The sequence below is a fragment of the Numenius arquata genome, chromosome 12 (assembly GCF_964106895.1).
Source record: "Numenius arquata chromosome 12, bNumArq3.hap1.1, whole genome shotgun sequence".
Taxonomy (NCBI): Eukaryota; Metazoa; Chordata; class Aves; order Charadriiformes; family Scolopacidae; genus Numenius; species Numenius arquata.
Window position 1 is genome coordinate 16,151,213 of NC_133587.1, and position 139,752 is coordinate 16,290,964.

General features: G+C 54.2%; 4 protein-coding genes across 5 annotated transcripts; 1 reads left to right on the plus strand and 3 right to left on the minus strand.

Moving 5' to 3' along the window:
- Nucleotides 1-16,561: 16,561 nt before the first annotated feature.
- On the minus strand, nucleotides 16,562-30,722 carry LOC141471050 (sacsin-like). The gene is made up of 7 exons (XM_074157442.1): nucleotides 30,700-30,722; nucleotides 30,222-30,309; nucleotides 29,929-30,031; nucleotides 29,467-29,613; nucleotides 27,764-29,096; nucleotides 27,435-27,523; nucleotides 16,562-26,794 (listed from the first exon to the last, which is right to left on the minus strand). Exons 1-7 carry the CDS (start codon nucleotides 30,720-30,722, stop codon nucleotides 16,713-16,715), a joined length of 11,865 nt encoding a protein of 3,954 aa, XP_074013543.1. The 3' UTR covers nucleotides 16,562-16,712.
- Nucleotides 30,723-38,111: 7,389 nt separating this feature from the next.
- On the plus strand, nucleotides 38,112-40,028 carry LOC141471183 (natural cytotoxicity triggering receptor 1-like). Its single transcript, XM_074157603.1, has 5 exons — nucleotides 38,112-38,145; nucleotides 38,237-38,272; nucleotides 38,470-38,742; nucleotides 38,990-39,271; nucleotides 39,913-40,028. The coding sequence occupies exons 1-5, from the start codon at nucleotides 38,112-38,114 to the stop codon at nucleotides 40,026-40,028; spliced, it is 741 nt and encodes a 246-aa protein (XP_074013704.1).
- Nucleotides 40,029-44,130: 4,102 nt separating this feature from the next.
- Nucleotides 44,131-64,320, minus strand: L3MBTL1 (L3MBTL histone methyl-lysine binding protein 1). The gene is made up of 21 exons (XM_074157008.1): nucleotides 64,185-64,320; nucleotides 61,946-62,169; nucleotides 61,036-61,180; nucleotides 60,760-60,898; nucleotides 59,984-60,107; nucleotides 59,252-59,354; nucleotides 56,929-57,020; nucleotides 56,188-56,292; nucleotides 55,199-55,334; nucleotides 54,565-54,665; nucleotides 52,617-52,768; nucleotides 51,599-51,675; nucleotides 51,069-51,154; nucleotides 50,412-50,522; nucleotides 50,027-50,141; nucleotides 49,697-49,796; nucleotides 48,003-48,200; nucleotides 47,652-47,698; nucleotides 46,576-46,733; nucleotides 45,666-45,728; nucleotides 44,131-44,710 (listed from the first exon to the last, which is right to left on the minus strand). The coding sequence occupies exons 1-21, from the start codon at nucleotides 64,318-64,320 to the stop codon at nucleotides 44,576-44,578; spliced, it is 2,547 nt and encodes an 848-aa protein (XP_074013109.1). The 3' UTR covers nucleotides 44,131-44,575.
- A 16,287-nt stretch (nucleotides 64,321-80,607) lies between these two features.
- SRSF6 (serine and arginine rich splicing factor 6) lies at nucleotides 80,608-86,045 on the minus strand. 2 transcript variants are annotated; one of them, XM_074156857.1, is made up of 6 exons: nucleotides 85,789-86,045; nucleotides 85,373-85,521; nucleotides 83,851-83,978; nucleotides 83,419-83,627; nucleotides 82,989-83,078; nucleotides 80,608-82,869 (listed from the first exon to the last, which is right to left on the minus strand). In XM_074156857.1, exons 1-6 carry the CDS (start codon nucleotides 85,893-85,895, stop codon nucleotides 82,506-82,508), a joined length of 1,047 nt encoding a protein of 348 aa, XP_074012958.1. In that variant the 5' UTR covers nucleotides 85,896-86,045; the 3' UTR covers nucleotides 80,608-82,505. The 2 variants fall into 2 exon arrangements, with proteins under 2 accessions (XP_074012958.1, XP_074012959.1); XM_074156858.1 differs by having other exon boundaries at nucleotides 82,995-83,078; nucleotides 85,376-85,521; nucleotides 85,789-85,895.
- Nucleotides 86,046-139,752: the final 53,707 nt, after the last annotated feature.

Consider the following 139,752-nt stretch of genomic DNA (forward strand, 5'->3'; position numbering starts at 1 on the left):
GAGTTGTATATTGGTCCTTTTGCTTATCTACTATTCGACCAAAGTAGTTTGTTGCATTTACAATGTGGAGAGGTAGTATTGTCACACATGCGGGCATTTGTGTAACTTTACCTGGTATATTCTGGGGCATATCTATTTGTAAATTAATTTGATGATGATCTGGACACGATCCAGATTGGTTGGTGTTGGTGGGTGAGAAGCTCAACAGGAGCCGGCAATGTGTGCCCCCAGCCCAGAAATCCCCCTCATCCTGGGCTGCATCCCCAGCAGCGTGGCCAGCAGGGAGAGGGGGGGATTCTGCCCCTCTGCTCCGCTCTGGGGAGACCCCCCTGCAGTGCTGCCTTCAGCTCTGGGGCCACCAACAGCAGAAGGAGGTGGACCTGTTGGAGCGGGGCCAGAGGAGGTCACGGAGATGCTGGGAGGGCTGGAGCCCCTCTGCTGTGAGGACAGGCTGAGAGAGTTGGGGGGGTTCAGCCTGGAGAAGAGAAGGCTCCGGGGAGACCTTAGAGCCCCTTCCAGTCCCTAAAGGGGCTCCAGGAAAGCTGGGGAGGGACTCTGCATCAGGGAGGGGAGCCATAGGCCAAGGGGGAACGGTTTTAAACTGAGGGAGGGGAGATTTAGATGAGATTTCACTCAAGACCAAAATGATGCCTCATGGTGACAGGTTGGAGGAAGAGGAGGTTGTAGATGGCAGCCCCCCTGGCCCAGCCTCACTGAGGCAGGGGGTCTGGAAGAGCAGTCAGCAGCCTGCGCTTTCATGAGTGCTTAGTAAATTTATCAGGAAAATTGGGTGAGGAGAGACAGTGCCACCAGGTGAATCTCTTGCTTATTTGCTTGACCAGACACCAGAAGTACCTCCAGCCTTAATGAATATTTAACAAAAACCTCAACAAAACCTGAAACTGTCTCCCTATGAAATACTATTTGAAAGACTGATACAAGTCCCCAGAGCTGATGTACCCACTCATATAATTTTATTAGCAGGAAATAAAAATGTGACCCAGTATATTTTACAGGTTCAGAAATGATCGAAACACAATCGGGTCCAGGCACAGCTAATACAGCCAGTACCTCTGGAAGAGGCTCTGCACCCCTTCAATCGTGTAGACGTGTAGATGTGGCTCTTCAGGGCATGCTCTAGTGCCTGGGATTGTTGGTTTGTGGTGGGGTGTTGTGTGTGAGGTTGTGGGTGTGGGGTTTAGTTGGTGGGTGCTTTTTTTTTTTTTTTTTTTTTCTTTTTTGGGGGGGGTTTGTTGTTTGTTTGGTTTTGTGTGTTGTGGTTTTTTGTTTGTTTGTGTGTTTTTTTGTTTTTTTTTTTTAATGTGGTTGGACTCGATGATCTCAAAGGTCCCTTCCAACCACTAAGATTCTGTGATTCTGTGATTCTGTAATCCAGGGAATTACCGTTCGGGTAAAAGTACACGAAAGAAAGGATAACTATCTCCTTGGTGGGAGGGACCATTTTTGTTATTGCTGAAGTTTCTCAGCAGAAAAGGTGGAGGAAAAATAGCCTTGAATCCATCGCTCCCACCTAAAAGGGTCAGCCAGTCTGGAAGCGGAACCAGGACACCCTCCTGCCGCTAAGGGACCATCCACCACCGCACGGGCTGATTCACCCGCCACTGGGGCTTGCGCAGCGTCAGCAGTTTGGCTGTGAAACCACTGATCCTGTTCCAGTCAACATCGGGGAAGTGGAAAATAATCTGATGCTTAGGAATTGCACATGGCCTGAACCATACCCTTCCTTAGAGTGCAACCAAAGCATAATTATTTTTCCTACTTGTGTCTGTTTTTCCTGTTAATGGTGATTTGAAAGCCCAGATTTTGATGTGATGGCCTTTCTTATAAGTCAATGGGCCAACAGTTCGCCCCGTTGCAGCAGTGGCAAAGCAGCCCGACAGTTGGAAATGCACTAAAACCCTGTCCTCTACTGGCAATCGAGTCTCCGGGTTTTCTGTGCCGTTGAATTCTCCACGGTACAAGGATGGGCGTACATGTTCTGGATGTTCACTAAAGAAAGGAAGGAGGAACCCGAGAAGGGTTTGTCACCGGTTTGAAAGTAGACCCCTGGGTATGCTTGGGGAGCAAGCCCATGGAGGAGCACGCTCGCTTCATAAGGGCTGGGAATTGAAAATGCCAACATATCTTTAAAATTAATAGAATTAATCGAAATTGAGAATTCAGACCTTGGGTGCTGAGCTGCCCGGGGGAGTCAGTGGTGATGCTGACTCTGAGACATCCTTAGCACTTTGGCTACAAGGACCACGGCACGTTGGATCCACGTCTCTGTAACAGAGCGGATCCATCAGCCTGGGCCTGCGCTGCCCCCCAGACCGAATTTTGGAAAGCGTCTCACGGAGGCACCCACGCAATGAGGTGGGAAGGAGAGCTGTCCCACTGAGGACACCCTCCCCTCTGTGGTGTCACGGGTGATGTGATTCACTCCACTCTTGAGAGAGAAGCGGTGAAATACTGATGGAAACCGGTGATTTAACAAAGTTTGATAGTAACTGTGACAGTGTTTTAACAGGACTCGATGGCGAGGTGTCTGGGTTATTCACTGCACAGAGGCCAGGGTCAAGACAGAGCCGTCGGGGGGACACTCTCCCCTCGAGTCAAGGTTTCAGAAAGGACCCCCTGGCTTTCTGACCTCCTCTTCCTCAGAGAGGGGTCTGGGTGCGGCTGGATCCAGTCCTAGTCCCAGCCTTGGCCAGCGGTTTATGGCCAAAGGATTCTATGCCCACAATCATTTAGCGAAGATTGCAAAGTTTAGGGCGCGTTTACTCAGGGCCCAAAGATGTGTTGCCGGGAGGAATGTCTTAACCTTGAGGAGTGACCTTGGGAGGTCTCCCTGGCGTGCAGGGGGCGGGAGAGCTCCAGGGGCCCTGCCCCCGCCCCCCCCCGTTGCTGGGGTAAGATGATTGGCCCCCACCCCTATTTCCATAGCAGCCAGACACCCGGCTCCCTCTTGCAGGCAGACTTTGGTTACCATGTTGCCATCCCTGTTCCAAAGTCCGGGCGCAGCCCGTCTCCACCCACAGGGACAGCCAGGGATGGATCAGGATAGGGCAGGAGCCCGGGGGCGGGGTTGGGGAGGGGGCGGAGCGAAGGGGGTCTGAGCCCCCAGGGCCGCCCCCAGGGGCCCAGAGCTGTCGCGACAGCCCTTCCCGCCGGCGGGTGCCCAGCCTCTGGCGCAGATCAGTGCCCAGAGTCCTTGTGCCTTCCTGCGTTCAAGCCATTCTGGGTGTTCTCCCTGCAGAAATCTGACAGAATCACGGCCTGGCAGGGGTTGGAGGGGACCTTTGGAGATGATGCAGTCCAAGCCCCTGCCAGAGCAGGGTCACCCAGAGCAGGTTGCACAGGAACGTGTCCAGATGGGGTTTGAATGTCTCCAGAGACGGAGACTCCACCACCTCTGTGGGCAGCCTGTTCCAGGGCTCTGGCACCCTCACAGGAAAGAAGTTCCTCCTCATGTTTAGGTGGAACTTCTAACCAAGTTTATGCCTGTTGCCTCTTGTCCTGTCACTGGGCACCACTGAGAAAAGATCCATTCTTCTGACAGGCACCCTTTGAGTATTTATAGGCGTTGATCAGTCTTCACAGTGAAAAGGCCCAAGTCTCTCAGCCTTTCGTCATCAGATGTCGTAGTCCCCTCACCATCTTCGTAGCATTTTGCTGTACCCTGTGGTCATCTCCCCTCCTGCAGCCTGTCTCTTGCTAAGACCCCATTTTGCAGGGATTGTTAACTAGGGAGGTGAGAAGTCGCCAGCGTTGTGAGGGGTGTGGGAACATGATTTTTTGCTGCACTAGATGCCCGTACGGTGCAAGTTCCGTGTCTGGTTGAAAAGCTCTGGTTTTCATCCAAAGACTTCTGCATCCAAAGATCCCTGAACCTGACAGTGCTGGTGCTTGGCCGTTGGCGGGTTGGTTTCCTCTGCAAGGAGGTTTTTGATTAGCTTAGCAGAGAGCCTGCTGTTGCCCAGTCCTCATTAGCAGGGGGCCTGTTAATGTTGCCCGCCTCCATCCCCTGCAACCGCCTCTTGGGAAGCGTTTCCAAATAGTGTGGGGTGGTATCTATGCCCGGGTGAAGGGACAGGCTCCCTCTGCCATGGCAGTCAGGCTGTCAAGCTGCAAAAGACAGGAGAGGACAATTCTAGGCTGCTGCCTGGCTCTGTTTTTCACTTGTGACTTCTTTTCCACTTGGCACGAGGCTGGACTTTCAGACTGTCTCCTGTCCCAAAGGCATTTTCTGGGTCTGTCAGAAAACAGCCAGGTGCCAAAAGAAAAAGGATTGTTTCCTTTTCTGCTCTCAAAACAACCACTGTTGGCATTTGGCCTCGAAAAGGGGCAAACAGGCCACCGTGGTACAGGGCAGCAGTGCCCTGCGAGCGGCTGGGACCTGTGGCAGAAGAGACTGGAGCAAAGAGTCTGGTCCAATACCTTCCAGGACTTCTCCTCTGCTCTTCGGCTCTGCCCAGCGCTTCCCACGTCTGGAGCCAATGAGCCCATTGGAAGGACCAGCCCCTGTGGGGGCCTGCTGTGCCCTGGGCCCTGTCCTGTGGCCACCATCAGTGATGTCCAGGCAGCCACTTGCTTCCAGGTCCCAGGGCACAAGACTCGCCATGCTGAGGTCCTGGGGGGGTACAGCGTCCTTTGTCCTAGAGCAAAATGGCACCTGCTTGGTTTTGAGAAGTGCCTGCACCACTTGGCTGCAAGCAAGAGAGCAAATTTGACTACGTTGCAAGCATTACAAAATGCTGCCGATCCGTCTCCATTGCCTCCTCCATGTCCACCTCCGTCTCTTCCTCCTCTTCCACCTCAATCTCCATGGCCCCATTGATCTTGAGCACCACGTCCAGTCTGCTGGAAGCAACCTCCATGGTTTCCAGCAGAGTTTAGCACATGCTAAGGCCAAGGGCAAGCAGAGGAGTGCATTGGTCCTGCCCTGGCCAGCCGAGAGGATCCAGGGGACGTGGCTCTTGGCACCCCTGACCCTACCGCTGCCAAGGGAGAAGTTCAGAAGGGCTGTGTGGGGTGCAAGGTGCTTGGGCGGAACCAGGCAGGAAGGTGCTGTGCAGCCAGGCAGAGACCCAAGGGAAGCCTTTCTCTTCTGCCCCCGTCACAGGGCTGAAGTGGGTCCCTGGCCTGGGCCCGCGTGAAGCCTCGTTCACGCAGGGCTGTGGGCGCTTGTCCAGGCAACAGTGAGCCACAACCCGGTGTCTCCTTTTCAGGAGAGGCTTCGGCAACACCTGGCCAGACTGAAGGATGCCCACAAACCACAGGGAGCCCTCAGCACTTCTTGCCGGGCCGAGCGGCTGCTGCAGCCTCAAAGACCCACTTGCCCACCTCCACCCAATAGCGGAATCGGGGCGATGCAGGAGGGTGACAGCAGATTTGGAGAAAGGCCAAACCTGCTCCCCATCTCAGCCGGGACAGGAGGGTGCCGAGCTGCCCAGGGAGGGTCAGTCCTGATGCTGACTCTAAGACATCCGTAGCTAGCACTTTGAGGACAACAGCACATTCCGTAGTGGAATCTGTTCCCCAGCAGGGCACGAGCAGCCCAGGAGGGCTTCTGCCAGCCCTTGGCCTTGCAGGGCTGGGGGGAGAGGGCGAGCCAAGCTCCCGGCCCCCCCAGCTGCCCAGAGTGGGGTCCCCACGCCATCCCCGCGGTGCCTGCTCCAGCCTGTCCAGGCAGTGGGGGGTGCCCCCCTCCATGGAGCACAGCCATGCCTCTGCCAGCGCAAGGGTTCTCCAGGCTTTCATGATGGTGCCCGGATGGCACAAGAGAGAAAAGATGGGGGTGAAGGCAAATAAGCCTGACAGTTGGAAATGCACTAAAACCCTGTCCTCTACTGGCAATCGAGTCTCTGGGTTTTCTGTGCCGTTGAATTCTCCATGGTACGAGGATGGGCGTACACGTTCTGGATGTTCACTGTAGAAAGGGGGAACCCGAGAAGGGTTTGTCACCAGTTTGAAAGTAGACCCTTGGGTACGCGTCCTGAGCGGGAGTGCTCTGCTTCCCTTCTTGTGTTGTGGGTGCCTTTGTGAGACTCTTTCCATGTTTTGCTTTGGGGGTCAGCGCAGGCCCAGGCTGAAGGTCCGCTCTGATACGGACTCCACTACGGAAGGTGCCGTGGTCCTTAGGGTCAAAGTGCTGGCTAAGGATGTCTTAGATCCAGCACCGGGACTGACCCTCCTGTGCAGCTCGGCACCTTCCCGGACCGGCTGTGATGGGGCCTTCCTCCAAATCTGCTGTCACCCTCCTGCATCGCTCTTACTCTGTGCAGCCGCCCTTTGGGCTCGGTGCTGCTCTTTTGGTAGGGCTCAGCTGTCATGGCTCCAGCCTGGAAAGGGGCAGAGGAGGCACCAGCTCAGACTCGGTGCTGGTGAGGCCTCACCTCGAGTACTGTGTTCAGTTCTGAGCCCCTCACTACAGGAGGGACATTGAGGTGCTGGAGCGTGTCCAGGGGAGAGCCACCAAGCCGGTGAGGGGTCTAGAGAACAAGTCATATGAGGAGAGGCTGAGGGAACTGGGCATGTTTAGTTTGGAGAAGAGGAGGCTGAGGGGGGACCTCATTGCCCTCTACAACTACCTGAAAGGGGGTTGTAGAGAGGTGAGTGTTGGCCTCTTCTCCCAAGGGAATAATGACAGGACCAGAGGAAATGGTGTGAAGTTGGGGCAGGGGAGGTTTAGATTAGATACTAGGAAGAATTAGTTTACTGAGAGGGTGGTCAGGCACTGGAACAGCCTGCCCAGGGGGGTGGTAGAGTCACCATCGCTGGAGGTATTTAAGAAACGTGTAGACATGGCACTTCAGGGCATGCTCTAGTGCCCGAGATTGTTGCTTTGTGTCTGTTTGTGGGTGGCTGTGGCGTGTGGTTGTGGGTGTTTGTTTTGGTTTTGTTTTGTTTTTGCTGTTTGGTGTGTTTTCTTTTTTTTTTTTTTGTGGTTGGACTCGATGATCTCAAAGGTCCCTTCCAACCAAGAAGATTCTGTGTGATTCTGACTCCGGGCAGCACCCGGCTGCTCCCAGCAAGCATCCCTGCGGCACCAGCCCGGGGTGCCCTGTGGGCAGTGGATGGGGAGCATGTGTCTGTGCTGTTGCTGGTGGGTCTGTGTCCACCTCCATCTCCTCCACTTCCGCATTCTCATCCATCTCCATGGGGATCGCTTGATCCTTCTCCACACCCAGCCTGCTGGCAGCCGCCTCTGATGCCTCCAAGGCAAGTTGGCACCACAGCATGGCCCGGCCTAAGGAAGGCAGGCACAAGCAAGGAGTCGGGACTCAACTCTTCATTGCAGCACAAGAGTGGAGGGTCTATGTTTGCTGCCCACGGGTTCTACTCCTCTCTTGCAGCCCACCTCCTCAGGACATCGTGCACAAGCTTTTCCACGTGCTCTCTCGTGTCCAATGTGGGCTGCTCAGCCTTGCCTTTGAATAGGCTTTAGGCGCACTGCTCTGCACCGGGCTCCTGTCTGGGCCGGGGGCTTGGGACCCGCCAGAGGGACGGGCTGGAGGGAGGACTTTGGGCCCGTGGAGGGGAAGGTGTTTTCCGCGGGAGAGCTCTCCTCCCCTTCCTGTGTTGATGGCTCTGAGAGACACTTTCCACAATTCGGTCTGGGACCTGATCCCCCGAGGGGATGTGTATAAGAGTATCAAGAAGGGCTTCTGCAGGTATGTCAACCAGGAAAGGAAGGTTAAAGAAACGCGACGATCGAGACTGGCAAACTGGTAGCAACAGACCAGGAGAAGGCTGCGGTTCTCAACAACTTTTTTGCCTTCCCCTCTCCTCACATCTCCTGAGTTGAAGGACCGCAAGACGGGGATCTGGGGGACAAAGTAAATGAAGACAAGGGTCGTGACCACCTGGGGGACCTGATGAGACGCATCCCAGAGTCCTGAGGGAATTGGCTGCTGTAGTTGCCAAGCCACTCTCCATGATGTTTGAAAAGTCAGGGCAGTGAGGTGAAGTCCCCGGTGACTGGAAGAAGGGGGACATCACACCCATTTTTAAAAAGGGTAGAAGGGAGGACCCTGGGAACTACCGACCTGTCAGCCTCCCCTCTGTGCCTGGGAAGATCATGGAGCAGATCCTCCTGGAAGCTGTGCTAAGGCACATGGAGGGCAGGGAGGTGATTCAGGACAGCCAGCAGGGCTTTACTAAGCCATAATCTGGCCGTGCTCGTTCATTGAACGTGACCAGACCCAAAGTGCATCGCGCTGTTGGGCGTTGGTGACAGCTCCATACATTGAAGGCGACCAGAGCTCTGGTGCCCAATTGGGCGTCACTCAGAATCGAAGCCCGGCCGCCCCCGGCCCCTCTGATCTCTGAGGAGAAGCTGGAACACGAGGGTCTTTATTTCCTGCCCAATGCCTTGACCCTTTCCCGCCCCAGGGGGCAGCCGCCCAAGGGCCGGGGGATCTGCTCCTCTTCTGGCTGCGCCCCGAGGCCCGTTTGCTGCCGGCTGCAGGGAGCTGTAAATCCTCCAGCGGGGCTCACGGCGGGGTCCTGCCTGCCTCCTGGGCTGGCGCAGGACAATTAGTGTGGAGGCATAAGGGGAACAGCAGCTGGGAGAGAAGGGAGACTTCTAAGCCCCAGTAGTTCTCCCAGCTCCCCTTTACAACCTGCTGGAGAAGATCAACGTGGAAGAAAGTCCTGGGCCCAGCACAGGGCTTGGAGCAACCCCTCTGTGTAGGGCTGGGCACGTTTTCTGCATTCCTTGTCCAGTGAAACCGGTCCCCTTCTTGCTCTCTCATCTCAGGGGACGCTCGACCCAGGAATGAGCAGCTCTCTGCCCTTTGGCAGGACTTGGAGCAAGCCCACCTTCTTCAGCCTTAAACCCCCCATGCCAGCCCCTGGGTCCGAGCAGCCCGTGCAGAGCAGGGTCAGGAGAACTGCAACTTGTGAAGCAAAGCTCCTGCTGCGCTGGGGGGATGAGCCTGGTACCCCTGGCTCTGCGCTGGAGTCGGGGCTCTGGCTGTCTCTCAGCCCTTTGCCGGCCAGGGCTGCTGTGGTGGGGTTATGGTTGGAGAAAACCCATGACAGTTTATTGTCATTGAGACAATTATTCTACCATTCGATGACCCCTCCCAACCCACGAAGGGGAATCAAGGAAAACAAGGAAAAACATGGGTTGAAATTTAAATGGAGCTAATAGAGTAAGACTAAATAATTAATAACACTAAAGAATAACTATTGATCCTGATACCAATATACCCAAGGACTATCCCCAGCCCATTCCCCAGCAGGAAGCCGTGCACTCCCAGCAGGGACAGCAAATGTGGGACCCCACGAGCGCTGCAGCTTTGTACGAAGGGAAGGGCTGAGGGCTCCAGCACCGGGGCAAGGAGTTCTCTGGACCCACCACCATCGAGGGAGAGAGAGAACTACGCAGCAAGCTTTCTAATTTATACTGAATGTGGCGTTCATGGTGTGAAACAATCCTGTTGGCAGCCTGGGTCAAGTGCCCGGGTCTCACTCCTCCTCATCCCTGCTCCTGGGATAAGTCACCACATTTTGGCCAAACTGCCAGAGATGCTGCTGCAGGAGGCAACACGTTGCAGGTGATCCTGGCTGCGTGGTGGCCCTTTGGGTCACTTGTCCTGCCAACCTGGTGCTCTGGCTTTGCCCTAGTGCTGCTGCTCCCAGCACTGCTCGGGCCTCAGCAGGAGCTGGGGCAGCCCAAATCCAAGCAGAGGTGGAGTGACCAGTCACAACCACACACTGGGGAGATTTGGCAATGAGGATCTCTGCCCTCCTGGGCTGGTGCTGCCTCAGGTTTCCCACCGGTTCCAGCCCGGTGGCTTCTGCCAGTGGGCAACAACCCCAGTGCTGACACCAACCTGGTGGGGGATGCTGCATCTGTGTGGCCTGATCCTGGCTTGTGCCCCATGAGTCCCTTTCCTTTCCCTCCAGAAGGAAGGGGAGCAGAAGGTCTCCTGCCTGCTTTGATGGCATCACGGCAGGGGTCGATCACCTCAGAGCTCAGGCTTTGCTGGGGACCTCTTTGCTGTTGGGGACACCACTCGCCAGCAGCCCATGAACCCCACTGGGGCCCAGTGCCCTCCCCTGCGTCAGCGGGACCCCTCTGTGCACAGGGACCCCCTGCCCCCGGGGCAGCCGTGCCAGCACCCCCAGCCCCCTCCAGCCCCGGGAACCCCCAGCAAGAGGAAACCACAGCTCTGCAAACGCCACGGGTGCCCAAGGCAACACAGAGAGAGCTTGGGTCTGAAAAACATACATACAACTCTTTATTAACAACACGACAACTTTCAACAACTATTTACAAAACAACAACTCTGGAAAACTATTTGCAAAAAAACAACTATACAGAACTATTTACCAAGTCTCCTCCTGTTGCCTCCTCTCCCTTGCCGTTGGTGCCCACAGCTCTGCTGGCCCTGGAAGCAAAGCAAGCGGCAGGGCCCTTTGGCTAATGAGCAGTGCCCGGCGAGCAGAGCTGGGGTTCCTGAGCCGGCTCAACAGCAGCAGCTGCTTCGGCTGGGGCTTGGCCCTGACAGGCATTCCACGGCCACAGCCCTGGGACTTGCTGGGGAGAGCAGGACTCTGCCGCCAGTGCTGAGCTCCGGCTTCCGCTTGTGTGTCCCGGCCCCAAGAAACCGCTCCCGTCCCAAAGCTGAGAGGGGCTGAGGGCAGTGCAGTGGGGGTGGTTGTGCCCACTGGCTCTACACCTCTTTTGCCGTCCACCTCCTCAGGACATCGTGCACAAGCTTTTCCACGTGCTCTCTCGTGTCCAATGTGGGCTGCTCAGCCTTGCCTTTGAATAGGCTTTAGGCGCACTGCTCTGGGCTTTGGACCCGCTGGAGGGACGGGCTGGAGGAATGACTTTGGGCCCATGGAGGGGAAGGCGTTTTCCGCGGGAGAGCTCTCCTCCCCTTCCTGTGTTGGTGGCTCTGAGAGACACTTTCCACAATTTGGTCTGGGGGGCAGTGCAGGGCCAGGCTGAGGGATGCGCTCTGATACAGAGGCCGATGTCGAAGTTGCCTTGGTCCTTACATTCACGGTGCTGGCTAAGGACGGCTTAGAACCAGCATCAGGACTGGCCCTCCTGGGCGGCTCGGCACCTTCTTGTCCCGGCTGAGATGGGGAGCAGGTTTGGCCTTCATCCAAAACTGCCGTCACCCTCCTGCATTGCCCCGATTTTGAGGAGATCTTTCTGCTCTTGGCTGGAGGTGGGCTAGTTGGTCTTCGAGGCTGCCGCAGCCGCTCGCCCAGGCAAGAAGGGTAGATGGCTCCTGGCGGATTCTGGGCATCCTTCAATTTGGCCAGGTGTTTCTGAAGTCTCTCCTGAAAAGGAGACACGGGGTTGTGCCTCGCTGTTACCTGAACACGTGCTCATGGCCCCACGTGCCGAGGTTCTGCCACCCTCACAGGAACGAAGTTGCTCCTCATGTTTAGATGGAACTTCCTATGTTCAAGTTTGTGCCCATTCCCTGCTGTTCTGTCACTGGGCATCACTGAAAAAAGACTGGTCCCATCCTCCTGACACCCACCCTTTAAGTACTGATAGGTATTGATGAGATCCCCCCTCAGTCTTCTCCAGACTAAAAAGACCCAAGTCCCTCAGCCTTTCCTCACGGACGTCTTCTAATCTTCTAATCATTTTTGTAGCCCTTTGCTGTTTCCTCTCCAGCAGCTCCCTCTCCTTCTTGAACTGGGGAGCCCAGAACTGGACACAGTGCTCCCAGACACAGCCTCACCAGGGCAGAGCTGGCGCAGCTCTGAGCCAGGTAGTCCTTTCCCTGCCACACCGCCCGGACCCCCCAGCACAGCCCTCGCCTCTCCTGCACCCACCGCCTCCCCGAGGCACAGCCAGGAAAGCCTCAGCCTTTGGCATCCCACCGCTGGCCGGTGGCCACTAACGCTCTGCTGTGCCTACCTCTTCTTGCCTGAACACGTGCTCGGCTTGGAGCTGCGCGGCATGGGGATCTTGATGCTGAGTGCGAGGTGCAGCAGCAGCTCAGGGTCTATCAACCCAGGAGCTCCTTCTTCCAGATGCTGTCTTATGCGCTCCAGCTAGGAAGATAGAGACACTCAGCTCCCAGGAGGGACCTCTGGTCTGGCCAGCTAGGAGAGAAGTACTCCCAGGAGAGAGGGGCTGGTGGTGGAGGTACTGGGTGAGTGCTGGTGGGCCTGGAGGGCTGGAAATGTTCTGGGACCCAGCTGGGATGGACAGAGAGACGGAGAGACCTCAGGCCTTAGTGTGAACCACTGCCTACAGCCTGCGATACAGAGCAGTTCATGTTTCAATTAGCAATAATCACGCCTGGGATTAACCTCATCAGCTCCGATGCTGCCTCTGCACACGGACTGGAGGCCGGGCCCCGAGAGTGGTGGTGAAAGGAGTTAAACCCAGTTGGTGGCCGGTCACAAGTGGTGTTCCCCAGGGCTCGGTACCGGGGCCAGTTCTCATGATATGGTTTTATACATACTGTACATATTTCATTATTTTCTTATTAATATTTAGTTAAAGCAGTTTCATCTTTTCCCAAACTCATAAATCTCTTTCTCTCTTTCGCTCCTCTCCTGCGATAGAGAAGTGGGGAGAGCATCTGTCGTTTCAGTGGCCAGTCCGGCCCAAACCATGACAGGGAACAAACTTCATTCTCTGCCCAGGAGAGCTGCCCGGGGACCCTGTGGCCCTGGAGCCACACACCTCCTCAGGACACCCTCCACAGGGCTCTCACCGCCCTCTTTAATGACTCGGGCTGTGGACAAGGGCTGCTCCCCTGCCCCAGCGCTGCCCAGCCTCCAAGGGTCCCACCGAGGGTCTTCAGAGCCAGCGCAGGGGGAATAGCCTGTCCCAGCAGAGCTTGAGCAGCCCTTGCCCATGGCTGAGGCACCAGGAATTCCCAGGGCCCGGGCAGGTCCCTTCCAGGGCACCCCAAAGGCCTTTGGGCTGGCATCTCTAGGGAGACCCCGGCTCTTGCTTCCAGGGTTGGGTCGTTTTCCGTCTCATACAGCCTGCAGGGTTTTGCAGTCCTTACAGCCCTGTGCCAACAAGTGCAATTATTCTCCCCCTCTTTTGAGAGCAGAAAACACACACCAGAAGGACAGACCAGTGGACAAACATCCCACTGGGCAGCAGTTTTGTCAGTGGAGATACAGCGTGGATCAAGTACCAGGAGGTGTTCAGCACTTCCTGGTGTTTTTCTGCTTCCCACCACTGAAAGCCCAAGCAGACAAGTTGGTTCAGGTGTCAGTGTCTCTCCAAGTTGTTGGAAATGCCCTGGGTCTTACTGAGCTGAGGGATGACCTTCTGAATTCTGTCCCACAGACAATATTTTAACCAGGCACAGACCCTGGTTTTCTCCAACGTAGAAGCTGAAGCCTGCTGGCATTGACACTCCTATCTCTTGGCTCCCCATTGCAACCTTTCTGAGCTGTACTCCAGCTGACACTGACAAACAACCGCAAGGAGACTAGAAGTCCTCTAAAAGGTCCTGAGGAGATCTTCATCTTGTCAAACCCCAGCAACCCATCCAGCAGCTCTGGATGACTTGCCACATCAGTTGCTTTTTCCAGGAGCTCCTCCGTTTGCCCCATCCCTCTTAAAACAGAGAAGTATGTTAAAGCCACAGCAGCTCCTCAGTTCCTTGGTCCACTGTGCTCAAGTGTCACATCTGCTTTTGTAGGGGCATCAGGCCCTGGACACATGGAAGAACATTGGCTTTGGAGGAGCAGTCAAGGCATGGGAAGGACAGGGGGTGCAAGGAGAGGCTCAAGGGGTGAAAGGGAAGGAGTGGGGAGATTGCAGCAGACATGTCTCTGCATGTAGTGGGTGCTCTGTGTGCATGTTTGTGCTTCTCTGGGCATGAGGGAAGAGGTTCCTGGGGGAACGTTAGTGGGGAGAAGAGGAGATTTGTTACCCTGTGTGACCCCATGTCTGCATGGGAAGATGTCCCTGTGCCAGGCGGAGCACCTGATTATGTGTCTGTTACTGTGCAGGGTGGATGAGGTGCGCAGGTGGCCAAGAAGGCAAACAGCATCCTGGCCTGTGTCAGGAGCAGCGTGACCAGCAGGACTGGGGCAGTTACTGCCCCCTGTACTGGGCACTGGGGAGGTCCCATGTAGAGTGCTGTGTCCAGTTTTGGGCCCCTCACGACAGGAAAGACATTGAGGGGCTGGAGCGTGTCCAGAGAAGGGCAACGGAGCTGGTGAGGGGTCTGGAGCACAAGTCTTGTGAGGAGCAACTGAGGGAGCTGGGGGTGTTCAGCCTGGAGAAAAGGAGGCTGAGGGGAGACCTTCTCGCTCTCTACAACTCCCTGAAAGGAGGGTGTAGCCAGGGGGTTTGGTCTCTTCTCCCAAGGAACAGGTGATGGGACAAGATGGAATAGCCTCAGGTTGTGCCAGGGGAGGTTTAGATGGATATTGGGAAAAAATTCTTCACCAAAAGGGTTGTCAAGCATTGGAAGAGGCTGGAAGTGGTGGAGTCACCATCCCTGGAGGTATTTAAAAACCAGGCAGATCTGGTGCTGAGGGACATGGGTTAGTGGGTTTTTTGGCAGTGTCAGGTTAATGGTTGGACTTGATGATCTGGAAGGTCTCCTCCTACCTGGACAATTCTATGATTCTAAGGAGAGATGGGCTCCCCAGAGAGCAGTCGAGAAGAGCAGCAACTGGATTTTCAGGTGGAGTTCCCTGAACATCCTCTCTGCTATGGCAGGGGGTGCCCAGCACTTCTCATCTATAACTGTACACTTCTCAGCATCTTCTCAGAAGGCCTTTTGGCCACTACTTTTACGATGCTACTCAGATTATGCATTTCTCAGGGGGAGGTGTGGCTTCGTGATCAGGTAGAAGAGGACCCAGAGAGACAAAGCCCTGGGAAGAACGCAGAAGACCAAGGCTTTAGGACATGCCCCTGCTCTAGCTCCTGGACTTTACTTCTGCAAATGACTAACACAGGTGTCCAGGTTTGCCAGAGCCTTGCCCCTCTCTTTCCACTAGACAGTTAGTCCACAAACTGCAGAAGCAACCGAATATCCAGGCCACAAGGAACCTTCTCCCTGCAAGTTCCAGGAGGACCGAGGTGCTCAGGATTCCTTCAACCCCCCACTTTCCTCTTATCCATGGGAGGACAAAGGTATGCAAGGTCAATGCACCCCCTTCCTGCTCTAACCTCAAGGTTCCCACACAGCTGGCAGGAGAACCCTGAGTCCAGGACACAGCTACCCACAGAGGAATGCTGTGATGGACCCTGTGGAGGACCCCGGCTTCCATACTCCCACACCAACCTCCAAGGGAAGACACAGCCTTGATGCCTGTCCTGCTTAAAGAGCCCTGGTGTCACCGAGGCAGAGGGCTGCTACTTTACCCGCCCCTTGAGACCCCCGTGCTGCCCTTGACATCACCTCATCGCCCTTGTACTTGACTTATGAGGCAGTGTTTTGGTAGCAGCAGGACTGCAGGAGTGGCTTCCGTGAGAAGACACCAGAAGCTGTCCCCATGTTGGCTGGAGACAGTTGCAGCCGGCTTCAAGATGGACCTGCCACTGGCCAAATCTGAGCCAAGCGCCTCTGGGATAACATGTGAGAAGGGGTAAAAACTGCTGTGCAACAGGAGCTGGGAGGGAGGAGTGAGAATATGTGAGAGGAACAACTCTGCAGACACCATGGTCAGTGAAGAAGGAAGGGGAGGAGGTGTTCCAGATGGTGCAGCACAGATTCCCCTGCAGTGTGAGGTGAATACCCTGGTGACACAGGTTGCTGTCCTGTAGCCCATGTAGGACCCCACACCACAGCAGCTGGTGAAGCCCTGAAGGGAGCTGTAGCCTGTGAAAAGCCCACATGGAAGCAGGCTCCTGGCAGGGGCTGCAGCCTGTGGAGAGGAGTCCATGCAGAAGCAGGTTTTCTGGCAGGACCTATGGCCCTGTGGAGGACCCACGCTGGAGCAGTCTCTTCCTGAAGGACAGCACCCCATGTGAAGGACCCATGCTGGAGCAGATCTTGAACAACTGGAGCCCATGGGAAGGAGCCGTATTGGAGAAGTTAGGGCAGGAGGGTCTCCCATGGGAGGGACCCCACTCTGGAGCAGGGGAACAGCACGAGGAGGAAGGAGTGGCAGAGACAAAGTGTTACGAACTGACCTCAACCCACATTCTCCATCCCCCTACGCTGCTCGGGGGGAGGAGGTAGAAGAGTTGGGTGTAAAGTTGATCCTGGGAAGAAGGGAGGTGGGGGGGGAAGGTGGTTTTAGGTGTGTTCTTATTTCTCATTATGCTACTCTTGTTTAATTGGCAATAAATTAATTTCCCCAATTTGAGTTTGTTGTGGCAGTAATTGGTGAGTGATCTCCCTGTCCTTATCATGACCCATGAAACTTTCATCATATTTGTCCCCCTGTCCTGTCAAAGAGAGGGAGTGATAGAGCGGCTTGTTGGGCACCTGGTGGCTAGCCAAGGTCAACCCACCACAGTTCTCTAAATCCCTTCATCGTCACCTTCACCTTCCACACACCCCTAGTCACCCATGGCCTCTCCACATCCCCTGACCACACTGTTAGTGAAAAGTCTACCAGCACTGCAACATTTAGTATTATACTTTATTTCCTCCTGCTGCAGGGTTGGACAGTTTGAAATTGCCTGCGGCAGGCCTATGGCAAGTCCATGGTGAGTCCATGACAGGTCTATGGTGGGTCCATGGTGGTCCCGTGGCTCAGCTGCCAGTGCCTCCTCTGTGGGGACATCCTCACATTCTGCCCAGGTGGTCCTGTAGCCTCCCCAGAACTCCCTGCACCCGCTTCAGTACCTCCTCCTCATCCACACTGCTAAAGGCCTCGCTGGGGGTGGTGGGGAAGGGGTGGTAACTCGGGTACTGTGTGGCCTTGCCATCAACACCACAGCCACACAACGCCTCCACCTCCTCTGCCAGGCCTCTCAGCTTTGGCTCCACTGCCTCCAGCCATTGGGCCAGCCCCACCAGCTCCACTGGAGCCTCAAAGGCCTCAGCATGGCAAAGCGCAGCAGCCACCAGTGCCTTCTCCAGGGCTTGGTGCAACTTGAAGAGGACCCAGTTGGGATAGCAGCACCTGATGTCATTGTGGGCTGCCTGCAGGTCACTCTCAGCCTGCCGCAGCCACCGCTGTGCCTCTGGGATGGATGGAGTCGGGGTCGTGGCTTCCTCGTTGCACAACCAGGAGCCATGGCCATGGCTTGCAGTGTTGTGCTGGAGGTAGAGGCCCTGTTTTGGCCCTTTGACAGCACACAGCTGCCCCAAGGTGGCCAGGGTGTTGCCATTCACCTCTGGCATCAGGCAGTGCTGGTCCTTCCATGGCTTGCCCTTTGCCACAGCCTCCTCCTGCAGCTTCTTCTCCAGCTCTGGCTCCAGCACAGCACCCACCAGTGGCACATCATTCTCCTCCAGAACAAAGGCCATGTCCCGTGGCTCCTGGCAGACCAGCATTTCACGCAGCACTGACAAGGCAGGTGCATCCAGCTGTCCACCCAGGATGACATTGATCTCCTGTGCCAGTGTCTCCAGGACCCTCAGCTGGTGTCGGTCCAGCACCGTATCTGCATGCCGGATGTAGAGGAGCCGCTGGGCACCACCAGCCAGGCACACGTGGACGACCCGTGGCTGGGAGCTGCCCTCCACCTTTGCACCATGGTGGACCAGCACAGTGCGGATGTCCTCGCAGCACTGCACTTCCAGCTGCTCCCCTGTAAAGCCACCATCCCCCTCCATTCTCACTATAGACCTGTGGCTCTGCCACCGGAGCAGGGCCTCCAGCCCCATCCTAAACCATGGTGACACCAGGAGGGTCTGCAGACGCCTCTGCCCAGGGCAGTGAGAACCGTAGCGACAGGGTCGCAGGCTGCCTTCCTCCAGCTGCTGCTCTGTCACCTCTGAGAGTGCCTGCGGCCGCAGGTGCTGTGGCAGCCTTTGCAGCAGCCACCAGGTATTACACCTGGACTCTGGCAGCTCAGCCATAAACACAAAGGTCTTCTGCAAGGCCTTAGAGGTACTTGAGGACACGCAGTCATTGAAGTACAGCTTGTGGGATGGCTCTAGGCGGTCAGCAGTGCTCAGCAAGTACAGATCAGCCACAGTGGAGGAATCAAGGGGCTCCCGTGCATCCCGCAGCAGCTGGAAGAAGCACCGTGTGGCCAGCAGGGCTGTCTTCTTCTGGATAGTATCGAGGGTCCCACTGACACAGCTCTCCTGGTGGATTTGGGCCAGGACATAGCTGTAGTGAGTGAGTGTGGGGAGCAGGACCACCCCAAGGTGTTGCAGGAGGTCTGCATAGGCAGTTATGCAGGGGTCAGGCTTGAGGAGATAGGGGTAGAAGTCAGCCTCGTCTAGCAGCGATAGCACCACTTGCCGTGGCATGGTCATTTTCCCGGACTTGACCAGCACCACAGGCAGCTCAGCCAGGTGCCTTGCATCCACCTCCTCCAGATGGGTCTGCAAGAAGTTGTACACCTTCTGGAGCACGCTGGCCCGTGTGTTCACCTTCTGTCGCGTCTGGCAGGCTGCCCTGCACACCTGCTCCAGGTTGGCCACCACCAGGGCAGTGGGTATCTCTACAAGGACTCCTACGGCCTCCAGGAGATTCTTCTCGAGTGTCAAGGACTTCGGCAGGATGGTGGCTGTTGTCCACAGGAGCTCAGCCACATCTTCTCGGCAGTGGTAAACGCTGCCCTTCAGGGCCACGGCCTTAGTGCAGGCTGCAAAAGGGGGGTGGAGTTTTATCAAGTCTGGGGGGATGTCCAGTGGAGGTAGAAAGCGGATTGAGGTGATTTTCCGCAGGAAATCCTTTGACAAGGGAAGTGTGCCACCCAACAGTGTGCTCAGCATTTCCTCCTGCCGCTCCAGCAGATCTGCAGTGTGGCACCTAGCCTGAGTGGCTTCACGCTCTATCTGCAGGGCCAGTGCCACAAAATCCTCCTCAGAGAGGCTGGTGCAGACACCTACCTTAAGGAGGAACTCCAGAGCAGCTCTCTGCTTGTAACGTAGCTCCGCAAAGAAAGACTCGGGCACAAAGCGGTGTTGGAGCTGCAGAATGCAGAAGGAGGGCGTTTTGTTGTAGAAGTAGGAGGCCAGGCGGGGCACACCACCAGCATCGGGTATAAAGGCCACAGTCTTAAAAGCCGCCACAACGTCTTCTGTGAACTCATCATCATGGATGGTTTGCAGGGCAAAGAACAAGCGCAGAGCTTCCATACACTCTCGCACTGTGAGCTGGGACAGCCGGGGCAGCACCACGGTCTTGAAGAGCTTCTGGCCATCTGTGAGCTCCCACTTCAAATCCTTGGCCATGTCCTGGTGGATCTCGTCTGCTGTGAGCAGCAACATGCCCTTCTCCAGGCTGTACAGGGCTTCTGCACCCTGGGGCAGTTCTGGGCACTGTCTGCTGAGCACCAGCACCTTGCAGTAGGGTGCCACAGCTACGTAGTCCCCACCATACTTCTGGAAGAGAGGCAGCAGCCGGAGCTGATCCCGTGCCACCGAATCCAGTTTTCCCCGCACAAAGCGCAGCAGGCAATTCACATCCTGCTTTTCTAAGTCTTTCCAGTGGAGATGATCTCTGGTGTCCGCCAGCTGGGCCAGCACAGCCCTGGGCTCTTTGGCCTGCAGTGTCCTTGTGTTCAGGCAGTAGGAGGCAAGGTGAAAAGGCAGCAGGGACTTCTGGAGCACAGGGATGCCCAGTTTGTGCAGCACCTTGGCCACGTCCGTCTCACACTGATGAAGAACTTTGGGGAGGAAGGATAGTGGCAGTAGCTGCTTTGAGCTTGTCTTACCATCCTGAACAGGCAGCACCACCATATCCTGGAAATGATCCATGAATGACTTCATGTTCGCCTCCAAATCCTCTTTGTTCTTCACATTCATGTAGACCACAGCGTTGAAGAACTCCCACAGTTCCTTGAGCCACTCTGCCCTTCCTGCGATCCAGTTCAGCTGACCCAGTGCCTCCTGGATGAATGGTTTGGCCTCCAGGAGGCTGAGCTTCTTCACAAAATCAGGCAGGATCAAATAAGAAATGAACTTGTGGGCAAAGTGGTGGCGGTGGCGGGGGAAGAGGTGGGCAAAGTCATTGTGAAAGACTGGATGCTGGATGCTGAGGGCATTCAGGCAGCCATCTTCTGTGGCCAGCAACGGCAGACCTTCCAATTCTTCCTTGGCCACATTTCCAGGCTCCAGGCACTTTTTCAACAGGACAGAGCAGCTCCTTGGAGTCCCCAGGGGTGTGTCAGCCAGCACAGATGGCACGGGGAGTGCCAGGGCCTTGAGGAACCGCCGGAGGGAGGCTGGCTGAAAGACTACAGCCTCCACCTGGGCTGCAACAAACTCCTCATAGATCTCCTGCAGGTCGGTGAACGGTGGCACCAAGTTCATGTTCAGGCGCTGCAGCACCTCCTGGAGATCTGACTCAGGCTTCTCCATGAGGAAGTATGGGTCTGTTAGCACATTCCCTTCACCTGGAGATGCCCAGGTTATTGTCACCATGCTGTCAGAGGGCTTCACGTGGTACAGAGGCATCAGGGGCAGGCGTGCGTGACTGATGTGCCTATAGACATCCCTCACCATGTCCTGAAAGGTGGGTGTCACAGCACCCTTTCCCACAGCGGGGAAGAACCGTAGGTAGCGAGAGGCCAGGTGCTGCTGGCAGTCCTTCAGGCGTCTGAACTGGAGCCCTTCAGGCCCCAGGGCTTTCCACTGCCTGGTGAGAAAGGCACAGTACAGCGGAGCCACTAAGTGCCGGAGCAAGAAGGAATTCCAGGCTGCCTCTGTGCTGCCTTTGTCCTGGCGGAGATTGCGTCTGGCGGCATCCACAGAGAAGTTGGCATTGATGTGTACAGGCAGCCCTGTGGTCAGCGGCAGTGGGAGGGTGCAGAAAGCTTTGCCCATGACTCTGGCTAAGCCCAATGGCTTCAGGCAGCCAGCCACAGCCCCATAGGGCAGCCGCCCACGCACCGGAGACTCCTCAGACCCCTCCTGAACCCCAATTTGGGAGATCACCCTCCACACGGTGCTGGCCCTGGCCTTGCTGTTTTTGACTGCCATGATATAGGAGACAGAGGTGGGGCTGTTCCCATCCGTGGTTTGGCTCAGTCTTGCTTGAAAATCCTGTCTCAGCTCTGCATCACCATCTGTCATCTCTGTGGCCACACGCAGCTTCTCCAACACCTGCTTCCCATCTGGGGGGATCTCAGAGAAGACCACAGTGCGGAGGTGCCGGAGGAAGAGCACCAATTCCTCACCTTTCTCAGCCAGTACTGTCTCCATGTCCCTGATGTCTTGGTCCCGCACGGCCATGGAGGACACCCTGGAGTTGGCAGCCCCAGCTGCAGTGCGGAGGGGCAGCCGGAAAAGGACACCCTGGTTCAGGTTGAAGAGGGAGGGTAGGAAGGTGCCATAAATGTCTGGAAAGTTCCTCTTGAATTCAGGGTTGACAGCGAACATCCCACCAGGACTCTCAGTTGTGGCTATGGGCACGTACCATTGATGAGGATCGAAGACACACAGGGCACTGTCTCCAGTAAGGAAGGCTGGGCAGTCAGTAAAGTGGAAGACAGTGCTGAAGCCAAGGCCATATCTGCCTGTGACATCCTGCCGGCCTTGCTTGCCACCCACCCCCAGACACTGAATGCCTTCAATGTCCTGCTGCTGGAAGGGGCTGTCACTGTAGATGCAGAGGGCAGGGCCCTGCAGGTCGTTCCACTTCTCACTGAAGGTGGTGCAGGCTGGGTGCTGCCGGCGGTCCCACACAAAGTGCACAAGCCGCGCACCAGCATCGTCTGCATTCTGGAGCAACTCTGTCACCATATCACGGCCGCATGCTGGGTACTCAGCCAAGATGTTCTTCAGACGTGTAGTCAAGTCTTCGTGGGCACCAAATGGCACCCAGAGGCTAAGATCGGCAGTGGGCAGTCGGCTCCTCTCCAGGGCCCAGTGACGTGTGGTAGGCACCCCACAGCGCAGGGCTGTGACTCGGGACAGCTTTTCATGGCACAGCAGGACATCTTTGTCCAATGGCAGCCATGGCGTATCATTGAAGTGGAGCTTGTCCCGTGGATGCAAAATGCCATCCTGGTCAGGTAGAAAGAGTTGCTGGATCTGGTAGGCATTTGGCTCTTTTTCGTCTGCCATCAAGCCACAAGACACCAGCCGCAAGGCCAGCTCCAGCTCCGGGGTGGGCAGCCGCTCTCCAGCATGCATCTTTGCCAGGCTGCAAAGCACTTGGGCATAATCATCCCAGGCGAACGTGTGGCGCAGCCCCACACACTCCCAGAGTTGGCTGTAGGGCAGGTACTGCTCTGGGAGCTGGTGAAGATATGGGCTGGCCTCAAACAACAGCTTCTGAGCTACAGCCGTGACCGGCATAAAGCAGGATCCCACCAAGATGAAGGGCTCCCCTTGGGACACCGCAGAAGCCACCTCATCCCAGATGGAGTGATCTCTCTGGAGCAGCGTGTTCAAGTACGTGTAGCAGCAGTGGGTGCTGGCCTGCAGGTTCTCCAAAGGGAGAGCGTTGGAGCTACCGCTCAGTGCCTGCAGCTGCTGGAGGACTGTAGCTGCTGGTGGCTGCCGGTCCAGCCCCAAGAAGGATGCAACGTCCTTGGGGAGGCTGAAGCTTTTCCCCAGCACTTTAGGATCCAAGATAGGGTGGATGAGTCCCACTAGTGGGGCATCGAGGTGATGGTAGAGCTGGGCAGCCGGCAACAGCACGTGTTTGCCAGTGGGCAGTGTTCCAGGGAGGAAGGGGACAGTCTGGAAAGCTGCCTGCACAGTGTTGTTCACCCTCTCCTCCACTGCATCCCGAAGCAGCTCAAGGATGCAGGCAGCCCTGCGGCAGCCCTGGGCACGGTCCTCGGTCCAGAGAAGCTGCACTGTCTTTGCCCTCTCCAGCAGCTCTGGCAGGGTTACTGTGTCCTTAACCATGCCCAGCCTCTCCAGTTGGCTTAGTCTCTCTGCAGAAAGGAAGGCATCCCCAGTGGGGAAGCGCCCATCCTTAGGGTCATAGAGAGAGGCAGTGCGGCCTCTGGGATGCACCAGGCAACTGATGAGCTGCAGGTGGCCATGAGGGGTGGCAGGAATGCAGGGCACTGTCTGCAGCACTTTGTTCACGTCATCATGGGACATATCCAACGCATGGAGAAGCAGTGCATCCCGGTCAACAACAGAGAGGTCTTTCAAGTTGGGAAGCACAAGCTCGCAGTAAAAGCGGGGCCAGTCATAGGTGCCGGCATCCACTGCCTTCCCGAGGCCCCTCCGCACTTGCTCTGGCAAGGCCACAGGTAACAAGGGACGGGGTAAGGTGGTGGCAAAGACACACTTCGCCAGGGCACCCAGCGTGGGGTGTCTGATCACAGTCTGGTGCAGGAAGCGGGCGTCCCGCAGCGAGCACCATGAGCAGCCATCAGAAAAGAGCCTGGGGCCATTCCTGGCTGCCACAGCCTGGTAGAAACCAGTCACAGCCTCTGTAAAGGGGTAACGGGCAGTGTTGGTGTCCGGCCAGAAGACATGATATTCGTAGCTCTCCAACTCCCCTGCCTCATGCATGGTGCGGAGGTGGTCCAGTGCCCGGAGCCAGGCAGCTGGCACAGCATTGCGGAGCAGCACCCGGTTCCACTCACCCCGCTCCGCCGTGTCCCACAGCCCCTTGCGGTTTGAGAGGATGCTGAAGGCCCCATGCACGTGGATTGGCAGCCCTGAGGCAACTGGCATGGGAAGGTGGCAGAAGACTTGCCCCTCCTCAGCATCCAGATGAGGCACCCACTTGCCACCTGCAGTACGGGCAAGGGGAAGGGCCACGCCAGCCACGGGAGGCAGAGGATGGAGCCCTGCCTTTGTGTTCTGGTGAAACAGTTCCAGCAACTCCCCATCATCTTGACACACCAAAACTAGGTAGTGCCACGTGGTCTTGGATGTCTCCTCACAGGCTGTGAGCTGCTCGATGACCGCCCAGCTTGGGGGGTCCTCAGGGGCCCCCAAGTCTCGGATCTCTTTTCGCCGCAGCGTGGCCAGAGGCATGGTATCTTCCGCAGAGGTAGCCGTGTCTGGCAGCATCTCCAGGGACATCTCCCTCACCCCCCGCAGGAAGAGCAGCAGGAGCTGGTTATAGCCAAGGAAGCTGGTGCCAAGGGACTTGATGCGCTCTGTACCAAAGGCCTCTGAGCAAACCTGGGATGTCACGGCTTCCTCTTCAGTGCGGAAAGGCAGGCGGAAAAGGCTCCCTGGAAAGGATCCTGGCTCAGGCAGGCGGCACCCAAAGATACCATGGTAAGGCCAGAACTGCTCAGCAAAGGCACGGAGGATGCGTGGTCGGCTGGAAAAGTCCAGGCGGATGCCAGGGCTGCCAGCCCTGGCCACGTGCTTGCTCAGATGGGTGCCATTGGGATCAAAGATGAGCAGCGTCTCCCCACTCAGCACTGCTGGCACGTCTGTGACACGGTAGACAGAGTTGAAGCCCAGCCCAAACCGCCCAATCTGGCCTGCCTTGCCCTCCTTCGTAGCAGCCCCAACCCGTGTGATGTTTCGGAAGTCATCCTCCGTGAACAAGGCATTGTTGTAGGCCCAGAGGGCTGGGCCATGGCAGGCAGCCATGCCAGGGTCTAGCAGCCCAGAGGTGGCCTTTCTGTGGCATCGGAGGTCCAGGAGGAAGCGGCACACAGTAGCTCCAGCATCCTCTGCATTCTGGACCATCTCTGTGAAGATGTCGCCCTCCTCGCCGTACTCCCGGAGAATGTTGCGAAGCCGTAAGGTGATGGGCTCCGAGGGGCCACAGGCTGTGAATGGCTCCAGCCCCAGCACCCGCGTACTGAGCAGCTCCGTGCCAAGGAATATGGCTGTGCTGGATGGCACTGCCTCATGCACCACCTCCTGCACATCCTCCTCTGCCTCCAGCTCCATGTCCAGGTACACAGTAGAGGCAGCCGGGCGCAGGGCAAATCCCGAGCCCTCCGGGACCCTCACAGGAACGGGCACTGTGCCCTCGCCCTGGTGCCCCCGGTTCTTAAGCCACTCCAGGACAGCTACAGCCACCTGTAGCTCTGCTGCAGTGCCAGCTCTGGAGCTGCGTGCATCGATGTCCTGCCCCAGGCAGCGCAGGGCTGCAACCGCCCTCTCCTCGCTCACCCTCGCCTCCACTCCCCAGGCCCTGAAGAGGCAGCTGTAGGGCAGAAAGTCAGGGGGCACCCGGGGCACCAGCGCCTCCAGCTCCAGCTCCTCAGGATAGCCCAGCACAGCATCACACGGCAGGACAAACCCAGTCCCGGTCCACACCACAGCATCATCCGGGGCAGCCCCAAAGGTCTTCAAGTTTTCCTGCATGTGCCAGTAGACAGGCCGGAGTGCGGGACCCACCTCGCCCGTGTCCCTGCACCCTGCCAGCTCTCTCAGCTGCTCCCACACTCTCTCTGGTGGCGGCGTCTGGTTCAGTCCCAGTTTCTTCTCTGCCTCTGGCACAAAGGCGTCAGTCAGGTGCATGGCAAGCCCCACCAGCGGCTGATAGTGGGTGGACCGCAGCTCCTTGGGGGGCAGGAAGGGCTGCCCTGGCTTTCCAGTGCACTTGGAACGAGGCACCCATGGAAGGGCCTGGAGCTGCCTAAGCTCTGCAGCACTGAAGCCAGCCAGTGCCTTGGGGCAGTTGCAGATCTTGATCAGTGCCTGTGCCCTGTCCAGAGCCGCTGCATCACCCTGTGTCGCACTTGCTGCAGCCTCTAGGATGTCTGAAGGCAACAGGCACCCCTCGCCGTGCCGCAAGCCCAGGGCTCTCAAGGCACGGAGGACAGGTGGGGTGCGGAAGGTGGCAGGAGGAAAGCGCTCAGGGCCCAGTAGTGCCTGCAAGGTGCTCTCGCAGGGGTCGTAGAGGTCCTGTGGGCACCTGGGGCCCTTGGGGGTCTCCAGGAAGGCCAGTGTGCTGCAAGCCTGCTGGAGCGGGGGGCTCTGGGCAAAGAGGACGTCTCCGTGCTGCAGCACCCAGAGCAGCAGAGCCTGTGTCTCCGCTGGCCGCCCTGCATAGGCACCGCAGGCCATGGCTCTGGTGGCCTCCAGTGCCATGTGGGCTGCACTGATGAGAGACCTCTGGAGCCTCTCCAGGAGCCGCCGGTCAGCTTCATCCCGGCACTGCAACATGGCCTTCGGCAGCACCACATCTCCAGGCAGCTCTACCTGTGGCTCCAGCGCTGGGGTGTCACTGGCCGGTACCAGCTCCGTGGGCTGCGGGGCGGCCAAGCAGGGCAGTGGGCTGAAGAGGGGCAGAGCAGCCAGTGTGGCCCTGTCCTGCTCCATGAGGGATGGGATGTCTGCCAGGTAGAGCCGGAGCGTGTCCACATCTGCAGCAGGCAGTGTGGCCAGGCGGGAGGCCACAGCTGCAGCTTCCTGCCTGCCCAGGGCCCGCAAGGCATTCAAGGGGGATGGAGGCAAGACATAGCGGGACAGGCAGCGGTGCCATGTGCCTGGTGGCACCACGGGGCAACCTAGGACCTCCAGGACAGAGGCCACAGCAGGTGGCAGGCACTGGTCCTCCCATGCCTGGAAGATAAGTCCAGACTGGGGTATCAGTGAAGCCAGACGGATGCTGGGGGCACCCAGTGGGGACAGAGGGACGAGAGGGAGCCCCTCCAGAGGGCCCAGGTCTTCCATGTGGTGAACCAGGAATTGCCACAGGGCTGGCAACCAGGAGGCTGGGGGTTGAGGGGGGCCTTCGGCTGGGCACCAGGTCACTGGGGTTGAAGACGGGGATGTCCAGGTGGAGGGCAGAGCCAAGCGCAGGGTCTGGGCAGTCACGGTTGGGTCCAGCAGAACCAGGTTGGGGAAGAGACCTGTGTGCAGGAGGCAGAGGCTGAGCAAGGAGTACGTGGGACCTGGGACCTGGCAGGGAACCTGGGATGTAGGGGAAAGAACCTGAGAGCTGCAGGGGATGGGAAGCCACCCCATACTAGGGATGGGAGGACCTGGGCTCTGGAGGGACAGTGGATACCCTGAACAGGAGGAACCCCTGACTGGTGGGGATAGAGGAGATCTGAGAGGGACAGAGGTGTTATGGAGAGTGGTATTGGGGGACACAGAGGTCCTCAGATGGGAACACAGGGAGACCCATGATCCAAGGGAGCACAGAAGGGATGGGGGAATGTGGGAAGAACAAAAAGGACAGGGGTGTCCCCAGAGACACAGAGAGATGCAGGATAGGAGAGGTGGCCCTGGGCTCATACAACGCACCCCAAACCGGAGAGACACGGTGAGACTTGGGATCTACAGTGCTGCTGAATGGATGGGGGAGGCCCAGAGAGGGACATCAGACAGGGACTGGGGACCCCAGGTGTGTACAGGGAGTATCAGCATGGTACCAGAGCTCATTGGGGCTGCAGAGGAGCCCAAGGGTGTACCAGGGTGCTGGGGGGTGTTGGGGTTTAGAGGGCAATCAGGGGACCCAAAGGTGGCCCAGGTGCCCCCATCTCTTACCTGCCTTGGCAATGCCTCGCAGGAGGCTGTCCAAGCCTGGCTCCAGGTCCGAGGGCAGGAAGGACCCGGCCAGGCCGGGCAGGAGCTCCCTGTGGGGACAAAAGGAGGTGCTGGGGGTCTAGAGGGATAATAGGGGGCAGGCAGCTTCCTGGGTACCTGACTCAGGTCTCTCTCAGTGAGACTGGGTGAGAGGAGTGCGGTGAGGTGCCCAAATGTCCAGGCTTGATTCTGGCACCCCTTTGAGCTCAAGAGCAGGTGCTGTGCCCTGGGCAACTGGCTTACCTGCCCACCCCCACAGGGAATGGGGCTGCCTGGGGCTGTGGACTCACCTGGCGCAGTCGGACGTGTCCACGTAGACAATGTCTGATGCGGTCCCAAAGGCCACGAAGGTCCCATCGGCACGAGGCAGAAGTGGGAGACTCCGCAGCTCAGCATGGCACCCATCCCCAGCCACGTAGCGCAGCAGGGAGAGCCGGTCGGCAGCCAGGAGACCAGCAGCCCCATGGCGCCGCAGCACCTCCCGCACGTGGCCGGCCGTGGCCTCCCGCATGCCCTCCGCCATCCCCAAAGCCAGTGCCCTCCGGACATGGGCTGGGACCTCAACCACTGGCTCCCCAGCTGCCACCAGCAAGGCCTGGACCACCTGCCGTGTGGCCATGTCCCCTGCAGCCTCTGGCAGCAGCACAGCCTCAGGGGCCCGCAGCCGCCCTGTGGCCCCCTGTGTGGCTGGCACCAGCGTGCAGGCAGTGGCCAGCTCCTGGCAGACATTGGTCACCAAACTGCGGATGCGGCCAGAGCTTGGTGTGCACTCAGGGTCTGGCCAGATGCTGTAGGCATCTGCCCCGGGCAGAGCTGTGGCCAAGGCAGCCATGTGGCTGTAGACCCGCGGCAGGAGACCAAGGAGCAGCAGGACGTTCCAGCGGGCATCCTTCTCGCCCTCCTCGCTCTCCTCAGGCCAGCGGAGGTGGCGGCGGTCGTCGGAGAGGGCAAAGGGGGCACTGGCGTGGACGGGCAGCCCTGTGGCCATCTCATCTGTGGCTGGCAGGGGAAGGAAGCAGCAGAGCCGGCCTCGGCAGGTCCCACGGAGGGGGTGCGCCAGGCTCAGCTCGGGGCAGCACCCCATCCCTGCACCCAGTGCCACCACTGGCCCCTCTGTGGCCGTGCCCGTGGCCACCAGCCACTCACTCCTGTCCCCCACCCCATACCCGTGCAGGGCCATCAGGCACCATGTCAGACTCAGCCCCTCATCCCCTGGTGGCCCTGGGACAGGGAGAGGCTGAGGGGATGCCACAAGTGTCCCCATGAGGGTCTGGACCCCATCACGGGTCACGCGGTGCAGGGCCACACGGCGGACATGGCGGAGGAAGAGGAGGGCAAGAGGGGCCTCGGTGAGGAAGGTCTGGAGGAGGCTACAGAGGCGCTCAGGATCGGAGACCCCTGCAGCAATTCCCGAGGGCTGCCGGCGCAGGGGGAAGCGGAAGAGGGTACCCTGGGCAGAGCCACGGTGCTGTCCCACAGCTTCCAGCCCAGCCAAGAAGGGCTCAAAAAGGCCAGGAAAGTCCTGGGCTGCAGAGATGTTCCAGCGGGCACCGGCATTTGGCAGCACCTGGCATTCGGGGTCCAGCACGCCCAAGGATGGGGGGCTCAGCACACCAGGCAGGTCTGGGGACATGGAAACCATGAGGCCACAGGGATGGCATGGCCACCACTGCCTCCCCAGATTATCCGAACCCATCAGTGGCCCAAATGCCCACCCAGTATCCTCAAGTTCAGCCCCACAGCACCTCCTGTGATCCCAAGCCTAATCCTTATTCATCAGTCCTCCCTCAGTTTACCCCTGCAGCCCTGCTCTCCGTTGCCACCCAGCCTCTTCCCAGCCTCCTGGTGCTCCAGTTTTCCTCCCTTCAGTCACAGCCCTCCATTTTTCACCCCCTCGGTGCCCCCCAGCACCCCTCAGCACCTATAGTTCAGTGCCTCCAGTACAACCCCTGTCCCCACTTCAATTCCAGTTGAGGTCCCCGGTGCCGCTTACCAGTCAGGTGGTAGACAGAGGTGAAGCCCAGGCCGAAGTGTCCCACAGTGCTAGGGTCCTCCCGCTTGTGTGACACCCCTGGGCTCATGAGCCCTGTCCAGTCCCGGGGGGACATCGGCGCATCATTGTAGGCCAGGAGGGCTGGGCCTGGGGGGTCCGGACCATGGGTTAGGGGAGACTTGGAATATGTAGGGGGGATTGTCACCCACATTCAGTGTCCCTACAGTCTCAGTCCCCCCTCCAGACCCAGAAACCCCCCCTCAGTGCCTCCAGTACCACTGAGTCATCCCAGTATCCTCACTGCCCCCAACACATCCCAGAACACCTCATTGGTTCCAGTTTCCCCAGTCCACTCTGATCCCTCTTCAATTCTTCACCAGTGTCCCCCAATCCCTCCCAGTATCTGCCAGTGCCACCCCTGCGCTTCGCCCAGTCTCTCCCAGTGCCCGTAGCGCCTCTCACCCTGGGTGCCCTCCAGTCCCCCTCTGGTGACGTCGAACTCCCGCTCGTCGGACACAAACACAACCTCATTAGCGCCAGCATCGTCCGCGTTCTGCACCAGCTCCTGCAGTGGGGGATCAGTGCCCGGTCACCTGGGTCCCCCCAGCACCCAGAGAGAACCACCAACCCGCTCTCCCAGCTGGCCAGCAAGGGGCTGGTGCTGGGCAAGGACCACCACCCAGCTCAGCTGCCTGTGGTCTGTCTGCCCAGCTGGGCAGGAGAGCCCGGGCAGCTGGGTGCCCTGGGGATCTCACCTTGAGGATCTGCCCCCCGTCGGGGTACTTCTGCAGGATGTTGTGCAGGTAGTCAAGGAAGGTGGGTGCCCGCTGGCAGAAAGCCTCCCTGCAAAGCAGAGAGAAGGGTCGGGGGGGCTGGTCTCCATGGGTAACCAGGACCTTCACGTCCTCCTCAGATCCCCCAGGATGTCCCCGTCCTGGGGTCAAAAGCTCTATTTCCTCCAGGGACCCATTGAAACAACCACCTCCAAGGACCTCTCCTCCCATCCCCCCCACCTCCTCAAGGCCCCCACCCCTTCCTGACATCCTCCAGCAACCCTGAAACTGCCCCATACATCCCCTGGCAAGCCCTGAGCCCCCTGTAATCCCCACCTCCCTCAGTAACCTGGGCCCCTACACCCACCAACAGCCCCTAGTGACCCGCGGAACCCTCCAGCCACCCACCGTGTCCCCCCATGAAACACCAGTGCCCTCCGCCTCCTCAAGCCCCACTCACACATTTGACTTCTCGAGGGCCATGACGGACACTGCAGGGGGGGACGCTGAGGGGCTGCCCCGCGTGGCTCCCGAACACCGGGGTCCCCACCGAGGGGCTGCCCCGAGTCGCTCCCGGACACCGGGGTCCCCGACGAGTCGCTGCCGGACGCCGGGGTCCCCTCTAACAGTCCGGGAGCCCTGGCCCCGCCCCCGGAGCCGGCAGTTTCGTTTCCCCGCCGCACACGCCTTTCAGCTCTTTTTTAACCCAAAAATAGCACCGGGGCGGGTCCATAAGAGCAAGGCAGTGAAATGGGGTCCCTTGGGGTACGGCAGTGGGGCAAGGGCTATGGGGATATGGCTACGGTGCAGGTGGCCATGGGGCCGTGGCCATGGGTACACAGCTATGGGGTGATGGAGTTACATGGGACATAGCTGTGGGGTAGGATGGCTATGACACCATGGCATGTGGGGACATGGAGACATAGCTGTGGGGTGGGATTGCTATGGGTCAGGGAGACACTGGGATGTGCTAGATGTTGGGGGCATGGAGGACATGGCAGTGGAGTGGGGAGAACGTGGAGACACGGAAATGGGGCAGGGAGGATGTGGAGCATGTGTAGGGGGTGATGGGTACATGTGGGACATAGTTGTGGGGTAGGAGGGACTTTGGGACAAGTCTGTGGGATGGGATTGCTGTGGGGTAGGGGGGCCATGGGAACACGGCCAGGGGTTGAAGGGATGTGGTGGCATTGATGAGAGGGAGGGCTTAGCAAGTCTCTTCCAACTCCCCATGCCCCTGGTCAAAAGGAGACTCTGGATGACCATGAGCCCACCTGACTCCTTCAAAAAGGTCACGTCTCAGAGGCATGTCCCTGCCTGGTGGACCTGGTAGATCCTATGTGGCATGTCCCCATGGACAGACAGCATAGGATATCTCCTGTTACAAGAACTGTGTGGGAACAGAGGGAATGTTACAAAGGTGTAGTAGATTCGAAGATTACAAAGGTGTAGTAAAGTTATGCAGGGAAAAGATTAGAAAGGCCAAAGCTCAGCTAGAACTGAACCTGGCCCTGGATGTTAAAAACAATAAAAAGAATTTCTATAAATATATTAATAGCAAGAGGAGGACTCGGGAGAACCTCCACTCTCTCCTGGATATGGAAGGTAACATAGTGACAAAGGATGAGGAGAAGGCTGAGGTACTGAATGCCTTCTTTGCCTCGGTCTTTAGCAGTGGAGTAGGGTGTCCCCCGAGTACCCAGACCCCTGAGCTAGCAGTTAGGGGCGGGGAGCAGGACGAAGCCCCCGTAATTCTAAGGGAGATGGTGAGGGACTTGCTCCATAACCTCGACATAAACAAGTCTATGGGCCCAGATGGGATTCACCCGAGGGTTCTGAGGGAGCTGGCAGAAGTGCTTGCAGAGCCACTTTCCATCATCTACCAACAGTCGTGGCAAACTGGGGAGGTCCCAGCCGACTGGCGCCTAGCAAATGTGACGCCCATCCACAAGAAGGGTCGGAAGGATGATCCAGGGAACTACAGGCCTGTCAGTCTGACCTCGGTGCCTGGGAAGATGATGGAACAGATCATCCTGAGTGCCATTATGCAACACATGAAGGATGCCCAGGTGATCAGGCCCAGCCAGCATGGGTTCACAAGGGGCAGGTCCTGCTTGACAAACCTGATCTCCTTCTATGACAAAGTGACTCGCTTGGTGGATGAAGGAAAGGCTGTGGATGTTATCTACCTAGACTTTAGCAAGGCCTTTGATACAGTGTCCCACAGTATCCTGCTGGAGAAACTGGATGCTCATGGCTTAGATGGGTATACTCTCCGCTGGGTTAAAAACTGGCTGGAGGGCCGGGCCCAGAGAGTGGTGGTGAATGGAATGAAGTCCAGTTGGCGACCGGTCACGAGTGGTGTCCCACAGGGCTCGGTACTGGGGCCGGTTCTCTTCAACATCTTTATCAATGATCTGGACGAGGGGATCGAAAGCACCCTCAGCAAATTTGCAGACGACACCAAGCTGGGTGGGAGTGTTGATCTGCTGGAGGGTAGAGAGGCTTTGCAGAGGGATCTAGACAGGCTGGATCGATGGGCTGAGACCAACGGGATGAGGTTCAATAAGGCCAAGTGCCGGGTCCTGCACTTGGGTCACAGCAACCCCAGGCAGCGCTACAGGCTTGGGGAAGAATGGCTGGAGAGCTGCCTGGCAGAAAAGGACCTGGGGGTGTTGGTCGACAGCAGGCTGAACATGAGCCAGCAGTGTGCCCAGGTGGCCAAAAAGGCCAACAGCATCCTGGCCTGTATCAAGAACAGTGTGGTGAGTAGGACCCGAGAGGTGATCGTCCCCCTGTACTCGGCACTGGTGAGACCCCACCTCGAGTACTGCGTCCAGCTTTGGGCCCCCTACCACAGGAAAGACATTGAGGTGCTGGAGCAGGTCCAGAGAAGGGCAACGAAGCTGGTGAGGGGTCTGGAGCACAAGTCTTACGAAGAGAGGCTGAGGGAGCTGGGGTTGTTCAGTCTGGGGAAGAGAAGACTGAGGGGAGACCTTATCGCTCTCTACAACTACCTGAAAGGAGGCTGTAGAGAGGCGGGGGTCGGTCTCTTCTCCCAAGTTACAGATGATAGGACAAGAGGCAATGGCCTCAAGTTGCGCCAGGGGAAGTTCAGGTTAGATATTAGGAAATATTTCTTTACTGAAAGGGTTGTCAGGCATTGGAATGGGCTGCCCAGGGAGGTGGTTGAGGCACCATCCCTGGAGGTATTCAAGAGAGGAGTTGACATAGTGCTTGGGAATATGGATTAGTGTTGGGTGGTGTGGTGGTGTGTGTGTGGGTTGCGTGTGTGGTGGTTTTTTTTTTTTGTTTGTTTGTTTTTTTTTTTTTTTTTTCATTGGTTGGACTAGATGATCTTAAAAGGTCCCTTCCAACCTCTGTGATTCTGTGATTCTGTGATTCTGTGAATGGGAGGATACGAGGACCTGGAGGACACTAAGAAAGGCATCTCCAGGGACATAGGCACTGGGGAACAAAGGACATGGGCTGTCCCTGTCCTGCAGAGACCCTGAGCCAAGGGGTGGTCAGGGACAGAGGGCCTGGTGAAGTATGGGGCCAGCAAGGATCCATGTTGTGGACTCAGCTGGGCACAGAGCTGGACCTATGGCCATCCATAGGGCTTTCTGGGGTGAGATAGGACCAGGCATCTGTCCAGGTGGGGAATGTGGGATAACACATATGTCAAGGGTGGGGAGGGACCAAGACGTATCTGGGGCAACACATGGGAACCAGACATGCATCCAGGATGATGTAGGACCAGGTTGTATGTTTGTGGAGGTCAACTACCTCAGACCAGTGCCTCACAGACCCTCTTTATCCATCCATCCATCCATCCATCCATCCATCCATCCATCCCTCCCTCCCTCCCTCCCTCCCTCCCTCCCTCTCTCCCTCCCTCCGTCTCTTTACCATCTCACTAGAGGGTGCTGGCTGCTCGGGCAGGGCATCACACCAGTGAGTCCCTGTGGATTCCTTGGGGAGACGTTACAGTGGGACATCAGTGCTAAGGACAAGGCTGAGAGGGACAAGGACCCCGGGGGGAGTAGTTTCTGGACTCCTGCCTCTGACTGGCCTTCAGAATCATCTGAACTATGCTGGATGAAGGGGCTGTATCAAATGGATCAGGGGGCCATATGGAGATCACTTGCACTGTGTGGATCACAAGACCAATTTAGGCCACGTGGACTGTTACAGATGTCCATGTGGACAGTGGGCCACGTGGCTGCTGCTGCACCAGAAGGATGAAGGGATGGAGCCAGCTGTCCCACTGGGAGTCCAATGGCCCCCAGAGCTGGTGGTTGTTAAATTATGTGATAAAAAGCTCATCTGCAGGCACTTGGAGCAGAGACAAACCAAATTCTTTGCTGTGAGGGTGGTGAGAGTCTGGCCCGGGTTGCCCAGAGAAGCTGTGGCTGCCCCATCCCTGGAGGGGTTCAAGGCCAGGCTGGAGGGGTCTTGGAGCAACCTGGTCTGGTGGGAGGCATCCCTGCCCAGGGCAGGGGGTTGGAATGAGATGGTATTTAAGGTCCTGTCCAACTCTAACCGTTCTGGTAGGTGAAGGTGTAACTGCTTAGCAACAGTAGTTAGTGACCAAGGAGTGCTCTGGCACGGAAGGTGAGGATGCCCAACTGCAGAGAGGGTTAAACTGGCTGGGAGCAGGAGCCCGAGGGACATTGACTCCTTTCAGGAAGTGAAACTTCTCTTGATGATGAGGTAGGAAGCTCAGCAGCCTTGGCTTGTAGCCAACATGCAAAGAATTCGCTGAGGGACCACCTTTGGCCAGCGGGGCTGGTGCCAGGGGACAAACCTGCGCTCACAGGATTGGTGCCTCGGGGCTGGTGTGCGCGGGGTCTTGCAACTCAAGGCTCCCCGTAGAACCGCTTCTGGTGGTAGGACCCTGCCCAAGGCGTTGTTCATTACAGCTTTTGGTATTTAAGCTGTTACAGCAGGAGCTGCCCCCCAAGCGCTCACACCCCATTCATGGTGTCTCTCACACACACAATCACTCACCCACAGGCGCTTCCTCCTCTTTCAGGCTCCACCCTCAGTTTCCTGCAGCAGAGTCTCAGGCACCAGATTTTATAAAATAATTAATTTAATTGGAAGGTACAGCAGCAAGAACAGCCCAGGCTGGGTGCCTCCAACGAGAGGGACCCCAGACAAAGGAGTCCCTGGGCAATGGTGCCCTTGTGATCCACACACCACCTGTCACACACCGTCCATGTGTCTTCTAGCCCAATGGTGATTTTTGGTCTGGGGTCTTCTAACATCTTACTGAATTCTCTTCCTGTGTCCAGGGAGGCTGACTCTGATCTTGTTGATTTGCAGTTTCAGCAGGGTGTTGGAGCCTCCGTATCTTCTGGTCTCCTCTCCTTGTGCACCTCCATTTGCAGTCAGAACACGGGGAACCGAAAAGTCCTGGCCTTGGGAAAAACACTACCAAAACATCAGTGAGATATCAAAACACTTTCCCACACTAAAAGACTAAACCCAGCACTGTACCAGCTGCTGGGAAAATCACGAAGGAAAATAACTATTGCAACCTAAAAGCTTCAGCAAATCCAGCTGCTCCTGCTCAGTAAAGCTGAGCAAACAGCCCAAATCACACCGTATTATAATCCTAAGTAATCTATTCAATTAAAACTTGCTTATTTAGGCTAAACAACTAAGATAACTCAATGTAAGCTCAAATTCACCTCGGGGGTACAATAAGGGGTACGTGGTGACCAGGCAGAGGGGGGAGCAGGCTGAGGCTGCTGGTGGTCTTTGTGGGAGTGCTGGGGCCCGATCCGCGTGGCTGCCCATATATACGTGCGTCTGTTCTATAGGTGCGCCGGCGCCTCTGCCTGCTGGAAACACGCCGTGGGCTCCACAGCTGGCTGGACCTGTGGACCTGGAGCTGTGGTGGCCTCATCTCTCTTCTCTCAGGCTGCTGGATGCAGCAACCCCTAACAGAGGTGATGAGGACGAAGCTCTTTCCGTGGTCCCGTGCCCTGGACTTGCCCCCGGAGGCTGGTCTCCAGCCAGGGGATGTGAGAAAAGACTCTGCAGAGGAGGGCCCAGGAGTCCAACGTGCCCACGGACGGGTCTGGTGGCAGTGTCGCCAACTCTGTCCTGGGCTGCGCCAGCCGGGGCACAGCCAGCAGGGTCAGCCAGGGGGGTCACTGGGCACTGGTGAGGCCAGAGCAGCTTGGTGTCCCTCAGTCCAGTGTGGACAGCGGGGGCTGTTGAGATGAATGGGCCTGAAGGGACCAAGGAGGTGCCAAGAACTGGTCGAGCCTGGAGGAGACAAAGGGGGGTTAAGGCAGGAGACAGGGCCAGAAGAGGTGTCCCACAAAAGGAGAAGGCCATAGGGCACCCTGCAGCAAAACTTCTCCTACCCCGCTATATCCCCAGGGGAGACCAAAAGGGCTGAAAAGGGAAGAAATGAAAGGGTAGAGAGGGTCTAGGGGTGACCACAGGGGACAGCTGAGAGCCCTGGAGGAGTCCAGCAGCCACTTCTCCTTTTTTCCCCAGATACAGCCATATAAACACCATCTGCCTCCCCCTGAGTGCTGCAGTTTGTTCCTGCTGGGGCCAGCGGTGGCAGAGACCGTGCACAGTCAGAAGAGGGCAGGACGCGCTCGCCTGCAGCTCGCAGGAAGGCAGGGAGCTGCAGATGCCTCAGCTGTCAGCCCTGTGGGATCCCTGGCCAAGCTGCCACCTCCCCTACACAGCTCCAGTCCCACAACCCACCTTTTCCCTGCTCTCCCCGCTCCCACATCACCCAAAGGTGACAGCAACTTCCCCTGTTTAATTAACCCTTCGTTATTGCCAAAGGGAGCTCTGTCTACACCACTGGCCAACCCACACTAGATGGTAGCCAAGGAGGCTGGAGGCCAGGCCCCAGGTGTGGTGGAGCAGGCAGTTATTTGGAGTAAGGACCTCACTGTTGCTCCAGCGTTGGACCGGGGAGGCCCGGATGGGTGAGGAACGGGGCCAACCCTGTGGGGTGGATCCAGACCTACAGGCAGGAGATATTCCTGTCCCTCCTCCAAGGAAAGACACTATTGGCCAGGTGGGATGGAACAACCCCTGAGGAGGCCAAAGGGGACACCAAGTTACTTCCCTCCTGTTCCCCTCCATGGAGCTGCCAAACCTTCCGTGGGGAAGAGCACAGCCCGGACATAGCCTTGGTGAGAAAGGCCTGACAACAAACGGAGTAATAAAATACCTGTTTCCATGGCATAGAATAAAAAAGAGGAATATAGAGCACAAGTAAATCTTACGCCCCTTCAGGTGCTGGGCACATCTCCACAGGTGGGATTTGCACAGCAGGGATTTCCCCCCCTGTGCCGTGGGAAAATCTGTCTGGGGTCCATCAGTGCCGCAGGGAAGGGGGGTGCCCTGCCTCTGAAGGGATGTAAGATTCACTTGCTATCTATAGTCCCCTCTTTATTCTGTCTTACTAAAACAGCTTGTTGTTGCAGCTTTCTCACGGAGACTCAGGAAGAGTCTGGTGCTGCCCCTTCTCCCCGCCCCGGTTACAGAACTTCACCCTATTTCGCAAGGACTAAGAAGCCATTTCCCCATCAAGTGACCATCAAGAAAGAGAAACCAAAAGCCTCGACAGCTTTTGCCTCAAGGTCCATGGGATCCTAAGGCCAAGTCACCATGGGCAGGTGACTGGTACATTCTGGTTCCAGTTCAACCGTCCCAGCCCTGCGATTGTGTCTGCAGAATCGCAGGCCGTGGGACAGAAGGCAGCTTGTGGCAACGAGGACGTTATCAGAACCCACAGGAAGCTGGCCAGCCGCTCAGTGCCTCCAGCCAACGCCTTCTTCTGAAGAAGCCCCACTTGAGCGGAGGTCAGAGGGAGCTGAGAGGGAGATGATGCTGCCCGTGACCCAGGTGCTGGCTTTCGGTGAGTGCCAGAGGCTGTGTGGGCTCCCAGAGCAGGGACGTGGGGTGTCCCGAGACTCCATAGAGATGTTACGTGGCTGTTTCTCTTGCAGGCGCTTGGCTGGTGGCACAGAGCACGGCTACAGCAAGTGAGTATCATGAAGAGGTAGACGGGGAGTTTGGACACATCTCTGGGCCCCCATCCACCTCCCAGGGCTCTTCCCCAGCCCCACAGAACAAAACTTGCCCTTGTGTGGAGGTGGGGGCTGGAGCCCACTCCAGGCTCTCCGCGGGGGAGCCGGGCGCTGGGGCCTCCCTGACCTGCAGCATCTCTCTCCCTGTGCAGGGGGCCCCACCATCTCCATCTTCCTGAAGCCACCTGGGACGATCCCACCGGGAGGCTCCACCACCATCTGCTGCAGTTGCGAGTGTGACAATGGGCAGTTTGTGCTCTACAGGAGTGGCGGCAGGGTCAATACCCTGCCCAGGCTGCACGGCAGCAGGGCCGAGTTCTCCATCTCTAATGTCACCCAAGGGGACGCAGGGGGCTACCACTGCCATTACATGGATGGAGACACCGTGCTGGCTCGCAGTGAAACCGTGGAAGTCCTGGTGCATGGTGAGTGATGTGCTGTTACCCCTTCGCGTGGGGGCAGATGCCACATGGGCACATGGGGATGCACGGAGCCACTTGGCTTCCCCGTCCACATGATGGGCAGGGGTTTTCCCCTCTCCCCTGGCTTGGAGAGGTGGGGACCATCTTCACCTCTGCCTGAGCCAGGTGGTGGGGTCATGGAGATCCCAGTGGCTGCTGGCACCATGTCAGAGTCCTGTGTGCCTCCTCATGCCCTCTCCTCTCCCCACAGAGTTCCGTCTCCCCGAACCCATCCTCTCTGTCCTGCCTGGGCACGATGTGGTGGCAGGAGCAGATGTGGTTTTCCATTGCAACATCACACGCCCCAGGGCTGGCTGTTTCCTCTACCTGGAGGGCTGGGTCAGAGAATTAGCATTTCTCTCAAACGGAGCAGATTACAAACTCTCCCGTGTGCGCAAAGGCTATGAGGGCCGCTACAGCTGCCAGTGTTTTGTCAGGGGCACGTCATTTGAATGGTCTGCTGTCAGCAAGACCCTGGATTTGATGGTGAGAGGTGAGATGTCCCCCCAGCCACATCCTACTCTTCTCTTCCTCCCTGGCACCTGCGACGTCCTGGGGGAACTAGACAAGAGGATGTGGGGAAAGAAAGCAGCTGTAGTTGGGGGCCCAGCCGAGGATTACAGCTTCCTTCAGATGTGTTTGAGCCTTGCCAACTCCTCAGAGACCCTACAGATGACCTATAGCCATAGGGTTGCTAGGCCACCAGTCGGGGGGCAGGGGTCAGGGGACACCTACCAGCCCCAGGGACAGTCATACAGCCCAGTGGCACCGTCTGGCTGCCAGTGGCAGGTGAGGGCCAGCTCCATGTTCCTGTCCTCCTCCTGATCTTTGGTGCTGCTGGTTGGGGTGACAGGTCAGAGACTGTGGGTAGGGGGTATCCCGGGGGCAGGGACGTGGGAGGTAGAGCCGACAGGAGCCCTTGGGGCTCCTTATGAACTTCCCTTTATCCCTCCTTAGCACAGGAGTCCCCCAGCGTGTCCCCTTGCCCACCCATCTGTTTGCCCTGGGACCCCCATGTGCACCCTTCCAGCCCCTTGGGTGTCCTGTTGCCCCCATGGGACTCCCTTGGTCCGGGAGCTCCAGGGGGCTCCTCCCGGGGCCCCCCCAGTCACTGTCCCTTCTTGTCCCCTGCAGATTACACCTGGACCAACGTGGTGCGCCTGGGGCTGGGGGCCGGGGTCCTGCTGCTGCTGGGGCTGATCGTGGCCGAGGCCATGTACAGCCACCGGCACAAGACAGGGCCCCGCTAGGACGGGGCGCAGGTCTGTACCCCCCCTGCCCCTGCTGCCGGAGCTGGAGGGGCCAACGCACTCCCCTATGCGGAGCTCCCCGTGTCTGGGACCAGTACGGGAGCACTCCGGGGTGGGGGGGCCGGGGCCTCAGGAGGGGGGTTCCCCCCTGTCCATGTCCCCCTGTCCCCCACAAGGGACCAGCACCCATCCCCAGGGGAGGCGCGGGGGCGGAATAACCACTCTCCCTCCATTGCTCACATTCGTTTATTATTTTAAAACACCAACGAAACACATCACACCATGATCTATATATATAAATTTACTTTTATACAGGTATAAATTTATATATATAGGACCTTTAAACCTCTGTATACTCAGGACACAAAGTTCCAGAATAGCTTCACTGGCTACAACGAAAGTATTTTTGTTATGAAAACACAAAGAGGAGGTGCCAATGACAAAAACGCGGAATAAAGAAATTAAAAATGAGTGCAAATTGAATGAAAGTGCAAAAAAGCTTTTGTTATCATAATGCTCCTTCCACAACACACCCCCCCCTTTCCTCCCTCCAAGGGCGGGTGAGCCTCAGGTCCTGGAGGGAAGGGGGGGATTGGAGGAAGGGAGCCCGGCTGCAGCCCCCGGGTCTCTCCCTCTCCTCTGCCCCGTGGAGTGCCCTCGGGAGGGCATGGAGTGAGGAACGGAGGAGCAGAAGCGGCCAAGTGACATCCCCCTCAGGCTCCTTCCTCTTCTCCAACGCCCCTCATTGCACTCACGTCCCCAGATTTGCCTCTGCGAGCGGCAGCTGCCCCAAGCCCTAAACTCTCCGAGGCCATTTGGAGGGTTTTTCTTTTCTAAAAGTGCTTGTGATGGACACGGAACTCACGGGAGGGCGGCAGTGACAGGCAGCTCTGGCCATGCTCCTGGCTGAGCTGCAGGCTGGCCGCTCTCACGGAAATGGAGACCTCAGCCTCGCACCGTCAGGATGCTGCCCGTTTCCACCAGGAGGGAGAAACACCTTCCTGAGAGGCTCCAACTGCTGCCATGCACCCGGAGTCACCTGCGGACCAGCCGCCCCAGAAGACACCCCATGCCCGAGGCTGGAGCATGTGGTGGGACATCTCCCACGGCTCCAGCTAAGCCCTGCCAACACCATCTGCAGCAGCACAGGCAGGAACGGCAGGGGGACAGGCTTGGGGGCCTCCACTCAAAAACAATGTTTGATTTGAAAAAATTCTTCACGGACTTAGAAATTTTGGCTGCAGTCACATCTCTCAGAAAGCCCTCTCAGAAAGAGAGGCTTCTCAGTGACACGGCAGGAGACATCCCTGTGAGGAGTTTGGTTGGGCAACAGGGAAAGGATGAAAAAGCTTTGGTGCTTCTGCCTTGGTCACAGCTGCCCCTGATGCTCCCTGAGGGGGGACTCCCAACCAACGCTCTGTGGAGATGGAGGACCTGCCAAGGCCAGGGCTGCAGCAAACCTTCCTTCTGGTTTCCCTACTGGGACCAGAGCCACCTTCTGCTCACAGAGGACACATTGGCCGAGACCCTGAGACCAGAGCCTGCCGCCTCCACAGCCACAGAGACCACCACGTTAAAACAGCAACACACCAACAGTAGAGGAAACGGCGTCGTGGCACTTCCACAAACACCCATCCACACATACACACACAACGCTTTGGGTTTGGTTTGGTTTGAAAGGAAAACAAGAAGAAGGTTCTGAGTTTTAACAGTAAGTAGCCCTTGACCACCTCCAAACCCTGTAACTCTCACCCAGGTGAATCCAGAAGGTTTGTACTCCAACAACCGAGTCAGCCCCAGAGGCTGAGGAACCGATGCTCAAGAAGCCAGTGAGTGCAGGACAGAGTCTCTCGTGTCTCCCATCACCCTTCCAGTGGGACTGGTTCTCCTGGCAGCTGGTCCCTGGGCAGAGCTAACCCAGCCAGAGACCCAGGCTCCAGGGGAGCACCTTGGCTATCCTCTCCAGTTTGCTCTGCTCTCTTGGAGGTCGAAAGAGCCCAGGGAAGGAGGAGCCTGTGAGCACAGCTTCTTGTGGATGTCCATGGCTGGCACAGTCTGAATCATGCCCCTCTGCCCGTTCTGCTGGTGCCCAGGCAGAGCTCGACTTGACTGCACCTGACTGCAGAGCAAGAGCGGATGGTGGTGGCTGTACCCAGTCCTGTGGGGCAGCCACGGCTCCTCTTCCCCTCCAGCAGGGATCTTCTGAGCTCACCACCACCTCTGCTCTCCGGGGCAGCGCTGAGAGAGACAGGGCTCTCCATCCTTCACACTTTCAGATCTCTTGGGTAGCAGCTCCGCTCCCAGCACCCCGGGGCAGTGCTCAGTGCCCCCTGAGCAGGAGGAATGACTTAGCGTGAGGGAATGGAGCGGATGAGGACAGGAGGCCTTCGTTAAGATGCTTCCTTACAAGTTCAATAACCACATCCTGTGCAAGGGTACCAAGAGCCAAACAGGAGCCGTTCTGTTCCAGATCACACCTGGAGGGGTCTCAGCACCGTTCGCACGGAGTCTCACAGCTGAAGGTCCCAGGGCTCCTCTTCTTCTCCCCCAGCACACAGCAGCCCAGAGAGAGACTCCCCACCAGCTGAAGAGACCAACTTTGGGACCATTTATAGCAGATCAAGGGTGACTTGGAGAGTGGCTGTGGGACCCAGGGACATGGCTGTTCCTGCCCAGCCCCTCTCTCCGCAGCTGCCCACGCTGCAGTGCTTGAAGAGACGGAAGAAAATAAAAAAGGAAAGGAGAGGGAGAGCTGCCTAAATCAAACCCAAGCACTGACAAAACAAATACACGGACTAATTGGAAGTCCTGGGTGAAGAGCAAGCAGCAGACGTTTCAAGAGCAGGTCAAATGTGACCCCAAATATTCAATAAGAAAGAGTCAAAATGCTACATTTCCATGGGAAGCCTAGAACAGATTGACTCCGGTGTGACAGTGGCTCCCAAGGCAGTGCTGCTCCAGGACACATTGCTGGTGCACTTGCTAAGATCCCTTCATCCCTGTCTTTGGGCACTGGGAAAGGGGGGGGAAATTGTTTTGCTACTGATACGTCGTTCTTGGGAATGGGAAAGAAAGTGGCCATGGGACTTGGATTGCATCACTGCGGAGGGTGGAGAGCCCTTGGGGCCGGTGGCTGCTCTCCAGCCCTGCACAGCCCCACCACTGCTCCAACAGCACCCACAGGATGGGGACAGGCCACGGCGAGAGCAGCATGGGTGCTTCCAGGAGACACAGGGACTCTCAGAAGCTGGCAGGGACTCTGCCAGGAGCCCCCAGGCATGTTGGCTTTCCCGACTCTGGAGTCCTAGCCCACTCGGCCTCTCCTCCTCACAGGGGACAGTGTTCCATGGGCATTCCCAAAGTGCCTGCACCCTTGTTGAAAAGGTGCTCTGTTACTAAAAGGACAGAAAAAAACCCCGGGTTAACTGCTGAATATCTTTTAGCTCTGCAGGCAAAGAACCCAGGGACAGCAGAAGATCCTGCTGTTCAGGCACCAAAATCTGGGGGCTTCTCCAGGGCAAAAAAGGGGGAGAAGGTGGCTTGGCAGGATCGGGTCAGCCAACTCAGGAGTGCCTTCAGAAGCGAGCCATGAACCTGCCCACAGAGGAATGGATGATTCTCATCCTCGGCAGCTGCCTCCGCTCTAGAAAGGGCCTCGCTCCTAATACATGGAGCAAAGAGGGCTCGACTCTCCTTTGCAGAGGATTTTTTAATTGCTGCGAGGGGAAGGAGTTAAGTGAGCATCCTTCTTCCCAGAGATATGCCGGCCAAGGCAGCCTGAAGCGCAAGAGGAAATGGAGCTTGTTCTGCACCCCCCAGCCCTGGGGCTGCTGCCTTACAGTAAAGAAGAATAAAGCACAGAGGCTGGTTGTGGGCAGAGCAGCAGCCAGGATGCATTGCGCCCTGGAAGGGACAAGAGGTGAGCCACTGGTTCCCAGTGCGGTGAAGGGACAAAGCAAAGTCGTCATCTGGCCTTAAAAGGGAAAGCCAAAGGAATTCAGAGAAAAAGGCAAAGTGAGCAGGAGCTCCTTGAGAGCATCCCTTGGCAATGATATTAACACAAGCTCCCCCGAGAGGAACAAATAAAGGAACAAAAAAAATCCAAAAGCCAAGACCAGCCTTTAAAGGGGTGCAAGCCCGTACGCAGGCAGTCAGTCCCTTCCCATATCTGGGTGACTTAAGTGGTGGTGTCAGCCCCCGGCTGCTACACTGCTCCCCCAGCCCTCAACATCCCCCCCAAAATCAGTGCAGCCGCAGCAGGATGTCGGGGGTAGCTGTCATGCTAAGACAGGCTCGTCCCACATCCACCCTCCCCTCCCTGCAGCCACCCCCGGGGCTGGGGGTCAGCCTGTACCCAGCGCTGGAGGAGAGGGGCAGTGTGGAGGGGAGAGGATGGGAGATGGACCGGTGGGAGGGAGGAGATGTGGCACCCGAGGAGACATGAGCAGGACATGACAAGCTGCGATCAGTCGGGGGGAACTGCTGTCCTGACCAGACAGTTTGGCAGCACCGGTGCTGAGGGAGGGTCCCAGTCGGGCCGAGAAAAGTCACTTTAAGGTGTCATCAGCGTTCTTGAACATGAGGATGGCATTGTAGATCTTGAGTGCTGGGCCCAGCTTGACACTCATTATCTTGACGATGTCAGCCTGTGTCAGCAAGAGGAATGCCTCGCCATCGATCATCTGAAGAGGGGAGCAGGGACAAAGGCACTCACCAAAAACCCAGGCTGTGGCTTCCTAGGGACAGCCAGCACGGGCATAACCCGGGGCCGTGCACAGTGGCACTCACCCTCAGCCAGGTGCCACGTATGATCCCGGGCAGGGGCCACCCACACCACTCCCACACTGTCCCAGATAAACCAGAGCTCACACACCCAGGAACAGGGCGGAGATGGGGAAAGCACCTTTCCCGGGGCCACCCCAGGAGCTCACACTGCAGCCAGCCAGGGCTTCTGTGCCAGAGCACAACAGGCACAGTACACAGCCAGGAGGCAACCTGCCCCGGGCAAACATCCACCCATTCCCTGCTCCAGGTCCTGGCACATGTGGAGGCTGCTCCCAGCTCAGCTCCACGTGCCTGAGCACCCTTAAAGCACAGGGGCCATTTACTAACAGGCTGGGACACTTGCTGTGCCCAGTGTCCCCAGGATCAGCCTGCCCAGGGCGTACCGCCCATGATGGAAAGCAGCCCCTCTGTGCATCTGTCCACAAAGGGGTCTAAAAACAATGAATGTGCCTGACAGTAACATCACTGAACTGCTGTGCTGGCGAGAGGATGCAGGCGGGGGCAGATGAATGGGTGAGGAACAAGCAGCTTCCCTTGGGAGGTGATGGTGCACCATCCTCCCCCAACTCCCTCATCCCAGCTTCCACAGAGGGGCCCTCCCTCACCCCTGCTGGGAGAGCAGGGCAGTGCAGCTCCTCGGGGGGCAGCATCTCCCCTCCTGCCACCACATCTGCAGGGACAGACACTGGGGCTGCTGCCCCCAGGGCTGCAGGGTGGGTCACTGCCAGGTGCTGGACCTGCTCTCAGCATTCAGCAGCAAGCCATTGCAGGAAGGCCACTGGCCAATTCCTCCTTGCCCTGTTGGCAAACAGCTGTCCTTGGTCACCTGTGCTCGTCCTCCACCTTTCTCACCTCATCCTTGAAGAGCTTGGCTTGGTCCTCGCAACCCGTCAGAGTCTGAACAAAGCTAAAGACCTTGGAATAAACAGAGAAAAATATCAAGACAGAAGCAACGTTTCTGGCTGGAGACCCCCATGAGCCCACACCCTTGCTTCCACAGAGGCATTCTGCACCCTGTATGGTAACATGTGGCTGTTGGGGCAAAGGCTGGAGCTGCAGCACCCTCCCGTGCCTAGAGACCACCCTTGGAGCAGGGCACAGAAGCTGGCCTCCTCCAGCCCCACAGCAGCAAATGCTACAGCAGCTTCATCTCCAACAAGCCACCTCCAGCACAGTGAGACGATTCCCAGTGAGGGGCACACGGGAGGGTAATGGGAAAGTCAGGCAGGGCTGGCTGCTGGGGCTGGGGCCGGGGCCAGAGTTTCAGCTACCCAGGCCTTAGGAGGGACCATCACAGATGCCCAAGAAAGTCAATGAAGGTGACAATGAAGAATTTGAAGTAAAGGTTTCTTTTTTAGAGAAACAGTGGAGTGAATTCTTATCTGCAGAGTTCATGGTTTCATTTTTTTAACTTGGCAAAGATGAAAATTATTTCTTTGGAAAACTGGAACACAGTAAATGAAGATTTTGCTGTTTGCCTTCACCTGCCTGCCCTGTGCTAGTGGCACATTCAAGCCAAGCAAGAACCTGGTAGTTCTGCATGTGCTGCCCACAAGCTGCCATCAGGGCTCATGCTTGGCAGTTGTCCACACAGTACCCTACAAGTGTGTCCAGTCGACCGCCTTCTCGCTAGCCCAGAGAAGTGGCCACTGGAACACCTACATGCCTGGTGCACGTCCCATGGTGCTGCACAGTTAGGAAGAACGCTCCCAGCCATGCCAGTGGGTTAGGAGCCAGCACACAGTCTTCAAAACCATCTTACCTCATCAATGGTCCACTTGGCCACTGTAGTTGCTGTGATGCCAGCCACCCCCGGCAGGAGTTTGCAGTGCTGCTCCCAGCAGAGCGACAGGGAGCGGTCGGGGTGGGCAGACAGGGCAGACATGAAGAGCGACTGGTGCATATTGTCCGAAGAAATAGCTGGCAATAAAAAAGCAAGATGCGATACACGGTAGAAGAATGAGAACATCCCATCCCATCCTACAAGCCTTGGGGAGGGCCCAGGGCTGGCAGCAGATGGTCTCACAGGTTCAAGAATCAAGAGCAAGTGGTTGCCCTTGAATTCATAGGGCATCCAAGTGCTCCATTCGGTGGGATTGGGGATGGCGAGGGAAGAAGTTTAGAGACAAGCTTGGTTTTGCCTTGTTCTCACCACCTTCAGTCTTTCATTTTCCATCCTGAACTAGATTTCAGTGTCAAATTTCACACCAGAATGCCATCCCATGTCATTCAGTTCATTTCAGGTTTTTAACAAAGCTTTTCCCTTGCTCTCTGCTCCAAGGAGTGAAGGATGGCTCCCAAAAAGAGATCTTCATCATTCACCCCCGGTACTGGGGTAGGCAGCAGGACCGCCCATGGTAAAATGGATACTGGTTGGAATAAATGTCAGCCATGTCTTATGTCAGTCATCAGAACTAAACGCCCAGAAAACTGTCCCGCATCAGTTTCTGGGCTGCAGCGATAATTTGGCACTTCACAACCAAACTGATGTTTTGGGGTATGGCAGCCCCAGGGTGAAGGCACAGCATGCCTGTCTGAAGGGGACAAAGTGCCAGGGAAAATGCACTGCCACAGGGAGGGGATCCTAATTCCCTGCCCTAAAGCACTCAAGGATTCACAGACATAAACCACGAGACACAACGAGGGTCCCAGCAGAGCTCTGGTAAGAGGCAGGGACGTTCCGTGTCAGCTTTGGTAGTCGACCACAAGCTCCTCACTGGTGCTCACCTGCGTGAGGTCTGACCAGGTGAGCCAAGGGGGACCTGCCTCCAGCAGTGACCACCCCAGCTCCTCCAGCCTTGCCCCTGGGATGACACCGCGGTAGAGGATGGCACTTACTCTGGAAGTCTTCCTGCTGGATCTTCCGGTACTTTGGAGGTCGCCCTCTAAAGAGACAGGAAGACTGATTTCCAACTGGGTTGGGGCTGGCCCGAAGGCCCTCCTCCACACTGCACAGAGCAATGCCTCGGCAGCAGGAGCAAGGATTACCTCTGGGACCCTGACCCAAAGGGTTGACAGCTAAAGATATAAAACGTGGGAAGAAAAACCAAGAGAGGTGCCCGACAGAACTGGAAGGACAAACGCCAGCAACCAACTGTGCTACCCCGTGGCTAAGGAGCCTCTCCGGCATAGCCACCCCTCCCAGGGACAGCAGTCGTGGCACAGGGTCCCTGCGGGGCCTGTCCCTACCTCCCGTGGTGCCGAGACTTCTTTCGCTGAGGGAAGCCAATCAGGTTCCTCTTGCGAGTCGAGGCCTCGGTGTCAGACAGGTCCGCCTTGAGCCTGCCCTGGTTCTTCTCAGCCAGCGGGCACCCTGAGAGGCAGTAATGGGCCGTGAATCTCCCAGTCACGTGTCCTGACCCGTCGCAACCTGGTGTGGGGCACTTCCTAGAGAACAGAGGGGAGGCAAGCGTTGGACTCACAACAGCATGGGGGCACGAGCCAGCAGGGCCACCCTTCTGCCCTTGAGCACGGGAAGCCATAGCCCTGGCCATTGAAAGCAGAGTAAAGATGTGCTGAACAAATTCCAGGGGTAAGGGCGCTGGGTGCATGGGCAGGGCACAGCCAGTCCCTCCAGGTATAGAATAGAATCAGAGAATCGTTGTGGTTGGAAGAGAACTTTAAGATCATCAAGTCCAACCATTAACCCAGCACTGCCAAGTTACCACTAACCCATGTCCCTCAGCACATCTACACATTTTTTAAATCCCGCCAGGGATGGTGCCTCAACCACTTCCCTGGGCAGCCTGTTCCAATGTTTGACAACCATTTCTGTGAAGAAATTCTTCCTAATATCCATCCTAAACCTCCCCTGGAGCAATGTGGGGCCATTTCCTCTTGTCCCATCACCTGTTCCTTGGGAGAAGAGACCAACCCCCCCTGGCTACACCCTCCTTTCAGGGAGTTGTAGAGAGCGAGGTCTCCCCTCAGCCTCCTTTTCTCCAGGCTGAACACCCCCAGCTCCCTCAGCCGCTCCTCACAAGACTTGTGCTCCAGACCCCTCACCAGCACTGTTGCCCTTCTCTGGACACGCTCCAGCACCTCAATGTCTTTCCTGTCGTGAGGGGCCCAAAACCAAACACAGTATTTGAGGTGCAGCCTTAGCAGTACAAAGGTACAACCAGTCCTGGTCACACTATTTCTATGACCACCCATCCCACCCCCCCCGCTGCCATCACAGCAACCCTGTGCAAGTCACCACAGGAGCGCTGATCAAGCAGGTCGTTGGGGTTCACAGAGTCTCCATCTTCCCTTCCTTGCCCCCACAGGCATCCAGACTAGCCTCAGAGTGAGGAGGAAGCAAGTGTCACAAGTGTGGCCAGTACAGAAACCCCTGGGATCCAGGCCTGCCTTCCCCATCCTCACGGATGCTCCACCATACTTGATGCCAGCCTGCCATGCTGGGGTTGGCACTACACTGTGTCTGGTTTCCCCTGGAAAAGGTCACACAAGTGACTGACTGAGCTGGGGGAGATGCACTGCTCCTTCTCAGGACTTCCCAGCTCACAGCCTCACAGTGACGGGCATCCACAAGGGGTGGGAGTGACATCATCCTCAAAACTGGCATCAGTGAACAGCATCTTAGAGGCCCTGTCCCCTCTGTAGCCCATACGTCCCCACAGGGAGATGGGCATGTAGGGCATCCCCAGGGGCTCTCGGTACCGCAGGACAGGCACAGAGTAGGAGCTCAGAGGAGTTTCACTAGCCACAGGCTCCAGGCCACCTTGGGGACTGGCCTGGGGAGAGCAAGGGCTGCCCCGAAGCTGGGGGCAGAGCCAGGCGTGGGGTGGGTGCAGAGAAGGGCTGGCTGCTGGTGGGGTGGCAGAGCGGAGGAAGGGGCCGGCAGGGAAGCTGTGCCCCTCTGAGCTGTGCTGGGAGCTCACCTGTGGTGAAAGCTGTACTTGGAGCTCTTGGTGTGAGGGATGCTCTTGCAGCCCAGAGTTGGGCAGCCCCCGTGGGCAGAGGAGGCTGGTTCCTTTGGCCCTAGACCAGAAGGAGAAACAGGAGAGAGACTGTCACGGCTGTAGCCCCAGGCAGAATCAGGGCTCTAGGGTCCCTGCCTGCACCAAACAGGAAGGACTTTTCCCACTGACAACTCCACAGAAAAGCCCTTCCTCCCTGCCCATCCTTGGCCAGCACATGCCCTCCCATTCCTAAACATGATGGCAGTGGGGACCTGGCACGCTTTGGCCCTGACCCAGTGCAGGACTTACTGAGAGGAGGCTGCAGTGGGTGTCCAGTTTTTGAGCACCAGCCTATGGGGTGGATGTCTGGATGATCCGCATCAATCCAGAAATCATAGACGTGGCTCCAGCCATCAAAATGGATCTGGGAAAACAAGTAGAGAGGTCACCCTTCAAACCTCAGGGCATCTCCCTGAGGAGCTCTGGAGCCCTCCAAGCTGCCAGCAAGCAGCAGGGTAGAGCTGAACTGCAGTATGAGGCTCTGCTCCACTCCTGGGACCTGCCATCCTCCACATAGTGGGCTTCCACAGACCTCCATACACTTTTCCTCTGCAACTGGCAGTGAATTGGGAAGGCCAGGAGCAAGCCAGCACAGTGCTGGACACAGGCTCAGCACCGAGACTCCAGCACTCACCTTTATCCTGTGATCTTCCACATCCTCCACACTGGCCACTCGGATGAAGGAAGGAGTCCTCCTGTCCACTGCCTCCAGCTTCATGTTGACCAGGAAGCCATGGGGTGGGCGCTGAGGCCAAGAAGAACCCAGGTCAGTGGGGAGCAGGGCTGTGCTTCAGGATCCTGCGCCCCTCGGCAGCTTTCCCAGCAGCATGTGCTCCTCAAGCCCAGCTCCCAGCCCTAGCCTGTCCGGGTAAGAGCCACCCCAGCAAACAGTGGCAACAGGAGAGAGGGAGGACAGGCCTCCCGGATCTGAGCTGTGTTTTAACACAACAGGAAAGCTGTGCCCAAGGGAAGAAGGTCTCGAAGAGACATATTTTGGGGATCTATATTGCAGTCACACTTGCCTGGACACAGCTGCTTTTGTTGCAGTTGGAGACAACTATCAAGTAAGCCCAAACAAGTTCCCATCACCCAGCTCTGGTGCGGCTGAGGGATGGTCACACTTCCCATTTTTCCCAGTTTTGAACTTCCTGCCCAGGATAGTCCTAACTTCTGAACCCTGAGTGCAGATCTGAACCCCAGGCCTGTGGCAGGAACATACTGAACATCCCTGACAATGGAGAAAACCCAAATTCCTGCCCAGGCACAGTGGAGCAGACGACGTGGTACTCACCACTTTAAAGGCCCAAGCTGGGACAGCAGATGCTCCGGTTTCCTTTAAGTACTTTTCCCAGGTGAAGTTGTCGGGGTCAGGATAATCTAGACCGGGGAAGATGCAGAAGGTGAGACACGCCTGCAGGAAGATGGCAAGCAGCCTAGAAAGTCCTACTGCCTTGAAGGAACAAGCAAGTCTGTGCCAGGCATGTGGGAACCCAAGACATCAAGGAATGCTACTATTTTCTCATGGACCATGAAGTCCAGGGTACAAGAAAGCAGAAACATCTGCGTCTGCACAGTGTGGGTCCCCCCTCATGTGCCCACTTTGCCCAACACAACCACCATGCTGCACCTGAACACGTGTGCAGAAGCCTCGGCAGGAACGTGCCACCTCCCTGGCTGTGGCCTTGCTGAAGGAAACCCCCTGGGTCTGCACACAAGTAAGGGCTGAGGGTTTTTTCCCCCCAGAATGCCCATGCCACCCTGGGAAGCCTGTCCCCAAGAGGATGCGCCAGTGAAGGCCAAGCTCCTGGGCCACTGACTCACCTTGAGGAGGTGTGAGGGGTTTGCCGTGCTCCTGACACCATCCAACTGGGTGGATGTATGGACTGCTGGGGTCACACCTGGAAAACACACCCAAACTCTTAGACAGGGCTGAGATACCCAGCTTATAACCACCAGACAGCGCAGGCAAAAGCCTCTGCAGAAGCCGAGGTCTTCTACAGCACCCTTGTCCCTGAGTGACCCAGGGAACCACAGGCCCTGGCAAGGGAAGGGCTAGAGCGGCAGGACTCCAGCTCAGAGGGGCAAGACAAAGATGTCCTGGGTGCAAGCTCTGCCACAGAGCTGCCCAGGGAACAGCAACCCTTTGCTGCAAGCAGGGAGACAGAGCTCGGAGCAGTGAGACCTGAGCAATCAGAGGGTCTCGTGTCTTGGGGATGGCTTCCAGAAGGTCACAACACACTCAGGTGCTGCTGCTTCACAGCTCTGCCCTGGGACGGAGCAGGCAGCCACCCAGCACCAGCGAGCGAGGAGCAGCCGGGGACAGGAGCCGCTGCAGCCCCACAGCTCCTCAGGGCAAGAAGTAAGAGGTCAGAGGGCTTCAGCCACAAAGAAAACAGAGTTGCTCTCAGGACCCTGATTATGCTAACTGGCCATTTTAATTGGTCTTAACTAGTCTCAACCAGGACATCTCCCCACCCCAGCAACAATCCCCTGTGACAGATCCAGGAGCTTCTTTTAAGATCAGGCCTTCAGTCTCTGCATTGCAGGTGGCCCTGTCTCCCAGGTGGGTTTCGGGGTGAGCCCACAGAATGGGATCACAACTGTCTTTGCCCCATGTTAACTACATGGCCATGGCAATGTCCCAGGAGGTGACGCAGAACAGGTAAAAGTTTGTCCCCAACACAGGGGGGTGACCCTCTGCCTCACAAGACAACTAGTGGCCTGTCTGCAGCAGTGTACTGGGATCATCCCATGCTTTCCCAAGCACCCATCACTCTTGCTGAAGCGGTGGCAGGGTGGCACCCCAGCACTGGCACCCCAGGAGCCTCTGTGCACTTACCAGTAGTCATAAGTATCATCCCAGTTGTCAAAGTGCACCAAAAAGCGATTGTCCACCACATCAGTCACTGTGGCAACACAGATCAGGGAAGGGTTCATGCGGTCCACAGCTTCGAGCTTCATGCCCACCTCGAAGCCTGGGGAAGCCTCATGCTGGGAGGAGAGAGGGGCAGGTTTCTGTCAGAGCCGCAGGCTCAGCGCCCTCCTCACCACTTCCCTTGCTGCAAGGAGGCACCTGCCCAAACCCTCCCAAAACCAGGTCCTCCCTGGCCTCCAGACAGGCCCAGGACCACTTAAGATCCCAGAAGGGTGGATCCCTGCTGTGCATGCAAGAAAAGAGGCAGAGGGTAAGTAAACCCCTTGGGCACACAAAGAAAGAGGAAAAGAAATCTTCAGACCCTCAGGATCTTCTATAAGCAGTAACCTCCAAGAGAAAAACAGCCTCCAACCTACACCAATTCAGATTTTATCACAAAACACTTTTTTGCGGTCGCACTCCTCTGGTGTTCGCAGTGCCCAGTGCCCGAGGCTTGGCAGGAGGAGCTGGGATGGGACCCTTCACCCTGCCTTGCCTTTATTTCTTGGACCCACAATCTGTGCAAAACGCTGGGTCACACATGCTAGCGGGATTGTTGCAGCAATGAACAGGAGAGTTTAGACACAATAAATAATTTGGAGAGCCTGATTTATCAGTAGGTTGAGCTTCCTCCGCAGCTGACAAAGAAACCATCAGCATTTTGGACTCTGCTCCATTTCCACTTTCTGTACCCAGCTGCCATACAAAAACCAAAGGCAGAGGCAGAAACAATGAAGACAGAAAACAGAGACAAGAGAAATACCTAAAAAACATTATCTGGGAGGTTTTGGTAAAATAATTGTTGAGAATAGCCGTTACTTCTCCTCACCAGTACTTTTGCAAAAGATTTAACTTGTGTTCCCCGGGGCTCGGTATTGGGGCTGTTTCTCTTCAGTATCTTTATCAACAATCTGGACAAGGAGACTGAGTGCACCCTCAGTAAATTCGCAGATGACACCAAGTTGGGTGGGAGTGTTGATCTGCTGGAGGGCAGGAAGGCTCTACAGAGGGATCTGGACAGGCTGGATGGATGGACCAAGGCCAATGGGATGAGGTTCAACAAGGCCAATTGCTGGGTCCTGCCCTTGGGTCACACCAACTCCCTGCAGTGCTACAGGCTGGGGCAGAGTGGCTGGAGCTGCCTGGCAGAAAAGGACCTGGGGGTGTTGGTCGACAGCAGCTGAACATGAGCCAGCAGTGTGCCCAGGTGGCCAAGAAGGCCAACAGCATCCTGGTCTGTCTCAGGAACAGCGTGGTGAGTAGGACTCGGGAGGTGACTGTCCCCCTGTACTGGGCACTGGTGAGGTCCCACCTCGAGTGCTGTGTCCAGTTTTGGACCCCTCGGGATAAGAAAACATTGAGGTGCTGGAGTGTGTCCAGAGAAGGGCAACGGAGCTGGTGAGGGGTCTGGAGCACAAGTCTTGTGAGGAGCAACTGAGGGAGCTGGGGGTGTTCAGCCTGGAGAAAAGGAGGCTGAGGGGAGACCTTCTTGCTCTCTACAACTCCCTGAAAGGAGGGTGTAGCCAGGGGGGGTCGGTCTCTTCTCCCAAGGAACAGGCAACGGGACAAGAAGAAATGGCTTCATGTTGCACCACAGGAGGTTTAGATGGATATTAGGAAAAATTTCTTCACGGAAATGGTTGTCAAACATTGGAACAGGCTGCTCAGGGAAGTGGTGGAGTCACCATCCATGGAAGTATTTAAAAGCCAGGCAGACGTGGTGCTGAGGGACATGGGTTAGTGATAACTTGGCAGTGTTAGGTTTACGGTTGAGCTTGATGATCTTAAAGGTCTCTCCCAATCAAAACAATTCTATGATTCTATGATTGTACAAACCTGCAGGCTCTGGCAGGAAGGAGAAGCTGCTACTCACAGTGTTTCGGACCATGAAGAGGTGCTTAGGAGCAGCCTGAGCCTTTGTTATCTTCAGGTAGTTTGTCCAGCTGAATTCTTCGTCCTTATAACCTACAACCCCTCAGGAAGAGAAATGAGAGCAGCAAATTCACAGAGAGCAGCCAGGAGGCTGTGAGGCCGAGCCCAGCCGTCCCTGACCGGCCCTCACCCTGCCAGGCATGTCCTGCATGGGCGGACGGGGTCTACAGCAGCCCTGGGAAACCCAAAGCCTGTGGCTTAGGCCCAATGGCTGATTTTGAAGGGGTGCTAGGAAACGTTAGCAGTGGAGCAGAAATCCAGAGCTCAGCTCCTCCCTGGAGAGCATTAGTCCCATCTGCCCTGGGGCATAGCTGCTGGCTCCAGCCTGGCATGGGGACATCTAGGGTGACAGGGCTTTGCCCCAAAATGGGAGCAAGCAGAGATCTTTAGCGTCACGGGTGCCGGAAAAAGTGGCCTGCAGAATTTCCCCCAGCACAGCAGCATCCCCTCCTGGGCCCTACAGAGCCACCCTGTTCCCATCTCCAGCTCTATGTTTGGGTGCCCACTACTTGTCCCTCTTCTTCAACAGGACGCACCAATTGAGACTCGTGTCGTGGTTTCAGTTAACTCCTTACCTTTTGGTGGTTGGAGTTTGTGCCCCGTCTCCTCAAACCAGCCAGCGGGGTGGATGTCGGGGGAGTCAGCATTCAGCCAGAAATCATGGCACTCAGAATAGCCATCAAAGTGGAGGCGCATCCGGTAACCGCACACCTACCAGCAGGGAGGGCAGGAAAAGGAAAGGACCATGGAAACCTCCTGCTGTCTCTGGCCAAGCATTGCAGGCACCTCCCCTCCTGCACGCAATCTCAGCAGATCACTTAGGGAAGACAAGGGTCAATCATAGGTCAGTGCCCAAATTGGGAGGCACACGCCAGTCCCAAAAGATGTCCAGCATGGAACAAGGTAAGTGCAAAGCCACCACAAGCCAGCCCTGAGAAGGAAGGTTCAGGCTGGTGCGTGAGATGCCATGGTGGGGCACCTTCCTGGGTCCAGCAAGTGCAAGGATTCCTTTTTCTGTACCTGGGGCGGATACTGGCACGGGGATTTTGGCTAAATGCCACGCTGCTTTGGTGAAATCTCCCCAGCAGCAAGAACAGCAGCCACCATTGCATGGCTGGTCTCCCTGGCTGCCTGGAGAGCCCTGCGAGATGAGGCTGGTTCGGCTGCCACACAGCTGAGGGGAGAGCCCCACAGAGAGAGGACCTCCAGGGACACAAGGAAGAGCAATGGGATGCCTCCACACCCTCCATCTCAAGGGCACAGACCTGTCTGAGAGGCATCAGCTCAAAGATAAGAAGCTGTTGCCATCACCACAGTCTCCCCCCATGGCTCTGCTGCATCAGGGTGAGAGACCAACCAACCAACAAGGTGAGAGACCAACCTACGAACTGGAAGGAAAGTCCCCGTTGGCTTGACCGAGGTCCTCTCACGCAGTGACACACAGGCGAGGGCCCAAAGCCCATCTCCTCCACCGGCCAGCTGGTGGCACCTCCCCTCCCACAGAGCCTCCCACAGCGCAGGAGTGAGGAGGAACCAAGGAACATGGGAACTGGAGGTGCCTCACCTCAGCCACTGTCAGGATAAAGTACATAGATGGGTGCTGCGGATCGATTCCCTCCAGCTTCATCCCCACTTTAAAGCCATTCTTGTGCTGGGAAGCTACTTGGTACTGGAAACAAAAATTAAACTACAATGTAAAAAACAACACAGGTAGTTGGGTCCAGAACCATCCCAAAGAGCAACCATCAGGCAATGGGAGCTGCTGGGACCAGGAGATCGTGGGCCACGGGTTATGTTGTCCAAATTTTAATTCTTTTCCCGTAGAAAGACACATTCTTCCAGCTCCTCATGGGTTTGTGTCTCTTGGTACTGGCAGGGCAGGGTGTCCCAGGGCTAAAAGCCCCAGCCAGGGAGAGTGGGGCACAGGCCAGGCTCCTCTGGAACTCTGGCAACCAGAGGCCTGGGAGAAGGGGAGCAGTGCAGCAAGGTGGCCCCAGGAGAGCCCACACCTGCTTTGAGGAAGGGCTGGAATGGCTCCAGCACCCTGCCAGAGCCACAGGGGTGTCTGAGGCAAATGTGGGGTGCTTGGGATGGGGGACAGCACTCCGCCGGGGAGTGGGACTTGGGGCAAATCAAAACTGGAGGCTGACTGGTCATCTCCAGGTGAAGATGGGAGCTTGCTTATCGCTCAGAGCCCCGCAAAATAGGGAAGAAAGGAAGAGAGGAGAAGGAGGAGGGGTGGGAAAATAAAGGGAAAGAAAAGAGAAGATGGAAGAGGGAAAAAGACAGGAAAATCCCAACTCACATCCTGGAAGAGATCTAAAGGGGCAGCGACAGCTTTCTGCTCCTCCAAGTAGGACGCCCAAGACCAGCCTTCTTTCTTCTCCTCACTGGCACCTGAGTGCAGCACAAACGCACACACAAGAGGCGCTGCTGAGGGTTTGCTCCAGCCTCCGTCCCTGCCTGCCCCGGGGCAGTGCGGAGGGCAGGAGAGTGCGAAGGTCCTGCTGGGGCTGCATCCTGCTCTCACGCACAGTCCTGCATCCCTGCAAAGCTCAGCACCATCCTACCATAGCCCCTTCTACAGCAAACCTGGCCAGCTGTCCCAGGAGGGACAGAGCCAAGAGGGCACCTCTCACACAGGTCCCCATGACCCAGATGTCCTCTATTGCTGTACAACGCTCTAGTGAGGCACCCAAGGAGCCTGAGGGACAAGCCATCCTGTGCAAAGCATCAGGACACCTCTTGCAACCAGTCCTCCTCCAGCCAGTACATCTGAAAAGGCCACAGCACTGATGGGTTTGTGACAGCCAGCAGGATCCATCCAGGCATCTGGGAATCACTGCCAGCTGCAAGGGGCTCCTGGCCAGTCAAACCAGCAGCAGGCTCACCTCCCAGCACTGCTCCAGAGGCAGCAGCTCTGCTATCTTCTGCTCCGAGACAACCACCTCAGCCCCGCTTGGCAGGCCAGGGCCGCCCTGATGCCCTAGAGATGATGCATTTACCTTTAGGTATTCACAGAAAGACAACAGCATCGTCTCCTCATAGGCAGGGAGGTGATCCTTCATGCCTTTGACCCCTTTGGGAAGGTCACAAAGGCCTTGCCCAAGGCACACAAGACACAACCTAAGTCTTGCTCTCCAGCCACTTTCCCTTCCTGCTTCGTAGTGCCTGAAGGGACTCCAGGAGTGCTGTGCCTAGTCCAACACTGAGTAACTCACAGCCACAGGCCAGCCATGGCAGACAGCCTTGGGCAGGGCAGGACAGAAATGCAGAGGAAAACCACACCAACTCTTTCCTCCCATGGGCTTGGGGGAAGTGAAGACAGAAAAAATCACTTGCGGGAGAAATTAAAAGCTGAGCTTCAGTGAGCAGGGTTACTAACCTAGATGCTTCTCTAACACTTAAGAGTGATGAACACCTTTAGCATTCTTTAGGATATAGAAAAAAAGTGGCAGGCATGTTTGGGGAATCCATAAGCACAAGCTCTGCACTTCCAGAGAATGACAAATACACCTGGAGATAGAGCATACATCAACTCTGCTGCAGTGAAGCATCCAGTCATGTATTTTGTTTGCTGATGTACTTCTAAAATAAGAGAAAATAAAATGCTGAAATAACAAGGCTCAGCACTGCTTACTTGTATGCAGCGGGGAAGGTTACATGCTCAGGGCTCAGTCTGTAGAGAAAAGGACCTGGCCAGCGAGTATGAGATCCCTTTGTAACAGTGGTTAACTCAGTGTAACTCAGGGGTTAACAACATCTGGCCCCTGCTACTGTTCCTACATTCAGCGATGGAGGGAGTATGAAGCTGGAACAGTTTAATTTTAAAATTATTTCGAGTATGACCTTTCATTATTCACAGAATCCCAGAATGATAGGGGTTGGAAGGGACCTTTGGAGATCATCTACTCCAACCCCCAGAAGACAAAGGTTGTCTTTATACAAAGACAAAAGGTTTCCCATGAATGTTTATTTTCAGTATTTTCCCAAGTTTTCCTTCCCCTTCATCCCCATCACACTGCAGGGGAAAAACCAAACAAGCAAACACTGCATCCCTTAGCTTGTCTCCTTTTCCTCTATGTCGACAGCTCTGCATTTGAGATTTCCTCTGATATGGTCCAGGAATAGATCCCCAAGAGACAGGACAACCCCAAATCACCTGGTTTCAGTGAGACCAGACCTACAGGAGCAGCTCCCAAACTTGTGAGCTCCCAATCGCATGAGGGAAGTTCCCCTTAAGACCGTCCAAAGAGGGGGGCAATGCCAGACGTGGTGCAGAGCCATGTTATTGCTCAGGATAGTGCCTCTTGGAGCAAACATGGTATCCACGAGCAAGTAATAAAATCAGCTCCCAAGGGGAGGGACCAGAGAGCACTGTACAGTACAGCCCAATGCCTGAAGAAGACACAGCCGTATCTGTAAGGGTGCGCCGGTCCCATGGAGAGAAAGAGAGGAAAGGAGAGAAACGGAAAGAGACAGAGAGAGCAGGATCAAGCAAGCAGAGGAGCTCACGAGCCTTCAGGAACATGTACCAGCACGTTGTACTGGGTGTTTGACTTTGCTGGAGCACCAAAATGCTCGCCCAGCCCCACAGCTGTGGCAGGAGCGCCCACCCCACCACCTGCCCGGCCCCTCCATACCGTGCTGGCTCCCGTTCCAGGCATTGGCCTCTGCATTGCTGATGGCAGCGTCTCCCACAGAGCTTTTCCTCTCTTCCTGCTTTTCCTCCTAGACACGAGAGCAGACAAAACAGAAACCCATCGCCTTGGAGGTCTGCACAGAGGTTCATGCTGTGTGTTGTACCCTCACACTGGTGCCAAGGGCCATACTGGTGCCTCTGCAACATCCATGATTTGACTGATGCTTGGCCCAGAAATGGGTGGCCAAGAGGATCTGACGACGGGAGCCCAAGGGGAATTTTGGTAGCAATCACACCTGGAGTGGATCTGCTACAGTCAGGGCTGGCAAGCAGAGCTTCCTTGCCTTGTGAAAGCCACTCTCCTTTCCCCAGGATACACATGACACAGAGACTCGCTTACTTCAACACTTCCTTTGGTGGCCCAGACTCAAGAGAGCAGTTGAGAGTGTTAGACAGCTACAGTCCAACCAGGACGAGTCTAGCACTGCCAAATCCAAGGCGCTCGGCGTGGCAAACAGCCTCCAAGTGTCTAGAAGCCCTGACACTCCACACATTCACGTCTTTTTGGCATTAACAGCCAACAGGCTACCCCTTCGACATACAGCTGACATAGCACTGAAAGGCACTGACGAGAACTGCCCACGCCCATGGGGGTGGCCCATGGCCGACCCTTGACATTAGCACGTGGGCACACAGGCCCTCCTTGCCCTCTTCCTACCATTTGCTCAGATTCATATTCTTCCTCCGAAGGGCTCTGGTAGTCCTTCCTCTTTCGTTTCTTCACTGGCTTGAGGATTTCGGTGGCATTGGTGCTGCTGGCAGAGTTTTCTACAATGACGGACCTGCATGGAGGAAGGGAGAGTAAACCACTGCGGCTCGTGGCAATGGCTGGGGTGTCAGTGAAGGAGGGGCTGCTGGAAAATCAGACACCCCATTTCTCACTCTGCTCCCATGACTAATTCAAGCACTTAGCGCAGAAGTTGGCAAGAGATTAGAACCAGGATACAGATCAGAATCACCCTCACGTGCTTGGGTGTCAGAAGCTTGAACCCAGGGATGGATCAAAAGGGCTCTAAGCTGCAGCAGTCACACAGAGATGCTGGAAAATGAGACCCAGGACTCACACATTAGCAAGCAGAGGGGCTGGAAATGCCCTCCTGATGCATGCCTCCCACTGCTGCTCAGCCTGGAAGCACCCACTACGGCAACCTCCCGCTGCAGCACATATCCAGCAGATATGTGTTTATGAGGCCACAAACTGGGCAGGAGAAAATCTGGCTCCTGTGCTTCCTGCTGTCCCTTGGGACAAGTCTTCATCCCCTGCCACTGCAGAGAGGGCACTCTGCCTCCAGGAAAGAGGGAAACAAGTGGGGTCCCCAGCACCTGCCAGAGACAGATGCGCTTCATCCCTCGCTGAAGCACGTGGCCCAGGGGAGGAGGGGCAGACAGATGGATGGACATGGCTCTGTGTGGAGAAGAATCCCTTTCCTTTACCTTTCTTTGAACTGCTGGTGACAGTGCTCGCTGCAGAAGCCCCTGCCTTCCCGGGCTCCATCTGACACATGTCTCCGGCCACAGGTATCGCAGTGGCACATACTTTCTGCTGCTGGCAGCTTGGTCTGCTCTGGCCCATCTGAGTCAGAGAGAAGAGGAGCAGTGAGGCACAATATGCAGCAAAGGAAGGAGAGCAGGAACCAGGAGACACTTGGCTCGTTCAGTGCCTGCTGGATGATGGTACCCACCCCAGAAGTGCCATCACGGTGCCCTTACCCTGAGCCGCAGTAGGATTGTCCCTGCTGGTGGGTGCCACCTCCGAACCCCCATCTTTCTCTGTGTGACCCTCCTTTACAGCTTCCACTGGAGGCAGCTTATCAGCACTCACCACCTTCAGCGTCCCATACTCATTTATTCGAAACTATGTCATCGAACCAAAAAACAAGGAAAAACAGTTAACAAGAAGGATAGAAATGTAAATTCGTAGCTAGGGGGTACATGTGAGCTCTGAGAATGAGAGGGACGTGGTTTGGCCATTAGTGCATTCAACAAGAGGACAGCTCTTTCAATGACAGAGGTGAACACTGCATCACTGTCACCTGTCCTGCTGCCTTCCCTGCAGTCTATGGTGGCAGCTGAGCCAGCCCACTGCCGGCAGCGGGGTGAGACCAGCACTGAGGCAGGGTGATGCTGGAGGACGTGGTGCCCTGAGGATGAGTAGCAGCTGAGAAATTGGTACATTTTGTACAAGCTATTTCATGTACCGAGGGGCACATCTAAAGGCACCTGCTGTCTGATAAACACAAAGCCACTGTTTCCAGGGTGAGTACAGGAGTTCAGTGAGAGCCAACTCTGTGGCACAGCTTGGAAAGGAAAGATGCCCTGAACAGGATGTAGCATCCCTCTGCCTCTCTGTGCAGGACAGCCCTGCTGCCACCCCACGGGCACCATGTGTGCGCTCTCTCTGCTAAGCTCACAAGCTGGGGGGGACACAGGAACGAGGCAGAAGGAGATCCTCGCAGAGCCAGAATGGCCAAGAGATCCTCCAGCTGGGGTGTGGGTACTGCCAGGGGCCACCTCACATCCTGGTGGTCCCTGCCTGGCACCAGCTGAGGCACTACCCTTGCAAGTGGTTTCGGGGAGTGGAAAGGTAGGGGCAAACACGGTTGCCCAGGACTACACTTACCCGCAGGTTACTCCCAGGCAAAGTAGCCACCCCATCCTTCCACTCCAGCACACGAACAGTGCTGCAGGTCTGCACCCCGCTGATCTGGGGAATGACAGTGGCTGTGATGGGCTCGCTCCCTGTCCCCCTCTCTGGCTTCTCGGCCCCTGTGCTCCTTTGTGGCTCCCGGGGAAATCGCTGGATCTCTAAGGTGCTCGTGGGAAGGTTGATGGTAGTGGCATTTGCTTGAGAAGGGGAGAAAGGAAACAAACAAGGAGAAGCAAACATGGAACATTTAACTGATGCAGACAAGGCTCAAAGGCAGCACAAAAGGACAGAGAGGACATAGTCTCCCAGCCAAGGGCTCAGTGCTGTGGGTGAAAGCACCCACAAGCGGGCAGTGTGACCCGATGAGACCTGCGGCCAGCAATGGCTTGTGCTGGGGGGTGGCACCAACAATATCCACATTCAAGGGTTCCTACTTCAGCCAAACCTCAGAGTGTTCCCATGACCAGGATGCCCTGATGCTGCAGGATCGTGCTGGTGAGCTCCTGGACCGCATCTTCCAGTACAGTTTCATTTCAAAGGAACACACTGTGCAGCCCAGGGCCTCTCCACGGCAGGAACTGAGGCACCCGGAGTAGGAAAAACTGGGAGATTTTCTTCTAAAGAACACCCCTGATCTCACCTAACACACAACCATGCTTTGCTCACACACCTCCTGAAAGGCACTGGTCGGCTGGGCTGAAAATTGTTGTCCCAATTTTAAAGAATCGTAAGAAGGACAACCTTGGTAATTACAGGCCTGTCAGTCCTACTTCAGTGCCTAGAAAAATTATGAACAAGGTTATGCTGGGATTTACTGAAAAACACTTGAGACACAACACAGTCACTGGTCACAGCCAACATGGGTTCATGAGGGGAAAGTCCTGCTTAAAGAATTTAATTTCCTTTTTTCAAAAGGTCACCCATCCAGTTGACCAAAGGAAGACAGTAAATGTGGTTTTTTTGGATTTTAGTAAAGCTTTATACTGTCTCTCACAGTACCCTTCTGGACAAAACGTCCAGCACACCGCTAGACAGGTCCACAGCACATTGGGTGAACAATTGGCTGATGGGCTGGGCTCAAAAACTTCCAGTAAACAGGGTCACATCAGGCTGGCGGCCAGTCACCAGCGGCTCAATTTTAGGGTCACTAATCTTTAATGTTTTTATAAATGATCTGGATGCAGGAGCTGAAGGTCCATGAAGTTTGCCGATGATACTAAACTAGAAGGAGCTGTGGATTCCCTCGAGGGTAAAGAGGCCTTAAAGAGAGATCTGGATAGACAAGAGAGCTAGGCAACCACCAGCTGCATGGAATTTAACCAGAGCAAGTGATGGATTCTACACCTGGGATGGGGTAATCATGATTATTCATACAACTTGGAGGAAGAAAAGACTGGAGAGCAGCCCCGCAGAAAGAGTTCTGGGGTTTGGGTTGATGGAAGTTAAGCAGGAGACAGCAGTGAGCCTGGGCAGCCCCAGCTCTGAGTGTGTCCAGAGGAGAGCAACTGAGATGGGGAAAGGTCTCAATGGCAAGGCCCAGGAGCAGTGGCTGAGGTCACTGGGCTCATTCAGCCTGGAGAAGAGAAGACCGAGGGGTGCCCTCATGGCACCTGCACCTTCCTCGGGGGGGGCAACGGAGGGGAGGCGCTGATCTCCTCTCTCTGGTGACCAGCGATGGGACATGAGGGAATGGAATGAGGCTGCCTCAGGGGAAGCTCTTCTCTGAGGAGAAGGTTCTTCTCTGAGAGTGTGGTTGGTCCCTGGAACAGGCTCCCCAGGGAGCAGCACCAAGTCTGTCACAGTTCAGGGAGCATCTGGATGACACTCTTAGTCGGTTTAGTTTTAGCTTTAGTCAGGTTTAGTTTGAGGCAGCCCTGCGAGCAGCGGGGAGTTGGGCTCGATGATCCTTATGGGTCCCTTCCAACTGGAGAGATTCTATAGCTCTATGATAATGCAGCAACCCAGAAGCCCACATGCCCCGCAGTGCAGGCACCCACTGTGCTGCACTGGCACAGGGTGCCAGACATTAGGGCTTTGGTTTAGAACTCAGGAGATTTTGATTGGCCAGAAATGGTCCAAGTGATGTAGGATAGCCACAAAGAACCTCTAAGATGGCAACAGCAGCACAGCTTTGCCTCCCAAGGTTTGGGCAGAGCACAGATATACAAGGAATGTGAGGTATCAGTGTGGGGAGAAGGACAGTCCCACATACCTGGTATGATGAAGGCAGTCGTTGGCAGGTGGGTGCTCTGCACAGTGCTCTCGGTGGTGACCACGTGGACGCTGACCTCCCCAGCGGCATTCCCTTTCGTGCTTCTCACAACCTCCATCTCTGCTCTGCTGTCCATCACCTTGCCTGGACACAGAGCAAGACACTGGAAGACAAGAAGAGATCAAGTTGGGTACAAGTACGAACACGATAAAGGAGTGAGAAAGAGACTGTGGAGGATGGTCCCTCCTTTTCTGCCATGTCCCAGATGAAACCCCTGTAAAGACACGTTAAAGGCCCATTGAACCCAACAGAGAACAGAATGAAGGTCACGGCTGGTACCAACATAGAATCATAGAATGGTTAGAGTTGGAAGCGACCTTAAAGATCATCCAGTTCCAACCCCCCTGCCATGGGCAGGGACACCTCCCACTAGACCAGGTTGCTCAAAGCCCCATCCAGCCTGGCCTTAAATGCTTCCAGGGATGGGGCATCCACAACTTCCCTAGGCAACCTGTTCCAGTGCTTCACCACCCTCACAGTAAAGAATTTCCTCCTAATATCTAATCTAAATCTCCCCTCTTCCAATTTAAAACCATTACCCCTTATCCTGTCACTACATTTCCTGACAAAGAGTCCCTCTCCAGCTCTCCTGTAGGCTCCCTTCAGATATTGGAAGGCTGCTATGAGGTCTCCCCGGAGCCTTCTCTTCTCCAGGGAGCTGCTAAACATGACCTGCTAAAGCCCCTGTTGTGAGATCCCAGCTCAAGAGTCTGCAAACACCAAGGGTTTTTTCTTACCTGGCACGACCATAAGGTGGTCTGAGCACAGCAGGTCCACCACAAGCTATGGCTGCTCCTGGCTCCCACTGGGGCATACACCACTCTGACACAGGCTGTGACTGAGGGCTGGCAAATCCTACCCTAGAGAAGACAGAGGTCCCTGAAGTCACCTTTGATCTTCTAAGTGGCTGTAAGAGAGAATTGCACAAGTGACAGGAGTTAACCGGGATGGTAGTGGTGGGGAACATGAAGTCCACTGCATGCAGCTGAGTTTCTCACAGGACTGGTGACGTTCAGCCCATTCAGCCATGAATTTCAAGGAGTAGGCAAAGTGTCAGGGCCCTGAGAGTACTACTGGGCCTTACTGGCCCTGACCAGCCTCCCCTGTGACCCCTATCCATGGAGTCCATGTCAGCCCACCCTCAGCCTGTCTACGCCATGCTGCAGCAATGCTAGTCTCCAGCTGCTGTCTGGCAGCAGCAGGACCTGATGGGCCGACTGGTGTCCTGGCTTGATCTCAAACCTTGTCTGGTGATCTGAGCTCCTAGCTGGTCCTGGCCACAGTGGCCCTGCCAGCTGCCTTCCTCAGTTCCCTGTCCCTAGGGCAGCAGCTGGCCCCTGCTGTGCCCCAGCAGGAAGGATGGTGCCTACACCAGGATGTCCCCAGACCAGGGCCTGCCTGCAAGCTGGAGGGACGAACAGAGTCACCTCCCAGTGCTCAGGGTGCCTTGGCAAGGGAAGGCTCTCGGTGCTGCTCCTGCCCTAGTGAAAAATGCAATGGACACACAGAGCTAAGCAGAAAACCAGCAGTTTTTCACTCTGAGGGTAGTGAGACCCTGGCCCAGGTTGCCCAGAGAAGCTGTGGCTGCCCCATCCTTGAGGTTCTTGTGGCTCACAAGGTTCACCCATCCTTGTGGCTGCCCCAACCTGGAGAGGTTCAAAGCCAGGTTGGACGGGGCTTTGAGCAACCTAGTCTGGTGGGAGGTGTCCCTTCCCACGGCAGGGGGTGGCACTGGGTGGGCTTTAAGGTCCCTTCCAACCCAAACCATTCTGTGATTCTATGATTCAGTATCATTGGATGTGCTCAGGGAAGGCAGATCTCTCCATGTCTACTGAAAATGATGGTCCGAGTGTCCCAGAGGCTGGTGGAGTCTGAGGACACTGGGCTGGGGAAGGATTTTGGACCTGCCCTGTTTCCCACACCCTCTTCAATCACTTGCTGCCAGGATGGAGGCAGGGCTGCTATGGGGCTGAGCAGGGGACCACACTCATGTCATGGCTGCTTTAGATGCAACCTGAATTTGAAAGAAAAGACAGACGTGCAAAACAGGATGACCATTTCAGTGAACCACGGTTAAATGAGAACTTGGCTACAAAGAGAATTTTAAAACCTGAGACATTAAGATCAAGGTGTTACAACCAGCGGGTAAAGAGCGGGATGGTGTGCTCACTTTAGGGGAAGATCTACTTCTTCTCTCTTACAGTGCTGCTAGGTTTGTGATCAGAAATACCTGATGTTCAACTGACATCATGGTATGGACCTTTAAGGCCCTCCAGGTGCAACAACACAGAAGCACTGTTAAGTGTCAGGAGAACTGAAGGAACTGAGTAACTCAGCCGGACATCAGACTCCAACCGAAAGCTAAAACAAATTGGGCAGCCAACCTGTCTTGGTGCTTCCTAGTACCTCCTAGGAACCTATCTGCTTTCTTAGGCACTTAGATCTGATATTTATCCTTGATTCCTCACTTGGATCAAGTGTTTCAAGTACAACTCCTTGTTTTGTGTGAGTAGTTGGCTTTTTATTATTTAAACAGAACTTGGGAGTGGAAGTGCCTAGAAAGGAAGATAAATAAGATCCAGTGCCAAAGCTGGGTGATGCTCAATCTCATCTCTGTACAGCAGTCTATGACGTGAACACAATAGCAAATAATTGCACAGGAAATAACCAGCAGTCATTATCACGGGTCAAACACTCTCCAAAGCCTTGTGGAGGTGCCTGTCCATGCTGTCAAGACTGGTTCCCCCTTTGCCTTATGAGTTTAGGGTGAATAGAATGAATTTGGTTTATAGATTGGGGCACTCTTCCTTAAACTGGAAGAACTAAATAACTGAGATTTAGGACTTAACCTCCAGACAATCTCTCCCTCCTGGAAGAGGCCCTATGCATCAAAGGATATGTCCTCCCCACCGCACCACCAGCTCAAAGGGTCAGGAGCCCTCCCAGGAGCTTGAGGGAGGCAGAGGAGCCCATCCAGCCCACCGCCCTGTTCCTCTTATCTGTCCCTCGGCAGCAGTGTCCCTGCTTCCCCCAGCACCTCTGGCCAGAGCAACCTCCTTCCTGGTGGAAACCCTTACCTCACACCTTGCCCCAGGTCCTGCCCTTCGAGCACACGTGGAGGACAAATCCTGTGAACAACTCCCCTGGCACATGTCCTGCTCCATCCCACAGGGCAGCAAAGACTCTGAGGTCCTGGACACCACAAAACCTTATGCTTAGACATGTCTCAAGCCACGTTTCTCTCCTTTTAAGATCCATAGTGGGAGACTATGGGAGACTACGCTCTTCAAGAAGGAATTCCTAAAGGCCCAGGAGCAGGCTGCCCCCATGAGGCGCAAAATTAAAGGGAGGGGAAAATGGCTGGCCTGGATGAACAAAGAGCTTGGGATGGGACTTAGGGAAAAAAGGAAGGTTTACCACCTTTGGAAGAAGGGACAAGCAACTCATGAAGAGTACAGAGATCTTGTTAGGTTATACAGAGAAAAAATTAGGAAGGCAAAAGCCCAGCTGGAACTCAACCTGGCCATTAATATAAGGGACAACAAAAAAAGTTTTTATAAATACATCAACAAAAAGAGAGCAAAGGAGAATCTCCATCCCTTACTGGATGCGGGGGGAAACATTGCGACCAAGGACGAGGAGAAGGCTGAGATACTTAATGCCTTCTTTGCCTCTGTCTTCAATAGTCGGACCAGCTACCCCCAGGGTATACAGCCTCCTGGGCTGGAAGATAACGATGGAGAGCAGAACAACCCCCCCGTAATCCAGGAGGAAGTAGTTAATAATCTGCTTATGCACCTGGACACACATAAGTCCATGGGGCTGGATGGCATTCACCCAAGGGTACTCAGGGAGCTGGCGGGAGAGCTCACCAAGCCTCTCTCCATTACCTATTAACAATCCTGGTCAACAGGAGAGGTACCAGATGACTGGAGGGTGGCCAATGTGACGCCCATCTACAAGAAGGGCCGGAAGGATGATCCGGGAAACTATAGGCCTGTCAGCCTGACCTCGGTACCAGGAAAGATCATGGAGAGGATCATCTTGAGTGAGCTCTCATGGGAAGTGCAGGGCAGCCGAGGGATCAGGGCCAGCCAGCATGGGTTTATGAAAGGGAGATCCTGCTTAACCAACTTGATCTCTTTCTACGACCATGTGACCCGCCTTCTCGATGTGGGGAAGGCTGTGGACATTGTCTACCTGGACTTTGGTAAGGCCTTTGACACCATCCCCCACAGCGTTCTCCTGGAGAAGCTGGTGAATCATGGCATAGACAAGTGTACTCTTCACTGGGTAAAAAACTGGCTGGCTGGCCGTGCCCAGGGAGTTGTAATTAATGGGGTGAAATCCAGTTGGCGGCCAGTCACCAGTGGTGTCCCTCAGAGCTCAGTTTTGGGGCCAGTCTTGTTTAATATCTTTATTGATGATCTGGATAAGGGGATTGAGTGCACCCTCAGTAAGTTTGCAGATGACACCAAACTGGGTGGGAGTGTTGATCTGCTTGAGGGTCGGCAGGCTCTACAGAGGGACCTGGACAGGTTGGATCAATGGGCCAAGGCCAATGAGATGAGGTTTAATAAGGCCAAGTGCCGGGTCCTGCATTTCGGTCACAACAACCCCAGGCAATGCTACAGGCTTGGGGAAGAGTGGCTGGAAAGCTGCCCGGCAGAAAAGGACCTGGGGGTGTTGGTGGACAGCCGGCTTAACATGAGCCAGCAGTGTGCCCAGGTGGCCAAGAAGGCCAACGGCATCCTGGCCTGTATCAGGAATAGCATGGCCAGCAGGAGCAGGGAAGTCATCGTGCCTCTGTACTCGGCACTGGTGAGGCCTCACCTCGAGTGCTGTGTTCAGTTCTGGGCCCCTCACTACAGGAAGGACATTGAAGTGCTGGAGCATGTCCAGAGGAGAGCCACCAAGCTGGTGAGGGGTCTACAGAACAAGTCCTATGAGGAGAGGCTGAGGGAACTGGGCATGTTTAGTTTGGAGAAGAGGAGGCTGAGGGGAGACCTCATTGCCCTCTACAACTACCTGAAAGGAGGTTGTAGAGAGGTGGGGGTTGGCCTCTTCTCCCAAGGGAATAATGACAGGACCAGAGGAAATGGTCTGAAGTTGTGGCAGGGGAGGTTTAGATTAGATATTAGGAAGAATTAGTTTACTGAGAGGGTGGTCAGGCACTGGAACAGCCTGCCCAGGGAGGTGGTGGAGTCGCCATCCCTGGAGGTATTTAAGAAACATGTAGACATGGCACTTCAGGGCATGCTCTAGTGCCCGAGATTGTTGGTTTGCGTCTGTCTGTGGGTGGGGTGGTGTGGGGTTGTGGGCGTTTGTTTTGGTTTGGTTTTGGTGTTTGGTGTTCTGGGATTTTGGGGGGTTTTTTTTGGTTTTGGTGGTGTGTGGTTTTTTTGTTGGGTTTTTGTTGTTGTTGGTGGTTTTTTTTTGTTGTTGGTTGGACTCGATGATCTCAAAGGTCCCATCCAACCAAAAATATTCTGTGATTCTGTGAGACAGGCCCAAAGCTATTCCAAGGCCACACACGAGCAGCAAGAACACTGTTGGTGTGAACTTGTAAGCACACCATTGCCACAGCTGAAACCCAGTGACTCCCAGGGATCTCCCAACTCTTGTAAAGGGCTTCCATGGTGTCAGACAACAATTTACCACCAACACTGCTCACATCAACCAGAGCACACATTGTTCGACTTTTAACTCAGGATTTCAGAGATAGCCCCTGCACAAACAGTCCCAAACCCCAGAGTGCTGCTCTGGACCACCACAATGCTCTGGAGCCTTGCTGGTGGGACAGGCGTGGGCATGACACCCAGGCTGCAGAGCTCCATGTCAACCCGGAGGAGTGAGAATCAGGGTTGGAGACATTGTTTGCAGCTCACAGTTTTCAAAATCCTGGCAGAAAAACCCCTGGAAGCCCAACCTGCTCTGAAATTTCTCCAGTCAGGAGCAGTGTCTGAGGAAAAGGGGAGAAGAGAAGCAGCATCTCTGTAAAGGAGCACAACCACAGCTATGATCTGCCCTGTCACAGCAGGAAAAAGGCACCAGCACATGTCCCCTGGCATAATGCTGTGACCTGAGAGTGCTGGGGCTGGTCAGCCTGGGACAGAGCAGGCTCCAGAGATCCCATCAATACCCGCAGAGAGGGTGCCAAGAGGATGGAGCCAGGTTCTTCCCAGTGGTGCCCAGGGACAAGACCAGAGGCCACGGGCACACACTGACACACAGGAGGGTCCCTCTGAACATCAGGAAACACTTTTCCACTGTCAGGGTGACGGAGCACTGGCACAGGGTGTCCAGGGAGGTGGTGGAGTCTCCATCCATGGAGATACTCAAAAGCTGCCTGGATGTGGTGCTGGGCAGCTGGCTCTGGGCAGCCCTGATGGAGCAGGGGGTTGTACCAGATGTTCACCAGAGGTGCCTGCAATCCTCAACCACCCTGTGATTCTGTGAACTATTTTTTCAGGACTCTCCTCAGCCGTAACAGAGAACTTCCTCATCCTTAACAACAGCTGAGGTATGGATTATTAATTACCTCCAGTGGCAAAATGGAGCCTTTAAGAAAAAGCACCAGCTGGGATCATGCTAAAACTGCAAGTGGTACACCAGAGCACCACAGAGACATGGTGGGCTGGGAGCTGCTCCCTTGGATCTTCCCCTGGCTTCTGGCATTGCCCAGGGCAGGCTGATGGCACGGCAGAAAGTGTTTGCTCCGTATACACACAGGAGCACACTCAGGAACACCCTCTGCCCTTCCACATCTGACTGTTGCTGTAGACCCGGAAGGCAATGCCTCCTCTGGAATAAACCAGGGACCACAAAGTCCTCCAAGGTTCTGCTGCAGCCTGGGGTGAGGTTTGGAATGCACCGTGGTATTTATCAACATCTCAAAACAGGGTGAAACATCCCTCTGTGCAGTGAGAGGCCGTTTGTGTTGCACATTTCAAAACAGCAAATAGATTCTGTGAAGATACAGATCGGAGGGAGAAGGGCAAGAGAGCAGCAAGCTGCCTTCAGCTTTAGGTTCAGACACAACTACCAACGCAGGGACACTTGGGCTGGGTGTCACCTGCCCTCCCCAGGAGCGTCACCACCACCGGGACTAGCTCTTGGGCCTGGGGATCTGCTCAGACCCACAGGTGGGGAGAATGAGCAGCTACCAGTGACCCATGTGCCACCCCAAATGGCTCAAGGTGACACCACCCAAGCTGAGGCCAGAAGGCAGCCTGAAGCCTGGGCAGCTTCCACGGGGTGCAGACCCCCAGCCACCGCTGAGAGAGGCACAAAGGGGACACCCGCGTCCCCACTTTCCGCTGCTGCCATAAGCCACTGCCTCCTGAGAGAGCCAGCCCTGCCGCAGCACCCAGCCCCGCATGGAGCCAGGGCATAACACATGGTATTTTTCCACAAGTACAAGTTACACATATAAGCAGGTGGAAACATCCAAGAGGATTGATACATGACCCCGAAATATTTCAAAACGCCCAGTCTTGGTATCTTCTTTTATAACTAATAAAGAAATAAATCCAGAACCCGTCCTAGACCACACGGAGCATCCTCTCTGTAGCCTGGGCTGTGTGTTCTGTCCCCTGCTAGGCTGGACTAGTGCCCTCCATGCTGCAGGAGCCTTGAAGGGATGGCAGCAGTGTCATCTTCAAGCTCCAGGACAGCATGTGCTCGCACAGTGTTTGAGAAACACCAGAAGGACCACGGTCAAGTGGCCACCCTGGAAGGGGCTTCCAACCTCTGTGTGTCCTAGAGAGGATCCCTTTGGAAAGCCAGGGGAGAAGAGTCCCATTCCCTGTCTCTGCTGGACACCGCTGGGTCACGCCTGGGCAGTGCTTCGTGCCACACACACAGAGCTGGGACCAGCCAGCCCAGTGGGACCTGCGGCCACACCAGTACAGAACTTATCAAAGAATCACAGACTGGTTTGGGTTGGAAGGGACCTTAAAGCCCATCCAGTCCCACCCCCTGCCCTGGGCAGGGACACCTCCCACCAGACCAGGTTGCTCCAAGCCCCCTCCAACCTGGCCTTGAACCCTTCCAGGGATCGACTTGTCCGCAGGGGATACACACTTGCACCTCCATTGTTTTGTTTGTTTGTTTTTAATTTTTTTTGGTACGATACCCCCGCCTTTGGGCGTAGGGGCTTGCCTTGAGAAAAAAAAAATAAAATAAATATTTTGCAGCACATGGATGTTACAGCTCTATCCCGACCCGCCGCGGCCACGCCGTCCCCCCGCGGGGCGCAGGGCGAGCAGCCCCCGGCCCGCTCCGCTCCCGGCCGCCCCCCGCCGGGCCCGGGCCGCCACTCCCGCTCCGGGGTGGCGGCGATGGCGGAGCGTCCCTCCCCCGCCGGGCCCGGGGCCGCCCCGGCTGCAGGGGGCGGCGCGGAGCGGCCACCCCACCCCGACAGGCCGCGGCCCCGCTCGCCCGGCCCGGGCCTCGCCTCAAAGGCGGGGAGGCGTCCCCCGGGGCCGGGGCAGCGCCCGGCCGCGCTCCTTACCTGGGCGGCGGGGCCCGGCGGCAGCGGCGGCGGCGGCCCGGCCAGGGCGCTGTCTCCCAGGCGCAGCGGGGGCGGCCTGGCCCGGCTCGGCCTGCGCGGAGCCCCGCGGTACGGCTGGGCCGCGGCGGCGCCCGCACGGCCCGGCCCGGCCCGGCCCGGGGCTGGCGGGGGAGGGAGCGGGGCCGCGCCGGGCGGGGCGCGGGTGTGTGCGGGGAAAGAGGTGGGGGGGGGGTCCGAAGGAGTGGGGGGCGGGCGGTAATTGGGCAGGGTGAAAATGCAATGCACTTAATGAGCGCCGTCGCCATGGCAACGCGCGGGTGCCTCCACGCCGCAGTGGCGGTGGTTTAATCCCGCCGCAGGATTTCGGGGAGCGGGATGGGGGGGTGGGGGTGGTGTCGCCATGGCAACGCCTCGGACCCCCCTCCTTCCCCTCACCCCCAGGATGGGTCGGGTCCCCGGGGCCGCCCTCCCGGCCCCCCCTCGCTCCTCCGGCCCGTCCCAGGCCTGTCCCTGCCGCTCTAAGGAGCCTCCGGTGGCGCCAGTCACCCCGGGACAGGCTGGGCTGTTGGGTGCCAGTGTCCCCCCCCAACCCGAACTGGCTAAAACACCCTTTCCCGCTGTTTTTTCTCTCTCGGGTTAGATGGGACAGGGGGTACTTGAAAGCCAGAAGCTGCTTTCTCCCTAAAGTCACTGATACCAACCTAATCCCCCTCGGAGAGCAGTCGGACTGATGGCAATGTGTCCTCCTCTCCCCAGCAGCCCGAACTGGCTCCCCAGAGACCAAACCCGCTCCCCAAAACCTTCTCCGACTGGGACAGGCATGGGCTGTCCCAGTGAAGATGGAGAAGCCTCTCCTCCTCCTCAGCACTCACACCACAGCCTCAAAGAACAACTGCAGAAGGTTGACGTGACCCCCCGGGATAACCAGGGAGCAAAAGGATGGCTTGAACCCGTTCTCTGGAGGAAATGCAGGACTTGCTCCTGTGGAGTGTTTCCCAAGTCCTATGGCCAAAATGGGGCATCTTACCTGTCGTCGTGCCCCCCCCCCCGGTAGTATTTTATGGCCACGCAAGGAGTGTGCCTTTTAGATGCTTACACAATGTCTGTCCCACTTACCCACAGAAGGTGGGAGTGGAAGGTGCCCAGGAACAAGTGCCTTTGTCCTGAACACGGGACAAGTGCCCTTGTCCTGGAAGCACATGGACCAAAGAGCGGCTGAGAATGGCACTGGGTGCGTGTGGGGCGGCCGGGGAGAGGCAAGGGGCTGCTCGCCCTGTGGCCAGCTCCTGCCGCCCCCAGCCAAGGGCTGCCCTTGCTTCGGGGGGTGCAGGAACAAGCCCCATGTTTCTAGCGTAACTACCTCCCAGCTTTTTTTTATCACCTTGAGTTTTGTACTCCGACGTTTTTTAATGCACGAAAAAAAGTTGAAGTCAAAGACTCTGCTGAAGCGATTAGATCCTGGAAATCGGGAAGTAACTAACAGGTATTTGCTGCTGCCACCTTCCTCCCCCTCTTCAAATGTACCTTCAGTGGCACAGTGTAGGAAAAGGTCTTCCCATAGAAATCCTTTTAGGCTGCAGGGGGAGGTTCAGATAGATTCGAATCAGGAGCGGAGTGAAACTCGGTCACCTGAAAAGCAACCCAGGATTCACCTTCTCCCACCGGTTCCCAGTTCCTGGTTACGCTTACCATAAAAAAAAAATACTCGTGAATTAGAATGAGGAATTCCTGGGAAATGGCAACTTCAGACAAAAAAAGAGGAAGCATCTGTGGCTTCCCCACAGCCCTCTGGTTGATGTAAGACCAGACCATTTCTCCCTCCTGTGCCTCAACTTCCATTTCCACAACCTCTGTTGTAAAGCATCTTAATTTATATGTGCAAATTGGGGGGTGAGAGGCTGGAGAGCAGCCCGCAGAGAGAGCTCTGGGGTTTGTGTTGATGGAAGTTGAGCAGGAGCCAGCAGTGAGCCTGGGCAGCCCAAAGAGCCAGCCATGCCCTGGGGACACCAAGCACCAAGAGGTGACCGTCCCGCTCTGCACCGCACCAGTGTGGCCCCAGCTCCAGCTCCCAGTGCATCTCTGGGCACCTCCGTGGAAGGAGGACATCAAATATTGGAGTGTGTCCAGAGAAGGGCGACCGGGATAGCGAGGGGTCTCGAGGGAAAGGCTCAGGAGTAGTGGCTGAGGTCACTGGGCTCATTCAGCCTGGAGAAGAGAAGACCGAGGGGTGCCCTCATGGCACCTGCACCTTCCTCGGGGGGGCAACGGAGGGGAGGCGCTGATCTCCTCTCTCTGGTGACCAGCGATGGGACATGAGGGAATGGAATGAGGCTGCCTCAGGGGAAGCTCAGGTTGGACATGAGGAGAAGGTTCTTCTCTGAGAGTGTGGTTGGTCCCTGGAACAGGCTCCCCAGGGAGCAGCACCAAGTCTGTCACAGTTCAGGGAGCGTCTGGATGACACTCTTAGTTGGTTTAGTTTTAGCTTTAGTCAGGTTTAGTTTGAGGCAGCCCTGCGAGCAGCGGGGAGTTGGGCTCGATGATCCTTATGGGTCCCTTCCAACTGGAGAGATTCTATAGTTCTATGAACTTCTGCTCATTTAAACTTAGCTTTTAGTAATGCTTTTATTATTTAATTTATTCTGACGTGGTTTATCAGGCTCTGCTGTGCCATGAATACCACTGGATCGAACCAGCGCGGACTGGAGCAGGGCTGTGCTCGACAAGAGATGCTCTGGGAGGGCTTGGGCCAGGATTCCTCCTGCCGCATTCTGCTCTTCACAGGACGGCAACATCTACAGGTGGTTGCTCCTGCCGTTGCTATCCTCACCCGTGTTCCATTGACCCAAGAGAGACCTTACAACACATGAAGCAAAAGGACTAAGCTTGAAGTACAAACTGACACCTATAGCTTTTATTCCCACTGGGAAAATCACTGCAATTCAATGCCTCAGTTTCCCACTCTCTAGGAGCTTTTCTGTGGGGGGAGCTACCAAACAATTCTGCTCTGCGTGGTCCAATGTACACAGGCGACACTGAAATTACGGCAAATGGTGGATTACACTTTCTGCTCACAGAGCAGCGATTTTTCGTTGTCAGCAGACAGGCCCAGAGGAGGTACATGGAGGGGCTCTTTCCAAATGTTTTCTCCTGTCCCTCCAGTTACTGTCAGTGCTCGCTCCAGGCTGGGTGGTGTGCCTGTGCCAGAGAGGTGAACAGAACAGGAGATGCCACCCCAGGGCAGCTGTCACACGCCGCCATCTCCCCCCGGTTCCTTGTACCGGGGGGTATCAGCGTCATTGTCACGCCACTGGGACAACAGGAGACTCTTTGCTGTGTTTCCTCTCCTGTGTTGTGGGAGGACACTGACGCTGAGCAGGACCAGGGACACAAACACCGCGCAGGGGAATGCTTTTTGCACTTCCCCCATTTCCAGGAGAAACGTTGCTCTTCGGGCGGGTGCAACTGCCCGCAGGGATTACACCAAGCAGATGAGACACGATCTGCTTTACCCCGACTGACTTAACGGCACTGACTTTCCTTATCCCCATTCACAGGATAATCCTGTTCCCAGAGCTGCACACACTGGTAAGACATTTGCCTGAGTAATTCCTCCCACAGCTCCATCCACAGGGGAGCACAGGCTGTGTCTCCCAGTCCCTCCCAGCCCCACCGGCACCCGTAGAGCTTTCCCTCCTCTATTTGCAGTATTTTGGACCGAAATCACTGCACTCAGTTCTTCCCCAAAGGGGAAACATTGGGGAAAAACAAGCTTTTTGCTTTGCAAATGAGCAAAAATACTGATTTTTAAAAATGGGTACTTGTGATGTTTTAAATTGAAGTAGCCCCCCCTGCAGAAGTCACTTTCTGTGAACAAAAGGAGGAGGACACGTTATTGTCAGACGCAGCTAAAAGGGTAGAAGTTTATGAGCCGCTTCAGAGCAGTTTATTTCCATTCTTTATTGGATTAGGAAACAACCGAAACTCCCCCTCTGACATCTACATACACATTCAGCAAAAAGAACCAGGTGTGAAGAAGCTGTGAGAGGGAAGAGCTATTTGATTCCTTCCCTCTAACCACAAAACGAAACCTGGGGGAAAAGGGCTGATGGCAACGTTAACAGATACCCTTACCATCCCAAGAAGAGTTAAAACTCTGGAACCATTAATAGCTGCCAGCGCACAAAGTGATATTTGTGTTACTTTTGCTTCTCACCTCCCCTATTCACATTACATAGAGCTTACAAAGCACACCAAGTACAAAGTCTGCCCAATTGTGTCGCAGGAACTTTACCTTCTCATCAACGACATTTGACCTCTTTAAAATGAACAGCTTTCAAACAACCACAGTGTTTTTGCATCCTCTCTCAAGGACATGGAACATCAGCTCAGCTAAATCTTCTGGGATTTCCAGGCTCCTGAGCCAAATTCCTACTTTTGCTCTTAGACTTAGGTAATTGATCTGTGGATGTCACAATCCCAACCTGAATGAGGTGTGAGTAGGAATCGGAAACAGTTCAAGTTGTTCCCTGTGTGAATAATAAATCCAGCAATCCCACTTGGAATGCCCCTCCCCATGGCTCCTGCAAAGCCGGGTACAATCCTGTTTGGGACAGAGTAATCGCCCCATTGGAAACAGGCTCTGAAAACGCAACGTTTAGAGGTAGAAACGTATGAAAAAGGAGCATCGCCTGTTCTGGCCCCTCACAGCCTCGCTGGAAGCCCAGCAGTATTGCTGGGTGAGATACTGATTTTGGTGTAGCCCAAACCTGAGAGTTGTGCTCTCCCTTACAGCACGAAAGGGGCTGTACCCGCTTTCCCTTAGTGACGCAGTCGATGGCCGTTTCAAAAGGTACGTCTTGTGACAGCACATTTTAAATCCTCTCCTTCTTAGTCCTTCTTCTGCTCCTTTTTAAGCGATGATTTCTCTACGCCTGGCATGAATCAGGCCCGTGAGTCTGCCCATTAAAGCTCGTTGTGTTCTTTTTCACAGTGGCACAGGGACCCGCTGAAGCAGAACCCCTTGCCTGGGCTCTGATAGCGGCAGTACCACCCTCTGAAAATCCCAGATGTAAAGGCTGAGGGAAGCCTTTCTGGGCCGTGGCATCAGAGGAGGTAGCCATCTCTGTTCATCTGCCCCCTACGCTGGCTCTGTGGACTATCAAAGTGCCTCCCTTGCCAGGCAGATGCTCAGGGTAGTCCCCAAGCACTGAAGCACTACCCACATCATGCTTCAGGCTGGAGTCAGTCACCTGCCTACATCAGGAAAAATCACATTGTCCAGCTTGCCTCCTCACCAGCCCAGCTGCATCAGGGATTTGTCTCTTCTCCATCAAAGCACTGAGCCAGAAGCCAGAGCAGGGAAGAAAACACCTTTTTTTTGGAGCAGGGAAATTCTCTTTTACACCCTCCTGACATGGGCAGTTCAGGAGATAAAGTTCCAAGCACAGAAATGATGGGTCACCCAGAAACTCTGAACAAGAATGAACTTTGTTTCATGCCAGCTTTCTCTGTTTGTGTGTGATGGCCAGCGTCACCATCCAATGAAGACTTGGATTTGCTTCCGAGGCTCCAGGTGGTTCAGGAGGAGCGCCCTGACTCACCCCCTCGGCCGTGCAGGAACACCCAGGAACACCCTCCCACTTGTCTGCCAGGGCTGGAGCGACACACGCTGAAGGGAGAGGGGTTTGCACCATCCCACTTTAAAGCAGGTATTTTACATCACACAAATCGCTGATTTAAGGATGCAGCTTGCATTGGCAAGAAGGTCAATGGCATCCTGGGGTGCATCAGGAAGAGTGTGGCCGGCAGGTCGAGGAAGGTCATCCTCCCCCTCTGCTCTGCCCTGGGGAGGCCCCATCTGGAGCACTGGGTCCAGTCCTGGGCTCCCCAGTTCAAGAAGGACAGGGAACTGCTGGAGAGGGTACAGCAGAGGGCTACAAAGATGATCAGGGGATTAGAACGTCTCTCTTATGAGGAGAGGCTGAGGGACTTGGGTCTTTTTAGTCTGGAGAAGAGAAGACTGAGGGGGGATCTGATCAGCGCCTATCTATACTTAAAGGGTGGGTGTCAGGAGGATGGGGTCAGTCTTGTTTCAGTGGTGCCCAGTGACAGGACAAGAGGGAGCGGGCACAAACTTGAATGTAAGAAGTTCCATCTAAACATGAGGAGGAGCTTCTTTCCTGTGAGGATGGCAGAGCCCTGGAACAGGCTGCCCAGAGAGGTGGTGGAGTCTCCTTCTCTGGAGACATTCAAACCCGCCTGGACACGTTCCTGTGGGACCTGCTCTGGGTGACCCTGCTCTGGCAGGGGGTTGGACTGGATGATCTCCAGAGGTCCCTTCCAGCCCCATAGCATCCTGTGATTCTGTGATTTATGTTGAACACCACCATGCAGGGATGGGTGCTTTTTTAAATACAAGAAAAGGTTAGGAACAGACTCCAAACACAGCCTCAGATTCTAAGTTTTGCTTTTGTTTAACTGTAACATTGCTTTCTCCTTCACAACTTGCTACAGGGCACTAAGACTCTAACTCCCTCCTGCACTCCATGCTTGATGAGAAGGCACGTTTCTCTTGTCTTTTTAAGAACCAATTTATATTGTTTATAGCAAATGCAGGAAAAGACTCAGGATGCCTAGTAGTGGAGCACCTCTCTGAAAAAGATGGTTCCACAGGTGGTTAAAAACTGAGACAATGGCAACGCCAGGTGGTCTTGCCATGGGTTACTGCTGCAGGCCAGCACACAGCACAGCCTCTGCGCTCTCCTCCTCTTCCATGAAGTTTAAGACACACATCCACATGCTTTCCTAACACCTACACCACATCTCAGAAACAATCCCACTTGTGATCACAAATCCACACCAGCCTGAGAGCCTTCCACTCATAAAAAAATTAAGAAGTAAGTGCTGACAGTCGGGGGTGCCAGGGGCTGGGTTTTGTTGGTGGCTTCTATATATAAAGTTATCGCGAGCCTTGTGTTGAACAGCGCTGGCTCAGTATCTAGCACTCCTGAAATCCCACCCGCTTTTCAGAGCAAACAAATCCAGAAGGATGCGAGCCCTGCCAAGGAATTCCTGCTTCATTTGCACAGCAAAGGACCATTTCTCTCTCGCAGAAGACATCGCCTGTGGCGCCAGCAACAGAAAAAGAAATCTTGGGTATTTAAAGGAGTTACAGGCAAGTTGGTTAAATCCAGTCTAGACCCTCCCTGTAAGTAACTCATGAATAAAGATGACTTCAAACATAACTGGTGTCATAACAGGCTCATTTCAGAAAGCTAAGAGCATAACAGGTAAAAGCCATCGTTAGGCAGTCAACCCAGACCAGGGTGCTAATGGCTACAGTAAGGCCAGGCCGTTCTCATGCCGACACTGGAATACACACCAGCCGTTACTTGTATCTACAAGCTTGTGCAAAAAAAAATTAAATAAATAGTTAACATCTTTTATTACCACAAAGACACACAGAGATACTGAAAGTAAGCACATACACCTTTCAGTCAACTGAGCTGCTAGCTCAATTCTTGTTTCCAGGAGCGCGATGTATTTTACTGGACCCCTGGAAGCTCATCAGAGAGGAGCAGTTCTCCATGAAGTCTGACCTACTCCATGATCAGCACAAATAAAACCAAGGAGGCATTAATGCTGTTGTGTCAAGTTTAAGGGAGGTATTTGCACAGGCGTACTTCGGGCTGTACACCTGCATTAAACTGTTCTTGCACAGTCTGACACACCTGAGATCCAACCCAGAGGAGCTACTGCTACAACTACAGTATGGATTTTTTTCTAGTTATTATGCTAAAATACACCTTAACTACAAAAAACTTTCAATTTTTTTTTTTTTTTGTGGAAATTACTTTTAAGAAATTAATGAAACACAGGCATCACCTCATTCCAGCTGGAGAGAATAAAGCTTCAGCACTCAGTGCGCTCTGAACAAGCGGGAGTTCAGTCACAGCAGAGATACCTGTGAGACTCCACGGTTACAGACACCCACAGGGAGGCTGGGCAGCTCAAACACAGCTGCTTTTCATGCTGGGAGCAGAAACAGCACAGAAAGGGCACAATATAAAAATCAACACAGGCCATGTCATCACTTCCACTCAGGTGCCATCAGGAATGTGAGCTCATCAGGCAAAACTCACTCACTCCTCCTGGGATCGCACAGCTACTCATATGCAACAGGCAAAATCTTTCCAGAGATGATCAGAAAATGGCAAGAAACCAAATATTAATTTTCAAGAGAACTGTTTAGATCATAAAGCAATTCTGGGAAAGCAAAGCTGGCATCAAGTCGCATGTGAGCATGCACTCCACGCGTTCCTTGTGCCTGCTGTCATTCACCAGAGCAGCCATGGGAAACTGACCAGCGGTGCTGCTTCACATCCAGCCACGCTCCAGAAAAGGACAAGGCACTGTGGGGGGACACATGGCACATGGCTGACTCAGCTGGTCCAAGGGCACTGCCAGAGCTCCTCTAGTCTCTTTCTAAAACGAAGTTCCTCCAGCAAAGAGTTAAAGAGGATAAATTGCAATTTCCCCAGCATGAGGCAGAAAACCAATCCCACCACACTGCAATAAACACAAGAGTTTGAGTCACCAATTTAATTTTATACAAGTCAAACTACACGTTGTATAAAGAGTACAAGGCAGTTCTAATGTTCGCTATTGCATGTTACAAAAATCAATTTAGCTATAAAGGGGAATTTTTGGGATGAGTCCTATTCCACAATTTAAGTGAATTGGCAACTGTGGTTTAGCAAAGCCTTTGTTAAGACTAGAACTCTAGCTCAGAGATTACATTTCCAATAAAGGGCAGACTTACACACAGATAGGATTATACTTCTCCTAGTCTGAAGCAAAATGTTAACATAAATGAGTCAAAAAGGGAGGGAAGACAGTTTTTATTTACCTAGTTTTCATATCCAATAGGTGTTTTGAGGCCGACAAACCATACAACATACTAGTGACTTGGACCACATCCAAGAGACACGGCAGTGTCTGAAACCCAGTGACACTTGAGATTCAAGCGAGAAACAAAAAGAAGTCAGAAAGGTTTCATTCTTTCAAGTTTGAAACGCAGGATTTTTCAGCAATACTGTACGATCCAGGTTCCCGAGTACCCTTATTACCTCGAATACAGTCACAGTATGGGTGGGAATGTTCTTTTGGCAAGTTAAGATACAACACAAATGCTTCAACTTGAGTTTATTGCTGGTCTAAAAAAATCTCCCTAGTATCAGTAGCGGTGGCTGTGGTTTGCAGCCTGCACCCACAAATTAACACGAACCCGAGAATTATCTGACCTGCCCAGCAAGGCAATCCTGCCTTTGGTAGCAAGCTGTAACCTATGAAGCTAAGGATACCCATAGTTCTAAAACCATGAAAAAAAAATAGGAAAAAATGATACTTTCAAAAAAGCCCAGATTTAAGCCTGTTATATTCAGTTTATTTTTAATATAAAAACCACTTTGCACTGAAGAGTAGTTAAGTTACTCCTGCGGAAATACTATAAAATGAAACTTTTAGCTGAATTTCTACAAAAGGGGGACTTTTCCTGCTTTGTACCACCATCCCATCTGGTATTTTCAAATTTGGGATACAAATTAAACCTTACGCCTTAAGTTCTTAGGCCATTCACTCCTGCAAGAGAAAAAACCCAACTTCCGAAGTACTAACATAACACTAATGGCCTGACAAGTAGGAAAATGTTCCGTAATAGTGTGCAATGTAAGAGGAGAGTTCTAGTCTTAATCTCTTGAACTAGATCTTGATCGTGAGCGAGATTTTGACCGAGATCTGGAGCGGGACCTCGATGCAGCTCTTTTGGGTGGCGACTCGGAGCGAGCCTTGGCAGATGGCTGCTGCTGCGGAGAATTGGAACGAGACCTGCTCCTTGACCTGGACTTAGACTTAGCATCTCCTTTACCATTTTCTTTGGGAGATCGAGACCTGGACCTGGATCTGGACCGAGACTTCTCAGACTTCTCCTTGGATCTGCTGTGTGAGCGGGAACCCCTGTCAGACTTGGGTTTCGATTTACTCTTTGATCGAGACTTCCTGCTTTTAGATCTGGAACGTGAGCGGTCTTTGCTTCGTGACCTGGATTTAGAGCTTTCAAAAAGAGAGAGAGTTTACTCCACATGAACTGAAGTGTCCTTACGGCAGCTGTAAATATCTATCAGTTAATAAGTAGCAGTTCCTGTGTTAACAGAAAACAATGTATCACTTACCGGGACCGGCTTTTGGAGACACTACGGGACCGGCTGCGGCTGCTCCGACTTCTCCGGCTTCTGCTTCTAGACCGTCTTCTAGAGCGTGACCTAGAAGCATTAAACATGGCATTTGGCCCTTGTTCTTTGTCTGGTGTGCCCTGCTGTGCTACCTAACAGAGAAAAAACTGCTAAAGTACTTCTCAAAACCAAGCATGGCCACATCAAGACGCACTGTTAATCCACACAGTTTCAATATCCTGTCAATGAATTACATCTGATGTCTCACCTGTGATAAACTCTCAAATGTGGCTCTGCTGTATGACACATTCCCAGGCATCCTCCTATTCCTACAATATCAACTGGAGATAACTGCTGCAGGTAGGGCTACCTACACCCATTCTCAGTGTAAGCTGTCTCGATGCAGAGACCAACGTGTCCCAAACTTTACCTTGACCTGCTGCCAGAGTAGGATCTCCTGTGGCTCGACCGCGGCTTGTCTTCAACCAGCCTGATCTTCCTGCCGTTTATCTCTGTGCCGTCCAGCTTGTCCAGGGCACGCTTCATGTCTGAGTAAGATCGGAACTCGATCACTCCTTCGTTTGTACGTTCTTTGTGAGCATCTGCATAGGTCACCTCACCAGCTTGCCTCATGAAATCCTTCAGGGAGCAGATGAACAATGTAAGCGTTCCACGGGCTTACGCTCCGCAAGAACATTCGCTTAAGACAAGTCTGAGCAAATGCAAGAAGCATTAATTGCGTGTAAACAGTCATGCACAATACTTCTTAATTGCTTCTACCTCAATCAAAGTGAACATTGATATTAAAGTTATTGCTTCCTGCTAGTCACAACAGGTTCTGGGACAGAACATTAATACATACTTTCAAATCCTGCCAACTACAGCGACTGGAAAGGTTTTCAACAATCAGTCTGTACTCTGTACGAACAGGCGGTCCGTATTTATCTCTTCCAGATTGTCTCCGACTGCTATATCCGCCACCACCCCCACCTTTATTGTACAAAGAAATAAAGTTAGATGGTCTCCTAGCATGAAGAAAACTAAATGTTCTGAAAAAGTTAGTTAAACAGTTATATTTACTGGAGTAGGACTTTATTTCTCTAAGCCTCCAATAAACTTTGCAATTTTTGCCATGATCTATATTAATGGCAAATCAAACAGACTAAAATCCTACAAGTCTGTGCTCCTAAGATCTGTTAGAGAGTGACTGCTCCTTATTAGATTCACCTTGCTAAGTTTTATTTTACAGAACATTGTAAAATATAAAACTTAACTGATTACATGCATTTCTACATTTTACAAAAACGTTTACTAGTTACACTAAGTACTTACATCACAGTATGAGGTTTTTGGTGGTGGTTTGGCCACAAAACACGCAAGGTAACAGTCACCTAGTTCAGTTTAACCAGTTTTGTCTAACCCTTGGAATCCTCACCATCACCCTGCGTCTAATGGCAAAAGGCTGCTGTCGTCATGGCTTCCGGTAAGGTCAGCCAAAGGGTCATAGGGCAAGGGTCACACAATGTATGGAAAAGCCATGGCCAATCAGGAAAGGCAGTCATCTTAGCCTCAGTGGACACAGCCTCAGCCCCACTGGTCACTTTTAAATTGAAACATCAAGGACTTGTTAAAAAGTTTGAATTGAACATGCAACAATTTTAAACAACATACATTTGATTCTTTTTCAAAAAGACAGATACCCACCCCCCCAAACACCACGTTTCTACAGATTACTTAAAGATGCACCTTAGTACTTTTAATTACAGTACTAGGCCAGTTAAGTTCTATACAGTTCAGCTCAAGAAACAATACGAGCGAGCTGAACACAGAAATATTTACAGTACCCCCCACTTAGTACAACAGATTCCAGCTTGACAAACCTCCCCCCACCCCTTCTATATATTCAACTGAAACATTCACATGAGAGTTTACAGCTGAGCGCTTCTACCCCAATTACACAACGGTATTTATCCATTAACATCAGTGATGCAACATCACCGTTTCATCGAAATGCTCCCAAGAACACTGGAGCCCTTAAATTAGCAGAGCATATAGTTTCTAATTAACGAGAAACCCCTTCTAGAAGGCCCCAGATTTGCAGCCAGAATCGCTTCACATTTTTGCCCTCCTAAGTTTCTTAGGGGATATCCGAGTGCAACGCCGGTGCCAGGAAAAAGGCCCACAGCGCCAGGCCAGCAGCCCGCCTGCTCCCGGCGGTGCACCAGGGACATCCCCTACCCCCGGGGACAGCGACACCCTCGCCACCACCCCCGCCCCGCCAAGCCCCAGGGGACTCGGTGTCCCGTCCCCTCCATCACCCCCGGCCTCCTGCCCCTCGCCCGCTGCAGCCCGGTAACCCCGCAGGAAGACGGGCCCGTACTCACTGCGACTACTGTAGCTGTACCCGTCCCTGTCGCGGCGGGGCCCGCGGGCGTGCTCCACGATCACCCGCTCCCCGCACAGATCCTTGCCGTTCAGCTCGTAAACGGCATCGTCGGCGTCTCGGGAGTCCTCGAACTCCACGAAGCCGTAACTAGGTGGGGGTGGGGGGAAAGCAGAGAGGCCCCGTCAGGCGCGGCGGGACAATGGCCGCCGTCCCCGCCGCAGCGCCCCCGCTCCCCCCGCGCCGCCGCCATCTTGAGCCGGGCGCCACGCGGCAGCGGCCGACAACATGGGGGAGGAAAGGAGGGAGGAAAGGAGGGAGGGAGGGAGGGAAGGAGAGGGCGGAGGGCGCGGCCCGCCCGGCCCGGGAGCGGCGGGGTAAGGGGGGCGGCGGGGCAGCCCTCGGGCCGGCGCTCACCCGTTTTTGAGGTCAACCTCGAGCAGGCGGCCATAGCCGCTGAAGAAGCGCTGGATGTCCTTCTCCCGGACGTGGTAGCTCAGGCGGCCGATGTAGACGCGCGGCATGTCCGCGGCGGGGGGTGAGGGGGAAAGGGGAAGGGAGAGGAGAAGAAAGAGGAAAGGGGAGAGAGAAGGAGAGAGAAAAAGAGAGAGGCGGCGAGAGGGGAGCGGCGCTGCCGGGCTCACGCGCTGACACGGCCGCGGCCTGCTCCGCAGCACAATGGCGCCCGCCGCCCGCCGCCAATTTTATAGCGAGGGGCGGGGCCCGCGGCGGACGTTACGGTGCTAACGTCAACACGCTCCGGCGAGCGGGCGAGGGCGAGGCGGGCAAGGTGGCTGCGCGCATGCGCGGAGGTGCTGCGCAGGCGCTGGCCACTGGCGGGCTGCGATGCGCATGCGCAGTGGTGCCTGCCCGCGGGCCCACGGGGGCCCGCCTCATGGCCGCCGAGGAGGCGCCGCTGGTGGCCGTGTGGCTGCAGGCCCAGGGCGAGCCCTCAGCCGGAGCCCGCTGGGTGACGGACCGGCTTTGTCAGTCAGCTCCTGTCAGTCAGCGCCCACCTCAGCCAGGCCTGTGTGATCAGGCTCTGAGAAGGAAGGTGGGCGGCCTGGCCGGTGGTAGTGAGTCTGCAGCCCCCCTGCCATCACCGAGGGTCAGTCAGAGCAAAGCCCTGGGGTCGGAGAGCTCACAGGCCGGGGAGCCCGGGGATCTCTGTTTGTGGAGCTGCTTTCTAGGCACGGTTCTAGCGAGCAATCCCTAAAACCAGCCCAGTGTCACCAAGTTCTGCGTCCTGGTTTCCCTTTAATAATCTGTTCTGAATCAGAAAAATCCTCCCAGTATGTTAATAAAACCAGTGTTTCAGTCTGCTGGCTTTACATTGTAACCCTACTTCATAGCGCATACCATGATTTGTATATTTGGTATAAACTATAAATGTATATTTTGCATACATGTGTGTATTTAATAGATGTAATCTAATATGTTCTAATAGTTACAACATTTTTATATTGTGTACTATATGATTGAAATATTTAAGGTGAAAAGGCCACATGTACTCCTGCTACTCTCTGGAGTCTCATTTTTTTCATTTAACACAAGCTTGATTCATACAGTACAACAGACAGTGAGTGACCTCTTTCTTTTCCATTATAGTGGGCAGTGCTTGGAAGATTTCATGAGTTCATTCACTGTTTTCTGTCTGCTTTAGAAAGACTTAGGCAGGTGAGTCACTAATTTACAGGCCTGCTGTAGTTTTTTCATACAGTATCACCAGGAGATATTTTAACTTGTGGGCAAATTTAACCCTTACCCAGGCTGTAGTGTTCATCAGCTCAGTGTAGGGAATTCAAAACGTTTTTTTTGTAGTCCTGAATCCCCTGACACAGGAGGCAACAGCACAAGATACGCTGTACCCTGAGCCTGCTGAAATCAAAGCTCTCCTGGAAGAGCTGGGATCTCACACTTGTGGTCTTCAACTTGGAGCTGTTCTGTTTAGACAACAAGCTCTGAAGCACCAGCACTTTCTCAGAAACAGGTAAGTGGGAAAAGTATTATAGCTATTTATTGCTAAAATGTAGTAGTATCTCTGAGCCTCTCCCATGGGCAGCAACACCATTGCATTGAGTGCTGTACACAGAACTAAAGGATGGCTTCTCCTACCAAAGGCTTACAATATAAAAAAATCTATTTAAGTCATTTGTGTCTTCTTTGAGATGACTGCAGGTTACAAGATCTGATTGTAAAGGTCCTTTCCCCACTGCTTATAAAGGTCCTTTCCCCACTAATATCCTGTTATTTTCCACTGCCATTCTCATAAGAGGGTAATGATTCGCTGGCCCAAATTTTAAAAAACTTGGGTAGGAGCATTCATCTGGAATTGTCAGTGCTGGCATCTGGGAGCAGGAGAGCTGCATGCTAAGACTCGCTGGAAGCAACCCAGTTTGATAGTGCTTGCTAAAACGTCCTGTGCTTGGTGGAAGATAGTGTGTAAGCCTGTACTGAAGTTGGAGGATAAGAAGGAAAGCTGAGCCTGTTCTTAAGGGCTTCCCTGCAAGTGGATGCTCTTCAGGATCAGAGCCTTAATTTCTGCCTTTCCTGAAAGATCTGTGCTTCCCCCACAGCCCGTGCTGCTCTCTGGTAGGTGATGGCGCTCATTTAGACGTCTCTGCTTCTTAGTGTAAAGAATTTCTTTCCCCCTTCCGACAGGGAGAAATAAATTCTTCATGACAAAAGCGCTGTCCATGCATCCTCTGAGCTCTGAGCCCTCAGCTGGTGTTTACATCACTGCCTTTTCCTGGGAGAACATCCCCACATGATGCCCTAGAAGTGGATGAAAACCAGCCTGTTCATCTGAGGGCCCCGCGGAGCGTGGAGAAGCCGCAGGCAGTCCCTGGGCTTGCTGCCTGTTTTTGTGCCTGCAAAGAGCGGAGCCTGGGACCTACCCATCCTGAGCACCCCGGTGCCGGGCAGCAGCAAACAGAAGCAGATGCGTGAGTGGGTCTTCCTGCAGTCAGACAATCAGATGGACCTGCTCCCAAAAGCAACAGCAGGTTGGAAAAGAATCCCAAAACGAGTAAGCAACAAAGCAGTGCCCAAGAGAGAGGGGTCGGGAAGGGGACAAATGGCACCAGGAATGCATTTGTTGGGTCAAGATAGTCTCTGGGAAAGGAGAAACAGAATCACAGAATGCTATGGGGCTGGAAGGGACCTCTGGGGATTACCCAGTCCAACCCCCTGCCAGAGCAGGTCCACCCACATCAGGTCACACAGGAACGTGTCCAGGCAGGTTTTGAATGTCTCCAGAGAAGGAGACTCCACCACCTCTCTGGGCAGCCTGTTCCAGGGCTCTGCCATCCTCACAGGAAAGACGTTCCTCCTCATGTTTAGATGGAACTTCTTACATTCAAGCTTGTTCCCATTTCCTCTTGTCCTGTCAATGGGCACCACTGAAACAAGACTGGCCCCATCCTCCTGACACCCACCCTTTAAGTATAGATAGGCGCTGATCAGATCCCCCCTCAGTCTTGTCTTCTCCGGACTAAAAAGACCCAAGTCCCTCAGCCTTTCCTTGTAAGAGAGATGCTCCAGGCCCTTCATCGTCTTTGTAGCCCTAAGCCCAGACAGTTGCCTGATTCCATCTCTGCTTGGTCTGGCTTGTTACTGGCAATGACACATCCTGCTAATGAGGGGAGCAGAGCCACCTGGGCCTGAGGTACTGGTGACCTCATCAGTTCTCGACCAGTGAAGCACATGTGTAGAGCAGCTCTCCATCATACACACACTGAGCACATCCAGTGACAGAGGGGCTGTGCGGTACCTCCACATGCACGGTGCCCCTTTCTCCAAAGCAATATCGGTGCCTCCACCCCATATGCTATTTAGAAATACACAGAGGATGTGACCATACAGGATGTGAAGTCCCATGTTCCATGGGGTATTGGTACACCAGTGCTGGCTGGTGTGTCTCTCAGGCTTCCAAGACCCCCCATTATATGATGGCCCTCTCTGGGAGGACATCTCAAACCTCTTGGCAGGTGGCAACAGAGAAAGATTTGCTGGGGCCACATGGAAAGTGAGGGAGGATTCACATTGAGATCTTGCAGCCTTGTTTTGTTTTTCTGTTCTTCTACTTGAGGAGGGATAAAGGGTCTTCAAGGTGCCTCCTCACTGGGTACCCATGCTCTGTGTCCCCTTCCAGTGCCCCCTCAAGCTATTTTCAAATCCTTGATTCTCACACCTCTGCCACTTTTTTCACTGTTTGTCCCCCCTAATATTTTATCTACTTTTCTCATTGTTTCTTCTTCCTTTCACCGTCTCCCACCATGGGAGCTTGATGGCTGGGTTAGGACCAGCCTGGTGTCTAGAAGGAGAATGACAAAAACTCCCCCGATTCCAAGGCCATTTAGGGACCTGTCTGACCAGCCTTGGCTGTAGTTCGAACAGCCTCAGCCCTGTCCTGTCTTATGCCTTCTCTTATGGTCTGTTGGTAACCCTGGAAGGCAAGAAGTGGCTGTAAAACAGTGACATAGTGACCAGAGATGAACCTCACCTCTTACACAGTCCAGGCAGCCTGGTGGATGTTGCTTAAAGGAGATGCAGATAAAATCCAGTTATCTTCTTCATCCTCCTGGATCAGTGGTCCCAGGATATTTCCCTGACCTATCTCTGCTGTGTCCTATTATTTTTATGCCCTTGACCTAACAGTCCTGTTCCTGACGTACATGAGCACACGCAGCAGCACGTTCAGCCTCTGAATCAATAGCCTTTCTCACACACAGAGACGTGTGTTCCTGACCCCTGGGAACTCAGGATAAACATAGGATCATAGAATCATAGAATTGTCTGGGTTGGAAGGGACGTTTAAGATCATCTAGTCCAACCATCAACCTAACTCTGATAAAAAAAAACACCCACAACCCGTCACTAAACCATGTCACTAAGCAGTATGTCAACCCGTCTTTTAAATCCCTCCAGGGATAGTGCCTCAACCACTTCCCTGGGCAGCCTGGTCCAAGCCTTGATAACCCTTTCAGTGAAGCAATATTTCCTAATATCCATCTAAACCTCCCCTGGCACAAGCTGAGGCCATTTCCTCTCGTCCTATCAGCTGTGACTTGGGAGAAGAGACCGACCCCCCCTGGCTACACCCTCCTTTCAGGGAGTTGTAGAGAGTGAGAAGGTCTCCCCTCAGCCTCCTTTTCTCCAGGCTGAACACCTCCAGCTCCCTCAGCTGCTCCTCACAAGACTTGTGCTCCAGACCCCTCAAATGCAGTACTTTTATGGCCTGATCTGCCAGATCAACCGGCACTGCAGAACTGGAAATCGCAACTCTGTAGTTCAATCCTTTGGTGCTTTTTTCCTGGGCACTTAAGACAAAGAGAGAATTGGGGAAAGACAAGTATTACAGTCTTTTCATACCCCTTCCACGGGGGAAGGTGGGAGGAGCATCATGAGAAGAAATTACAATTCATCTTTTTTCCTCCTAAGGGCGAAAGGCTCTAATCTCCTGGTGCAAAGGCTTGAAGTCTGTAATTAATCATAATCTGTGAGATATGAAGCAGAGCTCTGGTAACCTTTTATGGGTCTTTTATTGTTAGTGCAATAAAAAAAGTATCATGTATAATTTGTCTGTCTTGTTGAGGGCTAATATTTGGCTAGTGATTATTTCTTATAATCTCTTGTCAGAGGAGCCCTCGGTGTGGAATTCATGTTCTTTCTCCAGTCTCACCAGCAGCAGGTATGGCCATATGCAAGTGTCTCATGAAAACAGTATAAAATATGCATATCATGAATTTATTATGCACCAGCTGTTTGTTGCAAGACTGGCACCTCAGGATGCTGCTGTCAAGTGTCTGGCTGTTTCTGTTACACTTCCCTTTTCCGTCGCCTCTTCCTTGTCATGTCTCTCTGACGGAGAAAACCCAGTTCTGAACCTGGGTGCTGCTCCAGAGGCAAACCAGGCAGGCTGGCTGGTTTTCTCCCTTTTTCCATTGTGTGCACCCCACAGGCACTGGCATGGGAGGGCAAGTCTGGATTCATCTGCAAAACCTGGGCAAATTCCATTCAGGGTTTTGGCAGGTGTATCTGGCTACGGTGACCACTGGGTATTTCACTGCTGTGTTCACACCCATGTTATGGTTTGAGAAACCCAGAACAATTTATTGTTGTTTAGACAATTATTCTATCACCCAATGACCCCTCCCCACCCAGGAAGGGGAATTGGGGAAAAACAAGGAAACCCGAGGGTTGAAATATAAAGAGATTTAATAGAATAAGACTAAACAATTAACATCAGTAATACCAAAGAACCAGTATTGATCCCGATACCAATATAAGATACCCGAGGACTATCCCGAGCCCATTCCCCAGCAGGAAGCTGTGCACTCCCAGCAGGGACAGCAAATGCGGGACCCTGCGAGCGCTGCGGCTTCGGGAGGAAGGGAAGGGCTGAGGGCTCCGGCACCGGGGCAAGGAGTTCTCTGGACCCACCACCATTGAGGGAGAGAGAGAACTGCGCAGCAAAATTTCTAATTTATACTGAATGTGGTGTTCATGGTATGAAACAATCCTGTTGGCAGCCTGGGTCAAGTGCCCGGGTCTCACTCCTCCTCATCCCTGCTCCTGGAGAGGCTCGAAAACACTGAGACCTTGAATCCCACAGAGCCTGGCTGTCTGTGAAGGAAATACTTTCACACATTCAGACACCATAGCCTTCTAAAAGTGCAGTTTTCCCAAGCATTAGAAGAGAAGTTAGTCCTGTGTCACTCAACCCAGGACAACCTGTCATCATTGGGTATTTTGCTGTGGCCATACCTGTATCTTCATCTTGTTTATGGGGAACGGAGGCTCAGGGAGACCAGAGACCTCCCTGTGGCTCTGGCAGGCCCTGCCTACAAGGGTCCCTTCTTCTCACACATAGCTTCTCCTCCCCCAAATTCAGGGTCAAGGAGCAGGGTCAAGGGGATAACGTCCTCTTCTCTAGGATGGGGGGAAGAAAGCAAAGTGACAAAGAAGTGCTGTCTCAGAGACAGGTCACTGCAAACCAATGTACTCTAAATGCATGATTTCCTGGGCGTTTTTTGTCCTCCAGCTGCACCAACTTGTTAAAACATAAGAGCTCCAAAAGCTATCGTCATCTAGTCACGGCATAAGCCAAAAAATGTCTGTAAGTGAGCCCAGGCACGGGGGATGTTCACAGCTCCCAGGAGCTGTTGTTCGAACAGCTCCTTCGGAGCCACTGCGCCGGGTCAGCCCAGCCACCAACTCACGAGCATCAGCCTGGGCTTTGGACGAAAATGGGACCTCCTGACACATATGTGGAGAACTGCTGAACTGACCGTGGCTGGTTTTGTGCTTTAGTGGCCAGGATGTTACTTTCTTCTAATTTTTTTTTTTGCAATATGGGAGTGAATGTCCTTATATGCCTTGTGGGTCCCCTCTGTGCATAGCCTTTGAAGCGCCCAGTTCAGGACAGAACTGAGCACACATGTGAGTGGGTTTAGTGGCTTTCAACCTCTTCTGCACATGGGTTTACCTCCACCATGGACCCTCTATCGCAGCACAGGTCTGAATGGGTGTTTATACAGCTCGGACTTACACGTACAGGGGGAAATGGATATCCTTGGGCTGCAAAAGTGTTTTTTCGTCTCCCCAGTAGCTGATGTTATGCGGACTATTGCGTCTCCTACTTGCTCATGGGCTCCAGCAAAAATTCCCTCTCCACTCCGGGTGGAGGTCCTGCCTGCCCCTGAGGAAGGTCACAGGAGGATCATCCACTCTGTGCTCAGACAAAGCACTAATTGCACTCTGAACCCAAATTCCTTGTATTATTCAATTTGGGGACTGTATATAAAGGCCTGTCATTTCAGCTCGTCCCATGTATATTTATATAAAATTAATCGATCTATCTATCTGAAGTGCCCAGATAGAGCTGGCACACTGCTGGGTTAATAACGTGCTGATCTTGGCTGGGATAGAGTTAATTTTCTCCACAGCAGCTACTATGGGGCCGTGGTTTGGATTTGGGCTGAAAGCAGTGTTGATAACACAGGGATGTTGTGGTTACCACTGAGCAGGGCTTGCACAGAGCCAAGGCCATTCTGCTCCTCAGCCCACCCCGCCAGCGATGGGCCGGGGGGGCGCAAGGAGCTGGGAGGGGACACGGCCAGGACAGCTGACCCCCATCACCAAAGGGACGTTCCACGCCGCGTGACGTCACGCTCAGTATATAAAGCTGGGGAAGGAGGAGGAAGGGGGAACGCTCGCAGCGATGGCGTTTGTCTTCCCCAGTCACCGTTACGCTGATGGAGCCCTGCTGTCCTGGGGGTGCTGAACCCCCCTCTGCCCCTGGGGAGCGGGGAACGGACCCTTGGTTTGCTTTGCTTGTGTGTGTGGCTTTTGCTCTACCTGTTAAACTGTCTGTATCTCAACCCATGAGGTTTTCCTCACTTCTGCTCTTCCGATTCTCTCCCTCACTCCACCGGGGGGAGTGAGCGAGGGGCTGCGTGGTGCTTAGTTGCTGACTGGGATTAAACCACGACACATGTGTCTCAGAATGCATGCGAAACCTTTGGCTGAGCTTAAACTAAAAAACCTCTGATCTGGGATGTCTCCAAGCCTGAATCCCCAACCTGTGCTGCCTTACGAGAATATAAAACATGAGATGTTTTTTTTTTTCATATACCTCCTATCCAGCTCTTCTAGGTATCCAGATATCTAGAGGATCAGGGCAAGGATTCCCAGATCATTTTTCTTTCGTCGATTCTCCTGAAGAAAATGTGATTTGATCCTGTCCTTCCAAGGCAGAACAGGGCCGGGGAAAGTTAGCACACAGCACAGACTCCAGTAGGGCTGGTGCAGATCTTCCACACTGGGAAATTTTGATGAAGTTATTTTTCATTCACTGTTATTTTCAGTTTAAAAACCTGTTGGTTTTTTTTTTTTTCTTTCCTGCCAGCCCTCGTTCCTGTCTGCTGCTGTGATTCTCTGCCACATTATTTAGCAATTGTACTCTGTGCCCAGCAGAGGAGTGTAGAAACTAATATACAGACAGCAAACTTGCTCCCGTTTCCCCCATTTTCCCATCCTGCTCCCTGGCAGGCAGCTCCTGCCCTCATTTCAGCCGCAGGGCTGAGCACCCTCTGCCCTCTTTGGGGAGACCCCCCTGCAGTGCTGCCTCCAGCTCTGGGGCCACCAACATCAGAAGGACGTGGACCTGTTGGAGCGGGGCCAGAGGAGGCCACGGAGATGCTGGGAGGGCTGGAGCCCCTCTGCTGTGAGGACAGGCTGAGAGAGTTTTGGGGGTTCAGCCTGGAGAAGAGAAGGATCTGGGGAGACCTTAGAGCCCCTTCCAGTCCCTAAAGGGGCTCCAGGAAAGCTGGGGAGGGACTCTTGATCAGGGAGGGGAGCCATAGGATGAGAGGGAACTGTTTTAACCTGAAAAAGGGGAGATTGAGCTGAGATCTGGGGAAGAAATTCTTTGCTGTGAGGGTGGTGAGACCCTGGCCCAGGTTGCCCAGAGAAGCTGTGGCTGCCCCATCCCTGGAGGGGTTCAAGGCCAGGTTGGAGGGGGCTTTGAGCAACCTGGTCTGGTGGGAGGTGTCCCTGCCCAGGGCAGGGGGTGGGACTGGATGGTCTTTAAGGTCCCTTCCAACCCGAACCATTCTGTGATGCTGTGATTCTATGACCACAGAGTGACAGGATCCTAGGGGACTCATCCACTGAGCCATGGGGCTGGAACCAGCTCTGCTGCCCACAGGCAGCTTGTGGGGCCAGCATGGGGGTGGCAGGGGAAGAGAAGGCAGGGACAGCAGGGGATGGAGGAGATGAGAAGAAGCCTGCTAAGCCACCCAAGAGCTTGCGGTGCTGTCCTGCTCCAGTCACAGTGCCGGGGATGTGCCCTGCCTGTCACTCCCGTGCCCTAGGCAATAAATGGACAAGACACCAGCCTGGCTGAGAGGTGAAGGAACTCCCCCAGGAGTGCTCTGCTGGTGCGGGAGGTCCAGGCAGGCTGTGTCAGGGGCTGACAGAGGTCCCAGCCTTTCCTGGCTTGATTCGCTTGGAGTGATATGGGCTGGACACTTTCAAGAGCTGAGAAAAGCTGTCATCTCTGTCCACACGTGGGCGGGCAGCAAGCTTGAGGCAAGGTGCGTGGTATCTCTGGAGAGCTCTGGTTGTCCTTCAACCCCACCGGTGACTTGCTCATGAGCAGTAGTGATGCTCTTGCATCCCCTCCACCTTTGCATCCATGGCTGGCTGCAGGCTGCTCTGCCACCCAGGCAGCTGCCTGTGATGTGTGTTTTCCTAATGAGACACTTCGGGGCCTTCAAGTTATGTCCAAATCTCCTTCTCTCCATCTGCTTTCCAGCCTCTGTCCATCTGCTCTCCGTTTGCATCAGGCCTGGCTGAAATTTGTCATCGTGGGATGGCTCTCTGGAGGTGCAGCGCTGCTGGGACACCCTGATAAGCACTTCCCTGCCCATCCCCAGTGCTGATGGTGCCGCTGCCAGATCTGTGGCCCGGATGGCTATCACTGCTGGCCACCGCTGTGCACACCCAGCCCTGCCTGTCCCTACAGGTGCTCCCCGTGTCCCTGTCCTTGAGAGGCGGCAGCACCACAGCCCCGTGGCAGGGATTGTGCCCTGCTCCCAACCCTCCTCCTATGCGGCAGAGAGACGGATCCCAGACACCGGCGTGGAGGGATCTTGGGGTGAGGGGTGGGAAGAGCCTGGTGTAGACAAAGGTTTGGAGGTGGGTGGGGATGGAGCTCCAAACCCTCACTTCTGGTGTGAGAATGATTTGCTGAGTCCCTTTGCATGTCATCCTGGGGGGGGGGGGTTATCCCCTTCTCCAGCTATTCTCCTTCCCCCTGAGGTTCAGCACTTTTTATTCTGAATAAAACACAGAAATTCTCTGGACTCCAGGAGCTGAACGAGTGGAGGGACTTTGCAGCACTGTGGCAGAAGTGTTGACTCATTAAACTGACGTCATAGGAAATGCTCTTTGCATTAAGATTAATCACAGCTCTTTTTTTAAAAAAACAAACAAACAAACCACCACAAACCTCTTAAACTCTGTGAATCTTCCTGTCAATCCTTCTCTATGCTGCCCATGATATTTGGCCTCCTTGGCTCAGGCTGAAACTTATTTAGCATTAAAAATCCCACTCCCAAGAGTATTAATAAAACCTAAACCCCTATGGGCTGGAAATTCAAAGAGATGATCTTCCTAAGAGAAGCAACCTGTCAGAGCTCCTTCCAAACCCTGGGGAAGGAGCGGGGTTTGCAACAGAGAGGATGAGATGTTTCTGGAAGGAAGTGGAGGGTTAAGGCTTGGCAGCAAAACACCCGACCTGCTCGTGGGGCTGCCATGACACTGGTGGCGTGTGGAGGTTGAGAACATGCCCTTTGGTTTTCCAAACTGTGCTGGTCTGGTGGGTGGGAGGCTCTCCTTGGGATTTCTCTCCCTCTCTCCAGCAGGGATTTCAGCTGGAGCACTGTGATGAAGCCAAGCAGAGAGTGGGATCCTGCTGTCGGAGGCTCTGGAGAAGCACGGAAGAGCCCCAGCTCCAGCAGATCTAGTGAGCAGAGCAGAGGTGGTGGGGAGGAGCAGGCAGGAAACGCAATGGTGGTGGATGAGGTGATGCCACCCACCCGGGACAGGGCTGATGGGCGAACAGAGGAATCCTGGCACACAGGAGCAGGGCTGGGCTTGGCAATGGCTTTTAGGCAATGGCCTTTACTCTCCAGGGAGGGGAAAAGTAATTCATTCATTCTGTAGGACCTCACTTCTGTCGCGCCAAGAGACCAGCAGCCAGTGCTCATCTGCTCATCCCTGAAGCCAAACACCTAATGAATGGAATAAGACTTTCACACATGTTGCAAGGATAAACATTATCAAATACTTTATTCTTAGATCTTTATATATGAGCAGAGATAGAGATTTATTCTCAGCAGCGCAAAGTGCTTTCCATGAAGGTTCTATCTTTGGGCTTTGAATTAAGATGTCTTGAGTTTATTTTTCTCTGCCACAGCTTTACGTGATCAGATTTCAGAATTAATCCAGCAAAACAACTCTGGGCTATGCCATGTGTGTGTGAGAGAGATTTAATGCCACAGGTAACCGAAGGGAAGAATGACGCTGGGACAGGTAACTGCTTGCACAATTGGGCCGTCTTTTGTGTTGTGCTTACAGAGCCTGGGATGGAAGGCACTGCTGAAATGAGAACATTTTTGTACCTTTTAAATGACACAGACTAGGAGATCATTGTGTTTGTGGATTTTTCAAGAAAGGGTAACCTCTGTAAGAGTAGTTCATTAATTTGCCTCTCCCCAGATTTTATTGAGTTGATGTGTTTTTAGTTTATTTCCATTTTGAAGGCATTACAGGTTTTCATATCAAAATAGATTTTCATTCAAGGTTTAATTTTACCCTTTTCCCACGACTTGCTGGCTTGCTGACAAGGCCGTTTATAAGCATGGTTTAGTTTTCACTGAATACAAACCTAGGTAGAAGATTGTTTGGAGTCATTTAATAAGCTTTTTTTTTTTTTTTTTTCATTTCAGTAAAACCTAAAATGCATCCTTTGTTCCAGAAAAATAAAACCTGGGTGATCAACCATGCCTGTAGCATTTGCCATGTGGTATGAGGACGTTGGAGCTGGCTTTGCTCCTGGCACCTTGGTGGTGCCTGTGTACAGTGGCCAGAGAGCTTGCCCAGGCTCCTCAGGGCCACGGCCAGCAGATCTGTGGGCATCAGCTGAACCCGGGTGTGGATCTGAGATTTTCCATGAGACAGCACAGAGGACCTTGAAAGGCTTTTGCTACCTCTACAGTGACCTCCCCACATGTTATATCTGCGGTGGTGTGGGTGCGCAGGGATCTTCCTATTGCCTCCAGCATCCGATCCTGCTCCAACAGGGAGCTGGGCTGAGCCCTGGAGCAAGATTTCCTGCAGTCCTCTCAGTTGGGGCGTTGCACTGGTGATCATCACGAGAGACCCAGGAAAGGGCTGATTACCAGGGGCAGAGACACAGCCTTTTTAAAGAAGTTGGTATCTTTATTGGGGAATTGACCCACCAACCACTTCTGAAAAGCTGCTTAAATGGCTTGTTTTCCACCTCTGCCTAGTAGTCCTTGGGAATGAAGCCTTGAGCAGCCAATGAGAGATTTAGGTGCAACTTGGCAGGCTGAATCTGAGCCTTCAAATCCTTACAGCAAGTCCGACCTCCCAGGATGCCCTTAAACCTGCCCTAGACCAGCCCTTAACGCTGCCCTGGCGTATGGTCCCTGTATGAACCAGGCTGCACAGGTGGGTACAGCCAGGCAAACACAGGGACATAAGGAGAAAAGGCGAGTGTGCAGGGTGGGAAGTGATGGCATTAGAGCTGAAGACATATTAAGGTGTCTGTAGGGACTGTGGGAAAGACAAGCTGATTTTTGTTTAGGCGACATGGGTGCTGGAGCAGGGTGGCTGCATTCGGCCCCGCGCTTCCACCCCTGGACAGGGAGAGCCATGGGAAGGCAAACCTGGCCTGGACCCTGCATCTCATGTGCCCTCTCTGGGATAAGTTATGCTTGAGAGGGACATAAGGGTAAAGTTCAGCCCGGAGGGTGACACTTCACAAGCAAAATGCCTCCCTCTGCAGTATGGAAAAGCAATCAGTCTGTCTCGCATGTGATTACCAGTGACCTTCCCTCGCAGCTCCTCTGCTCCTGTTTATCAATCTGGAGACATCAGCACCTTCTAATAACGCTGGACTTGCTGGGGTGGGATGGAAAACAAATTGTTTGACCTGACACTGCCCCATTTGCAAGCATTTAGCCTCCTCCTCCGAGTCCTGCAGGCTCAACGGAACTGGGCCGGCAGTGGCCGAAGTCTGTGCTGCCCCTGGCAGGTTGGGTTTCCTCCCGGCAGCAACCCACATTGCAGACCTGGACCACCTCGAGACAAGCACTAGTGCAAAAGAATTCACACTTGCAGATCTTGTCCGCGCTTCCTCCGGGTTCCCTGGATGCCAGCAGCATGCTGGAAGAGCAAGCATGGGCTGGGACTTTGTAGTCCACAGTGCTGTACAACCACAGAGCAAAAAGGTGTTTGCTGTGCAAGCTTGGGAGGAGAACCCTGACGGTCAGCTGGTAAAACATGAGCTCTCTCCTCCCGTAGCGCTGCTCCTCACCTTCAGAAAAGTTGCTATCAATCCCCTGCTGCAGTGACTGCCAAACAGAGAAAGCAGGGAGAATTAATTGCTGTGTTGTCATTTGAGCTGCAGTGAATTTTCCCTGTGTAGAGACAAAGAAGGGAAATAAACCAGCAGCTCAGTCCATCCCATCCCATTGACACGATCAGTCCCCCCTGCTGTAGCCTGTGGATCCAGTCTCTCGATGGCTGATCACAATCCAGGGGGTTTCCCTGAGTTTATTCTTGTGGATGGATCACTGGAGACGTCAGCTTCTTCAGGAGTGATTTGGGATCAGGTTAGTTTTTCCAGTCTGCTTTTTGCCTGTTCCTTTCCACACCAAAGAGCTTGTCTGGTTGCTAATATTAGCCTGGCTCTGCATGATCATCGCTCACCAGAGACCCAGAGGTGCTCATCTGACATTTCGCATTCACCAGCACTTGAGAAGTCGGTGAGGCTGTCCTCTGCGAGCATCCTCAGATCCACCACTCCTTGTCGGGCAGAGGTGCGAGGACATGCCCTTCTCAGACTCCCCTTGGCTGCCCACCCTGGGATCCATCTCAACCTGCTTCCACAAATCTGGCTGGGACCAGAAAACCCCCTGCATCCTGGGCTGCATCCCCAGCAGCATGGCCAGCAGGAGAGGGGGGGGATTCTGCACCTCTGCTCTGCTCTAGGGAGAACTCATCTGGAGTACTGTATCCAGCTCTGGGGCCACCAACATCAGAAGGACATGGACCTGATGGAGCGGAGCCAGAGGAGGCCACGGAGATGCTGGGAGGGCTGGAGCCCCTCTGCTGTGAGGACAGGCTGAGAGAGTTGGGGGGGTTCAGCCTGGAGAAGAAAAGGCTCCGGGGAGACCTTGGAGCCCCTTCCAGTCCCTAAAGGGGCTCCAGGAAAGCTGGGGAGGGACTCGTGATCAGGGAGGGGAGCAATAGGACAAGGGGGAAGGGTTTTAACCTGAAAGAGGGGAGATTGAGCTGAGATCTGGGGAAGAAATTCTTTGCTATGGGGGTGGTGAGACCCTGGCCCAGGTTGCCCAGAGAAGCTGTGGCTTCTCTGGTTCAAGGTTTTTTATCACTATTCAAGTGATAAAAAGGTTCAAGACCAGGTTGGATGGGGCTTTGAGCAACCTGGTCTGGTGGGAGGTGTCCCTGCTCGTGGCAGAGCAGTTGGACTGGATGGTCTTTAAGGTCCCTTCCAACCGAAACCATTCGATGATGACTTAGTTCAAAGTACCATTTCCACTGAGCTGGCTGTAGCCAAGGGCAGGTTAACCATTTGTCCCACCGGGCTGCAGCCCTGGGCAAGGTGTGGGCCAAGCCAGGTGGCACTCGGTGGCTGCGGGGCCAGCTGCAGGTGTGCCATCAGACATCTTGTGAGAGCATCACAATTTGGAAGTTTAATCATCTCATTCATGTAAAGCCTTGGCTAAACTTTGTGATGTTGTAAACAATGGTTAATTTTTTGAAGACTGAATGCCCAGGGGCTGCTGAGGCACAGGACACGTCAGACATGGGGTACAGCAGAGTCTGCCTGGCAGAGCCAGAGCTGTTATTTTGGCAAGAAGTGAAGTTTTTACTTCCTGGCTGGCACAAAAGAGAAGGGTTTCCAGTCTTGCTAAGTGAGGGTTGATCAGCCAGGAGTGAACTAGCTCTGGTGGGTTCTGTTGCATAAGTGCAAGACCAACAAAAGATGTTAAAAAAATCTGGGTTTAATGGTGTCACAAAAAAAAGTAGAATGGTAAAAATTAACAGGGAACTTATACTACAAACACTTAAGCAGCAGAACTTTTTCCAGGTTCAGGATGTCAGCTGGGAACTATTACTGCACTGTGCGTACTAACTCTGAGCTTAGAATAGTGATAAAAAATGCGCAAATCGCGCCCCTAAAAGCTGAGGACACTCAATCCCAGAGAAGTTACTTTGGGCAACGTCCTGACCCAAAGGGATGGCTTCCTATGACAGACCCGCTACTCCGAGGAGAACCACTCCAAGCGGGTCTCCATGGTCTCCAGCGGGGACCCCATTTTATAGCCTGGTTGGATCTGAACTGTGGCCATCTAATGGCCATGTGATGTGCATCTAATGGCCATGTAGCTTCCACTGCTCAGGGTCTCCAAGGTGGGCTCATTGGCTGAGGGGGTCTCTAGGGCTTGGGTATCTGGGGTAAGTGGCTGGGGGTTGTTTGTGTCATGACCAGCAGCTCATGTGCTTCCCACATGTTATGGTTTGAAGAACCCATAAAAATTTATTGTCATTTAGGCAATTATTCTATCACCCAATGACCCCTCCCCACCCAGAAAGGGGAACCAGGGGAAAAAAGTAAACACATGGGTTGGAATTTAAATAGATTTAATAGGATAAGAATAAATAATTACCATTAATAATGCTAAAGAACCAGTATTGATCCCGATACCAATATAAGATACCCGAGGACTATCCCCAGCCCATTCCCCAGCAGGAAGCCGTGCACTCCCAGCAGGGACAGCAAATGCGGGACCCCGCGAGCGCTGCGGCTTCGGGAGGAAGGGAAGGGCTGAGGGCTCCAGCACCGGGGCAAGGAGTTCTCTGGACCCACCACCATCGAGGGAGAGAGAGAACTGCGCAGCAAGCTTTCTAATTTATACTGAATGCGGCGTTCATGGTATGAAACGATCCTGTTGGCAGCCTGGGTCAAGTGCCCGGGTCCCACTCCTCCTCATTGCTGCCCCTGGAGAGGCTCAAAAACACCGAGACCTTGAAACCTGCACACCAGAGCTGGCTGTAAAGTAAATATTTTCACAAAATCAGACACTAGAGTCTTCCAAAAGTGCAGTTTTCCCAAGCGTTAGGAGAGACCTTACCGCAAAGTAAAATTACTGAAAGATAAATCAATCCTGTGTCGCAGGACAATGCCAAACGAGCCACCTGTGCTGTGCCGTTAGACCTGCAGGAGGGTGGGGGGTGGGTTTTTGTGCTCCTGCCAGAGGTTCCCAAGCGCAATGTCCCCCGTGGAGTCCCCATACCCCTGCGCTGGGACCCTGCACCCTCCCAGCCCTGGTGCCCTGACTTTGTCAGCTCCACAACGTGGGGCTTTTCTGCTCTGCCCAGTGGTTCGGGCACTGACGCTGCGAGTTGCTGGGAGCTCCCTACATCCATCTGATGTCCTCTGCTCCTCCTGCACGGAGGTGCTGGGCGGGGGTTGGTGCTCCAGCATCTAGCCGTGTCTCTGCTTCATGCAAAGTTAGCACCAAATGATCAAAGCAGCCAGTCAAAACTCTTTATTTTTCCCCACAGATGGTTGGTGGCAGAGGTTTTGATCACTTTCAAGGGAAGAGCTAATTAGCAACTAACTGAATTAAGTAGAAGGTGCAGCATAGGAGCTGACTTTTTGCTGCTTTTGTGGCTGTCGTGAAGATTACTCATACCAATGAAATAATTGTTTCCATAGCAACTAATGTACTTGGTAGGGGAAGAATTGGAGGCACAAATAACAAAGACAAAGGCCAAATCTATAATGCTGAGAGGCATATACAAACAGAATCAACCACTGGGGTGGCTTCAGCGTGTGCCGCCTCCCACACTGTGCGGGATGGCATAAGACGGGTCCCACAAGCAGAGGAGGTGGGGAAGGGGCTGTGCCCTGGGGGCGAGGGCCGTGATCTCTTCCAGTGAGTTCAGGTGGTTGCTACCACAGGATTTCATGCTCAGCAACTGCCACAGCTCCCCTTAAAAGCCTGTTGGTTTTAAAGCTCGCCCAGTATGTGCAGAAAGAGCAGAGCATTTGGAAGATAAGCGGGAATTAAATCTTCCCTTCACCTCTGCTGTGACTTTATCCAGGGGAGTGATCCACCAGCCTTTTGCCTTCTCCTGGCTGCCAGTCCTGCTTTTGGAGCCCTGAAATTCAGCGATGCCATACGCAAGAGCAAACTGCCTTTCTCCTGCCAGTAACCACCCTCCCTGTTGTTTACCCAATGACAGGGAGGGCAGAGGAACGTGTCCTCGAGCAGCCTGGCCCCAGCCTCCAGCACCCAGCCGGTAACCCTCCCCTGTTCCTGCTGGTTCAAAACAGCTTGTCTATCTCAGCCTGCCAAAGGCCTTGTGGAGTCCATTAACTACAGGGGTCTGAAGAACAGGTTGAACAAGCAGCCAGGAAGGCTGGCCTAGATATATTTATCCTTTGTCAGCGCAGAGGGTGGATGCTCTGACCTCTAAGGTGTCCGCGCTCCTGTAACAACCTATTACGCAGCCACTGCTCAAGGAGAAGACCTCCTTCTTTTCTGCACTGCATCTCTGTCTTTATCTTTGTACCGAGAGCAGAGTAAATCTGGCCAGGGAAGAGGACTTACCTGTGCAGCCATCCAGCACAAGGTCTTACTTAGTCCTCAACTGTTTTTTTGAAATGCACAAGTGCAAGGTCTCAGCTCAGCAGGAGCCCGGTTTGCTCTTGTGACTTGGTCCCGTGTCACCACGGAAGGAGACAAAGCAAAGGGCGAGCTAGGCAGGCATCTTTGCAACCCCTCAGTACAAACACAGAACCAGGCACAGAAGGATTGCAGGTCTGGCTTCCAAAGCTCCCAGCATCTCTCAGCACCTCCCTCGTGAGAGTCCTGGGCCAGCCTGATGCCAAAGTGTCCGGGGTTCCTGCTGGTTTGGCTGGAATCAGGCCAGGCAAGAGGCCCACCCACGTGAAACTGAGACTGATCCCAGTTGACCTAAGTGCTGGAACCCATAAACATCCTACAAGCAATATAACCAGTCCTATAACCACAAAATAGTCCTGCTCCACCACCCCCAGACCTGAAGCTCTAGGACATACCTAGAGCTTCTTCCAGGCTGGAAGCCAAATGAAACATGGCGAAGATTTGATACCAGTAGTTTAATAACTCAGCCAGCTCAGATGACAGCTGTTTTCCCACAGACCCACAGCCAGAGCTGCAGATGTGTTTACGGTTAGCACAAATGCTACGGGGTTCCTCTTCCTGGGAAGGTGCCTTTAACCCGGCAGCCCGGATCATGAGGGAAGTCTGGTGTCAGGGATGGCTTAGGGAAGGGACGGGAAAGGAGATGCTGTGCTGAATCAAAATGAGAAAACAGGGAGGGTTTATACTGACGATTCTCTTCTGGCTCTGGACTCTGAGCACCATGAGCTGTGGAGAAAAGCTCCTGTTGGGTGTCAGACAGACCCTGGGGTCCCAGGGCTATGACAGCCCTCTGTGCCCCTGTCCCCAGGCTCTCCCCTTTCAGAGGCAGTCTGCTTAAGCACAAGCTGGCGAGGAGAACACCATCCCTTGTTCTTTGGTCTTTTCTCTGGGGAAAAGGACTTGAAAGTGCCGTCACAGCTCTGGGACTGTCGTGCTCGCTCATTCTTTGCAGCATCCCCGGCCTGTCTGCCCGAGCGTGTGCCGTTACCAAACACACCTCCTGCATGCTCAGATGCCTTTGCCCATTGCAAATATCCCTGAGGTCTCTTGCGTAAGCTAGTACTGGTTTGCTGAGGCAGAAGAACATTTGCAAGAAATAGGAGAAATAGCATCGCTGCTTCCCGAGGTAAAGCCAAACCCCAGTTTTTTGGGCAGGAGGAAGAAGGGGGTACAGATTAGGATTGATGAGTCTTAATGATGAGCCCCCTGCCAGAGCCCCAGCCCAGAGCTGCCCCATCCTCCCTCTCCCATCCCATACCTCTTGCTCCCCAGCCCTACAGACTCCCCCCACAGCCCTGCTCCTGACTTCCCTTGCCAGCCTCAGCTGGGTCCCAGCCCCTTACTGCCCAGGAGACAGGGCTGTGGTTTCCCACAGTTGGATGAGGCCGATGCTCCTCAGCCTCCCACTGCACATCTGCAGGCCATGCTGGGGCTTGTGCGGGAGGAGCTGGGGCCAAGCTGGCTGAGGTCTTGCTCTCTGTGGGCTGACGGACTCACGGGAGCAAGAAGCCAGCGGAGCTCCCTGGCTATCAGCTCCTGTTGAAGAGCATGTCGGCAGAGATCATAGAATCATAGAATGGTTCAGGTTGGAAAGGACCTTAAAGACCATCTAGATCCAACCCCCCTGCCATGGGCAGGGACACCTCCCACCAGACCAGGTTGCTCAAAGCCCCCTCCAACCTGGCCTTGAACCCCTCCAGGGATGGGGCAGCCACAGCTTCTCTGGGCAACCTGGGCCAGGGTCTCACCACCCTCACAGCAAAGAATTTCTTCCCCAGATCTCATCTCAATCTCCCCTCTTTCAGTGTCAAACCCTTCCCCCTCGTCCTATGGCTCCCCTCCCTGATCACGAGTCCCTCCCCATCTCTCCTGTAGGCCCCCCATCATCTATAGAGTGCCATGCCAAAGCAGCAGGGAAGATCATAGTATTATAGAATGATTTGGGTTGGAAGGGACCTTAAAGATCATCTAGTTCCCACCCCCTGCCCTGGGCAGGGACACCTCCCACTAGACCAAGTGGACAAGGTGATACCTTTCCATCAGCCATCACCCATGTCAGAGTGCTGCAGCTGGCAGTGACCCACCAAGCAAGGTGCTGAGTTGGATCCAGAGTGTTAGAGGGGGTCAGAGAGTGATGGCCACAGCCTGGCTGCCTGCTTGCTGTTACCCTCACTTCTTTTCTTTTTTTTTTAACTGGATATATTGCCTCTGTAGAAAAAGCTTCTTCAAGAGAAAAATATATCCTGTTTCTTGTGGGCACCCCTCCTACCCTCCAGTATCTTTCACTTGCTACAGTATGTGATTATCTTGTGTCCAGACCACCCATCAAGCCCGGGAGGCAAGGGGGAGATGTGAGCTGGAGCTCAATTCCTTTATGTGCTTGTCTTGGTCATCCTTCTCCAGGCCTTTGTGCAGAGCATCTGCCTTCTGCTGAGGACTGAGGGCAAATACAGCACATCACATGGTTTTAGGGAAGACAGATGGTTCAGACAAGGTTCCTTTCTAGTCTTACTTACCTTTGGCCACCTCAGAGTGGTAGAATTTTCAGCACAGCAAGGCAGAATTTTCAAAAACAGTCACTGATGGAAGGTAGCTGGACATTTAAATCATCTCCTACGAGATGGCACCTGTGCAACTCAGTGGGATGTAAAGTGAGAGTGGTGTTTTCAGGCTCTGCCCTGCGGTCCCTCAGCTGGAGATGCCAGCCTCCTGCATGCTCCCCTGTCCCCTCTGCAGTGGACATTGCTGCTGCCCTGGAATGGAGCTGGGTCTTTGTGGAGTCGAGGGAAGCAGCACCCTCCTACAGAAGGGCAGAATAATTTTGTGTTTACAAATAAAATAGGCGATCATCCTGGCAGAGAGAGCTTATTATAGCTTATTGGACTGGCTAACTGGGCAATTAGTGGTCAGGATTGATTGATGTTAAAAACATGATGGACTTTCCTGCAGGAGCTGAACATGCCTGCTGACGGGACAGGCTCTGGGCCCTCCAGTAGTGGCACTGGATGGGCCTTTTAGCCCTGCCACAGAGTGACCGACCGGTGTGGCACGGGGACCTCCCAGGCCACCTGATGGACACAGCAGCCTTGGAAGGGCATCCACTGGTGGCCACTGGCTGTGTTTGCCAGCACGTTGCAAAACAGGGACTTCAAGGTTGGGTAATGCCATCATCCCAGAGCTCGTGATGCTGCTTTTACCACTGAAAAATCTTTAAAAGGGTAACGATTTCCCCCTCATTATTTCTGGGGACTGGGACATATTCAAGCAATTTCTTTTAAAAATCTGTGGGGATTTGTCTGTGAAAGATGAGATCGTTACCGGAGCAAAGTACAGTTTGGCAGCGCTGCAGCCACAGGTCTGGGCTCTCTGTGGGGCTTTAGCACCGGAGCTATGGAATGGCATGGCATGGGCATGGTATGTAGTGTCCTGCACCAGGACATCTCTATGCCAGGCACCAAGAGCAGCACCATGGTCCCAGGAGGTCTCTATCTAGGCTGTTTAGTCCCCAGCCCTGTACCACATTGTTGTCTGAGTTTGGCCCTCCCAATGCAGCCAGCTCTGCAGGGACCTGCTGGATTTGACCTGAAGCAGGTTCTGGTCCCCCATTGCCACTGGCCATGCCCAAGAGCCACACGTGTGGTGCTGGGCACAAGCTCCAGCTGTTCCTTGGCTGGGTGCAGAATGCCAAGGCTGTGCCTTGGCTCCTGGGCAGAGTCTGTCCCTGCTGGGTTGGTGGCCTCAGGTTGTGTCTTCAACATGGGGCTAAACCAGAGCTGCCACCCCCTTGGTCAAGTGGAATACAAAGCTGTGCTCACAAAAGTTGGTGACAAAAGGCTTTTGGCTTTCGCATCTCCCAGCGCCTCTGAATTCAATAGCGATGTGGCAGCCCCTCAGTGCTCTTCATGAAGCACGAAGAGTGAACGACCTCCAGCTGATATCATGGGGCTCACGCAGCCATCAGCCTTCTTGCCATGTCATTTCCATTTGCTTTGATTTCCTCCTGTTGATGGTCTCACCCTCCCCGATCCCTCCTGATAAAAGAAAGAAATGAACTATTGATTCACATGCGGCACCCGGCGTTTCAGAGAGAGCACACTCTCCTGTCCTTTACTGCGAGTGGGAATAATCAGGTTTAAATGTGGTGGCTGGTGCTGCATCTGGGGCTGGTTTGGACCCAGGTGGGGGATTTAGCCCACAGGGTTGGTTCCCAATAACACAGCTCATGGCTACCCAGCACCGGGAGCCCTTCCTGCACCCAGCTCCTCGAGCGGGCTCTGCTGGTCCCTCCAGAGCTGTGGGAGATGCATCCAGCTCCAGCTGCACCCACGGGTGCAATGGAAGAGGTGACAGAGCCAGAGCAGCTTGTGCAAAGGCTCCTGCCTGCCTGTGCCACGGGTGCTTTGACCACTCTGAAACACTATTTCTCGCCCAAGTGTCTGCTCTGTGTCACTTCTCTACTGGTACCTGGATGTCCAAGTGGAGTCCAGGGCCTTGGGACGACTGTGAGTCTTCTCTTTGGTGGGGTTGGGTCAGGTCTTGGACCTGAGGAGACACCCTGTACTGTCGTGTGCTGTGCCGCCTTCCTATGGCCTGACACCCCATACTTGGTGCATGGACCTCCTGGCACAGGGAGCGCTGCAGGATGATGTCCTCTGGGTAAGGAAACATCTATTTGACTGTTTCCATCTTTCCTGATGGTTGTCTCAGCTCCTCAGCCCTCAGGAGCATGGGACTCACTCTTCCAGTGTGGACCCTAAGATTTTCAATGTATCCTACTTTCATCCTCCTTTTTCCCCACCTCCTTTCTCCTCCACTGATTATTCTACAAACAAAATGGTTTTTCCTCTTTTCCCTGGCGGTGCTTCAGGCCTGCCACCCATTTCAGAGACAGGCCGCTCAGCTCACTTCACATTGGCCACCAAGTACCCCTGGGCTTGGGACGAGGGGAGCTGCAGGTCTGGGCTCTGCAACCCTGGGGACCCTTTGCCCAGACAAGAACCCAACCTTTGCCCACCCCAGAGAGCCCATAGCACCCTTCAGTGGGGAAGCTCTGCTCTCAGGAGCCCTTGCGTGGTCTCTCGCCCTGCAGAGCCTGCCAGCTGTGGTTCAGACATAAAGAGGAGGTGGGAGAAGTGTGTTTTTCCCTGAGTGGGGAATGCGCTTGAGGTTTGCTGGCCTCGGTGGGTGAGAGTCTCATTCCACTGCTTAGCAATGCATTTCCCCCGCCTGCCAGAGACAGCCCATGATTTTGACCCGTAGGACTTCTCTGGAGTATTGTGGAGCTTCAGTTCCCCAGGATGCACAAGGTGCCTGGAGTGCCTGAGGAGGAGGGTACTTGAGGAGCAGCCAATTAGCTCCCTACAATAAGTCTTAAATACTTTCCTTGTCATCCCTCTCTTATAGCTGCTGCCTGCGTCTTTGTGCTCCGGCGTGCATTCAGGTTTCTATAGGCATTCACTCCCAGTTCTTTGCTTGTGTGATTACTTATAATTCCTGTTTAAATTCTTCTCATTTTCACAGTGTAATTAGGCAGAGGAGCGGCTTTTGTTCTGCAGTCAAAAAGCAATTAGCTGTGCTTTTTGCTTCATGGTCGTTTTTTAATTAGGACTTTGTTGATGGCTTTTGTCCTCAGCAGAAAATAAGGGCTGAGGTGTTTTGGGGGCTGCAGCTGGTGCCCAGGGCTCGAGGGGGCTGCCCTGCCTGCTGCCTGCCTCCTGCCTGGAGAGGTGCAGGACTTGTGGAGGTGGCCCAGGGATGCTCCCCTTGCCCCTCAACCTCTGCCCACTGTAACCAGGGGCCTTTCACCTGCCCTTGGGGCTGAGGGAACTTGCAAAAGTTCTACACAGGTGGAGGTTTGCCCACTTTTCTTTAGGATGCCAGTATTTGACTATTATCAGTATATTGACTATTACCAGTACATTTGACTATTCCATGGCTCTTCCCTATGGGGCTGAGACATCTGCACCATTGCCAGCAAGTCCCATCCCTCACTCCCAGTTGTAGCCATGTGCCAGCCATCCAACTCCTGTCCCAGGGTGGTTGCACACACGTTGCATTGTGCAGTTGGGGCCAGCACGGCCAAGGATGGAGACCTGTGCAGAGACACGCGCTGGTGTTAGCCAGCTCCCTGGGACTGGAAAGATATGCGGTGAAATACAATTGCTTCCAAAGCTGCTTGTTATTCTATAAGTGATGGCAACATCCACATGGGACTGTTAAGGAAATGAGTACAGGCCTGGCACTTAAGTCGCCCAGACCAAGACACGTGGAGCTGCTCTGTCCTTTGCAGTTCAGGGAAAGGCAGGTCCCCTGTGCCCTGTAAAGACACAGCTTCAAGGAAAGGAATCATTTCCGATGAGGAATAGTAAAAAGGTCCCCACCCCTGGCTGGGATAACACAGCCAGGGAGATGCCCTGGGGAGGAGAGGACCATCTCCAGGCAGCGGGGCTCGGGCACCATGGCAGAGCCCATCTCTTCTCCTCCTCTGAGTTTCCCGGAAGGGATGGGTGCAAAGAAGTGGGGCATGTCTCTGGCTGGCTGCTCTGAGAAACACCTCTCCGGAAGACACAGCCTGGGTATCTTTAAGACCTTGATTTTGCTTGAATGAACCTTTTTATTGAGCACACCAGGATCCTGGACAAGAGGACCAACCTAGAGCAGAGGAGGCAGCAGTGTGGCAGGGGCTGGTGGGGCAGAGCTGCGATGAGCACGCTGGGCACAGCACGTGCCTGCAGGTCACTCCTGCACACGCTGCTGCTGACACTTTGCAAGATGCTCATGTGGTGGGGACAGCGATGTCCCACCTGCGCTGCTCCATGGCACCTCCTCTCCTCACCTGTCCCGGGTCTCCCGGCCATCTCTCACTTGAAGGCTGCTGAGCAGAAACCCTCCCCAGGACAGCTCCAGAGTTTTCCAGGCTTAAAGTTTCTGTCTTCTGACAGCACCTTAACTCGTGTCTCTGTGTTTGCTGCTGAGCAGCTCCTGGAGCTGGCCTCAGCTACCCTGGGGCTGGACTCCACTCCCTGACAGTAAAAATTACAGGTTTTTGCATGCAAGTTCAGGGCATTCTTCATTTATGCAGAGGAGATCAATGTGCCCCTTTCTCCCTCTGCAGCCCTCGTTTCTACCCTGTGACCTGCATCTCCTCTCCATAGTTTCCTTCCTTTATCCTCTGTGATGAGTTTAATTCTGGCTTCTCCAGGACTTCATCTTCCCAGAGGCAGGACTTCTGCTCTGTGTTTGGGTGAGCCATTCCAGCTGGTCAAGGTTTAAGTAGTCCAGCGGCTTTCCTTAGCTTGGAGATTGCTTAAAAAGAACAAACTGGAGGACTCCCAGTCCTGTCTCAGATGGCCCCATCCTCTGTCAGTGCTCAGAAAGCTCCTGGACGAGTGTGAGACAGACTCTGCATCTCATCTCACCGTGTCTTTCAGGATTCCATGTAAATCACAGCAAATATTCCTACAGACAAATCCCTCACCAGCAACCAGATGTATTTTTAATACATGAGACCAACCAAATAATGAAGTTAACCTCACTGCTTTAGGCCCTTTCTTTATTGCACCCTTCACCTTCCCTTAAACTCTGCCTTCCTAATGGCATTCAGGAGTGGCCTCATGCCCCTCTGCCCATCCGTCACCGTGTGGCCGGGCAGCCGGTGCTCCAAGTGTTCAGACAGACCCTGAGATGGCCCTTATGAGAGCTTGAGGGATGCTCTGGATCCATGCAGCCCCTGGCACTGCCACAGCACCCCTTCCCTGGCCCTCCAGTGCCTTTCTGCCAACTCTTTGGGGTGTTGTTCCTGTGTGCAGGGTGCACCGGAGAGGAGCTCTGCCCCACTGCCCCCCATCCCTGCCTCCAGCTCCCCACGTGTGCACAGGGCTGAGCAGAGCTGATGGAGGGAGTAATGCTGTGGGGACGAGTTGGCATTGGGCACGGTGGGCTTGCACAGTGTCCTGGGTTGAGCCACACAGGACTAACTTCTCTTCTAATGCTTGGGAAAACCGCCCTTTTGGAAAACTCTAGTGTCTGAATGTGTGAAAATATTTCCTTCATAGCCAGCTCTGGGATGTGGGATTCAAGGTCTCAGGTGTTTTTGAGCCTCTCCAGGAGCAGGGATAAGGAGAAGCGAGACCCGGGCACTTGACCCAGGCTGCCAACAGGATCGTTTCATACCATGAATGCCACATTCAATATAAATTAGAAAGCTTGCTGCGTAGTTCTCTCTCTCCCTCGATGGTGGTGGGTCCAGAGAACTCCTTGCCTCGGTGCTGGAGCCCTCAGCCCTTCCCTTCCTCCCGAAGCCGCAGCGCTCGCAGGGTCCCGCATTTGCTGTCCCTGCTGGGAGTGCACGGCTTCCTGCTGGGGAATGGGCTGGGGATAGTCCTCGGGTATCTTATATTGGTATCGGGATCAATACTGGTTCTTTAGCATTATTAATGGTAATTATTTATTCTTATCCTATTAAATCTATTTAAATTCCAACCCATGTGTTTACTTTTTTCCCCTGGTTCCCCTTTCTGGGTTGGGAGGGGTCATTGGGTGATAGAATAATTGCCTAAATGACAATAAATTGTTGTGGGTTTTCTCAAACCGTAACACACAGCGGAACACTGTGGGGACGGGGTCTGGTGGCTGCTGGATGCCCCATGCAATGGTAAAGGTAGTGGGAGCCCCATGGGTGGCTGCGTGGATGGGGGAGCTGTGTTTGTGTGTGTGTGTGAGATGCTGCACGGGGAGCAGGGGGCTGCGCTCACTCCGCATACCAGAGCGGGGTCTTGGGCTGCTCCCAGCATCTGGGGACCCCTTTGTGGGGAGAGGACCTGTATCCTCCCTTGGGGGGGCTGTGGTCTGCCCTGCAGCTGGGCTGCCCGCTCCGGGAGATCAGAGGCAGTGAGTACATCCAGGGGGAGGGTGGCAGCAGGCTGTCCCGGCTGATGGCCGGTCCTCAAGGCACCAGTGCCCAGGCTGCCTCAGGGCGCCCAGCAGCGGGCGGAGGTGTTTGCAGCGTAGGTATGTGTGTTTTGCACTGTATCTGAAAGCATTTGGTGACAAAAAAAATAAATAGAAGGTGCCCAGCACCCTCCACAGGAACCACAGTGGGTGCTGGTGGTGTGTCCCAGCACCGCGGGAGGCCACCCAGTGCCTGTCTCCCCACCCGAGCCCTGGCACGCTCCTCACCAGCCCGGGCACGCATGGCCAGCTCTGCCTGCATCCGCTCTCACTCGGTCACCGGCACGGCTCACGGTGAGGGCCAGCATTGGCTTTTCCCAAGGCAGCTGGATGCCGGGAGCTGCCTCACCTGCCAACACCAGGAGGACCTCCCTGCTAAACCTGCCCTCCCTGGGTGGCTGCTGGGATTAACTGGATGTTTCCCATTAAGGAGCGCTGTCAGCCCTGTTAGGAGGGACGAAAAATCGGTGATGTTGTGCCTACATTGATTTGTTTACTATGGGCTGAATGCGAAGTCAGGCGCTTTTGGGGCTGATTCTGTTGGAAGATCTGAGATAATTACATGTCTAAAATCCTTTTGGGGGAGCTTGGCACGAGGCGGCTGCCACAGCGGGTAGGGAATACAGCGCAGCAAGCCCGGCGGGCGCAGACAGGGCTGACACAGCACGGGGACACGGTGTGACAGTGGCTCTTGCGGCTGGGCTCCAGGGGTCTTGGCCGATGGCCCCGCCGTGCTGCCCGCAGAGGCAGGGAGGGTGACAGCTGAGGCCAGGCAAGGGATGCTGCCATGACAAACCATCCTCCTGCCTGCTGGCCTTTTTTTTTTTATTATTATTTTCTTCTTTTTAAGGTTTGTCAGGTAATGGATGCAACTGTCGGCTGAATGTTGGACTCAGTGTTACGAGCGGCAGGTACTTTCGGATGAGGATTATTTGCATGTAATAACACAAAGGCCCATCTGCAGACGGGCTCTCCTGGAGAATAATGACATCTTTTGCTGCACAGGGAGCCAGGACAAAGCCCCCTCCCTGTTTGTAATCCCCTGGAAGCCACTAAATAGCACTTGAGCAGGGTGTAAGCGGGGCAGGGCTGCGTGCCAGGCCTCTCCCTGCAGCGGAGGATGTTATCCCAGATGCATTATTCAACAAAAGGTGTCAGTCCAGCTTTTTGCACTAGCTGAAAGCGAAATCACAGCCATTTGAAGCAGGCTCTTTGGAAACTAAAATTATCTTCACATCATATTCCTTCTCCAGTAATGCCAGCATTAAATTTTCTCAAATTCTGAGTCAGACGTCAGGAAAAAGAGTAAAAATATAATTGGCTCGAATATCATAAAATTTAGAAAAGGATCACAGTGTCAGGCTGTTTTTCTCCCTTCTGCTGTCTCTAAGCCTTTAAGACACTCTGGTGCCGTGTTTTTTTTGTGTGGGTTTGCAAGGAGCTTTAGAAATTTCCTGTTCCTTTATGTTTTTAAAGGCCAGCACTTTACCTGCTTCGGCACCTTCAGTCATCATCCGGCTGGCAGAGCCCCCGCACCACCAGGCCAGGGGCGGGCGCCTGAACCCCTTCGCTCCCCATGTCTTAATGTATCTCCTCTAATGACCTGTAAGAGCCGCCAGCCCTTAGCATTATAATTAGCAGCTGAATGTGAAATGAAGAGTAATAAACCTGCCTGTTCCCTGACATTGGGGCTGGAGAGAGAAGGGCTGGTGGAAGCTTCCCCTCCTGAGGCTTTTGGCCATGCCGGGAAGCAGCCTGTTGTCCTCTGGCTCCTCTGGGTGCTGGGGCAGTGGGTGCCGTTGGTGCTGGCTGTGGTGGGGATGGGGACGTGGCAGAGAGGTGCTCCCTTCCCCAGTGCCACCTCCTGCCTCCCCCCTGCCCACAGCCAGGACCACTGCAACCACCCTGCCCTCAGTCTGCTGGGGGAGCTGGCTCCTTGCGCTCAGCATCTTCTCACGGAAGCATCTGGCCATATGCTCCCCTGTGCTGCTCCCACCTCGGATGGGAGCTCTCCGAACCTCTGCCCTCGCTCCCACAGCAAACCAGCCCTGATGGACCAGATGCATCCACATCTCTCCTGGAAAGGTGCTCTTGCAAACACACACAGGGAGGTTTCTCTTTGCTCAACACCCAACTTCCTACCTCTGTTAGGTCAGCTGTCTTTCAAAATGCCACTCTGCTTGGGGTCCTAATCCAACCTCTGCCAAAGTCGGTGGGAATGCAGTCCATCGGAGCCAGCGCACAGTCCTTCCCTGTGTTTCCGTGGGTTCTAACACAGCAGGGGGTGAGAGGGTGGGTGGTCCCACATTGCTGCCTCATCTGGCATCAGGAACGCTTTGAGACGATGCTGAGCACCTTTCTTCCCTGGGGTGGCAGTTATGGGGGCTGTGCTGCCGCAGGCTGCTCTCAGGCTGAGCACAGCCCTGTGTGCAGCACATGCAGAAACCACATTTCCAAATCTGCTCTAGGAAAAATGGGTCTGGGAGGGATTTCAAGATGTCCAGTCCTCGCCTGTTTGCCAAGGTGGGTCTCTCACCCATCTAGAAGCAGAGGAGTGGGCACGGTGCCACGCTGCCTGGTCCCTGCCTGCTGCCCACAGCTCCGAGCAGAGCCGGGTACACTGTCCCCCGTCTGCCCACAGCCGGGTGTCCCCATCATGCCGCCAGAAAAAATCGAGTTTGTTTTTCAATCATCCACAGGTTGGAGCTCACAGAAGATCATGCTAAATAAAGATGCTTCTTTATTTACGTGACGGCACGGCAGAAATTATAATGTCACTGTCTTCTGCAGAGCTGGTTTGCTGATTGTACCATCGACTTTGGGAGCTTGGATGGGGCAGTCTCTTGACCCGTGTACGCTGCAATAGCAGTGCAGCTATGCTATTTATAAGACATAATAGCATTTGATCAGCTCCAGCAGCTGTGGCTGAAACCGTAACTAGCTTGACTTGCGAATGATAAGTTATGTTGAGGTGTTTTTTGGGGTTGGGTTGTGTTTTTTTTTTTTCCCTGTTATAAATGAAAAGGAAGATGATGTGATTGGAAATGTCAGGCTTTGTGTGGCGTGGGCGGGATGCCTGTAATTTCTCATCCAGAGTAAAACTGTGTTATTGAGAAGCTCTCTAAAGGCAGACAAGCTGAAAACATGTTTTTTTCAAACAACACACAAGAGGTTTACAGTCTGTCATATGCATCTAATTGGCTTTTATTATACGTGCATGCTGGTAGCCCCCAAATACATGCCCAGTCATTCATCCCCTGCAGCTGGGGCTGGAGCTTCCCTCCCGCGGCTGCTGCCACTGCCACTGGCCCACCGGCTCTGCTGCCGCCTCTTCCCATCGCGCCCCCCTTGGAGATGGAGACCCTTCTCACTGGCCTTTAGCGTATCGCAATAAGACTGAAAGACCCCTCGTGTGCTGTGCAGAGAGAGGAATGGTTGTTTCTGGAAGAACATTTATATTGGGAAAAATTAATGAATGGCCAGAGAAGCACCGGGAAGTCGTCAGCTGCTGATTGATGGACGTGCCAAGGGACGGATCATCTGGCAGGAGCCAGAGAACACCTCTGAGCCAGCAGCATCCAGAGCAGCCCCCTCTGCAGCTCTAACCTCCTTTGCTTGCCCACATCTGCAGCTGCAGAAAACAAGATACAGCCCCCACTCCCACCTAACCTCTGCCAGGGTCAGGAGAGCCCCCACAAGCCACCTAATGCTCTGAGAGAACCCAGCTCACACAAGAGCTGGGTGAATATTTTCCTCCAGGACATATTTCTCTGGAAGCTGTTTCACTGAAATGAGACTTTCTGTATGAATTATCAATGTCAGCAACTTCTAGTTTGGAAAAAACTTTCCTTTAAAGCACCTTTTTATTCCAAGAGCTTATTTTATATTGTGAATATAATGAATATATATATATATTGTGAATTATAATGCAACATTTTAAAGTATCAGAAGGAAATGTACCAACGTTGTTGAAATATAGCTCTTCCAAAATTATTTTTGGCATGAAAATGTGAATGTGACTTTTTTTCTTTCGCCTGTCTGCCTTAGGAGGAATTTCAAAATGTCAAAATTTCCTGAAAAATGGCAATCCTGCTTCCCTCTCTCTCCTCTGGCTTCACGTGGGAAATCTCTGAGCTTCTCCTTGTGTGGGCTCTCCAGGGGTTGAAAGCAGCTGCCACACTTCAGAGGCCAACTACGGGATGCCTGTGCACAGGCTGCATGTCATCCTGTTTATTCTTTGGGGGTGACGCAAGATCACTGCCATAGGTGACAATCCGCCTCATTTGGGTATTTCATAGAATCATGGAATCGTCAGGGTTGGAAGGGACCTTAAAGCCCATCCAGTCCCACCCCCTGCCCTGGGCAGGGACGCCTCCCACCACACCAGGTTGCTCAAAGCCCCCTCCAACCTGGCCTTGAACCCCTCCAGGGATGGGGCAGCCACAGCTTCTCTGGGCAACCTGGGCCAGGGTCTCACCACCCTCAGAGTGAAAAAAGGTTTCAATGAGACTCTTGGCAGGTGCTCTCTGCAGCTCACAGTCCTCAAAGAACACATGAAGTGTTCTCTCCGATGTTGGTCATTTCCAAAGGTGGCAGCCGTGGGGACAGAGGTGGTGAGGGCTGAAGGAGCACACCCTGGGTGCAGGGCAGGTCCCTGCCTCTGGGGAAAAGCATCCAGGCACCCTGGGACTCTGCCCATAGTCGCTGCTGCCCCCCTTATGCGGGAGAAGGAACCAGGAGGTATGATACTGGTTTTCCAGCCCTTCTTGTGCCTGTCTGGTTTTCCTCAGCCCCTTTGACTCTGTGTTTGCTTCTCTCCTAAGTGGCGAGATTATCATATCAAAGGGAGCCCGAGCTCCCTCCACACTCCTGGTGCTGTCTGGGGACTTGGTGTGAGAGAGAGGTGAGTAACTGCTACTCTCCCTCCCTCACTAGACACGGCAATTAAATCTTTCATTAGCTACTTTCCATACTCCAGGACAGAGTGTTTCTCTGATATGAGACATAAGAACTTTAACGTGAAGAACTGTGTTTCGGTGTCACGATCCCTGCTCACCTTGACAAGAGCACAGAACAAAGAAGGAAAGGGATCTGTGCTGCTCCTTGGAGAAAGGTCACCATCCAGCTACCAACCTGAAGAGGTATTTGCAACTCCAGGAGCATCTCAGCTATAGCACCAACTCTGGAGTAAAGGTCCCTCTGATGAGCAGATGTCACAGGTTCACTCCACACACTGCTTTGTGCTGCAGACACGTGGTGTAAATCTTGCTTCAGGTTCCTAAATCAGAGTTATTCACCCTGCTTTACAGGTGAAATTCAGCTTTTCCTGCCTGGGCAGGGAGAGAAAGCCTCCATCCTACAAGTCGTTGCTGCTGGGCATTCAGTCCACATGGGTCTATTCAGCTGCGAATAACTATCCCGTCCCGTATAACCTCCTCTCAGCACGCTTGAAGAGCTGACGTGTTGTTTTGTTCTCAGACAAGCTGAACAAAAGTGCAGCAAGTGTGCACACCGGGCCCGGGGAGCTTGCCGGAGTGTAGCAGCCCACAGCAAAGCCAAACTCCACGGCAGATGAGGCAAGTCATCTGCTCCTGCCTTCCCAGGCAGCTTCTCCCACTGGGACCTGCTTTTCAAATTACACTCTAATGATTTCTTTCCTGCCTGAACTTTCCCTTCAGCCCATGGTGTTTAGTGTGGCCCTTTGATGACGCAGTCCCTGCTGGGGATGGGTTCTGAACCTCGGCTTCTTCTCTTTGACAAGGTACAATTCTGCTTGGTGTGTGGCAGGTTTGTCTGACCCCGAGGAGAAGGCGGAGGGGGAGGCTGCAGCCACACGTCCGTCTGTCCATCCCTGCTGCTGCCAGGTTCTCCAGGCCCAGTGACCGGTGTCTGGGTGGGAGCAGGTCAGCTGGGGGGGACATGCTATTTGTGACTTGTAGGGTTCCCTGTGGTGTTCCCCGTTGGGAAAGCGCATGGACTCACAGAATGGTTTGGGTTGGAAGACACCTTAAAGATTATTCAGTCCAACCCCCTGCCATGAGCAGGGACATTTTTCAGGTTGCTCAAAGCCCCCTCCAACCTGGCCTTGAACCCCTCCAGGGATGGGGCAGCCACAGCTTCTCTGGGCAACCTGGGCCAGGGTCTCACCACCCTCACAGCAAAGAATTTCTTCCCCAGATCTCAGCTCAATCTCCCCTCAGTTTAAAACCATTCCGCCTTGTCCTATGGCTCCCCTCCCTGATCACGAGTCCCTCCCCAGCTTTCCTGGAGCCCCTTTAGGGACTGGAAGGGGCTCTAAGGTCTCCTCGGAGCCTTCTCTTCTCCAGGCTGAACCCCCCAAACTCTCTCAGCCTGTCCCCACAGCAGAGGGGCTCCAGCCCTCCCAGCATCTCTGTGGCCTTCTCTGACCCTGCTCCAACAGGTTGAGAAAGAAAGAAAAAGAATAAAAGAATAAAAGAAAATATCATCATGAGTTAAATTTCCCTGGTTTGTACTGGAAGACAGAAGAGTTTCCCCTTCTGCAGGAGAAGTAAATGAAAGCCAGCCGATGCGCGGTGCCACCCGTGACCCACAGCCTGGGGCAATGCTGAAGGACAGCAGATCCTGGAGTGGAGCATGAAGAATTGATAGTGCCACTGAAGAGGCAGAAGAGTCCCCATTCGTATCAAGGAGACCCCCACTAGCAAAGACTCCATGTTGGGAGGTTTAAGATGGAGCCAGGTCAGCCTCTCGCACTGGTGAAACGGATGTGGGCAGTGTCTCTGGGCTTCCCCTGAGACAGGAGGTTTCATGTCAGAAGTGCTCCAGAGCAAAATCCCTGCCGTGTGAGCTGTCCGTGCAGAGCAGAGCACCCAGCACAGGACAGTGCTCCACATGGAGCCGTCTGCCCCCAGCCCGGCCCCCACCGGCCACCTGCCCGTGTGACATGGGGACATGGAGCATCCCTGACAGCCACAGCCTTGGCTCCTGGCCATGGAGGACTGATCCTGCCCAGCGCAGGCAACCGGGACATGTAGTTGTCTGTCTCGGAGCATCTATGCTGGAATTCACTGGGGAGTTGCTGTGGCAGCGCCTGGCAGCACAGGGGTCGATGGCAGACGTGCAGTCAGGGGTTTTACCTGTGTATGGACAAGTGACTCCCAGGGCGATGCCATCCAGGATGGCAGGATGGGCAGCTCACAGAGCTGCACTGGGGTTCAGTGTGCTTAATGCAGGGGACCACATTTGCAAAGGCATTTCGGGGCCTGGAGGAGCTGCTTGGGCCCCTGGCAGGGGGGGGCTGAAGCCTTCCCAAGCATCTGCCTCCATCCCACAGAGTGGTCCAGGCACCCCTTAGGCATCTCACGGCAGCCGCAAACAGCTCCACGAAAGTCAGCCCATGGGCGTTTCAGTTCAGGTGCCCAGATCTAGAGGCATCCACAGTCTCAGGCCCTACTTAAAGCATGGCTTCTTCACTGTAAAACAGGGACAATGAGCCTTTGCAGCCAAGGTGCAGGTCAGGGAGAGCAGGGAAATCCCTGGAAGACTGTGGAGAAGCCCCAGGGACAGAGGCAGAGCATGCCCTTGGTGCCATGCTCAGGCTGCTCTGAGGGGGCCAGCTGTGATTTATATGCATATTGTCTTCACTGGAAATCTTACACAGCTGTGTAGGGCTGTAGGACGCTAGGAATGATGGATGTTGTTACACTGCTATAGTTTGAGGAACCCGCAACAATTTATTGTCATTTAGGCAATTATTCTATCATTTGATGACCCTTCCCCATCCCAGAAAGGGTAACCAGGGGAAAAAAGTAAGCACATGGGTTGAAATATAAATAGATTTAATAGGATAAGACTAAATAATTAACATTAATAACACTAAAAAAACAGTATTGATCCCGATACCAGTATAAAATACCCAAGGACTATCTCCAGCCCATTCCCCAGCAGGAAGCCGTGCACTCCCAGCAGGGACAGCAAATGCAGGACCCCGCGAGCGCTGCGGCTTTGGGAGGAAGGGAAGGGCTGAGGGGTCCGGCACCGAGGCAAGGAGTTCTCTGGACCCACCACCATCGAGGGAGAGAGAACTACACAGCAAACCTTCTAATTTATATTGAATGTGGCGTTCATGGTATGAAACAATCCTGTTGGCAGCCTGGGTCAAGTGCCCAGGTCTTGCTCCTCCTCATCCCTGCTCCTGGTGAGCTTGAAAATAATAAGACTTTGAAACCCACATCCCAGAGCTGGCTGTAAAGTAAATATTTTCACAAAATCAGACACTAGATTATTCTAAAAGTACAGTTTTCTCACACATTAGAAGACACTTTACTGAAAAGTAAAAGCACTAGAAGACTAATTAGTCCTGCGTCGCTCAAAGCAGGACATACAACCACGAAGGAAAGGCAAGCCTGAACCTACACACACAGCAGCGTGCATGAGGCCGACTTTGCTCCTGGCAGCCTCCAGCTCTGGGGGTGGGCAGAGAGAGCCCGAAAGAGGCTCTGAACACTTAGACTAACACTTAGTTTCCCAGGAAGGTGTTTGGATGGTTCCACAGCTGAGAGCATTGGCATTGGGAAGACCCCCCAGGCTTGGTGTTATCCTCACTGCACAGCTGGAGAGAGGACTGGGTGGAGGGGCACAGACGTGGGCAGAGCCAACATCCACCTCTGCCTCCTGTCCCTAAGACCCCTCTGCCTCTGTCCCTGCTCATGGTTCCCTGTGTCCGCTCCTCCCTCCCTCACAGAATCACAGAATGATGTGGGGTTGGGAGGGACCTCTGGAGATCATCCAGTCCAACCCCCCTGCCAGAGCAGGTCCACCCAGAACACGTTGCACAGGAATGTGTCCAGGCGGGTTTTGAATGTCTCCAGAGACGGAGACTCCACCACCTCTCTGGGCAGCCTGTTCCAGGGCTCTGCCACCCTCCCTCCTGCCTTTGTGCCACCAGAGCTGCCTCTTCCCCTCCCTGACCGTCCCCATTGATGCTCCTGCTCTTCAAAGCAGCAGTTGGAAGATGAAGAAACAGAAAAGGAGCCTTTGGTCCCCTATTCTGACATACTTAAATAAAAAACCCCAGCTGTCCTCTGTTGCCCTGTGCATGGAGACATCACAGCTGCAGGGATGTGACCTCCTGGTTTGGTGCTCCAAAAAAACATAGCCTCACCGGTCTGGCTTTAAAAGCAGCAGCAGCAGCGCTGGGCTGAGGAGGGTGAGTTGCCCGTGGCTTCCATCTGCTCCCGTGCACCCCGGGCTCATGCCAGCATCCGTCTCAACCCCAACCAGTGTGAAACCCCCAGCCACAGCCCTGCCTACAGCTTGGCCTACTGTGGCCAGTGGCCGGGGTCCAACCGGGCGATTGCACAGCCATCTCACACCGGTCCCTGCAGCCCTGCAGCACTCCTGGTCCCTGCTGGGACTCCACATCCCGGAGGCTGGTGAAGAGTTCAGCTTTCACCCAAAAGCAAAACAAATTCCCCCCCCTCGCCATGGCAGAGGCAGGCTAGAACGGCTGATGAGACCCCAGAGAGCCAAGGGCAGCGTCCCTGGGAAAAGAGCCCCCTTTATGAGCTGAGAACAAAACGTGTGTGTTCCGAGAGCCCAAACCATGTGATGTCGGTGCTCAAGGTCACGTTTTGCTCCATCTCCACCCCTGCACTCCTGGGGGAGCATGGCTGCCACCAGCCATCCTGTCCCGTGGGCACATGACAAGCCAGGGTGCCCGGGGCAGGGACCACGCTGGGCCCTTCTCTGTGCTTGGCAAAAGCCCAGCAGACTTTGAAGAGTTGTATAAATACCAGCCCTCTGGCAGCGCTCACGGGTAAGATGGGGACACGGCTGTCGGGGCCCGGCAGCCCTGCTGATGGAAAGCCATTCTTCGTGCAAGAAAAGCATCCAGAGCAGCTTCCTCTCTGACCCTCCTTTTCTTTTTTTTTTTTTTTTTTTTCGGAGCGTGCTGCAGAGAGATGCCCACGCTTTCAGAAATCGCCTTGGCTGGAAGTTAACTCCAGGCCAAGCTGCTGGAAGTGCCTTGGAAGGTCTCTTATCTGGCTGCTGCTAATCCCTCCGGATTGAAAGAGAAGGAAAATGAAGCAAACCTCACATCTTAATGACCGGGATTTGCTCATCATGTTTTCTTCTTTCCAGGGCTCCCACTGATTTCTTTCCCCCTCACCCGTCAGCAGAGACAGCACTAATGCAGGGCCAAAGTGGGGAGAGTGGTGTTTGCCTGTGCCGCTGCTCTGCTGCAGAGAGAGCATGGCTAATGCCTGGTGCCAGACATCGTGTGTCAGGGAAGCTGTGCCAGAAAGGAAGAATAAAAAAAAAAATCAGATAGGCAAAACCTCAATGTGAGGCTCAAGGCATCTTCCACCTCCTGTCTCACCTTGGGCAAGTCACTTCACTTCTGCCTCAGTTTCCCCTCTGGGCTGAGTTCACACCAGCCGCTTTCCCAGCTGGAACCGGGGGCTGGAGAGCTCTTGATCTGCCGCTGCCGGAGGGAAGGCTGCTGGATAACCCTTGTTTTCCTGGGGCACGTTTTCCCCGTGCAGTCCCGGCGAGGCTGCGCAGTGTCAGCAGCTCTCTGCCTGTTAATGCATCTGTGGTGAAAATTGCCTGCCAGACGCCCAGGCAGGGGGCACAGAAACGTACTGGAGAGCAGCCTGGGGACAGAAAAACAGAGTGTTGCTTTAACCCTGCTACCTTTTGCAGAAGTCCCCTTTCAAACGGGATGGAGAGCAGCCCTGTCGAGAAGGACTTGGGGGTACTGGTAGATGAAAAGCTGGCCATGAGCCTGCAATGTGCGCTGGCAGCCCAGAAAGCAAACCATGTCCTGGGCTGCATCCCCAGCAGCGTGGTCAGCAGGACGAAGGGGGTGATTCTCTCCTCTGCTCTGGGGAGACCCCCCCTGCAGTGCTGCCTCCAGCTCTGGGGCCACCAACAGCAGAAGGACATGGACCTGTTGGAGCGGGGCCAGAGGAGGCCACGGAGATGCTGGGAGGGCTGGAGCCCCTCTGCTGTGAGGACAGGTTGAGTTGGGGGGTTCAGCCTGGAGAAGAGAAGGCTCCAGGGAGACCTTACTTAGAGCCCCTTCCAGTCCCTAAAGGGGCTCCAGGAAAGCTGGGGGAGGGACTCGTGATCAGGGAGGGGAGCCATAGGACAAGGCAGAATGGTTTTAAACTGAGAGAGGGGAGATTGAGCTGAGATCTCTGGAAGAAATTCTTTGCTGTGAGGGTGGTGAGAGCCTGGCCCAGGTTGCCCAGAGAAGCTGTGGCTGCCCCATCCCTGGAGGGGTTCAAGGCCAGGTTGGAGGGGGCTTTGAGCAACCTGCTCTAGTTGAAGATGTACTTGCTCATGGCAGGGGGGGTTGGACTAGATGGTCTTTAGATGGTCTTTAAAGGTCCCTTCCAACCCAAACCATCCTGTGGTTCTAAATGGGAACACCAGCTCCTCTGTGCTGGTGTCCATCAAACAAACCCCCTTCTACCCAGGGAGGTGAGGGGGTGCTGGCGCCAGTGGAGGCAGGGGAGGAGGCAGCTGCCTGCACTGCACAGCCAGCAGCACTGGGCACTGCTCCCCAGGCTCCCTGCCCCACGGCGGGGGACTGACACAGGGTTTGCTGTGAGGAAGGACACTAACAAACCTCCCCAGATTTGGCTTGTGGCTCTGGAGGGCCCAGTAACATGACGCTGGCACTGGCCATCATCAGGTGCTCCACAGGAAGCTGTGGGCAGCCCAAATTGGGGGAAAATCTGCATCTAGCCTTAGGTCTCCTCTTGAGCTACAAGCATCATAGGGATCAGTTACTAGAGGATAAGCACAAGCACAACTGGAAATGACAACCGTATTGCCAGGGAAAGCAGAGGGAGTAAGAACAACACTTAGCTTTTAAGAGAAATTAATACCTTGAAACACTTTAATGAACACCACCTCATTAATTCAACCCTCTCAACGAGCAGTTATGTTCACTGCGTTTTTATTCACTGCCTTCACCATTACAAAATTTACCCCATTTCACTGCAAAATGAACATCCCAATCTTCCAGCGTTTTGCTCAGTTTCTGATTTAGGATAGAATTCAGCCAAAAAAGGGGCAAAACAAATTCGGCCCTTCCCTCCTCTTTGTCACCCCGCTTAGAGCAGAGGGCAGGTGGTGTTGGCAGCACCCAGCCCTGAGTGCGGGGGTGAGCTCTGCAGAGCTGCCGTGGCCCCTGTGCAGACCATTGCCACCCTCTGCCCTTCAGGGTCACTGATCCCCCGTGGGCCTGTCGGCCTCACCCCACAGCATGGACTTGGGGGCCAGTTGCTGACCTGATGTTAGGGTAAAAGTTTCCCTGCACGTGGATTCCCAAGCACAGAGGTTGGGTGGAGAATGGCTGGAGAGCAGCCCTGAGGAGAAAGACTTTGGAGTGCTCATGGATGAGAAGCTCAACATGAGCCGGCAGTGCGCACTGGCAGCCCAGAAAGCCAACCGCATCCTGGGCTGCATCAAAAGAAGCGTGGCCAGCAGGTTGCGGGAGGTGATTCTACCCCTCTACTCCGTGCTCGTGAGACCCCACCTGGAATACTGTGTCCAGCTTTGGAGTCCTCAACACAGGAAGGACATGGACCTGTGGAACGGGTCCAGCGGAGGGCCACGAAGATTATCAGAGGGATGGAGCACCTCCTCTATGAAGACAGGCTGAGAGAGCTGGGGTTGTTCAGCCTGGAGAAGAGAAGGCTCCGGGGAGACCTCATAGCAGCCTTCCAATATCTGAAGGGAGCCTACAGGAGAGCCAGGGAGGGACTCTTGATCGGGAAGTGTAGTGATAGGACGAGGGGGAATGGTTTTAAATTAAAAGAGAGGAGATTTAGATTAGATACTAGAAAGAAATTCTTTGCTGTGAGGGTGGTGAGACCCTGGCCCAGGTTGCCCAGAGAAGCTGTGGCTGCCCCATCCCTGGAGGGGTTCAAGGCCAGGTTGGAGGGGGCTTTGAGCAACCTGGTCTGGTGGGAGGTGTCCCTGCCCAGGGCAGGGGGGTTGGAACTCGATGATCTTTAAGGTCCCTTCCAGCCCAAACCATCCTGTGTTTCTAAAAGTGGTCTTTCCTTGCCAACTCTAACCATTCTATGATTCTATGATTCTATGATTCTATGATTCTTGTTCTTAGTGCACCCTGAATTGTCCAGCTCTCACATGGGGGGTTCCCTTCAATGCGGAGAGCAGTACCTGTTTCCTCCTGAGCTTGAAAGCACCAAGGATGCAAAACCCATCAATTCCAGGCTGTTGGTTGTTGATTGTGACATTGGAGCTGTTTCTGTGCACAATACACGCTCCTTTTCCACATCAAAACCTACACTTCCACTGGCTGAGCGATTCACAATCATCCTTAGTGGAGGCAATTAGTAAGCAAACTGTGATCCATTATTTAGATTGATGGGGTACTGTCAAAATGAGTTAGTCTTCCAACTTGACTTGGTTGACTGATTTGATCAGCTGTCCTCTCCTGGAGTGCAGCTATGCGGGGCTCTTGGTGGCATCAGCTCAGCTCCTGGTGGCCTTGGGCAGGAGAGGTGTTTTATCACCATGTCACCTCTCAAAACCAGGGCTGGGTGAAGTGTCTTTCATTGTGAGCATGGATGGAATTCCAGGCAAGCAAGGAGCAAGAGCCTCATTTCCAGTTGATGATGTCTGTTGTTTTTCCCCAGGATTGTGTTGCTGGAATGGAGAACACAACTTCATCTTGAGGGTTTTTCCTTAGAAAAAGCCACTCCAGCTCTTGTGGTCTTGAACTTTCAAGGTGATTGACAATTGCAGGTTTAGAAATGAGAAGAAAAATAAAAAAGTCCCAAACTACTCAGTTCAAAATAACTCCTGTTTATGAGGGCCTGGACCCTGACTCAGGAACCCTTGAAAGCTGGAAGCACTGGCAGCAGTCTCATCCCGCCTGTAAAAGTGGGTGGTTTTGCCAGAACTGGCTGGAGGCTCAGCCTGCGCTCAGGTGGACAGAAACGTGCTCTCCTCGGGGTGCTGGGAGACCATCCTTGCCTTTAGCTCAGCCAGACCTGATGGGGGGGTACCTGCTGGGTGCCCCTGGCTGGGACTAGCGCTGCCAGATACTGGAGGACTTTGCTCAGGATGTCACTCAAAGCTGCCTGGGACTGAGAGGTGCCATAACTTCCAAAGCAGCCCCTGGGGCCACCACACCACAATCCCCCAGCTGCTGTGGAAGCTCCATGTGGGCTGTGTCTGGGATGGCACAGGGGAGGCTTCTGGCCCTGGGTGTTGCTGTGAATATTTCCTCACTGTGTCACAGCTGGGGAGACCTGGAAGCCGACCCAAGCGAGGGCACCTGGGTGCAAGGAGGGTATGCTCCTCCTGGAATGAAACTGGGGTTAAGGCCCTGCAATGTTGTCATGGTTCCAGCTGGGATGGAGTTAACTTTCTTACAGCAGCTGGTGCAGCGCTGTGTTTTGGATCTGGGATGGGCACAGAGCGATATTGCACTGGTGTTTTGGGTTGTTACTGAGCTCTCAAGGCCATTCTGCTCCTCAGCCCACCCCGCCAGCGATGGGCTGGGGGGGTGCAAGGAGCTGGGAGGGGACACGGCCAGGACAGCTGACCCCCATCACCAAAGGGACATTCCACGCCGTGTGATGTCACGCTCAGTATATAAAGCTGGGGAAGGAGGAGGAAGGGGGGACGCTCGCAGCGATGGCGTTTGTCTTCCCCAGTCACCGTTACGCTGATGGAGCCCTGCTGTCCTGGGGGTGCTGAACCCCCCCTGCCCCTGGGGAGCGGGGAACGGATTCCTTGGTTTGCTTTGCTTGTGTGTGTGGCTTTTGCTCTACCTGTTAAACTGGCTGTATCTCAACCCACGAGGTTTTCCTCACTTCTACTCTTCCAATTCTCCCCCCCATTGCAATTGGGGGGAGTGAGCAAGCAGCTGCATGGTCCTAGTTGCTGGCTGGGGTCAAAACTCGACGCGTGCATGCTCAGGGTTGTGCCACCCCAAAGCCATGCAACACTCCTCCAAGAGACAGGCAGCTGGAAGAGCAACAGCCCAGTAAACTCCGTAAGGATGTTGAAAACATGAATGTGTATTGTGGTGTCGCAGCTGAATACTGGTTTTATTCATGTCTCCAAATCATCGTGCCCAGGGCAATAGGAGTGTGGGATCTCCCCAGTCCTAGGCTGGGGAAAGCTACACCATGGTGGGTCTTGTCTGCACAGGAGGGACCTTGTCAGGGTGCAGGGCTCTGCAGAGGAGGATCATCTACATCATCCCAAAGAGGTAGGAGGAGACAGGCACCTTCTGCCCTCCTTCCCTGATGGAGCTGGGATGACTGGTGGTCACTGGGCTGCTCCAGTCACCATGCTGTCCTCTTTATTATCTGACCAGTTCCTCAGTGAGAGAGGAAGAAACCAAGTGTAAGGGAAATGCTTCTACCGAACCCCTGAGCACCAGGACCTCGCAGACAGGCTTGTTTTCAGAAGATGGAGAATGACCTATGTTTGTACCAGCACCATTGCAAAGCGTACAGAGTCTATTGCTGTGCCTCAGTTTCCCTGTGTGTGAAACAGCTTGCTGTATGGCTGCCCTGCTGTTGGTACGTATTGCCATCGTGCTCGGGGATGGCGGGTAAGCAGATCTCATTTACACGTCATGATTAAAACTCCTGTATTAGCAGAAGTGAGATCAAAACAGGCCAAAGTTCCCTGGTTTTCTCATCAGTATTCCTGTTAATGACAGCAGTTAACCCCCCTTGCCCTCACTTAAAACAGATCTGGCTTTTTGGATGTTCTTTTATAGGCCTTAATTACCTATACATTTCCTCTTCTCCCAGCCTGGAGGTCTGGAACATCCGAGCAGGCTTGATTTCTGCTGTTTTTCTTCACTCCCATCCACGCTGTCTTTGCTGTGTCAGCCCCAGCATCAGTCATCCCCACTCCCTGCCAAGGGCCAGGGGTGCTCCCCGAGGCTCCCCCCAACGCACAGAGCCATACCCGGGGGCTGGCCTCTGTGCAGGGAGGCGTCTGAGCCCCTTTCCCTCCTTGCCAGCACTTGCCCCTATTTCTCAGCTGCCCTGCTTCTCTGGGAACGAAACCCTTCCACATACCCAGCTGCACTTGTGATGCAGTTCAACACTTTTGCTGTTTTAATTTAACACAAGTTGCTTATACAACATATCTGAGCTGTGCTCCCTCCACACCTCTGGAATCACAGGGTCGCATGGGGTTGGAAGGGACCTCTGGAGATGATCCAGTCCAAGCCCCTGCCAGAGCACGGTCACCCAGAGCAGGTTGCACAAGGAACGTGTCCAGGCGGGTTTGAATGTCTCCAGAGACGGAGACTCCACCACCTCTCTGGGCAGCCTCTTCCAGGGCTCTGCCACCCTCACGGGAAATAAGTTCCTCCTCATGTTTAGGTGGAACTTATTATATTTAAGTTTGTGCCCATTTCCTCTTGTCCTGTCACTGGGCACCACTGAAAAAAGACCGGCCCCATCCTCCTGACATCCACCCTTTAAGTATTTATAAGCATTGATAAGTATTTATAAGCATTGAACCTTACTGGGGTGTTTTGGGGGGCCTTTCCAATCCAATCCCTGGAGCAGGAAGAGAAAAAGAAGACACTTCCAGAGTTGTTCAGCTGACGGCAGCCTAAAACCTTGCAATAAGCCTTTAGGAATGCTGCTGTCACTTGCTGGTGTGCCGAGGAGCTGTCAGAGCGGCGTGTCGCAGGGAGGCTCCGCTCCGGCAGGAGTAGCCCTCCTGCTGGAAAGACACGGTCTTCTGCACGTGTTCACCACACGGCTGACCCAAGGATGGCCTTTTCCCATATCACAGAGGATCTGACAGCCCTTTCTTTACACATCTGGTGTCGCTGAACAAATTACTTGACTCAACAAAGATCCACAGAATTGCTGAGGTTGGAAGGCAATGCTGGAGATGTCTCGTTCAACCCCCTGCTCAAAGCATGGTGAAGGGGAGCAGGTTGGTCAGAGCCATGTCCAGTTGGGCTTGGAGTAGCTCCAGTGATGGAGACTCTACAACCTCCCTGGGCAACCTACTCCTGTGTTTAACCACCCTGACAGTAAACCAGCTCTTTTTTTGTGTTTAAGTAGAATTTTCTGTGTTTAAGTAGAATTTTCTGTATTTCAGTTTGAGTCTGTTGCCTTTTGTCCCAGCACTGGGCACCACTGGGAAGACCCTGGCTCTGTCCTCTTTGCACCCAACTTCAATTATTTATATACATTCATAATAAGATCTCTCAGGAGCTTTCTCTTATTCCAGGCTGAACAGCCCCAGGTCTCTCAGCCTTTCCTCACAGGAGAGATGCTCCTGTCCCTTTATCACCTTCGTGGGTGATGCTGTACCTGTAGAAGCCTTTCTTTTGCTGCACTTTGTGTCCCTCACCAGACTTATCTCTAGGTGGACTTTGGCTTTCCTGACCCCACCCCAGCACACCTGGACAGTGTCTTTGCACTCCCCCTGCACTGTCCTCCCTGCTTCCACCTCTTACATGCTTCTTCTTTACGCCTGGGTTTTGTCAGGAGTGCCTTGTCCAAGCCCTTGTCACCTTTGCTTGATTCTCTACTTGTCAGGGTGGACTGGAGGAGCTGATCTTAGAAAACAAATCATCTCCTGAACACCTTTTCTCCCCAGGACTGCACCCATCTTCCAAGCAGATTCCTCAAAAGGCCAAAGTCTGCTCTCCTGAGTCCAGGTTTGTGATCCTGCTCCCTTCTCTTAGGACTCTGAACTCCACATTGTTATGCTCTCTGCAGCCAAGGCTGCCCTCATCCTTCACACCCCTGACCAGTTCTTCCTTGTTTATAGGTACCAGGTCCATCAGAGCGTCTTCCTTCCTTGGCTCCTCCATCACTTGTGTTAGGAAGTTGTTGCCAGAACACTCCAGAAACCTCCTAGGTTGCCTATGCTCTGCTGTGCTGTCCCTCCAGCTGATATCGCAGGGGTTCAAGTCTCACGCGAGGACCATGGCCTGTAAACACCAGGCTTCTTCCAGTTGTCTGAAGAAGGCCCCATCTTCTTCCTGATCAGGTGGTCTGTAGCAGACACCCACTACTACATTCCCCAGTGTGCCTGACACACAGTCAGTGTGCCTTCCATCCCAGATACTGGCTCATGATCCATCCCAGTGCAGAGGTCCATGCATCTCTGCTGCTCCCTCACACAAAGGGCAACTCCTTCTCCTTGGTTTCTCCTTGGTGAGAAGACACATGGGGAGTCCTCCTCATCCATGGAAGAAGGCAGGGATTCATGGAAAAAAAATTCATGTGTATCACTAAAAACGCGGCAAAGTACCAAGGGATCAAATAGGCACTGCTAGCATTCAGCTTGGCACATACCAGCTCCAGCACTGGACCTTGCTGCCTTTCTACCAGTCTCCATGTGGGCAGGCAATTGCATTTCACATTGCGAAGGAATCAACTCTGACAGCTGACGTCTGGAGCTCAGTTTCTCTCACATCTCCCCCTGTTTTGTCTCTTTCTCCGGACTCTCATCCACATCTTATATTTAACTCTTCCCTTGTTTTCTGACAGTTTTGGTAGCTGCTCAAATACAGCCATATTCCAAACATCATGTCTGCTCCTGTAATGCCTGTGTTTTCCTGCCACATTTTGTCTTCTCTCAGTAGGACGCAGCTTTATGTGGAGGGTGCTGCTCTGCTTCCAGTGCCCCAGCTGGGGAGATGGCCATTGCCCAGGCTGCCCTTCCCCAGGCACATATGGACCCGGGAAGAGAAAGGGCAATATGTTTTTCCCCCTCAGGATATGGCCCGTGAGCATTCAATGTTTACACAGCTCAGACGAGGTGTTTTCCATTGGTATTTTAAAAGGAAAGCAGAGTTATGTCTCCTGTTTTGCTGTACTGGTGGAGGGACCGATGTGCAGACTGGGGAAGCGATTTGGCAAAGCCACCCCATAGGACAGTGGCTCCCAGCCCCAAGCAGAGCCCCTCAGAGCCTTGTTTTCACAATCAGTAGATGTTACAGCATTACGACTCTTGGCTGGAATACAATGATCTTCTCGCAGCCAGACTCTTCAGAGTGGCTGGGGACCTAAGAAAAAACATAATAAATGTGGTTTGGGGGCAGCTCCTCACTGGATGCTCCTCACTGGAGACCATTCCTCTTCAGCCGCCCAGACACAACTGGTGCAGGGCCCTGCACCTCCCGCTCTGCTCAGCTCTCCCAAAGGTTCTGCTTCCTCTCAGCTTTCCACGGGCAGATTGTGTGTGTTGCTGTTTGCCTCACGCCATCTGCGCTGCTCTCTCTTCCCTCGCTCTGACTGTGGCACACGTGATGGTAAGGAGTGACGGCTGGGCAGGCTCAGGGCAGGCTCCTGGAGTTTTCAAAAAGGAGGGAGGGACAGGCAGGTATGCAGGGACCCCTGGCTCCTTGGCACATGGTTCCCTGCAGTGTGGGCAGAAGTGCAATGCCCTGGGCAGGGTGGGTTTACATACCCATGGGCAGGGTGGGTCTGAATACCCATGGACAGCGATGGAAGGGGAGAAGAAATCATGCCGAGGTCCCTTGGGCTGAACAGTGGAGCTCAGAAAGGCTCCCAGGCAAATGCTCCTGTTGCACCCTGCCTGTGCGCTGGGAGAACATGGGCTCTGGGAAATGCACACATATTTATTTGCCAAGGGGTCTGCAGCCCTATGGGTATTTATAAACTTACCAACCCCAGCCAAGCAGGGAGTAATGCCCACCACTGGTGCTCCCAGTGGCCCTCTGAGCTGGGGCTTCTCACCTGGGCTTTAGGAAGGGTTGGATAGTAGCAGCCAGGTTCCTAAAATTATAAATGTGATGTAGTAGCTATGTAAAGGTTATAGAGCGTCACACCTCTGATATGCTCTGCAGAGCAGCAGACATATGGAATACACAAGGCACAGCCACATGGTCTAGATGCTTGGTCTAGAGCTCCAGAGCCAGGACCTGTCCCTGTCCATGCTGCTGATGTGTGAGGTGACTCTAGGCTTTCTTTTCTGGATCCCTCTGCCAGATCCCAGTTGTGATGTCATGACCATTCACTGCTCAGACTTGTAGGATCTGCTGGGCTATATATGAGAAAGAGCAGTGGCAGGCTGCTGTTTCCTGCGAGTTACTACAAGCTCTCCTTCTGCTGCCCGTGTGAGGGGCAGATGGAGAGAGCAGGGTGGTCAGTGGGGCTGTAGCCCATCTCCATCCTTGCCACTAGCCAGGGGCATGGGGCACTCCAGGCCATGGAAGGTTTCTTGCATTGAGGGTGAGAAATTCAGCCCTGGAGATATAACCAGAACCTCCTTCTGCCATGGGTTGTGAAGGAGAAAGCTGGAACCAGGCTCAAGGCAGGGAGAGAGTGAGCAGCGCTGAGGCCAGCCTGGGCTCCCAGGAGATGCACATTGGGCTACCCCCACGATAAAGGTCACCAGATGTCAAACTGAGGGACCCTGGCCACCTTGTCCCTATTAATGAGCATCCTCCAAGGACAAGGGGATCTTCAAGATGATTCATCTACCAGCGCTGTGCTGCTGCAGCACACCAGGGACCACAGATCAGAGTCTTTCAGTGACGTGCCACCCACTCCTCACACTGAGCACCCACAAGCCTGGGCTCCCGTGGGCTGCCTGACTCACAGTGTGACCACTGGCGCACCCTCGCCTCTGTCCCTGCCCACTAGTAATGTCTCCCCAGCTGACAGGAGACAGAAACGGCTTAATGAGTGCTAATGAGGTGCCTGGGTGGCACCTGCTTTGCATGCGGGGCTGGTGACCCAGAAAACCACTGGTGAAACTGGGGGTGCTCACAGCCTGCAGCTCCCATCGCATGGTGAATGGGTCATGCGACACTGCCTGGGGCTTTGGATGGCCCCTCTTCAGTCCTTCTCCCACCTGCCCTCAGCACCGGTGAGCAATGGAGCATCGTGGTGGCAGAGCTCTGGGGTTTCTACATGAGCTGAGGTTTTCCTTAGCCCTGTGGACGTGTCCCACTGCCTTGGTTTCCATGTTCCTCCCGTCTCAGCCTGGTGCTGAGGGTGGAGGGTCCATCCAAGGCACAGCAGAGCGAGGTCCAACCCAAAAGGAGAAAGAACTCTATTTTCCATGAACTTTGATGAGGGATTGAACTCAGACAAGCTGATTTTGGGTGTTCCTCATCTGTCACCAGCCCAATACTTTTCTTGCTCTTTCTTACTGGTCAAGGGTGTCTCAAACGAATTCTTGAGCATGCCAGAGCAATCACACCTTGCAGAACCTGCCTTGCTCCTCAGATCCAGTAGGTATTTAACCCAGCTTTTGCTGGACTTCATAGAAGGCTCCTGTAGCTGAGATTCCCAGGGCCTGGGGGGTTGCTGGTTGCAGCAGTGGGAGCCAGCGGCGGGCGGGAGGACCTCAGTGGCGGTGGCTCGGGAAAGACACCAGGAGGTGTCCAGGATGACACTTCCTGGGGGTACTGCAGCGAGGAGGAAGGGTCCAGATTTCTAAGGAATTTGACTTTGCTCTCAGAGTTTTAGAAAAACATGCTTTGATTCAAGAACAAGCCTGATATTTATCTTTTCTTCTCTGCCCTCAGCTATCAGCTCAGGCCAAAACTGCTAAAAACCAGCAAACCAGGGAGGAAAGGGGTGAGCAGGAGACTGAGGCTGGAACAAGAGAACAGGCAATGAGGAGAGAGATGCTGGAGGATGGTAAAGAGAGAAAGCAGAATAAGAACTGAGCATGGGAGTCTCCAGCCAAGGCACCCAGCACTCCTCTCAGCCTGTATTTCATGAATCGTAGTGTTTGGGTTTCTCTAACACCAGAAAATTCACACATAAAGAATTTTTTTATCTTATCACCAAGACTGCTAGCTACAACCCAAACTAAGAGACACTACATAAGAACAAATGGTTAAACATTAAACCCACAGAAATCACAAGCAAATGCTGCATTCGTTATTTCTATGTCAACCCCGGGAGCTCCGGTGATGATTGGAGGTAGCAGTGGGAGAGGAACCAGCAGAAATCAAGAAGAACCTGGTAAACTTGGGAAGAAGCCAGGAAGGAGAGCACCACGTGGGCACAGGAATCACAAGAAAAGCAGATTCAGGTTCCTATAAGCAGAATCCTACACCACCAGAGAAATGTGGACTTGCCAGCACTCACATAACCTGAATTCTGACTCTGCATCCCATTTACAGGTTTCATTTCAATCTAGGAATAGCTTTCTGTTTTTTTCTAGCCTTAGAAGTTCAGTGTTGTTTTGTCATTTGTTGTATGATAAGTGGAATCCCCAGTATTTACTGCTTTACTCTACCACAAGCTTGCTGCATTTCTTCATGAACTGCATTTAGATACATGCAAAATCTGGATTTGTACCGTGGATTTATTTTGCCAAGCGGGGAAGCGTTGCTATGTGAAAGATACCTGGGCAACTGTCATCCTGAAGGTTTGCATCCCATCTGACAGGCAGAACCACTGGCTCCTGGGCTGGCCTTTCCAGGGGCTGAAGCTGCCACTGGCTTTGCGGTCCCAGCCTGGGGGGAGCAGTGCGTTATGGAAAATCTGGTCTCCCTTGCAGGCACTGAGCCCTTGGCCCTGACCTTTCAGAAAGTTTGACTCAAGGTGTCTCACCCTGACCATTTGAACTTTGGACAATGTTTTGGCCAGATTCTGCCATCTTTACCCATTTTCATAGCACTCCTCAGCCCAGTAGCTGGCACAGCTCCTTGGCAAGGCGCTGATGTGGCATATCTCCTGTTCCAGGTCCTGCCGAGCCAGATGTGATGTGTAGCAGATGATGTATCACCAGCCTGACCAGGCAGCCACATCTACCCGTGGGAGCTCTCTGGGCTGGGTGGGGACACAGCCTCTGCATCCTGGGAGCTGGCAGCAAAACAGGGAGGTGAAGGATGAGGGATGACAGCAAAGGGGTGAGCTGGGGAGGCCTGACATGCCTCCTAACAGACGTCGTCCTGGCCATACCTGCATTGCCACCTCCCTCCGGATGTCTCAGCTGCCCTGACGCCTGTCCCTGCTCCCTGCACCCTGGATGTCACAGCTGCCTGCAGTGGATCTGGAGAGGAGCCTGCAGAAGGAATGACTCATCAGACATCCAACCACAGAGCTAATTGCTTCTCCTCCTGACTCACTCGGCCAGGAAGCAGGCTGGAGCTGCACAGCTCAGGTGCACACCCAGCCTCGAGTGTCCCCAAAACTCCAGAGCCAAGACCTGAGGATGTGCAGCCCGGGCTGGACCAGTGAGGGGGCTTTCTGGCATCACTTGCTTGGCGCAGCCTTCCCGAGGGTCTGATGGGACCAGTGTCCTTCCCCACTTCCCAGGGGAGATCTTCCCACTGCCCCTCTGTCAGTGCCTCCACAGCTATCAGCCATCCATGGTGCATGGCAAAGCTTAGCCCTCCAGAGAGCACCGATGAGAGATGAGCAGGGATGAGACCCGCATTTTGCAGCCTGCGGGGGCCCAGCCAATGAGTGACAGCATGGAATGGGTTTGCTGCTGCCCCATATCCCCCCTGTTCACTTACTGGGGAGCAGGAAATACGTCCCACTCCATTTGTGCAGCATCCCCCGCTGTGCCCAGGTGCCAGAAGGTCTGGCCATGGGAGATCAGCCCTCAGTGCTGCGTTGCTGGGCTGGTGCCACAAGCAGAGCAGCCTTTGCCTGGTAAACAGCGAGGCTGCTCTGGGGCCTCGCAGCCACCTTGTCCCCCAGTTGCTGGAGCTCATGTGCATTGTGGAGCATCAGGGTGCCTCTGGAAGTTTAGCACCACTGGGGAAAGCTCCTCTGTGCTGGCACACAGACCAGGACCTGAAACCATCTCAGCCATTGGGACCTGGGCTGTGCAGTGCTGCCGCGGAGCTGCAAGAAGAAGAGAGAAGGACCAGGAACTGAAAGAGTTGGAATAATAATGTAGATGTTCCTCTGGGTGTAGAGGAAAAAAAGACCTATAGAAACCTTATGCTGGGAGCGCGGGGACCACGGGGAGTTGCAGGGCTGGGGCTGGCAGGCAGAGAGCAGCACTTTCAGGGATTCCTCCTGAGCATCATGCTCATCTCCCTGCAGCCCAAACCCATCTGCAATGAGGGGGTGGAGAGCCTGAAGCACAAGCAGGAAGCACTGTCAAAAAAAAGCCTCTTCAGTGTTGGTATGGCAGTGCAATCATGTCAAAAAAACAAAAAGGCATCACCACTTGCAAAAGAGCAGGCGCTAACTCTGACAGCCTTGGAGCTCCCACCCACATTACCAGCCCTCCAAGAGGCAGGCACGGAGCTCGTTCCTCAGGTCCCTGCACTCTGCGTGACCCGGACACAAGCCCTGGGGACAGTGGGATGCTCCTTGGCTGACAGAGCAGCTCAGGGTCTCCTCCACTCACCCACGCTGCAGCACAGCAGCAGCTCCCTGGGGCCACCAGCAGCCCAGAGCCACCAATGCAGCCTGTGGTCCTGTCACCCAGCTTGGCCCCAGCACTGCCAGAGACACAGCCTGGGAAAAGATGTTCAGTCCAGTTCCATCGGCTGGGCCAGAATGGGACCAGACACTGATTCAGGCTCAAGTCTTTCCCTGTGAGCCCTCCTTGTAGCTTCAAACCAGGCAGAGATGAGTGCTGTAGCCCAGGAGCAGGGTTTCTGGATGTGCCAACTGCATCTGGAGAACATCACTACTTGATGCTACCTGCTCTCTGCTTTCCCCACCTGCTTATCCATACAAGCTCCTGATGGTGCCTCAGAGAAATGAAGGACCATACTGAGCAGCCCCATCCCGGGGCCAAGGGGAGATCTTGCCTGAGCTCTGGATGGTCTGGAGGAAGGCAAATTTGCTCCCTGACACCACTTCTTTCCCTAGTCCTGCCCAGCCATCCGAGCAGGCTGCGGGCACATGTTGGCATATGGGGGCTCCAGGATGAGATCCATGAACAATAATCAGTGCTCCTTCCTCATCCTGCTGGCAAAGCACTGCCCCCCAGTCACTGCCCACCCACCCATACCCTCTACACGGTGGGTCTCAACAACACCAGCAGCCTGGGGGTCCTGGGGGACTCAGGTGGTACAATGGGGTACTTATCTTCCTCTCTGTCAGTCAGAGTTCAAAGCACACGTACAACATCACTTCAAACCTGCAGCAGGAGCAGTATGTTCTCCATGCACAAACGCAACGGGATGGCCATCCCTGAGGCTGAGCAAAACCCCTGACACAGGGCATGGCCTGCAGGGGCAATTCCTGCCAAACTGCTCGTCTCCCCAGAGAGGATTTTCACCGGTGCCTGCTGGCATCCCTGGTGCTACCTGCCAAGGGCTGGGGACCTGCCTGCAGAGCCTGAACTCATCTCTATGCTCTGCCACAGCGGTCCTTGACACATTCCTATGGGGCACAGCTAGGCTCTCTGCCTGGCATCCCTGGCATGTCCACTCTGCACCATCCATTGGACCCAGGAGATGCAGCCCAGAAGACGACTTTAGCCGTGAGCTGAGGATGCCTGGACTCTGACCCTCAGCACCAGTGAGGCAACACAGCACCAGAGAGAAATGACACATCGAACTGACCCATATTAAATGTTTTAGATCTGCTCATTAGACTACAACAGTTCTTTCCACCTTGGTGATACTTGCTAACCAGAAATCAAAAAAAAGCCATGCCTGCTTTCCTTTTCCAGAAGTGGCACTTTTATTTTGTTCCTTGCGGTGTTCCACTTAATGAAAAAATTTGAGATTTCCCTTTCTGAAATCTGGATAAATCAAGTATAGGAAGTTTTGTGCAGGAAGGATAACGTGGCTGCTGCTCAGCTCAAGCCTTTGGTGGCTTCTGGACACTCCCAGCTGCCCTCCCTCCCCTGATCCATGAGATGTATATCATAGATTCATAGAATGGTTTGGGTTGGAAGGGACCTTAAAGTCCAGGCCCACCCCCTGCCCTGGGCAGGGACACCTCCCACCAGATGAGGTTGCTCAAAGCCCCCTCCAACCTGGCCTTGAACCCCTCCAGGGATGGGGCAGCCACAGCTTCTCTGGGCACTCCAGAGAAGTGCAAAGTACTTTGCAGTACTCCAAAAGTTTTAGTGTCCAGCCGTTCTCTGAGCTCAAGGTACATCCCAGCAGGGTTAAATACATCTGTTTGTGCAAGTGGTGTAGAAAGGAGGGCTTGGTTCCCTTCACAGCATGGCTGGCCAGAGGTGGACCCTGCTTGATGAAGAATGAAAGAGCATCCAAGGTACCCCATGTACCTGTCCAGTGAGGAGAGATTTATTTCCTTTTTGAAAAGGCTCATGACAAGGACCAAGGGGAAGAAACAAGAAGGCTGGACAAAAGCCTCCAGGAGGGGTGGGAAGGTGCAGTGGAGCTGGCACAGGGCTCCAGGAGGGAGCGTGGTACAGACTCCTGAGGTCTGAGCTGGGCAGACACGAACGCCTGCAGCAAGGGGGACAGGCTGGAAGAGCTGGGAACGTCCCCTGGGAGCTGAGCATCCCAGGGACTTGGTGAGACAACATCGGCTGGGTACACCAGCACAGAAGGCAGAAACTGTATGAAGATGAATATAGAGGAAAACACAAATATGGAGACATGAAATCAAGCAGACTAAGGCAGAAAATGAGTTCTGCCTAGATGTATAAGCCTAGAAAAAAATAAATCTATATGTCCAGGAAGGTCCAGATTAACTAAAGAGGACAGATGAGCAAATACCAGATAATATGTGAGATGGCTAAATTGTTCAATATTTTATGCTTTAAATATTTACAGAAAAGTTAACTGTCACCAGACTACTATTAGCAACAAGGGGCTAGTGACAAGAACAGAATAACAACGTTGAAGAAGATAGCAGAAGAATATTCAAATTGTCAAGGCCTGATAAAATTTGCCCTCTAGTACATATGGAACTGGCCACAGTAATGTCTGACCCCACTGCCGATTATCTCAGAAAACATATGGAGCATGGGTGAGGTA

Coding starts and splice junctions, on each gene's coding strand:
- LOC141471050 (XM_074157442.1), bottom strand. CDS start 30,722: ATGGCCCTCGAGAAGTCAAATGT. Junction 30,032..30,221: donor ACGGGGGGCAGATCCTCAAG/GTGAGATCCCCA, acceptor CCCCCACTGCAG/GAGCTGGTGCAGAACGCGGA. Junction 26,795..27,434: donor GCGAGGCATTGCCAAGGCAG/GTAAGAGATGGG, acceptor TCCTGCACACAG/GTCTCTTCCCCAACCTGGTT.
- SRSF6 (XM_074156857.1), bottom strand. CDS start 85,895: ATGCCGCGCGTCTACATCGGCCGCCTGAGCTACCACGTCCGGGAGAAG. Junction 85,522..85,788: donor GAGGTTGACCTCAAAAACGG/GTGAGCGCCGGC, acceptor ACCCCCACCTAG/TTACGGCTTCGTGGAGTTCG. Junction 83,979..85,372: donor GTACAGCTACAGTAGTCGCA/GTGAGTACGGGC, acceptor TGTACAATAAAG/GTGGGGGTGGTGGCGGATAT.
- LOC141471183 (XM_074157603.1), top strand. CDS start 38,112: ATGATGCTGCCCGTGACCCAGGTGCTGGCTTTCG. Junction 38,273..38,469: donor ACAGAGCACGGCTACAGCAA/GTGAGTATCATG, acceptor CTCCCTGTGCAG/GGGGCCCCACCATCTCCATC. Junction 39,272..39,912: donor CCTGGATTTGATGGTGAGAG/GTGAGATGTCCC, acceptor TGTCCCCTGCAG/ATTACACCTGGACCAACGTG.
- L3MBTL1 (XM_074157008.1), bottom strand. CDS start 64,320: ATGGACAGCAGAGCAGAGATGGAGGTTGTGAGAAGCACGAAAGGGAAT. Junction 54,666..55,198: donor CAAACTCCAACCACCAAAAG/GTAAGGAGTTAA, acceptor TCTCTTCCTGAG/GGGTTGTAGGTTATAAGGAC. Junction 50,523..51,068: donor CAGCTTGGGCCTTTAAAGTG/GTGAGTACCACG, acceptor TCTTGGCCTCAG/CGCCCACCCCATGGCTTCCT.